Source organism: Trematomus bernacchii, unplaced genomic scaffold (assembly GCF_902827165.1).
Source record: "Trematomus bernacchii unplaced genomic scaffold, fTreBer1.1, whole genome shotgun sequence".
Taxonomy (NCBI): domain Eukaryota; kingdom Metazoa; phylum Chordata; class Actinopteri; order Perciformes; family Nototheniidae; genus Trematomus; species Trematomus bernacchii.
In genome coordinates, this window is record NW_022987767.1 from 1,799,410 (window position 1) to 1,921,305 (window position 121,896).

At 38.9% G+C, this 121,896-nt stretch overlaps 10 protein-coding genes across 11 annotated transcripts in view; 2 read left to right on the top strand and 8 right to left on the bottom strand.

Annotated features, from left to right (window-relative positions):
* The window catches only part of tent4b (terminal nucleotidyltransferase 4B), a 38,339-nt gene extending 35,624 nt beyond the window's left edge, over positions 1–2,715 (bottom strand). Inside the window, exon 1 of the mRNA XM_034148408.1 lies at positions 1,867–2,715. Within this exon, the coding sequence (XP_034004299.1) occupies positions 1,867–2,393 (527 nt within the window). The 5' untranslated portion in view covers positions 2,394–2,715. The remainder of the gene's footprint in view (positions 1–1,866) is intronic.
* An 890-nt stretch (positions 2,716–3,605) lies between these two features.
* On the bottom strand, positions 3,606–33,409 carry heatr3 (HEAT repeat containing 3). Its single transcript, XM_034148449.1, has 15 exons — positions 33,132–33,409; positions 32,117–32,289; positions 30,190–30,277; positions 28,188–28,285; positions 27,762–27,871; positions 25,082–25,222; positions 23,875–24,158; positions 18,030–18,120; positions 16,673–16,827; positions 14,962–15,044; positions 11,123–11,259; positions 9,710–9,798; positions 8,676–8,819; positions 7,000–7,176; positions 3,606–5,132 (listed from the first exon to the last, which is right to left on the bottom strand). The coding sequence occupies exons 1-15, from the start codon at positions 33,270–33,272 to the stop codon at positions 5,019–5,021; spliced, it is 2,025 nt and encodes a 674-aa protein (XP_034004340.1). The 5' UTR covers positions 33,273–33,409; the 3' UTR covers positions 3,606–5,018.
* A 1,467-nt stretch (positions 33,410–34,876) lies between these two features.
* On the bottom strand, positions 34,877–39,703 carry cnep1r1 (CTD nuclear envelope phosphatase 1 regulatory subunit 1). The gene is made up of 6 exons (XM_034148437.1): positions 39,591–39,703; positions 38,743–38,814; positions 38,297–38,370; positions 36,689–36,798; positions 36,459–36,513; positions 34,877–35,178 (listed from the first exon to the last, which is right to left on the bottom strand). The coding sequence occupies exons 1-6, from the start codon at positions 39,613–39,615 to the stop codon at positions 35,137–35,139; spliced, it is 378 nt and encodes a 125-aa protein (XP_034004328.1). The 5' UTR covers positions 39,616–39,703; the 3' UTR covers positions 34,877–35,136.
* A 1,498-nt stretch (positions 39,704–41,201) lies between these two features.
* Positions 41,202–43,397, bottom strand: LOC117496705 (arylamine N-acetyltransferase, pineal gland isozyme NAT-10-like). Its single transcript, XM_034148438.1, is given in 3 exon segments — positions 41,202–41,825; positions 41,827–42,137; positions 43,162–43,397. Coding segments are annotated over 2 exon segments (873 nt in total). The 5' UTR covers positions 42,133–42,137; positions 43,162–43,397; the 3' UTR covers positions 41,202–41,258.
* Positions 43,398–51,594: 8,197 nt separating this feature from the next.
* On the bottom strand, positions 51,595–56,988 carry LOC117496691 (arylamine N-acetyltransferase, pineal gland isozyme NAT-10-like). Its single transcript, XM_034148420.1, has 2 exons — positions 56,765–56,988; positions 51,595–52,873 (listed from the first exon to the last, which is right to left on the bottom strand). The coding sequence occupies exon 2, from the start codon at positions 52,866–52,868 to the stop codon at positions 51,996–51,998; it is 873 nt and encodes a 290-aa protein (XP_034004311.1). The 5' UTR covers positions 52,869–52,873; positions 56,765–56,988; the 3' UTR covers positions 51,595–51,995.
* Positions 56,989–58,463: 1,475 nt separating this feature from the next.
* Positions 58,464–61,316, bottom strand: LOC117496663 (arylamine N-acetyltransferase, pineal gland isozyme NAT-10-like). The gene is given in 3 exon segments (XM_034148379.1): positions 58,464–59,640; positions 59,642–59,838; positions 61,112–61,316. Coding segments are annotated over 2 exon segments (873 nt in total). The 5' UTR covers positions 59,834–59,838; positions 61,112–61,316; the 3' UTR covers positions 58,464–58,959.
* A 7,658-nt stretch (positions 61,317–68,974) lies between these two features.
* On the bottom strand, positions 68,975–74,332 carry LOC117496694 (arylamine N-acetyltransferase, pineal gland isozyme NAT-10-like). Its single transcript, XM_034148424.1, has 2 exons — positions 74,109–74,332; positions 68,975–70,214 (listed from the first exon to the last, which is right to left on the bottom strand). The coding sequence occupies exon 2, from the start codon at positions 70,207–70,209 to the stop codon at positions 69,337–69,339; it is 873 nt and encodes a 290-aa protein (XP_034004315.1). The 5' UTR covers positions 70,210–70,214; positions 74,109–74,332; the 3' UTR covers positions 68,975–69,336.
* Positions 74,333–84,095: 9,763 nt separating this feature from the next.
* Positions 84,096–87,179, bottom strand: LOC117496702. 2 transcript variants are annotated; one of them, XM_034148433.1, is made up of 6 exons: positions 87,150–87,179; positions 85,960–86,005; positions 85,636–85,727; positions 85,213–85,323; positions 84,821–85,097; positions 84,096–84,652 (listed from the first exon to the last, which is right to left on the bottom strand). In XM_034148433.1, the coding sequence occupies exons 1-6, from the start codon at positions 87,158–87,160 to the stop codon at positions 84,440–84,442; spliced, it is 750 nt and encodes a 249-aa protein (XP_034004324.1). In that variant the 5' UTR covers positions 87,161–87,179; the 3' UTR covers positions 84,096–84,439. The 2 variants fall into 2 exon arrangements, with proteins under 2 accessions (XP_034004324.1, XP_034004325.1); XM_034148434.1 differs by lacking the exon at positions 87,150–87,179 and having other exon boundaries at positions 85,213–85,321; positions 85,960–86,041.
* A 1,682-nt stretch (positions 87,180–88,861) lies between these two features.
* Positions 88,862–93,844, top strand: LOC117496713 (alpha-2,8-sialyltransferase 8F-like). Its single transcript, XM_034148450.1, has 7 exons — positions 88,862–89,137; positions 90,187–90,261; positions 90,548–90,622; positions 91,272–91,419; positions 92,479–92,591; positions 92,692–92,784; positions 92,862–93,844. Exons 1-7 carry the CDS (start codon positions 89,037–89,039, stop codon positions 93,418–93,420), a joined length of 1,164 nt encoding a protein of 387 aa, XP_034004341.1. The 5' UTR covers positions 88,862–89,036; the 3' UTR covers positions 93,421–93,844.
* A 9,657-nt stretch (positions 93,845–103,501) lies between these two features.
* Positions 103,502–114,399, top strand: LOC117496714 (alpha-2,8-sialyltransferase 8F-like). The gene is made up of 7 exons (XM_034148451.1): positions 103,502–103,674; positions 110,742–110,816; positions 110,963–111,037; positions 111,734–111,878; positions 112,942–113,054; positions 113,148–113,240; positions 113,318–114,399. The coding sequence occupies exons 1-7, from the start codon at positions 103,574–103,576 to the stop codon at positions 113,865–113,867; spliced, it is 1,152 nt and encodes a 383-aa protein (XP_034004342.1). The 5' UTR covers positions 103,502–103,573; the 3' UTR covers positions 113,868–114,399.
* The last annotated feature ends 7,497 nt before the right edge of the window (positions 114,400–121,896 follow it).

Here is a 121,896-nt window from a genome sequence, read left to right on the forward strand (position 1 = left end):
GCTAACCCCCGAATGTTTCCAGGTCCAGGAAACGCCCCTGGCACACACTATGAAAAAAGAAGTGGAAGTGTTTTTTCTTTTAAATCTGATAAAAAAGTTAAACACATGAAGCATGCCCGAAAAGACTACTCAAGTTTAAATTCACATATGCACACGCCCTGCAAAAGCATTTATGATTAACTGTCACCCTGCCTGGTTTCATTTTGTGATTGCTCAAGAGCTGCTACTATTAGACGACAAACAGTTAGTCGATCGACATAAAAACTATTGGCCAACTCATTTCATTATCAATGTAGCCTTTTCTTTAAGATGCTTTTTACAGCCTCTCAGATATGGAGATTTTCAAAGCTTTCAGAAAGCTCCCTGCAGAAATCAGTGCACGATAATGGCTTTAAAAGTTTGTGTTGTGCTTTTAGATCATATCGAACAAACCAACCTTTGCTCACAACACTGTAAGCAGAAGCAGTTTCTCAACAACCATAAACTCTTCACTTCCTCTGAAATACTGCCAGCCTAATACCTTGTGGAGGACCAGAAAAATGGGCCACATCTGGTAAAAAAAAAAGTGTCACTCTTGTTTGGAGCAGCGCCCTGTTACACCCTCAATTGGCTTTCTCTATATTAACAGCTTAAATGGTGACAGGTTTACTCAAATATGCATCTTAACTAGTATTAGTAGGCTGCAAACCTGTACTGTGTCCATGCTCCTTTATGCAATGTTTGGTTTGCAACCCCTCAATGCAACCCCTCAATATTCCATGATGTTAGCACACATGGAATATTCTTTTAGAGCCGTTTAGTTTATACAGTAATACCCAGAGGCAATATCTGTGGCAGTGCAGAGGAGGTGTGTCCATTTCCTCTTTCAAGTAATATGAAACCTAAATGGTTAAACCTCCTAGGTGTTTAAAGGTTTGTGTAACAACTTGTGTGTGTTCATGCCAGGACATTCTGTTGAAAGGTTAACAGGAAATACAAGTGTTTGAATAATGAATGCAAGATTTGGTGCATACTTCCTTGAAATCTATGATAAAGCATAAATAACCACTCGCTTTGTTTAAGGCAAAGACATATGCTTCTACATCTTATCCACAAAAAGACATTCGCAACTAAACCTTGATGTATGAATGTAATAATGTATTGAAATGTGTGTGCATGGACTACATTTCACAGATCATAAAGCTGGGAGAAGTACTAAGATCTTGTACTCGAGTAAAAGTAGAAGTACCAGAGTGTGGGAATGATCTTTTACAAGTAAAAGTCCTGTATTCAAAATGTTACTTAAGTAAAAATAGAACAGTATTAGAATACAAATATACTTAAAGTACCAAAAGTAGAAGTACTCATTATGCAAATAGGCCCATTTCAGAATAATATATATGAAATGTTTTATAATGATTGATCATTGAAATGTTATCAAAGCTGGTAAAGGTGCAGCTAGTTTGAATGACTTTGTATACTGCAGGGTAGCTTGTGAATGTTACTATAGTATTATTTGCAAAGTAACTTAAAGTATCAAATACATGTAGTGGAGTAAAAGTACACGATTTACTTCTAATAGTGGGGTAGAAGAACACAGTAGCAAAACATTGAAATACTCAAGTAAAGTCTCTCAAAGTGTTACCTTATTACAGTACTTGAGTAAATGTTACTTAACACCATTGGGTGATAGTACAAAAGTTATCCAACTCTCCATTCAGTGGGTGTGGATGAAAAGTGGGTGGGGTGAGACAGACAACCAATCTTCTCCATTGCATGTCATTGCAGTGTGTAAGTGTTTAAAATAGGTGAAAACAACAGCTCATTAACCCCTCGTTTAAATGCTTTCTCTGTGTGAGTGTGTGTGACTTTATCAAACTCTCTTACCCTATAATCCCCTCCGAGTAGTTCCTGACTTTCCATGGCGTGCCAGAGTACCCATCACAGCCTCCTGTGTTGGATCCACTGTTCAAGAGGCTGGAATTGAACCCAAAAGTGCTAGCTTTGTTGTCTCTTTTCCTTTTGTTGGGGTGTCCGTTCCACAGCCCGGAGACCCCGCCGCCCTGCTGCCCCCCTCCGCCGCCGACACCGCCCTGCTGCCTGACACCGGCTCCTCGGTTGTTCTGGTTGCTATTATTAATGTCCAGTGGTATAAAGTCCCGCTGCGCCGTGAAGTCCCCTTTCCCCCTTGAGGATGACATCCCCGGAGTCCTGTTTGAGTCACTCAGTGCCCCGTTTCTGGCTCCACACGCCCCGTTGACAAGCGCTTGCAGGCGGCTCGACGTGCTCTGAGATCCGGCGCTGTTATTCACATGCAAGTAGCCGAGCCCTTGTGTCGTCTCCCAAATCTGCATCCACAGGTTGTTGGCTGGTCCACGTTGTTCCGGTTGAAACCAGGCGATCCTCGGATCCATCAAACGTTGTGACACAGTAGTAGGCGAGTCGCCCTCCCCCCCGCACACCCCTTACCCCTCAGCGTGTGCAGCTAGCCAGGTCGCTAGCTAACCGTTAGCCACCTAGCCTGCTAGCTCAGGTTCTCAGCCGCCCGTTACTTCTAGAATCCGGTGAGAAAAAAAACAAAACACGCTCCGTAGTGGTGACGATACGCGGTTGACAACCTAGAGAATCCACAGGACTAAATGTTGTGAGTCAAGTGGTAAAAATGCAGGTTAATGGAGAAGTGTGAGAGTGTAGAAACGTGCAGCTGCTGCCTGTCGAAGAAGTGGCTCTCTGACCCTTTCCCTAACTCAATGGCGAAGTGTAGGGGGAAGCTGCGCATGCGCGGGTGAGTGGAAGAAAAGGGGGCGGGGACAGAGTTGTTACGCAACAGACAACTGTGTTTTTTTTTGTTACATAACGACGTGAGATGTATTATTCTGTCATCACGGGGGGAATGGACAAGGTGTGAAGAAAGAGTACTGATGTATTATTCTGTCAAAAACATGTTTTATTTTGAACTTACTCTTACTCAAGAGGGACTGAGGGAGGAGTTGGCCTTCAACTCCTCCCTCAGTCTGTCAGCCACTCTGAGTCAATGGACTGGTATTTTAACTTTGAATTATGTTCATGTACATATTTTATAGTATTTTTATTGTGCACATACTTACTTTTATGTTTGAAAAATATTTTACTCCATTTTCTGAATCTTAAAATAAAGTATTTCTGATTCTGATTGAACCGGGGTTATTGTTAACATACAGTAATGGCAAAAGTGGCCTGATGTTTTACTTAATTAAAAATATCTATACTATATATATGGGACAATCTATTACTATACAAGCACATGGTAACCAAGTAAAATCCCAAAGCATCAAAATATACTTACATTGCCTATTTAATCATCATTTTGATTGGATTATTAGTGGATTTATGTGCACCACTTAAATGTTGAGATATTGTTGTATTACTTTATAAAATGCAAGGTATCTTAACCTTAAATAATTTATCACAATTTATTAATTTATTTAGATTTGTTTCTATATAATCTGAATTTGAAAAGTAATGAAAACTGTCAGATTAATGTAGTTGAGTAAAAAGTATATTATCAGGGTTACAGAAATCCCAGACAATAAGAGTGTGGAGATTGTTATTATTCAAATAATAAAAAGAAAACACATTAGACAATGCTTAAGAAATCAGGATTTATTTCAAAAAGGCATTCAATCCCATCCCAAAGACATAAACCCCCACCCCTACATTTTTTTTGAAATGTATTTTTATATTAATGATAGGCATTTTTATCAACATGTCCCTGAAAACGTGTGGGAACCCAGAGAAGCTGTGCCCGACTCTTACAACGCAAGAACTATCACACACTTAATGTTGATCTTTAGGAAAATTGTATTTATGGTTTAAAGTCACCATTCAATTTGAGCATTGAATGGATTAATTAATGAGAGCTTATGTTAACTTTGTCAGAAACTCAATGCAGGATACACTTTGGATCAGGTGCAAAAAGATGGTACTACTACCCTCTATTTTAGATATTTCAAACCTGCAAAAAATAATAATATGTGTGGCGCAGTGGCTTGTGCGTTGGTGTTCGGATCAGGGGAGCACAGATTCAAACCCCACTGCAGTCAGCATGTTGTTGTGTCCCTGGGCAAGACACTTCACCCCAAATTGCTCCTGTGGGGATTGCCCACAGTACTGAGCATGTAAGTCGCTTTGGATAAAAGCGTGCAAGTGACATGTAATGTAATGTAATGCACAATTATCAAACTGTATTCTAAGTTGTAGCAGCAAGTTTGGATGATCATTGATTTCATTCATAATTGATATTCACATAGTTACTGAAAAAATGCTTTCAGCAGAAAATGGGTTTCTGTGGTGACTTGCAAACTGAAACGTTTCACAAAAATACAGTCACAAATTCAGCTCTCCGTGAAAACAGGGGGCCTGGATTGTGAGAAAATGTGTTCCTCCTAAAGGTAAAAATGTAAAAATGTTATGTTAACACCTTGGCAGTGAGAATAGGTAGCTTCGTACGGTATTAAAATGACAGTCGTTTTTTATTTCTCTCTTCAAATGCAAGCCAATTTCTTTCCAAAGATAATTATGTTTATACTAAACAATAAAACAAAATATTCTCTTTTTTATTAGGTGGCAATTATCCCATACTGATACATCTTATGTAGCATAGCTCTGCAAACATCAATGTTTAGGCTATTGGAACAAGTGGCAGAATTAAGGGCACCCAAATCAAAAACCTGGTGGTGTAGACTTACTTAGGGAAATTAAAGTAAACAAATCCAAGTCTGACAAACATTTGGTCCTGATTGTCACATTTAAACCAAGGGAGGAAACGTAAAAACCTTTCTTTACTGCCACTTGCAGTAACTAATAATAACATAATCCTGTCTTTCTTCACAACAAATACAGGTAAAATAGTAAATCATTATTATTTTGAGAATATTAACACTGAAACAGGCGGCTTACTACCAACATAATAAATATTTGATGATTTCACAACCACAGTCTGATTCTTTTGATGCTACCGTTAGCATCTCTGTCCACACCATCGTGAGGTCCAGCGCTCGTTACTTCTTCACCACTTTCTCCAGGTAACCGATGAATCTCTTCAGGTTCACTTTGATGTTGTCCAGTACACACAGCTGCTGCGGGCTGTACTTGCCTCTTCCCTCTTTACGAATCTAGAAGGAATATAAAATAAACATTATGTCACATCATATAGGAACACATTTTTCTCATTTTGTTTATTTAAAAAAAACAGTTTAGGTGTTATGGTTAATTCAAATCAGTTGTAAAGAATGTGTGAGCAATACAAGAGGCAGAACAAATTGTTAACTAGTGTCCTACTAGTGTAAAAGTCCTCAAAGGGCAAATGGAAATTGTGAATAATTAGTAATATACAGTTCTTACTCTTAAGAAAATGTAGTACAACCATAGTCAAGAAATACTCTGTTCAAAATGTTACTTAAGTAAAAGAACAAGAGCAAAATGTACTTAAAATATCCAAATCAAAAGTCATCCTTTTGCAAAAAAAAAATTGGTGTTTTAGTTATTATAGAATATTATTCAGTTTTCACCAACAAACACATACAGACACAGAGTTTACTATACACTGAGTAAGTGCATTGAACAAATCAATGACTGGATGTGTCAGAACTTTCTCCAACTAAACAAAGACAAAACTGAGGTAATGGTTTTTGGAGCCAAGGCAGAACGTATAAAAGTTAGCGCTGAGCTCCAGTCTGCAATGTTCAAAACAACAGATAAAGCCAGAAATCTAGGTGTAGTCATGGACTCTGAGCTGAGTTTCAACAGTCACATTAAAACAGTTACTAAATCAGCCTACTATCACCTAAAGAATATATCTAGGATGAAAAGACTAATGACACAGCAGGATTTGGAAAAACTTGTCCATGCTTTTATCTTCAGTAGACTGGACTACTGTAATGGTGTCTTTACAGGTCTCACTAAAAAATCTATTAGAAAGCTGCAGCTGATTCAGAACGCCGCTGCTCGAGTCCTCACTAACACTAAGAAAGTGGATCACATCACTCCTGTTCTGAAGTCCTTACACTGGCTTCCTGTGTGTCAAAGAATAGATTTCAAAATACTGCTGCTGGTTTATAAAGCTTTGAATGGTTTAGGCCCAAAATACATGTCTGACCTACTGCTAAATTATGAACCATCCAGAACTCTCAGGTCTTCAGGGACTGGTCAGCTTTCTGTCCCCAGAGTCAGAACTAAACATGGAGAAGCAGCGTTCAGTTATTATGCTCCAAATATCTGGAACAAACTCCCAGAAACCTGCAGGTCCGCTGCAACTCTGACTACTTTTAAATCCAGGCTGAAGACTTTTCTTTTTGCCGCTGCTTTTAATTGATATATTCATATCTTAAACTGCACTGTAACTTTTATTATCTTTGCTTTTTATCTTTGCTTTTAAATTAGTGTTTTTAAATGTCATTTTATATTATGTTTCTTAATGCTCTTAATGTCTTTCATTTTTGTAAAGCACTTGTGTTGAAATGTGCAATATAAATAAACTTGCCTTGCCTTGCCTTATAGTATGTGTCAATATGGAGAAATGTTGGATACTTTGTATAATACCGAGTAGATTAGTTGTGTATATCTTAATATGAATCATGTTATTAATATAATAAGTTGTAACTACAAGCATTAAGTTATCATACTGGAGTAAACAATTCAAAATGTTCCTGTGAGATGTACTAGAGTACAAGTTCAAAAATGGCATTAAATGGAGTAAAGTTTAAGTACAGTACTCTTGTACAGGGTTTCCCAAAGTGGGGGTCGCGAGATCATTCCAAAATAAAAATGAATAACGTGTGCATAGACATTTTTCAGGGGCGGACTGGCCATCTGTAGAATGTCCCCGCAGCGAGGCTCAAGGTTGACAATTCACTAGCACATCCCACCCCCCCCAGTGCCAGTCTCTGTTATTTTGGGGGTCACAAGCTGAAAGGTTTGGGAACCCCTGCTCTAGATGATGTACTTAGTTACTGTCCACTCCTGGTAAGACGTCTCTGGTACCTTGGCTTTAAAGATGGGTTGCAGAGCCTTCAGTGCGGGGAGTAACGCAATGTTTTTGGCAGCCGTCTCCGCCTCGTCTCCGTCCGCGAAGACATCGAACAAAGCGTCCAGAGCTTCTCCGTTCACAACCAGGTCGGTGTCCTTCGTGGAGACTTGAAGTAACGCGTTTCCAATCATCTGTGGGAGAACAGATTATTAAAGCCCTGACAGAAGCAAGATAAACAAGCAAGGACTCAAATCAAGAGTCTCTTATTATTTATCTTCATCTCATACTAATATTTCCAGACTGATATGGCCGTCTTTAAAGAAAGTGTATGTGGCGAGTAGGTGTGGTGAGAGAAATGTTGGAAATCATTGACTTTGAGACCAGGTTTTAGGACTCTGATAAATATACAACTAATCTACTAAATATTACACAAAGTATCCACAATGTTCTCCATATTGACACATGCTACAACTATAGAAAACTATGTCTGTATGTGTTGGTCAAAACAGAATTATATTCTATAATAAATAAAACACTCTTGCAAAATGAGGATGCTTGATTTGGATACTAAAAGTACATTTTGATCCTGATCTTTTACTTAAGTAATATCTTGAATGGAGTATTTCTTGACTGTGCTTCTACTACCTCTTCTTAAGAGTAAGCACTGTATAATATTTTAAAGAAAGTGTATGTGGCTGGCGAGTAGGTGTGGTGTGAGAAATGTTGGGAAACCATTGACTTTGAAACGAGTGGTATAATGCCAAGAAATGTCCAGGTTTTAGGACTCTTGGACTACTCAATAGTCCTTTGTTTCCCGATTAACGTTTTGAATATTGAAAACAGTCCCCGCCCCTTGCTAGTATGAAGAGTTATTTCCTCTCACGCAGGAGCAGAACACATGTGATAGGTTGGATGTAGTTGATAGTCTTTGCCTTGTGTTCAAATGAGACGTTTTGGCCAAATTAAGACATCGGGAAGAGACATTTTTCTCTGATTACAGGGTTTGGTGTGTCAGGGCGTGTAAAGGAAGGACAAGGTTTTATTTTCTGACACTTTGTGAGTTCCCTGACTCACCGGGGACACATATTTATGTATAAAAGTGCATTTTGCATGATAGGACACCTTTAAAGCAATTATTTTGTTACGTTATTTGAAATCGAGGCCAAAATCCTTGTTTTTCCAGATGTCAAACAATGTTTTATTATTACACTTTTGCATCAATTCATGTATTTCCAATGTTCATTTTTAAGTAAGGCCATATTCTCTTTGTGCATTTGCTTTGTCTTAAAAGTCACCTATTATGCAAGATCCACTTTTTCTGTCTTTTATACATAAATATGTGTCCCCTCTGTCTTAAAGATCTCCTATCATGCTATTTTTAGGCATATATTATGGGTCTCAGATATATAAAAAACACGTCTATGATGTGTTTTGCTCAAAATACCAAACGGATCATGCATTTTAGACATCCCTCATATCCCTCTATTTCAGCCCTGTTAGAGAATGGTTCACGCAGGAGCAGAACGTATGTGATAGGTTGGATGTAGTTGATAGTCTTTACGTTGTGTTGAAATTAGACTTTTTGGCCAAGATTAAGACAAACATCGGGAGGAGACACTTCTCTGATTTCAGGGTTTGGTGAGTCAGGGCGTGTAAGGGAAGGACAGATATTGCAGGAGGAGTTTCATACCTGAAGCGTCTCCGCAGTGCCCTTCTCTTTGGCTAACGTGCTGCCGGTGATGCCCAGAATAGCGACAGCGTTCACCCTCACACTGACGACATCGCAGCGGGTGGCGGCTTCACTCAGGCTCATCAGCTGCTGGGGGGTCATACACTGAGAAAACAAAAAACATATCAGTCAATAGTGGTTAGTGAGAACTGGCAGTGGATTTGATATAATATACAAAGTCTTAAGAATACAAAGAATAACTATTTAAAATGCAGAGGTGGGAAATAGTGGAGTACAAATACTTAGTTACTGTACTTAAGTACATTTTTCTGGTATCAGTACTTTACTAAACTACTTATTTTTCTGACGACTTTTTACTTTTACTTCTTACATTTTTAACACAAATACCTGTACTTTCTACTTCTTACATTTTCCAAACAGGCTGGTTACTTTAGTTTTAATCTGCGTTTGGTGGCGTGAGACCCTGTTTACACGGAAACGAAAACGAACAGAATTCGATATCAAAAAAGTCTTCCGTCCACACGCAATCGGCTCAATAAACGTGTCCATCCGACCGCTGGACCCGCTGGACCCGCTGTAGTACATATGCCGAGCCTGTAAGTGGCGCTGTACTTCCGCCACAAAATACACCAAAAGCAGCGAAGAAGACCTCCCGAGCATGGTTGCCTGGTTGCCCTTCTGTTTATTCTCCGTGGTTTATTTAGAGTCATTGCGTGCCTATTGATTTGAACACGATCCGTGTATCCATCATTTCCTGGTCTTCTCTAAAGAAGAGGGACCAATGAAAACGTTGTCTTGTTGCCGTTGTTCAGCATGGAAACATTCATTAGCTAACAATGACATTATTGTTCTATTAATATAAACGGAGGTCAGGTACTCTTTAAAACAGCTGCTAGTTATGGGTACTTTTTACTTAGGTACGTCTCGAAGCCCATACTTCTTTACTTTAAAGAAGTTTAGTCAGTACTTCTACTTTTACCAGAGTATTTTTAAACACGAGTATCTGTACTTTTAGCTTGTGGTGTGTTCTGTACCTGGGTGATATTTTTAGAGGCGATCATCTGTAGAAGAGACCTCATGGCGCTGATGACGGCCTCCAGGAACTCCTCATCTTTGGGGATCTCTGAAACGCAAGAGTGAAAATTGTACTAAGTAAACAGATGCAATAAAAACCTACATTTTACATCACTATACTGCTTCCACTGATCATTTTAGGAAAACACATCATTGGTCTACTTTATGTGGATTTCATCCCAATTTTGTTTCCAAAAGGTTTTCGTTACAGCAGCATGTTAAAACAAAGGCATTGCACATCATTTGAAATAATAGAGTAGAAAGTCAAAATAGAAAATATAACAGAACTAAAAAGTAAAGTATATACAAGTTGACCGTGAAAGATGATCCTATTAAAAGTGCATGTACTGAGAGGATTCTTGCTGTTTAGAGTGTTTCCTCATCGTGGATGCCCCTTACTTTAAGTCGCTTTAGATAAACGTCAGCTAACGGAAATGTAATGTAATGTGTGCGAACCTGCTGCTCCGAACACATCGGTTTGCTATCCTGGCTCCTAAATGGTGGAACAAGCTCATCTTTGATATCAGGACAGCAGAAAGTCTACACATCTCCTGTCTATGAATAAAAACCAACCTGTTTCGACTGCACCGTGGCCAATAATAATACATAAAAAACCTGTTGATATTCAGCGGTTGAACAAGTTTATCTTATTAAAAGCTAATGTACTGTGAGGATTCTTGCTGTTTTGAGTGCGTTTCCTCATCGTGGATGCCCCTTACTGTAAAGGCCCTGACACACCAAACTGACACCAAAGAACACGTCCCGACAGACCCGATTGTTGTGTTGCCTCACGTCAGACTTGGCCAAAAAGTCGCACTGGAACACACCGCAAAGACTTCAGCCCACGGCCAAGTAGCACGTACGCACTGCGCATGCGTGAGTGGCAATAACTCTCCTTACCAGCAGGCGGCGGTAGTGTGTATTCTTAATTCAAAAGAGGCAACAACCGGAAGACAGACTGCGTGATATATACAAACAACAAATAGCGTGCGTTCCATGTTCACTCTCGTCCATCACAGACTGTTTCACATAACGACTTATAATCGAAAACATGTTTAGTGCGGTACTGGAAAATGAAAAATAATAGCCGTCTGTGTGTGCCTTCTTCACTTCCGTTTCGCTTCTCATGCACTGATTCGCTAAGCTGAACAGCCAATCAGAGTGATTTATTTTGCCGACAGCCTCCCGATTCAACATGCGGAAGGTGTCGGCACGGCCGAAAAGACATGACGGTGTGGGACACACCAATCTGAGTAGGGCGACAGGACGCTCATCGACGGCCAGACATCGATGGCCGAAATCGGCTCGGTGTGTCAGGGCCTAAAGTCGCTTTAGATAACTCGTCAGCTAAAGAAAATGTACTGAGTGCGAACCTGCTGCTCCGAACACCAGCGTGGAGAGGTGCTGCGCGGCCGCCTGCAGAGCAGCTGCTCCGCCCAGAGAGTCTGCGTCCATGGTGGAGACGAGGCTGTGGAGGCAGGTCAGAGCGCGGGACTGAACGCGCTGCATCCTGAAAGGGGGGGGGGAAGATGGCTGAGGTTAGGGCTGGGCAATATAATAATAATAATACATTTTAGTTATAGAGCACTTTTCATGGTACTCAAAGACACTTTAAATGTTAAAATACATAAAAACTACATTTAAAACAACACATTAAAAAAGCAACATTAAAAGGTAGGGTAGGTAATTTTGGAGAAACCGGCTCGAGATCGCTAGAATTTGAAACTACACAACCGGAAAAAATCTGCCCCTTCCTTACAGAGCCCCTCCTCCAACACACATGAACGCGCACATGACCAATGAGGGCACGAGACAAGTTTGTGCACAGGTGGAAGGCTGACAGGCAGGTAGGCCATCCAGTTATTTTAGCCGGGCCGGCTCAGATGATTGGTCGTGCTTTTTACAGCGCCACGGCTTCCACAGATGAAATATTTTAATGTATTTATTGTATTTTTTTAATTTTATTTAATGTATTCATTGCTATCGGGATGTTAAGAGCATTCCATGGAATATAACAAAAAGTGTTTCTGAAGTGAATTAGCTACCCCACCTTTAAGTACAGATTCAAGCAGTTCTGAAAAGGTGAGTTTTGATTTGTGATATGAGGGTTTAAAACATCTAAACGATATATAGAAATGTTTACTGGACATATTTTTCTACATTTATTGTGTTGCGGTATCAGCTACGTCTAGATGTTTTTTTACTTGAATCTGTTATGTTCATTTTGCATTAAAGTTGTTAGAATTAATGAATTCAATCAAAATGGTGTTTTACAGCACCATTAAAAGGCCTCTGTTTACCGCTGATTATCCAGAGGAAACGATGGCTGATGTTAAGGCATATATACAAATGTTTACTGGACATATCTTTCTACATTATCAGCTACGTTTAGATGTTTCATTTTTATTTATTTGAATTGGTTATGTTTATTTTGCACTCAAGTTCTTAGAATGAATCCATCAATTAAAATTGGGTGAATTACGAAACATTTCACTTGCACTGCACCATCTTGGTTTTCTAAGCAGTATACGCAAACAATCATTATAAGCAACCTGGAGCTTCTGGAGGCTCGCCTTCTTAAAAACTTGACCCACAATCACATGAATCTTCTGCCCCGGACACACAAGCACGCGGTTTGATTGGCTAGCGCTTGTACTGGGATATGATTTGATTGGCTGACGCTTCCGTCGAAGCTTGAAAAGTTGACATTTTCTCAACTTTCGAAGCGAGCAACGGAGGCAAAGCGGCGCGACGTAACCACAATGCAGTTTGGCAAAGCGTGACGTCACCCCATTCAAAGTGAATAGGAAGCGTCTCCGTTGAAGCATGCAACGCTGCCGTGTGGATGTACCGTTAAGAGCCTTATCCAAACACCAAGAGAACTTTCTAGCCAACATGTTAGCTTGTGTATATAAGACACGCTGCTGACGTGACGTCATCATCAGCCATTTCATCTGTAATGATGTGTCCCAGATACTTAGTTTTGCAGCAAACAGACAGCACCTGCCCTGACAGATAAAATATTGGAAAACCAAGGTTCTTATCCCCTTTTGCTCTGCAGATCATTACAGCGCTCTTCTTAGCATTGTATTTAACATCAAATTTGACACCATAATCAGAACATATATTTAGCAGCTGTTGAAATCCAGCACTGCTAGGAGAAACAATAGCCAGATCGTCGGCATACATAAGATGGTTTACAATCACATTACCGATCACACATCCTGTTTTACAGACACTTAAATCATCCGATAGATCATTCATAAAGATATTAAATAGGCATGTTGAGAGGAGCCCCCCCTGGCGAACTCCATTACTAACACCAAATGGCGCCGAGACTGCATTCCCCCATTTTATCCGCATGCTCTGGTTGGCATAGCAATAAGCCAGGATCCTAATTATACTGTTGGGCACACCCCTTTGTCTCAATTTTAAAAACTGTTTATGATGGTTAACTCGGTCAAAAGCCTTTTAGAGGCATCGATAAAACCAATCAGAACAGTGGAATTCTGTCTTCTATGTTTCTACCATTTCCTTCAGAGCATAGATGCATAGCTCAGTACCACGCCTTGAAGCCAAACTGGTTATCTGAGGTACATAAATAAGAACATAATCTGTCTAACAAAATTCTTTCCAGGACTTTGGATAACACACTGGCTAGAGCAATTGGTCTATAATTATCCAAGCTCCCTACCTTGCCCGCTTTGTCCTTAAAGGTCCCATGTCATGCTTTTCCGGTTATTACCCGTCCCCTTGTGTGTTAAGTAGCTTTTTCTGCAACCCTCAAAGTACACCCTGTAGTGAGTAAAACTCAAACACAGAAAAGACCTGTCTATACTGCCCCAGAACGCCTCGTTGCAGATTTGTATTTGTCTTCCTGGGTACAGTGACGTATTGGGTATAGTGACGTTACGTTTGGACCAATCCGCGGACATCCTCACACACACACACACAATCTTTTCTCAGCTGCAGCTCCGCGGATTTCTCAGCCTGAGACGGCGGGACGCGGGGAGGCTGCGTGTGCGTGTGCGTGTGTGTGTGTGTGTGTGTGTGTGTGTGTGTGTGTGTGTGTGTGTGTGTGTGCTCGGGCTGGGTTCGGGCTGGGTTTCACTGTGTCTCGCAGACCCCACGCAGCAGCCAGGAAACAACACCAGTAATCCAGCTCACACTGTCCGCTCCTCGCAGCAGCGAGCCCCGCAACGTCCCGCCAACACGGCACCCAGACCCCACGGAGCATTCTCATCTGTTTGTCATTACTGGTGTCATTTTCTGGTTGCTAACAAACGCCATTGTAACACATAAACACACATCAGAGTACAGTGGGCTCATAGGGTATATACACATACTATACAGAGATGCTGTATGAGAAACCAATGTGAGTTTGGAAAATGTAACAATGTAAATCTATTCTAGTAGACCTCAACAATGGAATTATGATCAGTAGAAATGGCCATGACATGGGACCTTTAAAGACAGGCACCAAAGTAACAGTCAACATGGAGTCATGAGGCCGGTAAAACAAATGGCAAGAAGAACTGCAACCTTCGAGCTTGCCAGTTTATATTGTGATATCATTCGTTATCAAGATATGAAATGATCTACTTTGTAAAAGAGGATGTTTGAAATATTGAGCTAACTGTTGTCATAGTTGAGTGATAAGTAACTAATTTACGCTCCCAAAAGTCTCTTTGAAAGGTATTTAAATCACATCAATGGGTTTTAAAGAGCAATTATTTGGTTACGTTTATTTTAAAATCAAGGCTAAAATCCTTGATTTTCCGGATGTCATCTAAGAATGTTTTATTACTACACTTTTGCAATAATTTATGTATTTCCAATGTTCATTTTGTATTATATCTAACCCTTTTTTTCTTCGTTCATCTGTTTTGTGTTAATGCTTATCCAGAGCACTTTGAATAGCCTTAATATCTGAAATGTGATATATAAATGAACTATACTTAACCTTATGCAAACTATTTATCCATTGAACTAAAAAACATGTTTTTATACCATGGTATATTTCGTTACCAAGTTTTTGAATTTACCTGTTGATATTGACCTAACTGTGGTTCAGTGATAACCTTTAATTCAAGAGCCACAAATCCCTTACACTTCCAACAAGTACCAGATTAAAAAGGCATAAAATATCCAACTCAGAAACCTTAAACCTTGTTTTAAAGTTAAAAAGAATTATGAGAAGTGAGAGGATTACTTTTTGATCATGCCTTCCCAGGAGGAGTTCTGACGGCAAACATCAACGGCTTCCTTTCTAGGGATCTCCGTCTTTTTGAGGACCTTGAAAGGGGAAGAAAAGATATTACATCATAATACAATTTAGTGCGGTTTCATAATAAAAAATCTCTTTAATTGCACAGTTAAGTAATTCGACCCGTCGAGAAGTGTTCGCTGCACATTAAAACCATATTTTGAGGTTTTTAAATGACAGTATGATTACATTCACATGCTTATCTGATCATTTTGTGACTCTTTTTTTCTCTGAGAGCTATTAGCTAATGAAGGTGTGTGTCAGGGCCTGTGTGTACATTAGGGCCTGTGTGTACATTAGGGCCTGTGTGTACATTAGGGCCTGTGTGTACATTAGGGCTGTCCCGAATACCATTTTTCGGGCTCCGGATATTCGGTAGTAATCAGCAGCGAACCGCTTCAACACGTGTATTTCGGTGTATTCAAGGCATTCATTTTGTTATTCTACAGTATTGTTGTTTTATAGTTATTTGTTAATGTATAGAACCCAATTTGTGTTCTTTGAAATTGAAAAGGATATTGCATTGTGTTTGTTACTTTCGTTGCAGTTGTATATGTCTTAAGTGTAATTTGGCTTGGCTTACTATTTATGGACATGCTTTTATTTTGAAGGAGAGTTAGCGCTGTTGACAGGAAGTTGCTGTTGCTATGGAAACAACGTGACGGAGATTAACGGAGAAAAAGTCATATCTACATATAAAGACGGAGAAAGTAAACGATAACGTTTATGGTTAAGTGTTAGCACCCCCCGAAGAGTCACAAGCTCTTACGTTGATATTGGAGTTTTCAATAAATAAAATTTGAAAGGAAAAAAACCAAAAAACAAACAAAACGAATATCCGAATAACGAAATTGAAACCCGAATAGTACTCCAACGAACGAATATTCGGTACAGCCCTAGTGTACATAGCTACCTTTTCTGAGCCAAATAGTCTTTTATAAAGTGTTCCCAGAAAGGAGAGAGTATGTTTTCACGAGGCCTTTTTGTTGATTTGTGCCAAGCTCTTCCTAGTTGAAAATATCTAAACTTTTCAGAAGAGCAACGGTCAAATGGCTTTAGAAAATGGAGGAGGATCTAGTTCTGGACGTGTTTTCTATCCTGATTTTAATGTCAGAGAGAAACTATCCTCACAAAGACTTAAAAGTGCATTTGTTGGAGCAGATCGACAAATATTGTGCTTGGTTCCAATACTGAAAAACATAGTGAGTAAATATATAAAAAAGGAGGTTTTGTACTCAAAGAAACTTCAAATCTTCAAACTTGGAGCGTTATTTCTGCTAAAAACAGACGGCATTTGGAAACAGTTTACAGACGCGTTTTCTATCCTGATTTTAATGTCAGAGAGAAACTATCATCACAAAGACTGATAAGTGCATTTGTTGGAGCAGATCGACAGATATTGTACATTTATCTCCGTACGTGGATCATTCTACTCGCTCTACAGCTGTCTGATTGAGCGGTGAAGCTCATTCATACAAAGTGTGAGAGCAGACGTCTTCAGCTTGGTATCAATACTGAAAAAACATAGTAGCAAAATAGATACTCTAACAGCGATATTTGACTCAAAGAAACTTCAAACTGGGAGCGTTTTTTCCTGCTAAAAACAGACGCAATTTGGACACAAGCCCTAATTGATCAAATATATAAATGTATTTGCCTTTTCTGGGATGTTGTGGTTGATCAAAGCGCCGTGAATCTCCGCTGATAAACACAGAGGAGACATGAGATTGGAGACTCCGTCACACAGACCGTCCGGACCCAGGTCGCTCTCATCGCTGCTCGACTCCTCCTCCCACTCATCGTCTGAGGGGTCTGAAGAGAAAGGCAACCATAGAATTGATATATGAAACAAAAAGGCACATATAGGCACTTCATTGGGGTTGGCCTAATGACCTCTGAAGATAAAAACATACAAGTGCAACGAATTGCAAAAAACAAATGGCACTTTTAGACACTCAATAGGGCAATATGGTCTTCAGTATCATTCATTATTATGCAGTAAATACTTTTATAATATCACAAAATCTATATATTTACATGTTTTCATTATAATGTTGTATATGTTTTATTGAAGAACACCATACAATAATAACATTTAATCTCCACCTTTTTCTCGACATCCCTAAGACCTAAACACCTGCCATCCCCACCTTAAAAATACATAAAGGTGCAAGTTTTATTTTTTGTATTCCATTCTATTTCTATGGATATACTGCTATATTTTTTATTATTTCTAATATTATTTTATGTTATTACATGGCTTAGTTGAATACTCGATTCTGATTAATCAATTCAGAACACGTGACACGTTGTTAATCCAGAACAGACAGACCGCTGTCAAGGACTTATTGACCGTTGTTAAGGACACTCACATCTGCACAAAGAAGTCCGGTCGATTGAACTGTATACAGTTTGGCCGAAAAGCAAAATATTCAGTTGCCAGTTCCTTTGGCATTAGGGCAGGGATATCTAGATACTTTCTAAAGTTTGACATAATGAATTGTACTACTTTTAAAACAAGCAACGATGTTTTCAAATCTGTAATCAAAAAGGTCCGCAAAAACGCTATCAAGCAGTTCCTGCCGTTGCTATAGTTCAAATGGTAACAACGGACTATTTTTCTTAGCGGATGCATGTAATTTTAAATCAATAATAGCCTACTATTTTTTAAATCAATAAAAACATTTTCTAAATCTATAAAAGCATGTGCAGCGACTTGGTCATTATGGGGAAAAGAACACCCGCCTCGCTGCACATTATCCCTTACTTATTCGTTATGTATGCACCATGACATCAAGTCAAATTCCTCGTATGTGTAAACTTACCTGGTAATAAACCTGTTTCTGATTACCCAGAATTCCATTGTGTAATTGTCTAATAAAAATATATCGATATATATCTTGCAGAGTCGATATACCGCCCAGCACTCGGATGAACACTTCCCTCGTTATGATATCCTCAGCAGGGACAGGATAATGAGGGGGGGGGGGGGGTCAGTGCTGTGTCTCACTCACCGTCAGAGCAGCACATGTTGACGATGATCTCTAAAGACGTCTGCTGGGCCGTCAGCAGCGCCGTCGCCTCCCTCAGCTCCGCCTGCTGCCTCTGGAACAAGAGAGAAAGTCAGCATCAAAACACTCATCGTTAGCATCGTTAGCATCGCTAGCTCCCAGTCTGAAGGAAGAGATCTATCTCTCTACAGATTAACTCAAACACAGTCATGTCCTTTTTTTTTTATAACTGTGACGCAAGGGAAGGGAAACCTGCATCGGGGTGTCAGAGAAAGAGCAGAAATGTGTTCTATAACTGCGTATCAGTAATATCTTTTAAATAACTTCTCTTGTGAAAAAACACTCAGCATGTATAATAAAAGTATAACAGGGGATTTTCGTCGTCCCCATCATGTCAGCCCTGGTCTCAGGGCTCTGGCTGGGACAGCTCTGTCTCACAGAGGTCGAGTCTGGGGGACGTCAGAGAGCCTGGAGCCCCCAGCTGAACCCTAAAGTCTCCCCCCCCCCCAAAACCCTACAGTCTGTCTGCTCTGTCAGTGCAGATAACTTTTCAGGATGACTCATACGAAACCTTTTCACCTGCCGTAAACAAAAATAACTGCTTTGTCGCCACAAACACAGACGTCAGTTCACGTTCTTTATATTTACAGAAATTAAAACCGGGGTAAACTCCTTATAGAGCAATTGGTAAATCATTTTTGGACATTAAGTCATGTATGACACTTTTCGACTGCACTTTGGAAATAAAAGTAAGAAAATAAATGGATGTAGAAACTAGTCCTAAACGTTGAAGGTACGGAAAAGGTAGCAAAAGTATAAATTGCATAAAGATTAATAAAATCATGAATGAATCCAAAATACCCTTCCTCTGGCACTGAATGAGCCAATCACAGGCCTCCTGTGTTGTGTAACGGCTGCATCACATCCCATGCACACCTCGTCTTGTTTACTTCCCATCATGCACTTAACCATTATACATACAACACAATTAAGAGGGGAACTTATACAAGATATTAAACATAAAATAAGATAAAGATTCATTAACCTGTTAAGCCCCGAGCCTGTTTTTCAGGCCTCAGGCTCGAAAATGACATTCCCAGAACAAATGACTATAACTTCACTTCTAAAAGGGGAAAATGAATAATCTTTTTTCTCAAAGCAATGATAAACCTGTGAGTTGGATGTAGATTCTTTTATTTTAAAGTAAATTCAGATTGAACATAGTACAAAAATGTAAATTATAGTGTCCGTCCAAAAATAAACCATTACTTATAGTGAAAACCACCCTTGAATGATGGGATAGTAGACTAAAAGCTTTAGGAATCCAAACTATAACATATAATAAGTACCCTGTATCAAGATTGATGCAAAACAAGTGACATTTGACCTTTTTAGAGAGGTTTAGCAACAAAAAAAACACTTCTGGGGTCATTTGGGGTAATTTGCCGTTTCTCTGGAACCCATTGGTCGATTTTGATGATTGACACCTCTTTTGAACCGTTAGAGCCAATAGAATCGAAGGGGAAGTTCCACATACACACACGTTACCATTGAGAAGTGAAAGCTATGTGCACGCAGTCGAAAGCAATGTTATGCTCTGAAAACTGAAACCTAGGCTCAAACTAGTAAATATGAAGATGGATTATCAGGAATCATTTCAAAGTGACACAGACACATTGGATTAAACAATGAGGTGTGTTATTTTGCTTTTGGTGTAGTTTTACTTTTTTCTCATCTACTCTGCACAGAATAATATATTTGATGGAGTTTAGATTTTGTCTTTATCTGTCAGTGCAGATAACTTTTCAGGATGACGCATAAGACACCTTTTCACCGGGCGTAAACTGGACCCTTAAAAATAACTGCTTTGTCGCCACAAACACAGACGTCAGTTCCCGCCACATCGTATATTTCCAGAAATAAAAAAACTGCTTATCAAGAACCTTAGTCATTTGTTTTTGTCAAATATGTCAATTTAAAAAACAACAACACTTAAAATGGTTAAAGGTCCCATGTCATGGCCATTTCTACTGATCATAATTCCATTGTTGAGGTCTACTAAAATAGATTTATATTGTGCAATTTTCCAAACTCACATTGGTTTCTCATACAGCATCTCTGTATAGTATGTGTGTTCACTCTCTGTCCTAAACGGCTTGTTGGAGCTCCTGCCCCCCCCCCTCCCTGTGAGCCCAGTGGCCGTCTGCGAGACAGCGAGACACAGCGAAACCCAGCCCGAAAACACACACACACCCGCAGCCTGGCTGGGAGTTTGTGTGTGTGTTCAGGATGGTTTCGCTGTGTCTCGCCGACCCCACACCAGTGAGCCAGCTCACACTGTCCCGCTCCTCGCAGCAGCGAGCCTCGCAACGTCCCGCCAAGTGTGTGTGTGTGAGGAAGTCCGCAGATTGGTCCAAACGTAACGGCTCCGCAGACGTAACTATACCCGAAATACGTCACTGTACCCATGAAGTAAACAATGGAAAAAGAGAAATCTCCAACGAGGCGTTCTGGGGCAGCATAGACAGGTCTTTTCTGTGTTAGAGTTTTATTCGCTACAGGGTGTACTTTGAGGGTTTGTGACTTTGCAGACCGTTTACATGCAGAAAAACCTTCATAACAAGGGGACGGGTAATAACCGGAAAAGCATGACATGGGACCTTTAACCTATTTAAAGTGAATGTACTTGCAGGATTCTTTATTTTTCTTAATTTGTATTTACTTTAAAGATAACATTTATTGTCAGCTTAATCAAATGTTATGCAAAGTTGTTACAAATTGAACTGGTGTCCTTGAACTTGAAATCTGGACTCCATGATCTTTCCTGAAACAATACATTATGTTTGATCCGGGGGTTAAACTCCTTATTTAACTTTAGGATTGTCTTGCATATTCTGGTATTTTATTTGTCTTTCGTGGATGTTCTTGTTTATTTCCTTATAATAAAAATGTATGCATGAAGAGGAATAGGATATAAACAAATAGCATCACATAGAGAACTATATGGAATACCGGTTCAAAGCCGTATTCAATGTTTAGTTCAGATTAGCTCCACGTCAGAAATGATCATGCTTGTCATATGTCTATCTCCATAGAGGCTGAATCATCATGTTAATCACATAGCTATCATATGCCTAAAACAGTCCTGATGCTCTTCTAGGTAATCATACATCCTGTCATGTACACAGCTACAGTTGGGATACCTTTGTTGTCATGTGTACTCTGATATTAGAAGAGTACATTCAGTGTTTTCCCAACAATAGAGAACAATGTTAGAGTCACTACTTACAGGTAAAAGGTCGGAGAAGTCGTTGTAAAAGTAAGAAAATAAATGGATGTAGAAACTAGTCCTAAACGTTGAAGGTACGGAAAAGGTAGCAAAAGTATAAATTGCAAAAAGATTAATAAAATCATGAATGAATCCAAAATACCCTTCCTCTGGCACTGAATGAGCCAATCACAGGCCTCCTGTGTTGTGTAACGGCTGCATCACATCCCATGCACACCTCGTCTTGTTTACTTCCCATCGTGCACTCTAACCATTATACATGCAACACAATTAAGAGGGGAACTTATACAAGATATTAAACATAAAATAAGATAAAGATTCATTAACCAGTTGAGCCCTGAGCCTGTTTTTCAGGCCTCAGGCTCGAAAATGACATTCCCAGAACTAATGACTATAACTTCACTTCTAAAAGGGGAAAATGAATAATCTTTTTTCTCAAAGCAATGATAAACCTGTGAGTTGGATGTAGATTCTTTTATTTTAAAGTAAATTCAGATTGAACATAGTACAAAAATGTAAATTATAGTGTCCGTCCAAAAACAAACCATTACTTATAGTGAAAACCACCCTTGAATGATGGGATAGTAGACTAAAAGCTTTAGGAATCCAAACTATAACATATAATAAGTACCCTGTATCAAGATTGATGCAAAACAAGTGACATTTGACCTTTTTAGAGAGGTTTAGCAACAAAAAAAACACTTCTGGGGTCATTTGCCGTTTCTCTGGAACCCATTGGTCGATTTTGATGATTGACACCTCTTTTGAACCGTTAGAGCCAATAGAATCGAAGGGGAAGTTCCACATACACACACGTTACCATTGAGAAGTGAAAGCTATGTGCACGCAGTCGAAAGCAATGTTATGCTCTGAAAACTGAAACCTAGGCTCAAACTAGTAAATATGAAGATGGATTATCAGGAATCATTTCAAAGTGACACAGACACATTGGATTAAACAATGAGGTGTGTTATTTTGCTTTTGGTGTAGTTTGACTTTTTTCTCATCTACTCTGCACAGAATAATATATTTGATGGAGTTTAGATTTTGTCTTCATCTGTCAGTGCAGATAACTTTTCAGGATGACGCATACGACACCTTTTCACCGGGCGTAAACTGGACCCTTAAAAATAACTGCTTTGTCGCCACAAACACAGACGTCAGTTCCCGCCACATCGTATATTTCCAGAAATAAAAAAACTGCTTATCAAGAACCTTAGTCATTTGTTTTTGTCAAATATGTCAATTTAAAAAACAACAACACTTAAAATGGTTAAAGGTCCCATGTCATGGCCATTTCTACTGATCATAATTCCATTGTTGAGGTCTACTAGAATAGATTTATATTGTGCAATTTTCCAAACTCACATTGGTTTCTCATACAGCATCTCTGTATAGTACGTGTATTCACTCTCTGTCCTAAACGGCTTGTTGGAGCTCCTGCCCCCCCCCACCCTGTGAGCCCAGTGGCCGTCTGCGAGACAGCGAGACACAGCGAAACCCAGCCCGAAACACACACACACCCGCAGCCTGGCTGGGAGTTTGTGTGTGTGTTCAGGATGGTTTCGCTGTGTCTCGCCGACCCCACACCAGTGAGCCAGCTCACACTGTCCCGCTCCTCGCAGCAGCGAGCCTCGCAACGTCCCGCCAAGTGTGTGTGTGTGAGGAAGTCCGCAGATTGGTCCAAACGTAACGGCTCCGCAGACGTAACTATACCCGAAATACGTCACTGTACCCATGAAGTAAACAATGGAAAAAGAGAAATCCCCAACGAGGCGTTCTGGGGCAGCATAGACAGGTCTTTTCTGTGTTAGAGTTTTATTCGCTACAGGGTGTACTTTGAGGGTTTGTGACTTTGCAGACCGTTTACATGCAGAAAAACCTTCATAACAAGGGGACGGGTAATAACCGGAAAAGCATGACATGGGACCTTTAACCTATTTAAAGTGAATGTACTTGCAGGATTCTTTATTTTTCTTAATTTGTATTTACTTTAAAGATAACATTTATTGTCAGCTTAATCAAATGTTATGCAAAGTTGTTACAAATTGAACTGGTGTCCTTGAACTTGAAATCTGGACTCCATGATCTTTCCTGAAACAATACATTACGTTTGATCCGGGGGTTAAACTCCTTATTTAACTTTAGGATTGTCTTGCATATTCTGGTATTTTATTTGTCTTTCGTGGATGTTCTTGTTTATTTCCTTATAATAAAAATGTATGCATGAAGAGGAATAGCATATAAACAAATAGCATCACATAGAGAACTATATGGAATACCGGTTCAAAGCCGTATTCAATGTTTAGTTCAGATTAGCTCCACGTCAGAAATGATCATGCTTGTCATATGTCTCTCTCCATAGAGGCTGAATCATCATGTTAATCACATAGCTATCATATGCCTAAAACAGTCCTGATGCTCTTCTAGGTAATCATACATCCTGTCATGTACACAGCTACAGTTGGGATACCTTTGTTGTCATGTGGACTCTGATATTAGAAGAGTACATTCAGTGTTTTCCCAACAATAGAGAACAATGTTAGAGTCACTACTTACAGGTAAAAGGTCGGAGAAGTCGTTGTCTGCAGCTATCCCGTTCTTCGTGTGTTTAGGCTCCTCCTCCTCCTCGATCATCTCCTCCTCCTCTCCTCCGGCAGCCTGCTGCTCGCTCTCGGGTGCAGCATCGGTGTTCCTCTGATGGAGCTCCTCTGCTTCTCTCAGCTCAGGGATCAGCGTTCCTGCGTCCAGATCGAGGCTCTGAGAGAGAGTGGAGACCACGGCGTTCAGAGCCTGAGCCTGACGGGCCGACGGTAGACTGCTCTTCAGGTTCCATAGAGTGCCTGAGACACAGCAGGGGAGAGAGAGGAGGCATTACAGGGTTATCAGGAAATATAGAAATCCACAAAAGGATAAATATCAGGAAAATGTACTTCAAGTATTAGGTAGAACTACTCGTGGCAGAACAAAACTCTAAAATATATTACAAATGAAAAAGCAGCAAATCTTCCCATTCAAGAAGCTGGAAATGTGAAATGTTAATTTTTTTACTTTCACTTAACTTTGCTAGACTATTACTTTACTAAATACTTAGAAAAATATACCCACTCATTGTTTAACATACAACAATATAATGTTGAATAGTTTAATCTACATCAAAGGATCATATTTTAGAAAGTTGTACTAAGTGTTGTGTTTAAAAATCGGAATTTAAAATCCAATCCAATTTTATTTACATAGCACTTTAAAACCTCCAGACCAAAGTGCTGCACAGAGAGATACATAACATATAAAATCACACAGCTCAGCTCACAAAACATAAAAATAAGTATAAAATCACATAAAAGATACGAACACAAAACAAACCAGAATAAACGTAACAATTACAAAATAAAAATAAAAACAAGCATATAGTAAAAACAATAGACCACAGAAAGCAAATAAAAGCAACAATCTACTTGTTTACGAATGCTAAGGAGAAAAGGTGGGTTTTAAGACGGGATTTAAAGTAACAACTAACTACATTTGTATCAGAAAAAACAAGGAAGTTAAGTTAAAAGAACAATATTTCCCTTCAAACATTATCAGGGTATTAGTCTGAAGTGGCACTGAAAGACAATACTCAAATGAAGCACAAATACCTCAAATGTGTGCTTGAGTACAGTACTCGAGTAAATGTACTTTCCAACACTGATTTAATTTACTAAGGTGTCATGTGGACTATTGATACTATTCATTTCTTCACTAATACTCAGAGATGTGGTACCTGCAGCCAGGGTCCTGAGCAGTGTGTGAGCCATGTCTCTCTCAGGCGTCAGCAGCACGCTCTCCACGACTCTCAGCACGGCGCTGTTGATGCTCCGCAGCAGCTCGGGGTTATCCTCCGTCACCGTGTGCAGACAGTGGGCTGGACACATAGAGAAAGAGGACAGAGTTACCAAGTGTTTTAGTACACTACAGAAACACATTCAGTTTGAGGTCAGACTCGCCATGGACCTTGCCTACTAACAATGGGACTAATTTCTTCCGAAGGTTATTCTAAAATGTGTTTTATGGCATGTATCTAAACTGCAGAATTGCCAGACATGTGTTCTTACAATGATAAATCCCATTGTCTTTGTACATTGAAATTGTGTGTAAGCTGATCATGATTACTAAGTAAATGCCCTGACAATACAAATACAATGGTAATGCATTTAGTTAAGAGTTTAAGTTAAGACATTTTTATTTAAGGACGCCTCAAAAAGGTGTGCAGCACTGACTCCAATCATTTGAAAACCTTCAGATAGTAAAAACCAAACGAGCATCAGTAATAGATATAAAACCACTAAAGATAAAAAGAGGTGTGGGCTGCTATTTCACATTTGAAGTATATAACAGTTTTTACCTTAGAACAGATCCCAAATAAGAACAGATTGGAGAACGTCAGAGTCTAATTTAACGGTAAATGAGAGTTGTTGGTGAATGAGGCTCAATGGTATTAATATGTATTTGCGTGTCGAAGCCCAGTGTCTGCACAGTAATGGCTATTATAATACATTTGTAATGTTTTGATGTCAATGACCGTTCACACGTCTCCAGTCATTGCTGCCTCACATCACAGTGCTGGGAGAGGAAGCTGCTTTCACACTCTGTCATTACAACAACATGTTTTACCACATTTTGCATAACGTCTATAAATAATATCATGTGCAATGTGTGGCAGAGAGAAAGGAATTTGTACTGAGGACTTTTGTATTTGTTTTTGCATGAGTCTCTGTATGTCTTTAAAGCATGTTGAGCCAGGCCCTGCTTACATACATGTTTACTACCCATTAGTCTGCACTGCTGCGTTTCTTTGCCGCATTGTGGCCTGCTGTCTATCACAGGAAAGAGAAGGTGTGTTGCATCACCCACATGTATGCGTCCTCTAGTCCGTGCACAAGACACAAGGGGGCCAACACATAAAAACAAGTGCTAAATAGCACCATTAGAGGTCAAAATCTCCACAGGGAACCTTTAAATTGATCTAAATGTCAGTACAGCTTGGAGGTATGTGCACTTTATGAACCTGTACAGTGACTAGGGATGGGTACCGAGCCCCGGTATTAAACGGGCCCCGGAGCTGAAAAGACCGTGGTACCGTTAAGCTCCGACGTTATCGGTCTTTTTATCGGTACTGGAGACATTTAAAAATGTCATGTGTATTATTGCTACACAAACATTATTGTGTTTTAGTGTCGCCAACTCCGTTTCTAAGATGCAAAAAGACAAACAAATGCGTCTATGATGTATTTTCGATCTTTCCAATCCAGACGAGAGATCTCTCTCCCCCGTCTGTGTGCGAGGGGGCGGGGCAGTTTACACACACGCAGCTACTACATGCAGCAACACACACGGAGATGGCGGAGAGAACTAAGCGCTCCGAGGCGTGGTTAAACTTTACCCGTCTCGATGTGGACAATGCTCGTTGCCAAAAGTGCAATAAGAGTTTAGCATGTAAGGGCGGTAACACGAGCAATTTGTCTAAACATTTAGCAAAAGTGCACCACATTCAGACGGAGAAATGCACCGGGTTCGACTGTCTTTCTAGTAGCTCTGTAGCCACATCCACGAGTAACTTTTCCACGTCAGGTGTTTTGTATGCTAGCAGCAACACACGGAGTTAACTAAATTATACAAACATGGGTTAATGATTAGAGGTAACTGAGTTATTTATTTTGTTAAAGTGTCAGCTATTCTGTTTACAATTCTGTCATCACATTATTTAATACCATCAAAAGAAACAACAGTGTTTTACACTGTTGTTTCTTTTGATGTGAAATATTATGTATTTAATTTATTTTGTTTAGTTAATTTACCTTTTTTTCTTCTTCAAAATAACCGATAAGAGTACCGTTAAAGGACCGGATCGATAAGCGGTATCGATAAGAGTAGTAGTACCGTTAAAACCTTAACGATACCCATCCCTAACAGTGACTTTATGTCCTTTTGTGATATTTGGATAAAAGTTGAGGTTCCTCATGACTAACACATCTTGCCCAAGTAGGATGTCAATCAATCAAATGTTATTAAAATAGCCTAATATCAGTATTTACAAATGTCTCAGTTGGATTTGCAGAATGAACCACATCCTAAGACCCATGGAGCACACAAGGAAGAAAAGACCCTAAAAAGACCCAATCAATGGGGGAGAAAATGGATAAAACCTTAAAAAGAGCAACTGAGGAGGGATCCCTCTCCAAGGACGGATAGACATGCAAAAGATGTTGTGTGTACAGAATAAACAACATCATAAAATGACAACAAAGCCATCCATATGACAAAACAATTATGGAACAAATCAGAACTAGATGGATCCAGGGGGAGGTCAAAAAGCTTCCAAGTGCGGCCAAAACAATAACTTCGGCGCACACCTTTATAAATCAATTATGACTACAAATGAACGGTACATTAATGAGACATACCCGCAGATATGGCCAGCTCCATGTTGTGTTGGTGTGTCTCCAGACACTGCACCACCATGTCCAGGAGACCCGCTTTGTTGAAGACAGACAGAGACTGGCTGCTGCTCTCACTAGAAAAAACAACACGAGGAAAAATAGACATAAGATGGGTAAGAAATGAGAAATGAGACATAATGTATTATATTTGTTTGAATAATGATAGATAATGGCAGTAAATGTGTGTCAAAAAGCTGGATTGTGACTATAAGATGAACTAAAAATGCAATGTTCTGGCCTGGGGTAGAAAAAAAAGTATAGTGCAGCTCCCGGGGGAGATTCTGCATGCAGCTATAGTTGTAGCCCGTCAAAAAGAAAAAGGCCATTGTGCATGCTCGGTAAAACCTCCCTTGATAAACAAAAGGTTAAAAACACAACCCCTTGTCTTACCACAGATTCCACAAAAGGTTGACGGCCTCGTTGGCCACGTCCTCCGCTGCATTCTTCTTCTCTTTCAGCACAGCAGCGCTCTCAAATCCTGCACAGCTCTGAAAAGAAAACAAAGTCTGTGCTGCAGATCACAACCAAACCACGGGTCAAACAGCTTCATCGATCATCCTCACATGTACAAAGTGTTAACGCTTCATGATGAAAATATAGGTCATTATAATAGTGTAGGGATCTCATATTTAAGTCTTGTGCTCTGATGTACGGAGAGGACAAAAGTGTTGCCTTACAATCATATGGTAATATTGTTTTTAATTTAACAGAGCTTCAATATTGTCACTAACGTTGATACTGATCATTAATACCACAATTTATCCCTTTAGATGTGTGTTTACTTTGCTACTGTTGTTGTTTTTAATTACAGAAAACACAACAATTATTTAATTTCTTCATATTAAATGCTTTGGGGATTTTTGGTGGGCCATTGTCAAGGATTGGCAACTACAATGATTAAATGTATCATTGATATTTGAATATTATATGTGACCTGCTCTATCGAAATCAGTTGCATCGACCAGAAGACACATTTTGAGTTGTATCCACTGTTGGAAAGAGGAGATTCCTAGCTTTCTAATGATATCAGGATTGTTTTTGTACTCCAAATATTAAGCAAATTATGTCACATTATATAATGACTGTCACCGAGTCATCATTTTGAGAAAAAGGCCTTCAAAGTTTCTTCTTCTCTGGAATCCATCGATCTGATTGATTATTAGCGGCTAATAAATGATCAAAGTAGTACGGAGGGAAGATATTTTCGTTTGGATTACTGGTCTGGGGGAAGCTCGGGGGTGTGTGTGTGTGTGTGTGTGTGTGTGTGTGTGTGTGTGTGTTTGTGTAATTTTGCGTTTGTGTGTATTGTGTTTGTTTCCCGGGGAAAACAGTCACGAGAAATGCCTGCTGTGACGTTAAGTTACTCCGTTCTCCGCTTGTAATTATTCCGTCACAAGCTTCAAAGTTGTATTTATCATCTGAATTTGCCGAAACAAGTTTAATATTCTGAAAGACAAGACTTTGTTTAATTGAAATCAGATGAAAACAAACTGTAACAGACCCTGCCGTGTTATCTATGATTACTATACGTCACATATACAACCTTAATTGAGTAAATCATTGTTTGTACCAACATCAGTTCTGATCATAACCAACAAATATGAATTGTTCTCATCATTTAACAGTTAAAATTAAAAAAACTGAAATATTTAATTATTTTCTGTATATTAAATGCTATGGGGAATTTCAGTCTGGGGTATGTCAATGGTAAGCAACAGCAAAGATGTTGATGCACTGCATTTAAAATACAGAGCTGCAACGCCCCTAGTGGAAACCAAAAAGAATTGCATGTCATTTTCTCCATATCGCAAACATGAAAGAAATGGCACTATATGTTTGACAATCTGGTAAAAAATTCAATACAAATTGAAGCAAGGGCTTTCATTTTAAAGTCTGATATTAAATAGCAATGTTTTTGTACTGCAATGGTAGCATACACATTGATTCACAATAGTATAGACTTATTATAGGAGCTGAGGTTGAAAAATGTAAAAGCATCCCTGTCAAAATGTAAACTACACGCTTTAAGACAGACCTATCAGACACTATCAGATTATTCTATCATTTTGTTCTATCTTTTTATCTCATTCCTGCAACTTATTTGCATAATTGTGTCTATTGCACTGTTTAATTGCACTTTTAAAAAAAAAGTAAATTGTATGTTGCATTGCTGGGAGAAGATTTTCATAGACAGAACGAGCCTGTAGCTATTGTGCAAAGGACAAATAAAGCCGTTGAAGATTTTGAGTCCAACGCTGGTCAATAAGTGCGAGTGTGGGTGCAGAAATTCTCACTTAGAAACTAAAAAAATAAACCCCATGTGCTGAGTATATGGCGGCAACAGCTGCTGAGGAGGAGGAGGAGGAGGAGAAGAGCTGAAGCAGCGTCTCACCTCTCGGAGCAGCGCTGTCAGAGGAGTCATGACGTCGTGCTTCACCATGTCCTCACACACCTCCTGACCGCCGCATGCACTCAGATTCCTGTCAGGGAGAGACACACACACTCAGAGAGACACACACACTCGTGGTTCAGGGGGAGAGTTGGCTGTTTGTGTTCAGGCGTGTGTGTTGGTGTAAGAGAGAGAGGGAGAGGGAGAGCTGGGGGCGGTACGATGAGCGAGCGTCTGATTTAAATATCCAGGGAAATCGTTCTGACTTGAGGTCAACTGGAGGACAGGAGACAGGACGCTCTCTGATACAAAAACAAGAGATGTCTGTGAATCAGGATCTGAAATCCTTTTATCCGTCCCACAGAGGGGGGATTTTACATTGTTAGAGCAGTAACGGTATAGATAGAGACAAAAAGTAACCACTATTAAATATCTTCAAACACAGAAACGCTTCTGCTGTCGCTGCTGGTTATTTGCTGTCTGTCTGTTGTGTCCGAGCCTCAGGTTGTTGTTGTTGTTGTTGTTGGCCCTGTTCCCTAACATCCTCCCCAACTCAGAGTTCCCGTTAGAATATTTTTTTGCCGGTCAACATGTCCGTTAAAGTTGAAATCTTCCGGACAAAAGTAGAAAAGTGCCGGTCAAAGGTCTTCTTTGTTATTTATTGAGCTTTTAAACAAATTGATATGATTCGATATTAAACAAACTAATTCTAGTAGATTAACTACATTATTCAAAAGTGTACAGTAACTTATAACACGGGAATAATAAACGGAGCGCTCTCTCTCCCTCTCCTGACAGCCCGTCAGTATCATGCAGCTCGCGGATCCAGTAATGAGTGACCCGACAGTAAAACTAAACATATCTATAACTAGTTTAGGTAGTTTGAGAGGTAATTAAAATAGCTACGTGTGATGTTCTAACCTGAAGTGTGTGTTTTGTTCCGCTCACCGCTGCAGGGGATCATGCAGAGCTGCGTGTCGACTCGTCAGCAGCAGCTGATCTCTCTCTCCCGTCAGATTAGACTTTACTCGCATTTATGTCCATATCGATCAGATCTAGCTAGTTCTAGCTAATGATATGACTACCTGCTTATTAAAAGACACCTAAACAATAAGCGTCGCTATGCACCCGGGTGAGGCCACAAAGTATAGCGCAGCATTATGCATTTGTTTACATGCCCACCGGAACCCCGAGGCATTACCAACAGATCAACGCACAATCAACCCATACAGGACACTCTTTCTCCACATTAAATGTTAGACATTAGAATTGACTATTTTTGTCTGTCACATACTCTTCTTGTCTGTCACATAAGTGGCGCAACTGATGCGGTATTGCGCTAAGGGAAAATTATTTTGACCGGACATTTTGACCGGAGAGATTTAGATTTGCTGGTCTTCAGCATATTTTACCGGTCATAGTCCGGTAATTACCGGCTAACGGGAACTCTGCCCCAACTATGTGCAATATATATATATATATGCCTTTAAAAACTGTGCAATATAAACCTGGCTGCTAAATCCTCAGAACTGTTACAGGATGTGTTTTTTTGTAAAATGTGTAACTTTTTTTATTATAATTTCTTTTTTTATATTTAATACTTTTGTATGCATGCTTCTTACTGTAGGTAACATTAAGCTGTCTTTGGCTCTTTTTCTGCTGTAACAATGTAAATGTCCCCTCTGAGGGACTAATAAAGGTATTCTGATTCTGATTCTGATGTTGTCTTTCTTTTCATTAAATTGTTAATAAGCTCAATAGTAATAAAAAAACATTTTTTTTAAATTGACTGGAACCACTCCCTTTTGTCTGGGACACAAAATCTTCCTGCAAACGCTTCTGCTGTCGCTGCTAGTTATTTGCTTTCTGTCTGTTGTGTCCGAGCCTCAGGTTGTTGTTGTGGTTGTTCCTAACATCCTCCCCTCCTCACCTGAGTGCCCCGGCGGCCGTCTCCCTCACAGCCATGCTGCGGTCCAGCAGCATGGGGCCGAGGCGCCGCACGGCGTCCCGCTGCAGGAAGCCCGGGATGCTCTGGCTCTGCTGCACCACCCGGGAGATGCTGGCACACGCAAACTCCCTCACATCTGCATTGGAACTCTGCAGCTGGGGACACATGTTTCAAAAGATTAACATACGTTTATTTAGACGAAAAAATGTTAAGTTCTCAGCAAAAATGTGTAACAACTTTACAACAAAAGCCTAAATGTGAGTCTTAAGAGGGAAATCACACGAGTGTAATCTATCAGAAAATGAAAGCTTGCTTTTGGAAAAAATATATTTTAATATCATATCATTTGTTTTGTTTTCAGAAAATCTTGGTTATACACTTTTTTTTTTACATTTGCAAAATTGTAGTTCTGATGCTTTTTTTCTTTTTAAACTCTAGTGTCTATTTTGGTAGATGGAAACAGCACACACATGTTTTAACAGTATCAACCTTAAAATATAAACCAAAGCTGATGTAATACATGTTTACTAAAAGTATTTGAGTTAAGCCCATGAAGGATTCCCTCCCTGTTTTACTGAAAGGTCTGCATGCATGACAAGTGACAACCATGCAAGGATGTAACATAACTAAACAGCTGAACAAACAGTTATTTCAAGAGGTGGGAAGTAACTAAGTACATTTACTCAAGTACTGTACTTGTACTTACCTTTTTATATAATAGTGTTCTATTATCTTCGTCCCATGTATACTTTACTGTAACAACGTGTATTTCCCCTTCGTAGGACGAGAACATGAATTCTGATTGTAAACATTTAAAATATAAACCAAACCTTATATAATATACCTTTACTACAAGCATTTGAGTTAAACCCATGAAGGACTCCCTCCCTGTTTGATGTGTTACTGAAGTGTCTGCATGCATGTCCACAATGCAATGATTAAACATTAAGAAACTGATAAGCAGAGAGTAATTGTAGTGTTATATGAATGGTCATACTTTCTCCAGGAGCTCCGCAGCTGGACAGTCGTCCTCCCCGGGATCCTCTGCCTCTTCCCCCGCCTCCTGCACCGCGTTCACCGGCAGCCCGACCGCGTTGAACTGCGGACGTTTAAACTTCGTGGTTTTACTTTTACCCATTTCAGTCCTTGTGAGAGCACGACCTGCGTATATAATGTTGTTTCAGTCCCACTTGTTGGTAATTTAGAGACACAATATCAAACACAAACTACAGTTACAGCCTGGTGGAGGCCATGTGGAAGATGTGCCGTGAAGTGGTTGTTGCTAACAGAAAGCTGAGAAGATGTCGCAAAAACAAAAACCAACCCTACGCAACATTGCAAACGTAAATCCATAGCAACAGGTGATTCTATAATAATAATAATAATGAAAATCTTAATAATTATAACAATAATAATAATAATGATAATAAATTATAATGATATAACGCAGTTCATAAAAGTAAGATGAATAATAATAGTACAAATGTTTTTTTAAATATTTAAATTAAATACATTTAACGTAATTATATTGTTCATAATGTATTTATTAGGATAAAACCAAAATAAATGGTTTTATTTATTTTGGTTTTAATAAAATATTAAAACCAAAATAAAAAAAATCCCTATATCTTATGTCATTCTATTATTCAGAATGTATTTATAAGAATTAAAACCAATTCAAATAAAGGTAAACATTAAAATCAGTATATTTTAAGTTATGCTATTATTTACATTTAATAATTAGGATTAAACCTCAATAAAAATAAATACAAATGTTAAAAAACATGTTGTCATTGTTTTGTTTAAATGTATTTATTAGTATAAAACTCGAACAATTAATTCACAAGGGGGTCCCATCATATATCTCATTCAATACATAACCAATTATACAGTGGTGTCAAACTCAAATACACAGTGGGCCAAAATTAAAACATTGGTACTAGTCGAGGGCCGGACTGGTTCAATGTTTATTGCAAAACGTATTGAAATTAACTTATTGCACATATTAAACCTGGAACTAACAAAGCTTAAATCATTGCCTTTAAAAACAACATTAAACATTAAATAATCAGTTGCATTCATTTCTTATGGCTCTATCTGCAGCTTTTCCAGAGTCATTTCTTATGATTACATTTTTCCACAGGCCAACAACAGCTTCAAAAAAACAATTCCCCTCAAAGCAAAAAACAAACATGCCCTGTTGTCGCAAGAAAAAAAGTGCAGAAGGAAACATCCATTGAAACTCAGTGTGCTGCTCTGTGATGCTAGTTCAGATACTTGGCATCTCATCTTGGGTGCAAGTTCATCAATGTTTGGGGTCAGGCTCTGAGCTGAGGAGACCCTCAGGATTGAGTGAAGGTGCAATATACCGGCGGGCCAGATCTAATAGTAATTCGAAATTATCCTGCGGGCCGAAATTAAATCCGGGCCTTGAGTTTGACACATGTGAATTAGACCAATTAAATTAAAAGATATTACCATTGTTGCTGCGATTGTTAGTCTGTGCCTCTATTGTAGGAATGCACTTAATATGTTATGTATTTAACAGCAGATACTGCATATATCAAATATACATTTCTTCTGGGACAGTAAAGTCTGATCTTATCTTATCCATATTTGCAGCATGCACCTTTACATCCATAAAAACTGCAGCAGCATCAAAACATTTCTTGGTTTTGAAAACCCAAATAAATCACATACGCAGGGTTTTCATGCAATATGACAACAAAAAGGGAGAGACAGTTTCACACCTGAAATATTTATTTGGTAAATAACTTTAAAAATAGAAACAATTAATTAAAATACATGCTCAACATTAGAAACAGAAATTAACACATCTGAGCGTTCATCTGCAGTCAGCACAGCGACAGTGTTTAAAAGGCAAAATCAGGTAATTTCTTCTTTCCTCCAAACGCATGATGAAGAGCCTCAGAAAGGACTAAAGACACGGAGTGATCAGCGGATAGAAACAGAGACATCGGACGCCACACTCCAGCTCAAGGTTACTGGATGTTCGGTCGTGGCTTGAGTATAAGTTTCCCCGTCTGTAAGAAGAAGAAATAGCTGTTAAAACTCGCAAACATATATGTTGTCAGAGCACACTACGAAAGTAAATTACAAACAACGAACAAAGAAGGAGCTGGGTAATATTCCCGGAAAAACTCGCAGAATCTCCAAGATAAAAGTATTTGTCTGCAATTTAAACGGTACAGCTACAAAAGAAACAACTGGACAAGGAAACAACTTGAACATTTTCTGAGACTCAATTGGAAAAATAACTTGGGGAAAATAGTGGGTTTATTTGTCAAGGAACCACATCTTACAATATTAGTTTTTTCTTGTGAATTTGATACTTTAATCTCAAAGAAATTCTGGGATTTATGATTTTGTAATCTCATAATTATCCAAGTTTTGTCTCTTAAATATATGATTTAAATATTGTATTTTATGAAGTAAAAAACGTGGACCTATCATTTTAGGCAATAGCATAGGTCTCAGATATATACAAATATATAAAAAACATGTCTATGAAGTGTTTTGTTCAAAATACCAAACAGATCACTCATTCTAGCCATGCCTCATATCCCTCTATTTCACTTCCTGTTTCAAAAGTGCTGATTTGGGGTATAAAGCTTTAAAAATAATCGCTAACAAATAAAAAAGGAGGGGTCTGAGCTCATGCGGGACCCGGCAGCTACTGTCTAAACTAAATACTGCCGTGATGAAACGCCATATCATGGATTATCAAGGATTATTTCTGAAACAGTATGGAGCTCAAAGGCTTTCTCTCTTGCCGGTTATACCACAAGGTGAGTTCCTTTTTATTTCCTGCTTCTTCACACACATGCTCTCCAGTACAGGTTAGCTCTGAGTGTTAGCGATGCTAATGTAAACACCGACCATATTACATCCAAAACAGTCAGGCATTGTTTCTGATAGCGCCGTTTCTGATAGGGCCGTGGGTGTGAAGCCAGCCTACATTTCCGATATTACGTCATATCGGACGCAAATCTGGATCAGCTCCGTTGGACCCCCGTTTTTAGAGATTTGGGTACGGAGGAAAAGAGAGAGGGTTTTGTTTTCTGACGCTGCGTGAGTTCCCCGACACACCGGGGACACATATTTATGTATAAAAGACATCAAAAAGTGCATTTTGCATGATAGGTCCCCTTTAAGTCAGAATGATTTTTCTGGATATTAAAATCAGACAGTCGCTCATAGTGCCGCTCCCTCTCTCTTATACTAACACACCCTTTTATAATAACTATAATGACCAAAAATATAAGACAACAAGTCAAAACATAGAAGAGATTTGTTAACTCACGTCGTCACAGGACATGTTGTACTCTGCTAAAACCGTCCGACAGCGAGCAGCAATACTGACAGGGCAAAAGGTTAAAGATCTGAACGTGTGAGACAGAAACTTGAACATGGATGATTCAGTTCATTAACCAACACTTTTCTGGCAATATCCTGGGATTGGATGAGCTGGAAGTTTAATTCTGATAAAAAGAACATGCTACTTTATTGTAACTGCAACAGACAAAAGGATACATTGATGGTGCCACCACTCGTTTGTGTATGCCAGCGAAGAAGAGAGCTATAAGAGTTATACAGCTGATGGTGAAGAAGGGATGATTCCACAGTGACGAAAAAAAAGAGACCTGCAACACAAGAGCAACAAAGAAACATAAATGATTAAGTCAGTAAAACATCTTTCACTTTTATAGATCTGATCTATAGGGAAAATAGAAAAGCTTAGTTTACTAATACTTTTAAAAAAATGTATCGGGTCCCACGAAAAAAGTATATAAAAGGAAATAAATCTTTATTTTAACTGTGGGTACTGTAATGGCGCATTTCCACTGCAGCGCGTAGCACGGTTTAAGCGTTTTACCCACTAGGGGTAGTTCCGGCTAACGGGTACTTTTTCACAGTTTTTCTGGCCCTCCAAAATCGTGGTTCTTTCCGGGCCAACAACCGGGCTGAATATGCTAAACTAGTGAGAGAATCGCTGGCAAGGGGGCTACAACTACAACAAAATCAACATATTTGACCGTGATTGAATTGTAATACACATTTCAAAATGATGCCGAAGTAACAACATACTGATACCAGTTAGTAAAAACCATGAATTAATGCTTTGACAAGTCTGCAGACAGATGGCAGGAGAAAACACTTTTAAAATGCGTGTTTTCTAAATGGAGATCGGCTAAGCTAACGCAGTATATGCTCCGACCGTCCACACTCACAACAACGGCCTATCCAGACATAAATAAAGCAGCGACTGTATTCACCATGACACAGACAGTCTGTGGTTTGTACTTGTTTAACTTCTGTCTAGTTTCTGAACAGATATGAGGAGCTGTGAGCTCTGAGTGCTAACAGCTAATGTTGGTTTTGTGTTTCGCATTGAAGATGACGTCACAGCTCCGGCTACACTGCATTACTATAGTTACTGCCCCAGTCCTAAACTGTAATGGAAACGCAGCATAAAGTGAGCCTGGCCTACCAAGGCCTAACTATACCGTACTAAGCCGTGCGAGGCCCTGCAGTGGAAATGCGCCATTAGTGAGTCTAAGCATTTTCAACCTGAATCCTATCATCCAATGTGGGAAGTTATAGCATAAAACATTCCCCTGCATTCTGTTTATTGAGCTTTTCCGCATAGTAACTCTACTGAGAGCTTACTTGAAGTACAGTATGTCCTCATGTTTCATCAGACTGCGTTTAAAAGCAGGAAGAGGCATCTCCAAATTCATTGGAGCAACATACTGTACGAATGAAGCAAGCTGATTCTCGATGATGAAGAGCAAAATGTGATTTAAACACAACATTTGACCAAATACATGATGGCGCTAAACCTCAAACTCTTTGATACTTTCAGTAGACATTGACTCTACTTTCTCTGTAGTCTGACATTTAGATTAGATTAACCTTATTTATTTGTTGCTGATATGTAATCCACAGCTGCAGAAACAATAGTCAACTGATGATTACATGTTTAGTCTCAATTCTTTACTTCCTATAAGAAATACAAAAAGCTATAATGCTGTAAGCTGAATAGTTCAATAATAAAAGCACAAATGTATATTTACGATGGGTCTTCACTTTAAGCCATAAATATCTATATACACTTTTATTTTGTCCACTGATACATACCTTCTGTGTGTCCGGGTCTATTAACCAGTTCCACGCCCCAGTAGCCGTACACACCGACACTACTATCAAAATCACTGAAACAAGACAAGAGAACGTTTTTAAATAAATTAGAAAATACTTGGTTTTTGTCAAGTATTTAGTTCACACAGGCTTATGCAAAAATAGGCTTAAAACGTGGTTATTTCATGTAGACTATTTATTTATGAGGTACCAGACAACATACTATATTGTGATATAAATAATGATTGACGTAAGCAATTAGCGTTTTTAAGATTTTTGCCAAATCACCCAGCCTTATCCACATCAAGTTGTATGTTTGTTTACTTGTCATTGGTGCCTTCACATTCATTGTAATCGAAAACAAGGTTTTGGCAAAGAACATATAGGGGTAAGGTTTACTAAATAATAGATGTTGATGAATAAAAGGTATGAGGTGAGTTACTTACTTCTCCACCTGCCTGTTGCAGGTTGCAAACAGGAGACATACTCTGTCAATCTCCTCTCAAAGGCCTTCAGGTCTGAAACGAAAGTGGAAACAATGAATGAAAAACATAGTATTTGGAAATAAAATCATGGCTGTATGGCACACAAAAACAGCTTATTTCAGTCATGTGACATTACTGAATGTCAGCCTCAACTTTAAAGCTCAATTTGTGTCACTTTCAGTGGTGTAAAGTAAATATGTACACTTACTCAAGTACTGTACGTAACATTTTCTACATTGTACTTCGAACTCACTACAATTCAGAGGTTAACCATGTACTTGTATTCCAATACATTTATTTAATACCTTTAGATACTTGTGAAACATAAACAACACGTAAATAAGACTTTAGTTACACCTGGAGTAAGTTCACAAGACACCCTTTTACTTTTACTAAAGTACAAGATCTGAGTACTTCCCACTTCTGCATGTCCAGTCCACGCTAAACTTGAGCTAATACAGGAGCATAACGTGACAAAATAAGACTGTCAAAGATCCAAAACGTTATGTACTGTTGTTACACTTCCTGTTGGTGAAACCTAGCTGTCCATAAAGCTACATCTCGCTTAATATAAGCTAACAGTCTGAATAACAGAACATGTGTTAGCTAACGTTAACACCAATACAAACAGCTGCTATAGGTTGAGCTAGCAAACATGCTAGGTGTCGTAAGAAGACTAGCTAGCTAACTCAACGTTACATCTAACTTTGTATACCGTTCTTAAGACGTTTGCTTTGTTTTTTTTCGCTATGAGGTTAAACCTAATCGGCAGCAATTTAAAAATGTGATTTAGTTTTTGTCTTGGTTACCTTCGGCCTGTTCCAAGGAGTTCATATCTGAGCCTTTAGTCCCAGCAGCCTGCTGTTGGCTGCACCGCTGCTTCCCCCTCAGCTGAACGACAGGCCGCGTAAGCCAATCAGCGTTTGCTGTGCGTGCTCAGCTCTAATGTGATTGGTGTAAATCAAATAAAGGGTGGGACAAGAAGCGGAAGTCCCGCCTCCTGCCCTCTGGTCCAATAGACCTTCAATAGGCAACAAATATACTTGTTTATTCATTATACGCTAAAAAATTACAAATCAAATTGAACAGAAAATAAAATATATACAATTATTACAAGTATATGTATACAGCACATTTCAAATACAAGGCAATACAAAATGAAACAAGCTTTAATAGAATAATACCACAAGTACAAGAATAAAAGATAGAATGCAGTATCAAAAATCAATAGTTATTTAATTATAAAAAGCAGCTGCAAAAAGCTCCATCATCAGAATAACATCTCAGTCTTTCCTGATGTAATGTGTTAGCCATTTACTTCAACAATAAAGCATAAATGGGTACAGAGTCCACAAACACAGGACTTTTGGAAAGTATAGAGGGATTTTTTTCATGATAGGATTAATTTAAGTTCATTTAATGATAGATATTGCTTCATGGAGTTTAGAGATAAAAATGTTGAGCGGTTTTCTAAAAAAGGTGTCAGGTTTGCCTACAAGAATACGTCATCACATGTCATTTGTTAGACACTTTTATCCAAAGCGACTTACATACATTCAGTACTGTGGACAATCCCCACAGGAACAATTTGGGGTGAAGTGTCTTTCCCAGGGACACAACGACATGCTGACTGCAGTGGGACTCTAACTTGCTACCCCCTGATTCAAAGTCCAGCACACTATCCACTGAGCCACAGCCTCCCTATTCATCACTATACCTCTCTATTCAAAGTGCTTTGCAGAAAACATTTAGGTATAAACATATAGTGTAACAGGTATGATTTAGTACATTGATTTACCCACACTAAAAGCTGAGCTATCCACATTTTAGGAGAGTTTGGGAACAGAATATGTGTATTTTAGAGCAGTGGTTCTCAACTGGTGGGTCGCGACCGAAAAGTGGGTCGCGGACCCGTTTCGAGTGGGTCGCAGATGTGTGTTTTTGGAAAAAAGTCAAACTTTTATTTTGAAGGCCCGATTTTCTAACGCTGTGCATGCAGTAGGCGTTGGACTGGAAGTAACGGAGACCATAAACGGTTTTGAAAACTTCTGTCACGTAGTGATCATCTTCTCAATAAAACATCTTTGCTGATGTTTTTTCGAGTCTTCTGGCCAATCAGAATCAAGATTGTCGCCGGAAGTCCCCGGAGAATAACTTTGCGGTAGAACTATTCAAACTAGACAATCCCCCCATTCTGCGGTTGGGTTTTCAGCATGTGTGCCTTTCTATGTTATACAGTTCAGCTTTGATTCCATTATCTCATTAAACATTTTTTAAAAGCATACTTTAGTTCTGTAAAGGGATATAAGGGATATATGCACTGTACTTCAGTTTAATTAATATTGTATGCTGAAAAGCGTATATATTACAGCACGATTTTTTGTTGATTAGATTTGAGTGTTTCAAAATTTCAGGTCGCAATTTATTGAGAAAGGAAAAAGTGGGTCCCGAGGCCTGACCAGTTGAGAACCACTGTTTTAGAGTGTGTAGCAGGTTTTGTTGCTTACAATCTGCAGTTTCTTCTGCAGCTTTATATTGAACTTCTCCAGAAGAACTTGCTCTTTCTCCTCATCTTCTATGTTTATCAGGTCGAAGACATCGACACCTTCCTCTGGTTTGAAGGTGACCTCGCTGTAGGTCCAGCCCACAAGCGCTCTGAATCCTGTCGCTGTTTGCAGAGACACGATGGATTTATTCATGAACAGCGATTTAGGATCCGTCTGAAGTGTGTTGTTTGCTTCGTAGAAATGCTCAACCTCTCGAGGCTCCAAGGTAAAGCAGTATATCGCCCTCGTCTCCTGCCTCTTCACAAGACTAGAATCAGCAAAGTCTGGATTGAGAACCTTCGTCTTTCTGCTCGTCTTCTCCAGAACCCACTTGTCTCCCTTGTCTAAGAAGCGAAAGACGCCCGCCGCCTGATGCTGATCCTTTCCAGAGACGAGCTCCATGGGCTCCGAAATCTGGAAAGAAACCCCAAAGGCCACATCTGCTATATAAGCCTTTCCATCAACGACGACTTTGTGGATGAGATGACTATCGGTGGGGGTAAAATTCATTTGTGCTACTGTTGAAAACTCTGGAGGACAACCTGGTAGTGTCGTAACCCATTTCTCTCAGCACCCATCCAAACAGGGAGTTGTTCTCGAGGCACCAGCCCCCCCGGCCGCTCCTCACTATCTTGTTGAACGTGAACTCCAGGTCCAGGATGTGCCGCTCTCCACAGTGCATGCTGAGGTTTTCAAAAGGAACGGACATGACGTGCTGTTTGTGGATCAGCTTCAGTGTTTCGAGATCCGGTTTATCAAAAGAGCCTTGAAGACCAATTCTTTTGAAGTATTCCTCCAAATTCATCGTGCCTGTAAGACACAGGATGGTTAATAATTACATATGGCCAACTTAATGCAATTCTACAGCTAAAATGAAAAGCATGTATGATGACCCTGGTAGAATGGTCTCTTTTACTCCCTTTATTGAACATGTGAGGGTCTATGTATGTATGCTTTCTGTGTTTGACAATGTCACAAATAAATCATATATAAAAGCATGTATGTAGTTATGTTTTCTTAAATAATGTCATAAACAGATACAATCATAGATAGATTTAAAATTGGGGAAATGTTTTGTTTCGTTTGCATTGTAAAAACACATTTCTGACAAGTAACCCCTCCTAGTGTCAAATATCTGAAATGTGATATGTCACATTGGGCTTTAATGGTAAAATAACTCTTATTTATAACTTAATTAATGAGGATGATTTTTTGGTTTAAATTAGTTTGAACATTCTTTGAATTGAAGAATAAAGAATATATTAACTAAATATAATTGAATCAGCTAAATTAACTGAGCAGATCATATTTCTAATTGTGCATATATGTCACTCCGGGTTTACTGTGAACGTTTAGGGTTAAAGTCCCGATGTTGCATCAGTGTCACAGCGATGTTTGTCTCATTTGTTTCATATCAATTTGATCAAGACATGTTTCCACAACAGTTTAAATGTAATAAAGGACATGTTATGTAAGCATTTTAATTCTTAAATGGCTTGAATTTTACCTTTAGCAACAACAAACAGGCTTTCGAAATGTAGCTAGTTCGGTCACATGTGTTAGTCTGGCACATGGACATGTTGTTATGGGAACACAACATCACATGACCTGGACCATGACCCGGACCATGACCCACCAGACTGTTCAGTGTGTCACTTAAGGACTTCATGAGATAAAATAACGGCTAAAGTTGTATAAGGAACTTTCCAGAACATTTAAAGTTCATGTGACACCCGTGTCACGTTGGGTCCTTAATGATCATATATTACAAATGTGAAGTGTATAAGAGTCTGACATTCTGCAGCAGGAAATATGCAGGAAATGTTTACCTTACCTTGGTATGTGTTGAATGTTCAAACGATCAAAATGGTGTCTTTTGAGGAAGCACTGTAACTTGCAGGAGCAACTTAAGACAGTTCGTTAAAGTTATAAAGTTTGTGAGGGATTCTGAACTGGATGTCCTAAACAAAACGGTTCAACATACCGAGGATAGCTTTGTGTTTTCTGGCTCAACTAACCCTATCAAACGGTATAGGCGGTCCTGAGACGCTGTTATCAGGTCAGCCGTCAGCCCAGAGAACTCCTCTCAGTCTGGGTGAGGGGCGGGGTTTGCAGCATTTGACCAATCACCAACCGAGCGTCATGTTTCAGAAATTAAGAGTGAACAACTAGTTAAACATTATACATCCATGAGATAAACACACGCAATACAGGCTGAGAGCCACAAAGTTTGAAAGAACAAAATAAATCTTCGACTGTGTGAATGCATTATAAACAGATTTCAATTACAGTTATCTTTCAATCTAGCTTTTTATTCATAATGTTTTTAAATATTGTTTAAGTTCTTTGGTAAAATGTAAAAAGAAATGTTTGGAGTCAGGCCATCTCTTTTTATGAATATGAAATGTCCCTAAAAATAAAATTAGCTGTACAAAAATAATGAAATCTGTGTCACAAAAACAAGTTCAGGCAAGCCTTCAATAGGCAACACATATACATGTTTATTCATTATACGCTAAAAAACTACAAACCAAATTGAATAGAAAATCAAATGTATACAATTATTACAAGTGTATGGATACAGCACATTTCAAATAAAAGGCAATTCAAAGTGCTTTACATAAAACATTACAAAGCATTGCGTTTCAGTCATTTAAAAGTCAAGTGAAAACAAACTGAAACAAGCTTTAATAGAATAATAACACAAGTACAAGAATAAAAGTTAGAATGCAGTATAAAAAAATCAATAGTTATTTGATTATAAAAAGCAGCTGCAAAAAGAGAAGTGCAGGGATCTTATCAAACACACTTACTCTATCATCAGAATAACATCTCAGTCTTTCCTGAAACCTGATGTAATGTGTTAGCCATTTACTTCAACAATAAAGCATGAATGGGTACAGAGTCCACATAAACGCAGGACTTTTGGAAAGTATAGAGGGATTTTTTTCATGATAGGATTCATTTAATGATAGATATTGCTTCATGGAGTTTAGAGATAAAAATGTTGAGCGGTTTTCTTAAAAAGGTGTCAGGTTTGCCTACAAGAATACGTCATCACATGTAATTTGTTAGACACTTTTATCCAAAGCGACTTACATACATTCAGTAGCCTACTGTGGACAATCCCCACAGGAACAATTTGGGGTGAAGTGTCTTTCCCAGGGACACAACGACATGCTGACTGCAGTGGGACTCTAACTTGCTACCCCCTGATTCAAAGTCCAGCACACTCTCCGCTGAGCCACAGCCTCCCTATTCATCACTATACCTCTCTATTCAAAGTGCTTTGCAGAAAACATTTAGGTATAAACATATAGTGTAACAGGTATGATTTAGTACATTGATTTACCCACACTAAAAGCTGAGCTATCCACATTTTAGGAGAGTTTGGGAACAGAATATGTGTATTTTAGAGCAGTGGTTCTCAACTGGTGGGTCGCGACCGAAAAGTGGGTCGCGGACCCGTTTCGAGTGGGTCGCAGATGTGTGTTTTTGGAAAAAAGTCAAACTTTTATTTTGAAGGCCCGATTTTATAACGCTGTGCATGCAGTAGGCGTTGGACTGGAAGTAACGGAGACCATAAACGGTTTTGAAAACTTCTGTCACGTAGTGATCATCTTCTCAATAAAACATCTTTGCTGATGTTTTTTCGAGTCTTCTGGCCAATCAGAATCAAGATTGTCGCCGGAAGTCCCCGGAGACAACCCTGTCTCCTAAAAATTACGTTCCCACAGAACTAAACTGCATTCTCAATTACGTTTAGCTAGAAACGTATTTTCTCCCACTTTACGTTGGTTATGAACTTATCTCAAATACGTTTATTTTCTACATATCTTCTAGAAACATATTTTCTCCCACATTACTTTTGTTATGAACTTATCTCAAATAAGTTTATTTTCTACATATCTTCTAGAAACATATTTTCTCCCACGTTACGTTTGTTATTAACTTATCTCAAATACGTTTATTTTCTACATATCTTCTAGAAACATATTTTCTCCCACGTTACGTTTGTTATGAACTTATCTCAAATACGTTTATTTTCTACATATCTTTGCCATTTATTGTCTTGCTTATAATAATTATAATAGTCATTTATAAATATCATTTTAGAGCACACATTTGAAATCGACGATCGGGCTTGATATCCTATGGTTAAATTAAAATCAGTAGACGAGGCTGTAATTTCGCCAGCTGCGAGGCAGAGTTTTAACATGCCAAAAAGCTGCTGTGTCGTTTATTGCACCTCAAACACCTCAAACTTCCTCTAAGGACAGCAGAAGAGCTCTGTGGCTTCAGGCTTGATCGCCGTTCAAATGACAGCGTTGGTTTCCCCAAAAGTGGGTGGGGCTGTGACGTAGATTTTACTCTCATCTATTATTCAAAACCATTCTATTTATTCTAACGTAAATTACATGCCAGTGTTTTATCTTTTTATTAAGCCATTTGTTTCTGTTGTTTAACTCATAGATATATATAAACATATGTTTTTATATATATCTATGGTTTAACTGGGGGTGTTTCTCAATCGCGAGTAAAGCTGCTGCAGAGCCACTATTTCAAGCATACTACGTCATCGAGTGCCGCCGAAGTACTGTTCCAATCTCCAGCATACTTGGAAATCTACCGAGCCCGGCGTACTCCGTTTGGAGAAATATCGAGGCTGCACATGAGTAGACTCTGCGGTCTTAAAATCCCCACAATGCTTTGCGCACGGACCAATTTCCCCAAATCTGTGGCGGAAGATGTAAGGCGGGGCCTCTCATATAACGCACACCTGCACACTTGCTAGCCTGTTCCACTCTTTGTTTTCCGAATGCTAGGTAGTATTCTTGCCTCGCTTCTGAAGCAAGATGCTCGGCAGACATGTGCTACCAAGCAAGCGTACTCGCGATTGAGAAACACCCTGGGAATGTTTTCACATTGAACCGGAAGTACGTCACTTCACTTTGTCTTCTTCGTCCCTTTTACGTTCCAGACAATGCATGGCTCAGCGTAACAGACTGAACAGCGACCCCAGGTGTGTCTACATTGGAATTACATCTTCATTACTGAAGGAAAAATACTTTACCTAGTGTTTGTTAACTGGGTTTTTAATGCAGTTGGCTTTTCTTAATGGTTACAATATTGCTATGAGTTACAGTATATATCTGAAGCAAATTATGTTTCTGAAGATGTGTAGTCAATTCCACCCTTCAATGTAGCATAAATGTGAACTCTCATTACAGGAACAATACCGGAAACAGACGTAGGAAAGATCCTCAGCTCGCTGATTGGATGTTTTAGCCGCAATGCACGTTGGGATATGGTGTTTATGCGATGTGAAATCCGAAAACATAAAAAAAAAAAATAATAATACTTTATTCCGAGTGTTCTTGCTTTTCTCTTTGAAAGTCATCACATAACAGCATTGTAATACACGGTTCGGCTGCATTAAATATTACACATCTGCCATAGTTCTTTATTTATAGAGCCCTGATGAGAAGACTTCTGGACAAACAGGAAGAACTGCCGCCGAAACTGAATACGTGACGTGGATCATAAATATATCAACAATTAAACAACATCTTACATTTCTTTTCACAAAATACGTCTCCTTGCAGTATCAATACTAATACGGCTGACTTTTATATTTGGTCCAATTGGTAGATAGGTTATATTTACACCATAACGGTGCACAGCTGATAGAAAAGGACTTGTAGTTTTTAAAGATATTACTGATTTTCTTTGAATATAAGAATGTAAATACTGAGTTGAGAGAAGAGTCAGGGGATTTGGGTGATGGGAGACACATCTCTGGAATCACAATTTCAATAGCTTACCATTAAATGACGGATATACCTTTCTGTCTTTGATGTTTTACAAATCAGATATTAATGTGTAGAAGTAAACATGAGAAATAATATAGCAATATCCTGTACAATTATGTAAAAACATGAATAAAACTACACATCTTCAGATGTTATACATACATAAGTGTCCTACACTAATAATACAAAGTTATTATTAGTATACTGTGTGTACCTTGTGTGCACCGCCTAGTGGTTAAAGCACGTTATTTAATTATTTTTGTTGAATAATGTTATTTTTGTTGAATAATGTTATTTGATGAATCAAATATTAAGAGTACATACTTTCATAGGGGGAAAGTAGAAGGTCAATGATAGAAATATAGAATATAAAAAATCAAGAAGATACTGTAAGTCAGGGCTATTCAATTAGTTTGGAATGGGGGCCGGTTGATGAAAATGATCCAAAGCAAGGGGCCGGGAAAAAGATGGCTTGAAATATGAGCAATCATATTTAAGAGCTTCAGATACAGTAAATACTACAACAGCATAGTGGAGTGCATATATTGTGTTTAATTCAATCAAACAACATAGCCCCAAGGCCTTTATAGATCTAAATGGCAAGTTCAGAACTCAGTAGGCCTACATGTTTCATTTGATTTCATTTAGGTGAAATGATCTAATCATTCACGCAGAGATGCAATCAATGACAGGAGTTGTCACTACAGTATAGTAGGTGGGTTCGAAACCCGAGCCCGTCGAAGTTTTCAGGCATTGTCTACCCCTCTATCTCTCAATGTAACACCCTCTCTGGAATAAAGGCACTATGGCACAAAAAAAAAAAAAAAAAAATCTTAAAAAAAAAAATTGATTACTTTTTAACATTATACTCAAAGGGCCAGTAAATATCACCCCGGGGCCGGATTTGGCCCGCGGGCCGCCAATTGAATAGCCCTGCTGTAAGTGATCTCTACAATAAAACAGTTTAGTGCCTGATGTACAAAGATATTAATATGAGGATGTGCAAAACAGACAAACTAATTAACCTTTATTAACACATTAAAGAATACTTTAGGTTTTCTTTCAAATAAGAAAAAAGCTTTGGGGGTATCTATCTACAGATAAATATTAAGCCTGACAAAGTACTTAACGTCTAATATATTGCTTTCCTGCAATGTTAACTGTGTTGAAGCACTTATTTTAACTGATATTATATATATATTAATTATACTCTTATGTATGTAGATAGTATAAGACATGTGCAGAATTTGAGTTTAATGGTGGAGGAATACACACATATTGATAGATGTCTTGTAATGCACTGTTGAGGAACCTGTGACCCAAGTTTTTCATTAATTGCATAACTTCAACATAGTTGTGTATATGATATGTCAATAAACCTTAGAAAATCATGAAAGGGATGTGCAAAATAGCTATTATATACAGTCTTTAATTAACTATTAGTAGAGAATAACGAGTAATGAATATACTTTATAGAGATCTGCAGATAAATGTTTAGTCTTCTGAAGCACCAACTAATATCTCTCCTGATTGTTGGCACTTGACAATCACCTTTCCCTGAATTTTACTCAGGTGTAACTAAAGTCTGCTTTAAGGGTTGTTTATATTTCACATCATTAATCAGAATCTGCAAAGTAACTAAAATAAATGTAGTGGAGTAAAAATACCAGGTTAACCTCTGAATTGTAGTGGAGTAGAATCACAAAGTAACAATGAGCTGGCATGTGGGTATATATTAATGCTTCCCATTATGGACACAAGCGATTTTCACCCATTTATTAATTACATGTTTTACATTTGTACACACCAATTTGTTTCCTATCCCCTAAACCTCCAGGGCTGTACACAGTTTAATACTGTCAACTTCTAATTTTGGGAAAAACGGCTTAACCTTGGCGCACTGCCACTCCAACATCCAATCCCAGAGCTTGAAGATTAATCACGGGGTTTGTCAACGGGACTGTAGCATGGATGTATAATAAGAACTGGATACAGCGTGGGAGGCGGGGCCTCATTCATTCCTATGAGAGTTGCTCATTCGCGCATGATGATAAAATCAAGCCCCCAGGAAGTGCGCCGGACTCAGATGAAAATATTCGTGCTGGCCAAACGGCGGTACTACACTTCCTTTTGGTTGCCAGGCCCGGAAACACTTTTTCCCATTGACTTACATGGGGAAAGAGTGGTCTGTAAATGGCTGGATAATTTTTTTTAAACTAAATAAACTACCCAGTATGAACACTTGTATAGCCCTTATTAAAAACATTCGTTCCTCAAGTTCTAAAAATGTGCTAATAACGTTATTCTGTGAGTTATTTCCCTCTGCATTATGAACGCGCATCTAATCCACGGGACCGCGCCGCCCGGCACGTTCATGTTACGTGTTCAGTACTTCAGTACTGTTGCTTGGATATCACTAGATCCTGTTACAGCGTAATATAAAAGTACATAACGATTGATGTGTAAATTAGCATAATTACTAGCTAACCGCTAGCTGCTAACTGCCGCCTCGTTAATATCAAATCTATCATAATAACAAACCATTACCATGCTGTCATGAACGTGCGGTGCTGTTACGTGTACGCAAATTGACGTGCTTGATGTGAACGAGCATTTTGGGGGGCATGGTTAAAGTTGCGCATGCGCTATGAGCGCACATACGGGTACTTCTCAGGCATGCCGGGTAATCTGTGACGTTTCGCTCTCTCAAAAGTTGGGCCATTTTATCATCATGCGCGAATGAGCAACTCTCATAGGAATGAATGAGGCCCCGCCTCCCACGCTGTATCCAGTTCTTATTATACATCCATGGATAAAATGGCCCAACTTTTGAGAGAGCGAAACGTCACAGATTACCCGGCATGCCTGAGAAGTACCCGTATGTGCGCTCATAGCGCATGCGCAACTTTAACCATGCCCCCCAAAATGCTCGTTCACATCAAGCACGTCAATTTGCGTACACGTAACAGCACCGCACGTTCATGACAGCATGGTAATGGTTTGTTATTATGATAGATTTGATATTAACGAGGCGGCAGTTAGCAGCTAGCGGTTAGCTAGTAATTATGCTAATTTACACATCAATCGTTATGTACTTTTATATTACGCTGTAACAGGATCTAGTGATATCCAAGCAACAGAGCTTCATTTAGCATGAAAGAATTATTGCACTGTATATATATATATATATGCATATGTATGTATATATATATATATACAGTGCAATAAGCTTCTTAGTGCAATAAGAAGCTACAGGGACGTTAATCTACGTCGGTAATATTAACTTTATTTAATACAACATTTACGGTACAAGATTTAATCATACAGCCCATGTAGTATAATATTTTACAAATGATGAATTACAGCAAACATGTGCAATATATCCATTATTACAGCTCCGTGGGATGGCAGTAAGGCGATATGGGTCCGTTCTTATCGTGCATCCATGGGTAAAGATAAACGCATGTAGTACTGAACACGTAACATGAACGTGCCGGGCGGCGCGGTCCCGTGGGTTAGATGCGCGTTCATAATGCAGAGGGAAATAACTCACAGAATAACGTTATTAGCACATTTTTACAACTTGAGGAACGAATGTTTTTAATAAGGGCTATACAAGTGTTCATACTGGGTAGTTTATTTAGTTTAAAAAAAATTATCCAACGATTTACAGACCACTCTTTTCCCCCGTAAGTCAATGGGAAAAAGTGTTTCCGGGCCTGGCAACCAAAAGGAAGTGTAGTACCGCCGTTTGGCCAGCACGAATATTTTCATCTGAGTCCGGCGCACTTCCTGGGGGCTTGGACTGTAGTCCCAAACGATAGCTGGGGATTGTGGGTAGTGTAGTGTCTTCGGCCATCCTAAACTCAGATTTTTTTTTCGGATTTCATATCGCATTAACACCATATCCCGACGTGCATTGCGGCTAAAACATCCAATCAGCGAGCTGAGGATCTTTCCTACGTCACTTTACAGCCCTGCCCACTTTTGGGGAAACCAGCTGTCATTTGAACGGCGATCAGCCTGAAGCCACAGAGCTCTTCTGTTGTATACTGTCCTTTCTTCTTAGAGGAAGTACAGAAACACGTAACTCTGGATTTGTTTAATGTTTGAGGTGCAATAAACGACACAGCAGCTTTTTGGCATGTTAAAACTATTATTTTCTGCCTCGCAGCTGGCGAAATTACAGCCTCGCCTACTGATTTTAATTTAATCATAGGATATCAAGCCCGATCGTCGATTTCAAATGTGTGCTCTAAAATGATATTTATAAATGACTATTATCATTATTATAAGCAAGACAATAAATGGCAAAGATATGTAGAAAATAAACGTATTTGAGATAAGTTCATAACAAACGTAACGTGGGAGAAAATATGTTTCTAGAAGATATGTAGAAAATAAACGTATTTGAGATACGTTCATAACCAACGTAACGTGGGAGAAAACACGTTTCTAGCTAAACGTAATTGAGAATGCAGTTTAGTTCTGTGGGAACGTAATTTTTAGGAGACAGGGTTGCCGGAGAATAACTTTGCGGTAGAACTATTCAAACTAGACAATCCCCCCATTCTGCGGTTGGGTTTTCAGCATGTGTGCCTTTCTATGTTATACAGTTCAGCTTTGATTCCATCATCTCATTAAACCTTTTTTAAAAGCATACTTTAGTTCTGTAAAGGGATATAAGGGATATATGCACTGTACTTCAGTTTAATTAATATTGTATGCTGAAAAGCGTATATATTACATCACGATTTTTTGTTGATTAGATTTGAGTGTTTCAACATTTCGGGTCGCAATTTATTGACAAAGGAAAAAGTGGGTCCCGAGGCCTGACCAGTTGAGAACCACTGTTTTAGAGTGTGAAGCAGGTTTTGTTGCTTACAATCTGCAGTTTCTTCTGCAGCTTTATATTGAACTTCTCCACAAGAACTTGCTCTTTCTCCTCATCTTCTATGTTTATCAGGTCGAAGACATCGACACCTTCCTCTGGTTTGAAGGTGACCTCGCTGTAGGTCCAGCCCACAAGCGCTCTGAATCCTGTCGCTGTTTGAAGAGAGACGATGGATTTATTCATGAACAGCGATTTAGGATCCGTCTGAAGTGTGTTGTTTGCTTCGTAGAAATGCTCAACCTCTCGAGGCTCCAAGGTAAAGCAGTACATCGCCGTTGTCTCCTGCCTCTTCACAAGACTAGATTCAGCAAAGTCTGGATTGAGAACCTTCGTCTTTCTGCTCGTCTTCTCCAGAACCCACTTGTCTCCCTTGTCTAAGAAGCGAAAGACGCCCGCCGCCTGATGCTGATCCTTTCCAGAGACGAGCTCCATGGGCTCCCAAATCTGGAAAGAAAACCCAAAGGCAACATCTGCTATATAAGCCTTTCCATCAACGACAACTTTGTGGATGACATGACTATCGGTGGGGTCAAATTCATTGGTTTGACTGTTGAAAACTCTGGAGGACAACCTGGTAGTTTCGTAACCCATTTCTCTCAGCACCCATCCAAACAGGGAGTTGCTCTCGAAGCACCAGCCCCCCCGGCCGCTCCTCACTATCTTGTTGAACGTGAACTCCAGGTCCAGGATGTGCCGCTCTCCACAGTGCATGCTGAGGTTTTCAAAAGGAACGGACATGACGTGCTGTTTGTGGATCAGCTTCAGTGTTTCGAGATCCGGTTTATCAAAGGAGCCTTGAAGACCAATTCTTTTGAAGTATTCCTCCAAATTCATCGTGCCTGTAAGACACAAGATGGTTAATAATGACATATGGCCAACTTACACAGTTTTGCAAAGTCAACATTAACTCAAATCTGTGCACTTAATGCAATTCTACAGCTAAATTGAAAAGCATGTATGATGACCCTGGTAGAATGGTCTCTTTTACTCCCTTTATTGAACATGTGAGGGTCTATGTATGTATGCTTTCTGTGTTTGACAATGTCACAAATAAATCATACATAAAAGCATGTATGTAGTTATGTATTCTTAAATAATGTCATAAACAGATACAATCATAGATAGATTTAAAATTGGGGAAATGTTTTGTTATGGCAGCAGCAGGTTTTCAAGGCATTGTACAAGAGTAAAACAAACAGTAAAATATGCATATCAAGAGTAGAAAGATATCTATAGAGTTCCTAGAATACAATATACAGTATAAAGTAATATGTTACAATACACTATAATATACCAATATACTTCATCTAGAAAAAGAAACATAGTATGCTATACATTAGACAAGTGTGCAAAGAAGTTGCAGTTTTTTTCATTACCATTTAACCCATAAGAACCCGGACCTACTTTTGGGGAAATTAAGGGGAGCGTCATTAGACTAAATAGACCACCTAGAACACATTTCTGACAAGTAACCCCCCCTAGTGTCAAATATCTGAAATGTGATATGTCACATTGGGCTTTAATGGTAAAATAACTCTTATTTATAACTGAATTAATGAGGATGATGTTTTGGTTTAAATTAGTTTGAACATTCTTTGAATTGAAGAATAAAGAATATATTAACTAAATATAATTGAATCAGCTAAATTAACTGAGCAGATCATATTTCTAATTGTGCATATATGTCACTCCGGGTTTACTGTGAACGTTTAGGGTTAAAGTCCCAATGTTGCATCAGTGTCACAGTGATGTTTGTCTAATTTGTTTCATATAAATTTGATCAAGACATGTTTCCACAACAGTTTAAATGTAATAAAGGACATGTTATGTAAGCATTTTAATTCTTAGATGGCTTGAATTTGACCTTTAGCAACAACAAACAAGCTTTCGAAATGTAGCTAGTTCGGTCACATGTGTTAGTCTGGCACATGGACATGTTATTATGGGAACACAACATCACACGACCTGGACCATGACCCACCAGACTGTTCAGTGGGTGTTTCTCAATCGCGAGTAAAGCCAATAGTATGAAGCTGCAGCGTTGGATGCTGCACTCTCAGGACCGCACTCCCAGGACCCTAGTTGTTTTGCAACATCGCCACCTAGCGGATTGGATGACCGCAAAAGTAGACATTGTAATGCTTGTTATTAACCATCTAAAAATGCATGAAAATCGCAAAAGTAGACATTTACATGCATGAAAATATGTTTTTATTATTATTATTATATTTATTATTGTTTCTTTTATTTATTTTTTACAACAACAATTTGTTGTTAAAATGTATTTTGTATGTCAGATGTAAAAAGATAGTCTTTTATATTTGTCTTATCAAATTTGACATACAACGTAAATATATATATATTGTAGTAATAATGATATCATCTATTTATAATTGTAAATGTATATTGTATGTCGACATACATGTATTATATATATTTTTTTATTGTATTACACGTTCAAAATAAATCAAATCAAATGTGTCTTTGAAGAGGTGCTAGATTACTGAAAAACAACTGTTAGTGTGTTTATGCACCAGGCTGCAAAAGATAAACATGCAATTTGACCGAGAGGCATTTCAGTGCAGAATACATTTATTGGGCACAATTTCCACACTGTGGATTCTTCAATCTGCTGTTGGTCTGCTGTTGACCACCTTCTCCTGGGAGATATCCATTCTGGCACTCTGTCGTGGCACTCTGAACACTGGCTGAAGGGTTCCCTCGAGCAAGCTTCTGGCCTCCAGAGTCCAGAAGGCAAACCTTTGGCCATGCCTTTGAAACAATAAGAACAAGATGTAATCTAAAGTATTGCATAGGGAAAGGCTAAGGCATTGGTGCACAATTGATATGCATTAATAATCTCAACAGATATTGCCATCCAGAGTCTTACAGCTCTTGTTACTGATGGTCTACTGATCTGTAGATGGTTAACCTAATATAACTAACAGATGTTCTATTGACATGCTACTGAGTTTGTTGAGAGATTGTAGATAACCTACAAGTGACCCTCAAAATAAAGTGTTACTGAAATTAAAATACACATATTGTTAAGGGCTTTCATACCCTTGTATTTCAAAACGCTCCATGAGAATAATAATAACTGACTAAAACACCTCATGCAATATTGCAAAACATGTCAGAATTATGAGACTGTCTGATAAACAGTAAACAGGCAGTCAGCACAGTTAATATTATTTACAATGACTTCAAATAGTAATACAATGACTATTAAAGAAGCATTTATACTGAAGACAGAACTTAGGCTACTGCTGATTTAATGTAGCGGACAGACAGATCATATTGACATGCTTTTGTCATCCTTTGAAGTTTAATTAATTAGCTGACTATAATTAATGATCAGAGTTGGGAAGTTTACTTTTTTTAAATGTAGTAGGTTACAGATCACTAATTACCCTGTTAAAAATGTAATAAGTAATGTAACTGACTATTTACCTATTTGTATTGATATTCTAATGTTAATTATGGTTATTTTATGTTTTTTGTGAGTCACTTTGGATAAAAGCCTCTGCTAAATAACATAACCATAACATACGGTTTCATTAAACAAATAAACAAAAAGGCTAACAGTTGGTTTTGCAGCGAGTCATCATAGGCTAACAGATGACATTTAGCACGTGTTGCTTGTATTGCTGTCCAATTGAATACACCAAAATAGTTGTTAACTTTAAACAAACAACATGATTCACATTACTCACACTCTTACTGTAATTAGTGATTAAATCAACAATTAATGTAGGACACCTAGTTGGACTTGCCAAAATCACGCTACAGTCTCATTAAACAAATAATCAAATATGCTAACGAAACTAATGCTTTTGCTAATAATGCTTTTGCCGAAAGCTATAGCTAACGAATAATTGTTTTTAGTGCCTTTAATACTGTTAGAAGCTATCATAAGCTAACAGATGTTTGTTTGTATTGCCTTAAGACTATCATAGTTAATGTTAGCTAATCACACTTCATTTCAAGACACCGGAATTGTTATTAATGTTAAACAAATAAAACTTTAAAAGCACTTCACATTACTCACACTCTCTGCGTTGTCATTCATATTCAGGTCTCCTGCTCGCTAGGTGGCAGTGTCACGAAAAACGAGGGTCCTGGGAGTGCGGTCCTGAGAGTGCAGTCTCCAATGCTGCAGCTTCATGCTACTCAGTAAAGCTGCTTCAGAGCCACTATTTCAAGCATACTACGTCATCGAGTGCCGCCGAAGTACTGTTCCAATCTCCAGCATACTTGGAAATCTACCGAGCCCGGCGTACTCCGTTTGGAGAAATATCGAGGCTGCACATGAGTTGACTCCGCGGTCTTAAAATCCCCACAATGCTTTGTGGACGGACCAATTTCCCCAAATCTGTGGCGGAAGATGTAAGGCGGGGGCCTCTCATATGACGCACACCTGCACACTTGCTAGCGTGTTCCACACTTTGTTTTCCGAATGCCAGGAAGTATTCTTGACTCGCTTCTGAAGCAAGATGCTCGGCAGACATGTGCTACCAAGCAAGCGTACTCGCGATTGAGAAACACCCAAAGTGTCACTTCATGAGATAAAATAACGGCTAAAGTTGTATAAGGAACTTTCCAGAACATTTAAAGTTCATGTGACACCCGTGTCACGTTGGGTCCTTAATGATCATATATTACAAATGTGAAGTGTATAAGAGTCTGACATTCTGCAGCAGGAAATATGCAGGAAATGTTTACCTTACCTTGGTATGTGTTGAATGTTCAAACGATCAAAATGGTGTCTTTTGAGGAAGCACTGTAACTTGCAGGAGCAACTTAAGACAGTTCGTTAAAGTTATAAAGTTTGTGAGGGATTCTGAACTGGATGTCCTAAACAAAACGGTTCAACATACCGAGGATAGCTTTGTGTTTTCTGGCTCAACTAACCCTATCAAACGGTATAGGCGGTCCTGAGACGCTGTTATCAGGTCAGCTGTCAGCCCAGAGAACTCCTCTCAGTCTGGGTGAGGGGCGGGGTTTGCAGCATTTGACCAATCACCAACCGAGCGTCATGTTTCAGAAATTAAGAGTGAACTAGTTAAACATTATACATCCATGAGATAAACACACGCAATACAGGCTGAGAGCCACACAGTTTGAAAGAACAAAATAAATCTTCGACTGTGTGAATGCATTATAAACAGATTTCAATTACAGTTATCTTTCAATCTAGCTTTTTATTCATAATGTTTTTAAATATTGTTTAAGTTCTTTGGTAAAATGTAAAAAGAAATGTTTGGAGTCAGGCCATCTCTTTTTATGAATATGAAATGTCCCTAAAAATAAAATTAGCTGTACAAAAATAATGAAATCTGTGTCACAAAAACAAGTTCAGGCAAGCCTTCAATAGGCAACACATATACATGTTTATTCATTATACGCTAAAAAACTACAAACCAAATTGAATAGAAAATCAAATGTATACAATTATTACAAGTGTATGGATACAGCACATTTCAAATAAAAGGCAATTCAAAGTGCTTTACATAAAACATTACAAAGCATTGCGTTTCAGTCATTTAAAAGTCAAGTGAAAACAAACTGAAACAAGCTTTAATAGAATAATAACACAAGTACAAGAATAAAAGTTAGAATGCAGTATAAAAAAATCAATAGTTATTTGATTATAAAAAGCAGCTGCAAAAAGAGAAGTGCAGGGATCTTATCAAACACACTTACTCTATCATCAGAATAACATCTCAGTCTTTCCTGAAACCTGATGTAATGTGTTAGCCATTTACTTCAACAATAAAGCATGAATGGGTACAGAGTCCACATAAACGCAGGACTTTTGGAAAGTATATTGGGATTTTTTTCATGATAGGATTCATTTAATGATAGATATTGCTTCATGGAGTTTAGAGATAAAAATGTTGAGCGGTTTTCTTAAAAAGGTGTCAGGTTTGCCTACAAGAATACGTCATCACATGTAATTTGTTAGACACTTTTATCCAAAGCGACTTACATACATTCAGTAGCCTACTGTGGACAATCCCCACAGGAACAATTTGGGGTGAAGTGTCTTTCCCAGGGACACAACGACATGCTGACTGCAGTGGGACTCTAACTTGCTACCCCCTGATTCAAAGTCCAGCACACTCTCCGCTGAGCCACAGCCTCCCTATTCATCACTATACCTCTCTATTCAAAGTGCTTTGCAGAAAACATTTAGGTATAAACATATAGTGTAACAGGTATGATTTAGTACATTGATTTACCCACACTAAAAGCTGAGCTATCCACATTTTAGGAGAGTTTGGGAACAGAATATGTGTATTTTAGAGCAGTGGTTCTCAACTGGTGGGTCGCGACCGAAAAGTGGGTCGCGGACCCGTTTCGAGTGGGTCGCAGATGTGTGTTTTTGGAAAAAAAGTCAAACTTTTATTTTGAAGGCCCGATTTTCTAACGCTGTGCATGCAGTAGGCGTTGGACTGGAAGTAACGGAGACCATAAACGGTTTTGAAAACTTCTGTCACGTAGTGATCATCTTCTCAATAAAACATCTTTGCTGATGTTTTTTCGAGTCTTCTGGCCAATCAGAATCAAGATTGTCGCCGGAAGTCCCCGGAGAATAACTTTGCGGTAGAACTATTCAAACTAGACAATCCCCCCATTCTGCGGTTGGGTTTTCAGCATGTGTGCCTTTCTATGTTATACAGTTCAGCTTTGATTCCATTATCTCATTAAACATTTTTTAAAAGCATACTTTAGTTCTGTAAAGGGATATAAGGGATATATGCACTGTACTTCAGTTTAATTAATATTGTATGCTGAAAAGCGTATATATTACAGCACGATTTTTTGTTGATTAGATTTGAGTGTTTCAAAATTTCGGGTCGCAATTTATTGAGAAAGGAAAAAGTGGGTCCCGAGGCCTGACCAGTTGAGAACCACTGTTTTAGAGTGTGTAGCAGGTTTTGTTGCTTACAATCTGCAGTTTCTTCTGCAGCTTTATATTGAACTTCTCCAGAAGAACTTGCTCTTTCTCCTCATCTTCTATGTTTATCAGGTCGAAGACATCGACACCTTCCTCTGGTTTGAAGGTGACCTCGCTGTAGGTCCAGCCCACAAGCGCTCTGAATCCTGTCGCTGTTTGCAGAGACACGATGGATTTATTCATGAACAGCGATTTAGGATCCGTCTGAAGTGTGTTGTTTGCTTCGTAGAAATGCTCAACCTCTCGAGGCTCCAAGGTAAAGCAGTATATCGCCCTCGTCTCCTGCCTCTTCACAAGACTAGAATCAGCAAAGTCTGGATTGAGAACCTTCGTCTTTCTGCTCGTCTTCTCCAGAACCCACTTGTCTCCCTTGTCTAAGAAGCGAAAGACGCCCGCCGCCTGATGCTGATCCTTTCCAGAGACGAGCTCCATGGGCTCCGAAATCTGGAAAGAAACCCCAAAGGCCACATCTGCTATATAAGCCTTTCCATCAACGACGACTTTGTGGATGAGATGACTATCGGTGGGGTAAAATTCATTTGTGCTACTGTTGAAAACTCTGGAGGACAACCTGGTAGTGTCGTAACCCATTTCTCTCAGCACCCATCCAAACAGGGAGTTGTTCTCGAGGCACCAGCCCCCCCCGGCCGCTCCTCACTATCTTGTTGAACGTGAACTCCAGGTCCAGGATGTGCCGCTCTCCACAGTGCATGCTGAGGTTTTCAAAAGGAACGGACATGACGTGCTGTTTGTGGATCAGCTTCAGTGTTTCGAGATCCGGTTTATCAAAAGAGCCTTGAAGACCAATTCTTTTGAAGTATTCCTCCAAATTCATCGTGCCTGTAAGACACAGGATGGTTAATAATTACATATGGCCAATTTAATGCAATTCTACAGCTAAAATGAAAAGCATGTATGATGACCCTGGTAGAATGGTCTCTTTTACTCCCTGTATTGAACATGTGAGGGTCTATGTATGTATGCTTTCTGTGTTTGACAATGTCACAAATAAATCATATATAAAAGCATGTATGTAGTTATGTTTTCTTAAATAATGTCATAAACAGATACAATCATAGATAGATTTAAAATTGGGGAAATGTTTTGTTATGGCAGCAGCAGGTTTTCAAGGCATTGTAAAAGAGTAAAACAAACAGTAAAATATGCATATCAAGAGTAGAAAGTAATATGCTACAATACACTATAATAGACCAATATACTTAATCTAGAAAAGAAACATAGTATGCTATACATTAGACAAGTGTGCAAAGAAGTTGCAGTTTTTTTCATTACCATTTAACCCATAAGAACCCGGACCCATTTCTACTTTTGGGGAAATTAAGGGGAACGTCATTTAGACTAAATAGACCACCTAGAACACATTTCTGACAAGTAACCCCTCCTAGTGTCAAATATCTGAAATGTGATATGTCACATTGGGCTTTAATGGTAAAATAACTCTTATTTATAACTTAATTAATGAGGATGATTTTTTGGTTTAAATTAGTTTGAACATTCTTTGAATTGAAGAATAAAGAATATATTAACTAAATATAATTGAATCAGCTAAATTAACTGAGCAGATCATATTTCTAATTGTGCATATATGTCACTCCGGGTTTACTGTGAACGTTTAGGGTTAAAGTCCCGATGTTGCATCAGTGTCACAGCGATGTTTGTCTCATTTGTTTCATATCAATTTGATCAAGACATGTTTCCACAACAGTTTAAATGTAATAAAGGACATGTTATGTAAGCATTTTAATTCTTAAATGGCTTGAATGTTACCTTTAGCAACAACAAACAGGCTTTCGAAATGTAGCTAGTTCGGTCACATGTGTTAGTCTGGCACATGGACATGTTGTTATGGGAACACAACATCACATGACCTGGACCATGACCCGGACCATGACCCACCAGACTGTTCAGTGTGTCACTTAAGGACTTCATGAGATAAAATAACGGCTAAACTTGTATAAGGAACTTTCCAGAACATTTAAAGTTCATGTGACACCCGTGTCACGTTGGGTCCTTAATGATCATATATTACAAATGTGAAGTGTAAGAGTCTGACATTCTGCAGCAGGAAATATGCAGGAAATGTTTACCTTACCTTGGTATGTGTTGAATGTTCAAACGATCAAAATGGTGTCTTTTGAGGAAGCACTGTAACTTGCAGGAGCAACTTAAGACAGTTCGTTAAAGTTATAAAGTTTGTGAGGGATTCTGAACTGGATGTCCTAAACAAAACGGTTCAACATACCGAGGATAGCTTTGTGTTTTCTGGCTCAACTAACCCTATCAAACGGTATAGGCGGTCCTGAAACGCTGTTATCAGGTCAGTTGTCAGCCCAGAGAACTCCTCTCAGTCTGGGTGAGGGGCGGGGTTTGCAGCATTTGACCAATCACCAACCGAGCGTCATGTTTCAGAAATTAAGAGTGAACTAGTTAAACATTATACATCCATGAGATAAACACACGCAATACAGGCTGAGAGCCACAAAGTTTGAAAGAACAAAATAAATCTTCGACTGTGTGAATGCATTATAAACAGATTTCAATTACAGTTATCTTTCAATCTAGCTTTTTATTCATAATGTTTTTAAATATTGTTTAAGTTCTTTGGTAAAATGTAAAAAGAAATGTTTGGAGTCAGGCCATCTCTTTTTATGAATATGAAATGTCCCTAAAAATAAAATTAGCTGTACAAAAATAATGAAATCTGTGTCACAAAAACAAGTTCAGGCAAGCCTTCAATAGGCAACACATATACATGTTTATTCATTATACGCTAAAAAACTACAAACCAAATTGAATAGAAAATCAAATGTATACAATTATTACAAGTGTATGGATACAGCACATTTCAAATAAAAGGCAATTCAAAGTGCTTTACATAAAACATTACAAAGCATTGCGTTTCAGTCATTTAAAAGTCAAGTGAAAACAAACTGAAACAAGCTTTAATAGAATAATAACACAAGTACAAGAATAAAAGTTAGAATGCAGTATAAAAAAATCAATAGTTATTTGATTATAAAAAGCAGCTGCAAAAAGAGAAGTGCAGGGATCTTATCAAACACACTTACTCTATCATCAGAATAACATCTCAGTCTTTCCTGAAACCTGATGTAATGTGTTAGCCATTTACTTCAACAATAAAGCATGAATGGGTACAGAGTCCACATAAACGCAGGACTTTTGGAAAGTATAGAGGGATTTTTTTCATGATAGGATTCATTTAATGATAGATATTGCTTCATGGAGTTTAGAGATAAAAATGTTGAGCGGTTTTCTTAAAAAGGTGTCAGGTTTGCCTACAAGAATACGTCATCACATGTAATTTATTAGACACTTTTATCCAAAGCGACTTACATACATTCAGTAGCCTACTGTGGACAATCCCCACAGGAACAATTTGGGGTGAAGTGTCTTTCCCAGGGACACAACGACATGCTGACTGCAGTGGGACTCTAACTTGCTACCCCCTGATTCAAAGTCCAGCACCCTATCCACTGAGCCACAGCCTCCCTATTCATCACTATACCTCTCTATTCAAAGTGCTTTGCAGAAAACATTTAGATATAAACATATAGTGTAACAGGTATGATTTAGTACATTGGTACCCACACTAAAAGCTGAGCTATCCACATTTTAGGAGAGTTTGGGAACAGAATATGTGTATTTTAGAGCAGTGGTTCTCAACTGGTGGGTCGCGACCGAAAAGTGGGTCGCGGACCCGTTTCGAGTGGGTCGCAGATGTGTGTTTTTGGAAAAAAGTCAAACTTTTATTTTGAAGGCCCGATTTTATAACGCTGTGCATGCAGTAGGCGTTGGACTGGAAGTAACGGAGACCATAAACGGTTTTGAAAACTTCTGTCACGTAGTGATCATCTTCTCAATAAAACATCTTTGCTGATGTTTTTTCGAGTCTTCTGGCCAATCAGAATCAAGATTGTCGCCGGAAGTCCCCGGAGACAACCCTGTCTCCTAAAAATTACGTTCCCACAGAACTAAACTGCATTCTCAATTACGTTTAGCTAGAAACGTATTTTCTCCCACTTTACGTTGGTTATGAACGTATCTCAAATACGTTTATTTTCTACATATCTTCTAGAAACATATTTTCTCCCACATTACGTTTGTTATGAACTTATCTCAAATACGTTTATTTTCTACATATCTTCTAGAAACATATTTTCTCCCACATTACTTTTGTTATGAACTTATCTCAAATAAGTTTATTTTCTACATATCTTCTAGAAACATATTTTCTCCCACGTTACGTTTGTTATTAACTTATCTCAAATACGTTTATTTTCTACATATCTTCTAGAAACATATTTTCTCCCACGTTACGTTTGTTATGAACTTATCTCAAATACGTTTATTTTCTACATATCTTTGCCATTTATTGTCTTGCTTATAATAATGATAATAGTCATTTATAAATATCATTTTAGAGCACACATTTGAAATCGACGATCGGGCTTGATATCCTATGGTTAAATTAAAATCAGTAGACGAGGCTGTAATTTCGCCAGCTGCGAGGCAGAGTTTTAACATGCCAAAAAGCTGCTGTGTCGTTTATTGCACCTCAAACACCTCAAACTTCCTCTAAGGACAGCAGAAGAGCTCTGTGGCTTCAGGCTTGATCGCCGTTCAAATGACAGCGTTGGTTTCCCCAAAAGTGGGTGGGGCTGTGACGTAGATTTTACTCTCATCTATTATTCAAAACCATTCTATTTATTCTAACGTAAATTACATGCCAGTGTTTTATCTTTTTATTAAGCCATTTGTTTCTGTTGTTTAACTCATAGATATATATAAACATATGTTTTTATATATATCTATGGTTTAACTGGGGGTGTTTCTCAATCGCGAGTAAAGCTGCTGCAGAGCCACTATTTCAAGCATACTACGTCATCGAGTGCCGCCGAAGTACTGTTCCAATCTCCAGCATACTTGGAAATCTACCGAGCCCGGCGTACTCCGTTTGGAGAAATATCGAGGCTGCACATGAGTAGACTCTGCGGTCTTAAAATCCCCACAATGCTTTGCGCACGGACCAATTTCCCCAAATCTGTGGCGGAAGATGTAAGGCGGGGCCTCTCATATAACGCACACCTGCACACTTGCTAGCCTGTTCCACTCTTTGTTTTCCGAATGCTAGGTAGTATTCTTGCCTCGCTTCTGAAGCAAGATGCTCGGCAGACATGTGCTACCAAGCAAGCATACTCGCGATTGAGAAACACCCTGGGAATGTTTTCACATTGAACCGGAAGTACGTCACTTCACTTTGTCTTCTTCGTCCCTTTTACGTTCCAGACAATGCATGGCTCAGCGTAACAGACTGAACAGCGACCCCAGGTGTGTCTACATTGGAATTACATCTTCATTACTGAAGGAAAAATACTTTACCTAGTGTTTGTTAACTGGGTTTTTAATGCAGTTGGCTTTTCTTAATGGTTACAATATTGCTATGAGTTACAGTATATATCTGAAGCAAATTATGTTTCTGAAGATGTGTAGTCAATTCCACCCTTCAATGTAGCATAAATGTGAACTCTCATTACAGGAACAATACCGGAAACAGACGTAGGAAAGATCCTCAGCTCGCTGATTGGATGTTTTAGCCGCAATGCACGTTGGGATATGGTGTTTATGCGATGTGAAATCCGAAAACATAAAAAAAAAAAATAATAATACTTTATTCCGAGTGTTCTTGCTTTTCTCTTTGAAAGTCATCACATAACAGCATTGTAATACACGGTTCGGCTGCATTAAATATTACACATCTGCCATAGTTCTTTATTTATAGAGCCCTGATGAGAAGACTTCTGGACAAACAGGAAGAACTGCCGCCGAAACTGAATACGTGACGTGGATCATAAATATATCAACAATTAAACAACATCTTACATTTCTTTTCACAAAATACGTCTCCTTGCAGTATCAATACTAATACGGCTGACTTTTATATTTGATCCAATTGGTAGATAGGTTATATTTACACCATAACGGTGCACAGCTGATAGAAAAGGACTTGTAGTTTTTAAAGATATTACTGATTTTCTTTGAATAGAAGAATGTAAATACTGAGTTGAGAGAAGAGTCAGGGGATTTGGGTGATGGGAGACACATCTCTGGAATCACAATTTCAATAGCTTACCATTAAATGACGGATATACCTTTCTGTCTTTGATGTTTTACAAATCAGATATTAATGTGTAGAAGTAAACATGAGAATAATGTACAATTATGTAAAAACATGAATAAAACTACACATCTTCAGATGTTATACATACATAAGTGTCCTACACTAATAATACAAAGTTATTATTAGTATACTGTGTGTACCTTGTGTGCACCGTCTAGTGGTTAAAGCACGTTATTTAATTATTTTTGTTGAATAATGTTATTTTTGTTGAATAATGTTATTTGATGAATAAAATATTAAGAGTACATACTTTCATAGGGGGAAAGTAGAAGGTCAATGATAGAAATATAGAATATAAAAAATCAAGAAGATACTGTAAGTCAGGGCTATTCAATTAGTTTGGAATGGGGGCCGGTTGATGAAAATGATCCAAAGCAAGGGGCCGGGAAAAAGATGGCTTGAAATATGAGCAATCATATTTAAGAGCTTCAGATACAGTAAATACTACAACAGCATAGTGGAGTGCATATATTGTGTTTAATTCAATCAAACAACATAGCCCCAAGGCCTTTATGGATCTAAATGGCAAGTTCAGAACTCAGTAGGCCTACATGTTTCATTTGATTTTATTTAGGTGAAATGATCTAATCATTCACGCAGAGATGCAATCAATGACAGGAGTTGTCACTACAGTATAGTAGGTGGGTTCGAAACCCGAGCCAGTCGAAGTTTTCAGGCATTGTCTACCCCTCTATCTCTCAATGTAACACCCTCTCTGGAATAAAGGCACTATGGCACAAAAAAAAAAAAAAAAAAAAATCTTAAAAAAAAAAAATTGATTACTTTTTAACATTATACTCAAAGGGCCAGTAAATATAACCCCGGGGCCGGATTTGGCCCGCGGGCCGCCAATTGAATAGCCCTGCTGTAAGTGATCTCTACAATAAAACAGTTTAGTGCCTGATGTACAAAGATATTAATATGAGGATGTGTAAAACAGACAAACTAATTAACCTTTATTAACACATTAAAGAATACTTTAGGTTTTCTTTCAAATAAGAAAAAAGCTTTGGGGGTATCTATCTACAGATAAATATTAAGCCTGACAAAGTACTTAACGTCTAATATATTGCTTTCCTGCAATGTTAACTGTGTTGAAGCACTTATTTTAACTGATATTATATATATATTAATTATACTCTTATGTATGTAGATAGTATAGATAGTGTGCAGAATTTGAGTTTAATGGTGGAGGAATACACACATATTGATAGATGTCTTGTAATGCACTGTTGAGGAACCTGTGACCCAAGTTTTTCATTAATTGCATAACTTCAACATAGTTGTGTATATGATATGTCAATAAACCTTAGAAAATCTTGAAAGGGATGTGCAAAATAGCTATTATATACAGTTTTTAATTAACTATTAGTAGAGAATAACGAGTAATGAATATACTTTATAGAGATCTGCAGATAAATGTTTAGTCTTCTCAAGCACCAACTAATATCTCTCCTGATTGTTGGCACTTGACAATCACCTTTCCCTGAATTTTACTCAGGTGTAACTAAATTCTGCTTTAAGGGTTGTTTATATTTTACATCATTAATCAGAATCTGCAAAGTAACTAAAATAAATGTAGTGGAGTAAAAATACCAGGTTAACCTCTGAATTGTAGTGGAGTAGAATTACAAAGTAACAATGAGCTGGCATGTGGGTATATATTAATGCTTCCCATTATGGACACAAGCGATTTTCACCCATTTATTAATTACATGTTTTACATTTGTACACACCAATTTGTTTCCTATCCCCTAAACCTCCAGGGCTGTACACAGTTTAATACTGTCAACTTCTAATTTTGGGAAAAACGGCGTAACCTTGGCGCACTGCCACTCCAACATCCAATCCCAGAGCTTGAAGATTAATCACGGGGTTTGTCAACGGGACTGTAGCATGGATGTATAATAAGAACTGGATACAGCGTGGGAGGCGGGGCCTCATTCATTCCTATGAGAGTTGCTCATTCGCGCATGATGATAAAATGGCCCAATTTTTGAGAGAGCAAAACGTCACAGATTACCCGGCATGCCTGAGAAGTACCCGTATGTGCGCTCATAGCGCATGCGCAACTTTAACCATGCCCCCCAAAATGCTCGTTCACATCAAGCACGTCAATTTGCGTACACGTAACAGCACCGCACGTTCATGACAGCATGGTAATGGTATGTTATTATGATAGATTTGATATTAACGAGGCGGCAGTTAGCAGCTAGCGGTTAGCTAGTAATTATGCTAATTTACACATCAATCGTTATGTACTTTTATATTACGCTGTAAGAGGATCTAGTGATATCCAAGCAACAGAGCTTCATTTAGCATGAAAGAATTATTGCACTGTATATATATATATATATATATATATATATATATATATGTATATGTATGTATATATATATATATATACAGTGCAATAAGCTTCTTAGTGCAATAAGAAGCTACAGGGACGTTAATCTACGTCGGTAATATTAACTTTATTTAATACAACATTTACGGTACAAGATTTAATCATACAGCCCATGTAGTATAATATTTTACAAATGATGAATTACAGCAAACATGTGCAATATATCCATTATTACAGCTCCGTGGGATGGCAGTAAGGCGATATGGGTCCGTTCTTAACGTGCATCCATGGGTAAAGATAAACGCATGTAGTGCTGAACACGTAACATGAACGTGCCGGGCGGCGCGGTCCCGTGGGTTAGATGCGCGTTCATAATGCAGAGGGAAATAACTCACAGAATAACGTTATTAGCACATTTTTACAACTTGAGGAACGAATGTTTTTAATAAGGGCTATACAAGTGTTCATACTGGGTAGTTTATTTAGTTTAAAAAAAATTATCCAACGATTTACAGACCACTCTTTCCCCATGTAAGTCAATGGGAAAAAGTGTTTCCGGGCCTGGCAACCAAAAGGAAGTGTAGTACCGCCGTTTGGCCAGCACGAATATTTTCATCTGAGTCCGGCGCACTTCCTGGGGGCTTGGACTGTAGTCCCAAACAATAGCTGGGGATTATGGGTAGTGTAGTGTCTTCGGCCATCCTAAACTCAGATTTTTTTTTCGGATTTCATATCGCATTAACACCATATCCCGACGTGCATTGCGGCTAAAACATCCAATCAGCGAGCTGAGGATCTTTCCTACGTCACTTTACAGCCCTGCCCACTTTTGGGGAAACCAGCTGTCATTTGAATGGCGATCAGCCTGAAGCCACAGAGCTCTTCTGTTGTATACTGTCCTTTCTTCTTAGAGGAAGTACAGAAACACGTAACTCTGGATTTGTTTTAATGTTTGAGGTGCAATAAACGACACAGCAGCTTTTTGGCATGTTAAAACTATTATTTTCTGCCTCGCAGCTGGCGAAATTACAGCCTCACCTACTGATTTTAATTTAACCATAGGATATCAAGCCCGATCGTCGATTTCAAATGTGTGCTCTAAAATGATATTTATAAATGACTATTATCATTATTATAAGCAAGACAATAAATGGCAAAGATATGTAGAAAATAAACGTATTTGAGATAAGTTCATAACAAACGTAACGTGGGAGAAAATATGTTTCTAGAAGATATGTAGAAAATAAACGTATTTGAGATACGTTCATAACCAACGTAACGTGGGAGAAAATATGTTTCTAGAAGATATGTAGAAAATAAACGTATTTGAGATACGTTCATAACCAACGTAACGTGGGAGAAAATACGTTTCTAGCTAAACGTAATTGAGAATGCAGTTTAGTTCTGTGGGAACGTAATTTTTAGGAGACAGGGTTGCCGGAGAATAACTTTGCGGTAGAACTATTCAAACTAGACAATCCCCCCATTCTGCGGTTGGGTTTTCAGCATGTGTGCCTTTCTATGTTATACAGTTCAGCTTTGATTCCATCATCTCATTAAACCTTTTTTAAAAGCATACTTTAGTTCTGTAAAGGGATTTAAGGGATATATGCACTGTACTTCAGTTTAATTAATATTGTATGCTGAAAAGCGTATATATTACAGCACGATTTTTTGTTGATTAGATTTGAGTGTTTCAACATTTCGGGTCGCAATTTATTGACAAAGGAAAAAGTGGGTCCCGAGGCCTGACCAGTTGAGAACCACTGTTTTAGAGTGTGAAGCAGGTTTTTTTGCTTACAATCTGCAGTTTCTTCTGCAGCTTTATATTGAACTTCTCCAGAAGAACTTGCTCTTTCTCCTCATCTTCTATGTTTATCAGGTCGAAGACATCGACACCTTCCTCTGGTTTGAAGGTGACCTCGCTGTAGGTCCAGCCCACAAGCGCTCTGAATCCTGTCGCTGTTTGAAGAGAGACGATGGATTTATTCATGAACAGCGATTTAGGATCCGTCTGAAGTGTGTTGTTTGCTTCGTAGAAATGCTCAACCTCTCGAGGCTCCAAGGTAAAGCAGTACATCGCCGTTGTCTCCTGCCTCTTCACAAGACTAGATTCAGCAAAGTCTGGATTGAGAACCTTCGTCTTTCTGCTCGTCTTCTCCAGAACCCACTTGTCTCCCTTGTCTAAGAAGCGAAAGACGCCCGCCGCCTGATGCTGATCCTTTCCAGAGACGAGCTCCATGGGCTCCCAAATCTGGAAAGAAAGCCCAAAGGCAACATCTGCTATATAAGCCTTTCCATCAACGACAACTTTGTGGATGACATGACTATCGGTGGGGTCAAATTCATTGGTTTGACTGTTGAAAACTCTGGAGGACAACCTGGTAGTTTCGTAACCCATTTCTCTCAGCACCCATCCAAACAGGGAGTTGCTCTCGAAGCACCAGCCCCCCCGGCCGCTCCTCACTATCTTGTTGAACGTGAACTCCAGGTCCAGGATGTGCCGCTCTCCACAGTGCATGCTGAGGTTTTCAAAAGGAACGGACATGACGTGCTGTTTGTGGATCAGCTTCAGTGTTTCGAGATCCGGTTTATCAAAGGAGCCTTGAAGACCAATTCTTTTGAAGTATTCCTCCAAATTCATCGTGCCTGTAAGACACAGGATGGTTAATAATTACATATGGCCAACTTACACAGTTTTGCAAAGTCAACATTAACTCAAATCTGTGCACTTAATGCAATTCTACAGCTAAAATGAAAAGCATGTATGATGACCCTGGTAGAATGGCCTCTTTTACTCCCTTTATTGAACATGTGCGGGTCTATGTATGTATGCTTTCTGTGTTTGACAATGTCACAAATAAATCATACATAAAAGCATGTATGTAGTTATGTATTCTTAAATAATGTCATAAACAGATACAATCATAGATAGATTTAAAATTGGGGAAATGTTTTGTTATGGCAGCAGCAGGTTTTCAAGGCATTGTACAAGAGTAAAACAAACAGTAAAATATGCATATCAAGAGTAGAAAGATATCTATAGAGTTCCTAGAATACAATATACAGTATAAAGTAATATGTTACAATACACTATAATATACCAATATACTTCATCTAGAAAAAGAAACATAGTATGCTATACATTAGACAAGTGTGCAAAGAAGTTGCAGTTTTTTTCATTACCATTTAACCCATAAGAACCCGGACCTACTTTTGGGGAAATTAAGGGGAGCGTCATTTAGACTAAATAGACCACCTAGAACACATTTCTGACAAGTAACCCCCCCTAGTGTCAAATATCTGAAATGTGACATATATGTCACATTGGGCTTTAATGGTAAAATAACTCTTATTTATAACTGAATTAATGAGGATGATGTTTTGGTTTAAATTAGTTTGAACATTCTTTGAATTGAAGAATAAAGAATATATTAACTAAATATAATTGAATCAGCTAAATTAACTGAGCAGATCATATTTCTAATTGTGCATATATGTCACTCCGGGTTTACTGTGAACGTTTAGGGTTAAAGTCCCGATGTTGCATCAGTGTCACAGTGATGTTTGTCTAATTTGTTTCATATCAATTTGATCAAGACATGTTTCCACAACAGTTTAAATGTAATAAAGGACATGTTATGTAAGCATTTTAATTCTTAAATGGCTTGAATTTTACCTTTAGCAACAACAAACAAGCTTTCGAAATGTAGCTAGTTCGGTCACATGTGTTAGTCTGGCACATGGACATGTTGTTATGGGAACACAACATCACATGACCTGGACCATGACCCACCAGACTGTTCAGTGGGTGTTTCTCAATTGCGAGTAAAGCCAATAGTATGAAGCTGCAGCGTCGGAGGCTGCACTCTCAGGACCACACTCCCAGGACCCTAGTTGTTTTGCAACATCGCCACCTAGCGGATTGGATGACTGCAAAAGTAGACATTGTAATGCTTGTTATTAACCATCTAAAAATGCATGAAAATCGCAAAAGTAGACATTTACATGCACGAAAATATGTTTTTATTATTATTATTATATTTATTATTGTTTATTTTATTTATTTTTTACAACAACAATTTGTTGTTAAAATGTATTTTGTATGTCAGATGTAAAATGATAGTCTTTTATATTTGTCTTATCAAATTTGACATACAACGTAAATATATATATATTGTAGTAATAATGATATCATCTATTTATAATTGTAAATGTATATTGTATGTCGACATACATTTATTATATATATTTTTTTATTGTATTACACGTTCAAAATAAATCAAATCAAATGTGTCTTTGAAGAGGTGCTAGATTACTGAAAAACAACTGTTAGTGTGTTTATGCACCAGGCTGCAAAAGATAAACATGCAATTTGACCGAGAGGCATTTCAGTGCAGAATACATTTATTGGGCACAATTTCCACACTGTGGATTCTTCAATCTGCTGTTGGTCTGCTGTTGACCACCTTCTCCTGGGAGATATCCATTCTGGCACTCTGTCGTGGCACTCTGAACACTGGCTGAAGGGTTCCCTCGAGCAAGCTTCTGGCCTCCAGAGTCCAGAAGGCAAACCTTTGGCCATGCCTTTGAAACAATAAGAACAAGATGTAATCTAAAGTATTGCATAGGGAAAGGCTAAGGCATTGGTGCACAATTGATATGCATTAATAATCTCAACAGATATTGCCATCCAGAGTCTTACAGCTCTTGTTACTGATGGTCTACTGATCTGTAGATGGTTAACCTAATATAACTAACAGATGTTCTATTGACATGCTACTGAGTTTGTTGAGAGATTGTAGATAATCTACAAGTGACCCTCAAAATAAAGTGTTACTGAAATTAAAATACACATATTGTTAAGGGCTTTCATACCCTTGTATTTCAAAACGCTCCATGAGAATAATAATAACTGACTAAAACACCTCATGCAATATTGCAAAACATGTCAGAATTATGAGACTGTCTGATAAACAGTAAACAGGCAGTCAGCACAGTTAAGATTATTTACAATGACTTCAAATAGTAATACAATGACTATTAAAGAAGCATTTATACTGAAGACAGAACTTAGGCTACTGCTGATTTAATGTAGCGGACAGACAGACCATATTGACATGCTTTTGTCATCCTTTGAAGTTTAATTAATTAGCTGACTATAATTAATGATCAGAGTTGGGAAGTTTACTTTTTTTAAATGTAGTAGGTTACAGATCACTAATTACCCTGTTAAAAATGTAATAAGTAATGTAACTGACTATTTACCTATTTGTATTGATATTCTAATGTTAATTATGGTTATTTTATGTTTTTTGTGAGTCACTTTGGATAAAAGCCTCTGCTAAATAACATAACCATAACATACGGTTTCATTAAACAAATAAACAAAAAGGCTAACAGTTGGTTTTGCAGCGAGTCATCATAGGCTAACAGATGACATTTAGCACGTGTTGCTTGTATTGCTGTCCAATTGAATACACCAAAATAGTTGTTAACTTTAAACAAACAACATGATTCACATTACTCACACTCTTACAGTAATTAGTGATTAAATCAACAATGAATGTAGGACACCTAGTTGGACTTGCCAAAATCACGCTACAGTCTCATTAAACAAATAATCAAATATGCTAACGAAACTAATGCTTTTGCTAATAATGCTTTTGCCGAAAGCTATAGCTAACGAATAATTGTTTTTAGTGCCTTTAATACTGTTAGAAGCTATCATAAGCTAACAGATGTTTGTTTGTATTGCCTTAAGACTATCATAGTTAATGTTAGCTAATAACACTTCATTTCAAGACACCGGAATTGTTATTAATGTTAAACAAATAAAACTTTAAAAGCACTTCACATTACTCACACTCTCTGCGTTGTCATTCATATTCAGGTCTCCTGCTCGCTAGGTGGCAGTGTCACGAAAAACGAGGGTCCTGGGAGTGCGGTCCTGAGAGTGCAGTCTCCAACGCTGCAGCTTCATGCTACTCAGTAAAGCTGCTTCAGAGCCACTATTTCAAGCATACTACATCATCGAGTGCCGCCGAAGTACTGTTCCAATCTCCAGCATACTTGGAAATCTACCGAGCCCGGCGTACTCCGTTTGGAGAAATATCGAGGCTGCACATGAGTTGACTCCGCGGTCTTAAAATCCCCACAATGCTTTGTGCACGGACCAATTTCCCCAAATCTGTGGCGGAAGATGTAAGGCGGGGGCCTCTCATATGACGCACACCTGCACACTCGCTAGCGTGTTCCACACTTCGTTTTCCGAATGCCAGGAAGTATTCTTGACTCGCTTCTGAAGCAAGATGCTCGGCAGACATGTGCTACCAAGCAAGCGTACTCGCGATTGAGAAACACCCAAAGTGTCACTTCACGAGATAAAATAACGGCTAAAGTTGTATAAGGAACTTTCCAGAACATTTAAAGTTCATGTGACACCCGTGTCACGTTGGGTCCTTAATGATCATATATTACAAATGTGAAGTGTAAGAGTCTGACATTCTGCAGCAGGAAATATGCAGGAAATGTTTACCTTACCTTGGTATGTGTTGAATGTTCAAACGATCATAATGGTGTCTTTTGAGGAAGCACTGTAACTTGCAGGAGCAACTTAAGACAGTTCGTTAAAGTTATAAAGTTTGTGAGGGATTCTGAACTGGATGTCCTAAACAAAACGGTTCAACATACCGAGGATAGCTTTGTGTTTTCTGGCTCAACTAACCCTATCAAACGGTATAGGCGGTCCTGAGACGCTGTTATCAGGTCAGCTGTCAGCCCAGAGAACTCCTCTCAGTCTGGGTGAGGGGCGGGGTTTGCAGCATTTGACCAATCACCAACCGAGCGTCATGTTTCAGAAATTAAGAGTGAACTAGTTAAACATTATACATCCATGAACAAAATAAATCTTCGACTGTGTGAATGCATTATAAACAGATTTCAATTACAGTTATCTTTCAATCTAGCTTTTTATTCATAATATTTTTAAATATTGTTTAAGTTCTTTGGTAAAATGTAAAAAGAAATGTTTGGAGTCAGGCCATCTCTTTTTATGAATATGAAATGTCCCTAAAAATAAAATTAGCTGTACAAAAATAATGAAATCTGTGTCACAAAAACAGGCAACACATATACATGTTTATTCATTATACGCTAAAAAACTACAAATCAAATTGAATAGAAAATCAAATGTATACAATTATTACAAGTGTATGGATACAGCACATTTCAAATAAAAGGCAATTCAAAGTGCTTTACATAAAACATTACAAAGCATTGCGTTTCAGTCATTTAAAAGTCAAGTGAAAACAAACTGAAACAAGCTTTAATAGAATAATAACACAAGTACAAGAATAAAAGTTAGAATGCAGTATAAAAAAATCAATAGTTATTTGATTATAAAAAGCAGCTGCAAAAAGAGAAGTGCAGGGATCTTATCAAACACACTTACTCTATCATCAGAATAACATCTCAGTCTTTCCTGAAACCTGATGTAATGTGTTAGCCATTTACTTCAACAATAAAGTATGAATGGGTACAGAGTCCACATAAACGCAGGACTTTTGGAAAGTATATTGGGATTTTTTTCATGACAGGAGTCATTTAAGTTTATTTACGATATTGCTTCATGGAGTTTAGAAGTAACAATGTTGAGCTGTTTGCCAAAGATCTTATTTTCTGCAATACTAAAAACAAAATGGTCAGGTTTGCCTACACAAATGTGTCATCACTGCACCTTTCTATTCAAAGTGCTTTACAGAAAACATTTAAGCATTAAGATAGAGCAAAAGGTAAGATTTAGTACATTGGTACCCACTCTAAAAGCTGAGCTATCCACATTTTAGGAGAGTTTGGTAACAGAATATGTGTATTTCACACCTGACATCATGTCCAACTTCCGGCCCATCTCAAATCTCCCCTTTCTGTCAAAAATACTTGAACGTGTCATTGCCTCACAACTAAAATCCCACCTCAGCTCCAATTACCTTTTTGAACTATTTCAATCCGGTTTCCGATCAAAACACAGCACCGAAACAGCTCTTCTCAAAATCACAAACGACCTCCTCCTCTCCTTTGACTCCGGCAACCTGAATATCCTCATCCTCCTCGACCTCACCGCAGCATTCGACACCATCAACCACACCATCCTGCTGTCCCTCCTCGAATCATCACTCAACGCCACCGACACTGCACTCTCCTGGCTGAAATCCTACCTCACCGACAGACATCAGTTTATCAACATCAACAACTGCACCTCCTCCATTGCTCCTCTGTCCCAAGGCGTCCCCCAGGGTTCGGTGCTTGGCCCCCTCCTCTTCATCCTCTATATGCTCCCCCTTGGCAAAATCATTCGTCGCCACAACCTTCAATTTCACTGCTACGTCGATGACATGCAACTTTATATCGCAACAAAAACCATCACCCCCACAACACACTCCACTCTCACCAACTGTCTCTCAGAAATAAAAGCATGGATGCAAACAAACTATCTCCAACTGAACAGTGCCAAATCAGACATCATCATCGGCCCCCCATCCCGTACCAAAACCATCCAGAATGTCAACTTCACCATTGACAGCAATACTCTATCCCCCCCCCTCCTCACATCCGCAACCTCGGAGTCATCTTCGACAGTCAGCTCAAATTCAATCACCACATCAATCACATCAATCACATCACCAGGACTGCCTTTTTCCACCTCTAAAACATTGCCCGTCTCCGCACATCACTCTCCTCCTCTGCTGCTGATACCCTGATTCATGCATTAATCACATCACAACTCGACTATAGCATCCTCTACTACGGCATACCATCCAACCTCCTCAATAAACTCCAACATATCCAGAACTCTGCTGCCCGCCTCCTCACCCACACCCGCTCCCGAGACCACATCACTCCCGTCCTCCAGAACCTCCACTGGCTCCCCGTCCGTCAAAGAATCGACTTCAAAGTCCTCCTGATTACTCACAAAGCCCTCAACAACCAGGCTCCCCCCTACCTCACAGACCTGCTGCACCACCCACACCCCTTCCCGCTGCCTTCGCTCATCAGATGCCAACCTCCTATCCATCCCCACCCGCATCAATCACCGGACCTGGGGGGACAGAGCCTTCTCCGTCGCTGCCCCCTCTCTCTGGAACTCACTCCCATAACCCATCAGAGACTGCACTGACCTCACCACCTTCAAAAAAAACCTTTTCTTTTATTAGAATATCATTTTTGTATACAATAGATTACAATTTTTTTTTAAATAACAATAAAAGAAGAAAACAGAGAGAAACAATGTATTAAATAATTTATTTTAAAGATTTTTTCAAATAATAATTATGGGGAAAAAATGTAATGACAAAAATAATGCATAATAAAAAATTAACAAACACAACAAAAAAAACGTTACCAAATATCTTTTAAAAATATATTGTACAAAATACAAATTATTATTACATGTTACTTGTTAGACGCTTTTATCCAAAGTGACTTACATACTCAATACTGTGGGCAATCCCTGTGGGGTGAAGTGTCTTGCCCAGGGACACAACGACATGCTGACTGCAGTCGGGTTTGAACCTGTTCTCCCCTGATCCAAACACCAACGCCTCCCGTTATTAAAAATAACAATTACAAAAAATACAGTTAAAAAAAGGGGACGTAGTTTGTGTTTTGGCCCCTTTGTCATCTACAAAGCTTTTCTGTTTGCTGCTTTAAGAAAGACACACAAACAAAGGACGTTTTATGTTTTCCTTTCCTTTATTATCTTTGTGAGTTTGAGAGATTTTGTATCCATCGGTAAAGGGCCTCCGAGGGAAAACAAATTAAATGGTCATGCCTCAGTAACCAGGTAGATTATGTAGTGGCTCAGAGGTTAGGGCAGCACATCAACAGTATCTCAATCTTCAACAATTACAAAATAGCCATTAAGAATAATGGCCAAAATTAAGAAAATTAATTTTTTTTAAATGCAAAAGTCTGTACTTCGAAAAATGATGTATAAAAGGTCCCATGACATGGCCATTTCTACTGATCATAATTCCATTGTTGAGGTCTACTAGAATAGATTTAGATTGTGCAATGTTCCAAAATCACATTGGTTTCTCATACAGCATCTCTGTATAGTATGTGTATTCACTCTCTGTCCTAAACGGCTTGTTGGAGCTCCTTCCCCCCCTCCCTATGAGCCCACTGTGCTCTGATTGGTCAGCTCGCCCACTATGTTCTGATGAGTCCACCACCGTTACAGCGGAACATCAGTGATTATGTGTTACAATGGCGTTAGCAACCAGAAAATGACACCAGTAATGACAAACAGATGAGAATGCTGCGTGGGGTCTGGGTGCCGTGTTGGCGGGACGTTGCGGGGCTCGCTGCTGCGCCCTTTGAGACTCGAGGAGCGGACAGTGTGAGCTGGATTACTGGTGTCGTTTCCTGGTTGCTGCGTGGGGTCTGCGAGACAGCGAGACACAGCAAAACTCAGCCTGAACTCAGCCTGAGCACACACACACACTCGTAGCCTGGTAAAACAAACAGTAAAATATGCATATCAAGAGTAGAAAGATATCTGTAGGAGCCAAAATGCTTGTTTTGCCATTACTTATTATTTGTATTATTATCTTCATTTCTGTTTTCATCGCGTTTAATTCTTATTGTTTATCACTTCCAGCAATGGTCACGTGGGTGTGGTTTATTGTTATTTAGGTCACCTGTTGGATGCTGGTTTGGGAGGATATGATGTAGGAAGAGGGTGAATTTGCTCTGATACTTTCTGTTGACCGTCAGGTCGGGAGTTGTACATTGTTTGTTTGCGTTTTATTAAACACTATGGACTATAAATGACTTCGGACTCTTATATGGAACGCGTCACAGCAAAGAGCACATTTTAGCCTCTCAGCCAGGGCCGGCCCTGAGCAATTTGCTGCCCAGGAAAGATTTTAGATGGCGCCCCCCCCCAAAATACAGACACTCACTATGACTCGTGCATGCATGCACGTGCACAGTTGTGGCATGATCACCAAAACAGAAAGATATGGACACAAGATGTGTGCAAATGTATTTAGTTTCATATCCATTTGAAAATGATTTAAGTGGGGGGTGGACATAACATCCTCTCGGGGGGTCCGGGGGCATGTTCCCCCGGGAAGATTATTTTTTTTTAATATTGAAGTTAAATGCATCAATCTGGTGCACTTTGAGAGCAAAATTAAGAGATCTATGGATACATCTCTCAACACCCATATGAAACAGAACTGTAAACAGATTTTCTTTTTCTTTATGGATATTTTACAAATCACTCCCCTTTTAAACTCTATTCTTGTTTATTAACTGGTGGATTACGGATATATAGTTGCTGATCGAAAGCTGGAACACAAACCACCTAATACAAAAAAATAATTCAGATCCAGTCGTCATGACTCCACTCCGGAGGGATTCCCCCATCATTTCTTACAGTTTCTCATAAAGGGGGGGTCTCCTGTCCCCGGTACAAACACACTGCCTGAGGAAGGTTAGGTTATGTGTATTTTTTTTGTCATTAACTTTTTTCGGACCACTTATTTATTTATTTTGGTGACGATCAGACCTCCATGCTGCTACTCTGGTTCAAACTGCATCCACCAAACAATATGATTTATCTCGACCTCCCCAAAATAACCAAAATCTGACACGGTGTGAGATGTCTTTTTTAGCTGTTGTTGTCATTTCCTGCGATCTTCTTCATGCAGTCAGTCAAAATGAATGAATGAATGGGCGTTTCTTTGACTATTTATAGGCAAATATGGGCGTTACGTGAAGCCCGCAAAAGCTGCGCTGCATTTCGAGTCGATTGTGATTTATAAAGGGAAACAGGCGTAGGAAGTGCCGTACGCACTTCGCTCGCCGGTACGCAATGTTTTGTGAATCGGAAAATGTCGGAAATGTTCTGTACCTATTTTTTTGCTTTGTACTAAGCAACCTTCCCACGTGAATCCTACGCAAGGCGTTATAAATGAGGCCCCAGGAACTTCCAACTACTGCCCTCTGGATCATTTTCCTATATTCATGTTGCATTGTTGGAGAAGCCTGCATGGGACTTAAGATTTTCATTGCTATATCTACACTGTAGCTAGTGTGCATATGACAATAAAGGTACAAAGGACAATTTGTTCCTCTGGGTTAACTTAATTTATTGCAGATTATAGATTAGGCAAGGCAAGGCAAGGCAAGTTTATTTATATAGCACCTTTCAACACAAGGCAATTCAAGGTGCTTTACAAAAATGAAAGACATTCAGACAAAGACATTTAAAAACAGTCATTAAAAAGAAAAGATAATAAAGGAAACATTAAAAGAAAAAATACATGAATAAAAAATACATGAATAAAAAATACATGAATAAAAAATACATGAATAAAAAATCTGAAATTAAAATCAGAAATGTATTTAGGGCCTAAACCATTCAGTGCTTTATAAACCAGCAGCAGTATTTTGAAATCTATTCTTTGACACACAGGAAGCCAGTGTAAAGACTTCAGAACTGGAGTGATGTGATCCACTTTCTTAGTGTCAGTGAGGACTCGAGCAGCGGCGTTCTGAATCAGCTGCAGCTTTCTAATAGATTTTTTAGTGAGACCTGTAAAGACACCATTGCAGTAGTCCAGTCTACTGAAGATAAAAGCATGGACAAGTTTTTCCAAACCTGCTGTGACATTAGTCTTTTAATCCTAGATATGTTCTTTAGGTGATAGTAGGCTGATTTAGTAATTGTTTTAATGTGACTGTTAAAACTCAGGTCAGAGTCCATGACTACACCTAGATTTCTGGCTTCATCTGTTGTTTTGAACATTGCAGACTGAAGCTCAGCGCTAACTTTTATACGTTCTGCCTTGGCTCCAAAAACCATTACCTCAGTTTTGTCTTTGTTTAGTTGGAGAAAGTTCTGACACATCCAGTCATTGATTTGTTCAATGCACTTACTCAGTGTTTTAATTCGAGAATAGTCTCCTGGTGAAATTGTTATGTACATTTGTGTGTCATCCGGATAGCTATGGTAACTTATTTTGTTGTTTTTCATTATCTGAGCCAGTGGTAGCATGTAGATGTTAAAGAGAAGAGGCCCCAAGATGGAGCCTTGAGGAACCCCACATGTCATATTTGTCAACTCAGATTTGTATTTACCTATAGAAACAAAGTTGTTTCGGTCCTTTAAGTAGGATTCAAACCAATTTAGAACTGTTGATGAAAGTCCCACCTGGTTTTCCAGTCGGTCTAGTAATATGTTGTGGTCCACAATGTCAAACGCAGCACTGAGATCTAATAATACTAACACTGAAGTTCTGCCACTGTCTGTGTTTAAGTGGATGTCATTGAATACCTTATTATAAATAAATAATTTAGGGACAAGGGGGTGAGATTAAATAAGTTATACTTCTTCTCACTCCTTTTCGAACACTAGATGTGGGACTGTTTATGTTGCTAATGCTGTTGTTACGTTCTCTCCAAATCTAGGGTTGCGGTCGAATAGTCCAAAAATCAGCTCCTAAGTTCTAACCCTATCGTCTATTCCTTGACCTCTGAATGAAACGTCACGGGGTTAAGGGATAGTGGATAGGAGAATTCAAAAGGATTTAGGAGAAGAGACTGCGGTACTTTAGAGAATCCGACTGCACTCTCACTATCCGACTTGTTTATGATGCGCCAGCGGACGTCATGAATGTGCGTCTGCTGCTGTGGGGAAACTATGGAAACTACAGTTTTCTATACAGCGGACTACAACATGGATGTTTAATAAGAACGAGGGACTACTGTAAACTCATCTAGAGACTCTGCACCGTGCTCTGATGCTGTTGTTTTATTATGGGCATAGATATGTCTCATAATTATTTGTGTGAACATAAAAATTATTTGTGTGTAAATATGTGATTTGGAAATGTAAAACACAATCCACAAATGCATTTAAAAGATTTGCAAACTCACAAATAAATTTGCAAATGTAAAACGGATCTGCAAATACGCTAAATATGTTCACAAATTAAAAAAAAGATCTGTGAATATCTCTTTAACATTTACAACTTTCGATCAGGCATTTGTGAATCCATTTTGTATTTGTCGACCAAAAATGCGCTTGTGGATCTCAACTCTCTGCTCGTGGATCTCACATTTCTGCTTGTGGATCGTCTTTTTACACACACAGAATTTTGAGACAAACTTTCCTCTGGTCTCAGCTAAAATCTACTCGTGTAACTCGGTTATTTTCGGAAACCACGTGATGGCCTGCTGATGACGACATTTCCGCATGATTTCAAAGTAAGAGCATGATGGCTTGTTTAATGCTCTGTTTTTTTTATTATAATGAACAGCGAAACGTTAGATGCATTCTTTATCACCATCATCATCATCATGTTATGGTGATACAGTTAGTTTGTGTTAGTTTATTGGTTCAATACAGCATATATCGAACACTTTCGTAGGCATTGATGTTGAAGTACAGGCTACGCCACTTCGGGTCCCGGGGGAGCAGCTGGCAGCGAAGCAGCCCAGAGGAAACTCTTTCTTCATTGTTTTTTGTGTATTCAGTCAAAGTTACAAAGCACTTCACATTTTATTAATCGGCCTAATTTTACCTTACCAGTGCAGTAATAAAGTAATCTGTAGAAAGGCACCGTATTTAGGTCAGCCTTCATAGTAAGGCTACATTAAATGTTATAATATTCATCGTGTCCTTTCTACTGTATAGCCTATGCATATATTCCTGTCTATTGCTTTCATTTGTGTTTCATGTTATTATGTTTATACTTGTTTCCACATATTTCACAATTTGGGATGAATGAAGTATCTATCTATGATATCTATCTATCTATCTATCTATCTATCTATCTATCTATCTATCTGTCTGTCTGTCTGTTTATCTATCTATCTATCTATCTATCTATCTATCTGTGATATACATCTATGATATCCATCTATTTATCTGCCTGTCTGTCTGTCTGTCTGTCTTTCTGTCTATATCTATCTGTCTATCTATCTATCTATCCATCTATGATATCCATCTATCTATCTGTCTATCTATCTATCTATGATATCCATCTATGATATCCATCTATTTATCTGTCTGTCTGTCTGTCTGTCTGTCTGTCTATATCTATCTATCTATCTATCTATCTATCTATCTATCTATCTATCTGTCTGTCTGTCTGTCTATATCTATCTATCTATCTGTCTGTCTGTCTATCTATCTATCTATCCATCTATCTGTCTGTCTGTCTGTCTGTCTGTCTGTCTATATCTATCTATCTATCTGTCTGTCTGTCTATCTATCTATCTATCTATCTATCCATCTATCTGTCTGTCTGTCTGTCTGTCTACCTACCTACCTATCTGCCTGCCTACCTACTTACCTACCTACCTACTAGTTGTTTTGTTTGGAAAGGTTGTCATTGTATTGCTCTTTACCAGCACCTGCAGAGTACAGGACTTTACATTGTAAATATTATATCAATCCTATAATATTGGTTTCTAGCATATATAATTTGCAAGTGTTTAAAACAAATGTGGGATACTGATTTCATAAAAAGAAAGACATTCATGATTGTCATATTTTATTATGTAGGATACAGGACTGGACTGTAGTCAAGTAAACTTACTTTACTTATTAGTATTTCCATTTTATGGATTAAGAGGGAATTATTCTCACTTCATTTATGCAACAACTTTATTTAATTTTATGATTAGATTGTTTTGCTTGTATCATCCTTTGCAAATACATAGTCACAATGCTGGAAACAGGGCTGTTTCTCTGAGAAACGTAGATAATCACTTATGAGAATATAATGCATTGGTATACATTAAAGGTGGGGTAGGTCATTTTGGAGAAACCAGCTCGAGTGCGGAGAATTTGAAAATAGACAACCGGAGAAAATCTGCCACTTCCTTACGGCCCCTACACACGGCGGCGTGCGTTGACGCTTCAACGCTTCTGCCCATTCACTTTGAATGGGGTGACGTCACGATTCGCCGAACTGCATTCTGGGAGCAAAGCGTAGCTTTTCTCGCGGTGCTCGCTGCAAAAGTAGTTTGTTTCCGCAAACTCTTGTGTCCTGCAGCAGCTAAAAGTTTTGCAAGCCCCCGTTCGTTTAGTACCTAAAATAATAGACATCGCTTTTTCCAGCTGACAAACCCGACTTTCTGGTCACTTCTTCAATTTTCCAGCCCTTGGGGAGAGACACGGGAGATTCATGTGATTGGTTGTTGGTCGCGTTGCTCGCGTAAACTCCCCAAGCTCAAGACACGCCCACCGCCAAGCGGCAACGCACGCCGCCGTGTGTAGGCTGCGTTACAGAGCCCCTCCTCCAACACACACAAACGCGCACATGACCAATGAGGGCATGAGATAAGTTTGTGCACAGATGGAAGGCTGACAGGCAGGTAGGCCATCCAGTTATTTTAGCCGGGCCGGCTAAAATGATTGGTCGTGCTTTTTACAGTACTACGGCTTCCACAGATGACATTTCTTTATGGATTTTTTGTCAAAGCACTTAAGATATTCATTGCTATCGGGATGTTAAGAGCATTCCATGGAATATAACAAAAAGTGTATCTCGAGCCGGTTTCTCAAACTTACCTACCCCACCTTTAAACTAGCCAACAGTATAAAAAGCACTACAAAGTTTCGTCAATATTAACCATAAACATCTACATTAGTGAAATGACACATACACATTAATGCAGCTAATCAAAACACATACAGAGAACCTTTAAAAGCATAATGAGTACTTCAAATGTAAGTCCATTTTGCTCATAGTACTTACATACCTTTACTTAAGTGACTATAAAGGCAAGACTTTTACTTAAGTCAAGTATCTGAATACTTTGTCTGCTACTGGTAGTCCATGGATCCATTGCTCTTAATTTCCAGTTGTAAAGAGAACCAACCGTAATGTGTTCAAGTAGATGTCCTTTCCAAAGGAATCTGATGGTAACATTGGGTCAATATTAGCATTAAGGTGTTCCATCTGTTGATCACTCAGAGGACTCCGGGTGACAGGAACAACTATTCCTGAGTGTTCCTCACGCAGATGACCACTGGCCTCCCAGTCAATGTAGGGGATCTGTAATCTCTGTGTCACAAAAAACAAAACAGTTTTTAAAAAATATGTATACTTTTCTTCCGCTGTTATGTACCGTTATAATTGTATTGTATATTGTGAAGAATAAAGAAGTATCACTACATTCCTATGCATTTATTCCTCCATGCACATATCCCATACAAATTATGATGTTATTACCTCAACATCATCAGGATCATGAATGGGACTATGCAGTTCTCCCATTGCCCACATCTGATTTGGAGTCATGTTCTGCTCAGTCCTTAAAGGATGGTTGTCCCAGCCATCACGGAACACTTTCAGGCTGTGTTGAAGACGTGGCAGGAACACATAGTGGCAACAGAATAAATGGGTACTGTTGCTGGGATCCAAATGCCCTTCATCCTCCAGTGAGTGCAGGACAATGTAGAAGATGCTGGTGACTGCCATCCAGACATCTCTCCACAACCGTTCAATGCTAGTGTTATACAAAATTAAATAATGGGGTTTAGATTTCAACATTTTCAGCACAGCATGTGGAAAAAAATATAAAAATATTTCAATGTATACAAAAATCAAAAGACATGCCCTACCGTTGATTGTGCACACTTTTGCCTGAAATGAAGCTGCCACTGTTAGGCCCACGCACAGTCAACATGAGCTCCGCCACCCCACAATTCTCCACACCATGGTCTGCTCTCACTCTAAAGAAAAGTAATCTTCATGAAATGTACAAGTTATCATTTCATGTAAAAAGGATTCTAAAAAGCAGGTATTACAAAAACCACCCATTTGATTTTGTTAGAGGAAGGATAGATTAATATTGCTGACTAATCAAGATAACAGGTTAGGTGAATATATTCGACAATACGACATACAGTTCCCCATAACCTCAATCAGTAACCTGTTCTGTGTGATTACGGCATTTGGTTCACCATCTGTCACTTTAAATGTAGGGTTCTGCCACCAGGTGGTGCTACTGTTACCTCACCTCCACTTTAGACATATATTTGTACCTGAGTGGGTATCCAAACTGTTGGACAGACTCTCTGAAGAATGCCAGTGTAGTAGAAGAACAGTTGTCATTTGATGTTCCAAGGTACATGATCTATATCAGGGAGACACAATCAATTCATTTATTTATTTTTAAAGCTGAAAGGAATACTAATAGCGGTCAGATTATTGAAGTCGGAGAGGTTTGGTGTAGTACATAATGTGTGGATTTGCTGTTAACTGGATAAAAACATTAGCATTTCTCATATGTATATAAATGTGTGTGTGTGTGTGTGTGTGTGTGTGTGTGTGTGTGTGTGTATAGATTTTTAAGTATTGTAACACACCTTTCTGGAGAAGCCATCAATGCCTCCAAAAATGACAATGTTGTAACTGTAAAAAGAAAAAAACAATTGAAGCATATGTTTAAATAAATCCCAATATTACTTACAAAAACGTATCCTGACCATAGCAATGGCAAATAAACACAACATTGAATTTCTATAAATACTCACTTCGAACTTACCGGATAAGTTTATGGTTGGTATCTATGTGCACCAGATATTTGGGACACGGTACAGAATATGTGCGTCTTACCACACAACCCAAACGTGTTAGTCTTGACAAAACACCAAGAGTGTCTACACGGTGCATTGATGCCCTGACCCGGTCCCACTGTACTCTGTGTCCTTGTGTGAGAAGAGCCCCTTTCACCAAGCGGTATCCAGAATTAGGCATTGTTGTCTTGATGGTTGACACCATTTCGACAGACAGACAGATGGATATCATAGATGGATAGACAGATAGATGGACAGACAGACAGACAGACAGACAGACAGACAGACAGACAGACAGACAGATAGACAGACAGACAGACAGACAGACAGACAGACAGACAGACAGACAGATAAATAGACAGATATGATAGACAGATATGATAGACAGATATGATAGACAGATAGATACAGATAGACAGAAAGATAGATAGATAGATAGATAGATATCATAGATAGATACTTCATTCATCCCAAATTGTGAAATGTGTGGAAACAAGTATAAACATAATAACATGAAACACAAATGAAAGCAATAGACAGGAATATATGCATATACAGTAGAAAGGACACGATGAATATTATAACATTTAATGTAGCCTTACTATGAAGGCTGACCTAAATACGGTGCTTTTCTACAGATTACTTTATTACTGCACTGGTAAGGTAAAATTAGGCCGATTAATAAAATGTGAAGTGCTTTGTAACTTTGACTGAATACACAAAAAACAATGAAGAAAGAGTTTCCTCTGGGCTGCTTCGCTGCCAGCTGCTCCCCCGGGACCCGAAGTGGCGTAGCCTGTACTTCAACATCAATGCCTACGAAAGTGCTCGATATATGCTGTATTGAACCAATAAACTAACACAAACTAACTGTATCACCATAACATGATGATGATGATGGTGATAAAGAATGCATCTAACGTTTCGCTGTTCATTATAATAAAAAAAACAGAGCATTAAACAAGCCATCATGCTCTTACTTTGAAATCATGCGGAAATGTCGTCATCAGCAGGCCATCACGTGGTTTCCGAAAATAACCGAGTTACACGAGTAGATTTTAGCTGAGACCAGAGGAAAGTTTGTCTCAAAATTCCGTGTGTGTAAAAAGACGATCCACAAGCAGAAATGTGAGATCCACGAGCAGAGAGTTGAGATCCACAAGCGCATTTTTGGTCGACAAATACAAAATGGATTCACAAATGCCTGATCGAAAGTTGTAAATGTTAAAGAGATATTCACAGATCTTTTTTTTATTTGTGAACATATTTAGCGTATTTGCAGATCCGTTTTACATTTGCAAATTTATTTGTGAGTTTGCAAATCTTTTAAATGCATTTGTGGATTGTGTTTTACATTTCCAAATCACATATTTACACACAAATAATTTTTATGTTCACACAAATAATTATGAGACATATCTATGCCCATATATTATGCTTTATGAACGTGGACAACAGAGAAACATATTCTTCATGACCAACGTTGGAATTGAAATAAAAAAGGAAAGTGAAACTTATGCTCGTCACCCTCTCCCTCCGGTCCACATTAATACAAATGATCCCAATACGTATGATTGTATGAAAATATCTTAAAATCAATACAAATGTATTTATTATAAACGTTAGTCCTTAACATTTATCACTGTGTATATCACCATTCAAACATCTTTTAAAAGTTGAACAAACCCCACACAGCTCAGTAAAGACTGTGAAATGTTGACTTTATTTGATCATTTCAGTAAAAACTAACGTTCATATTTCTCTTTTTGATTATAAATTATAATATATGAACGTTCAAAACAAAGCACTTTGGCAACTTACCACATACATTTTAAAATGCTTAATAAGCACCGTAACTTTCATGCTATCATTTCTCGTTCATAATCGGTTGTTTCCGTGAACGGCCTTTCGGTTAGGGAGGTCCAGTGGTTCCTAAGCTAAAGGAGGTTATAAAGGAAGTTTGAAACCTCCTTTCCTTTCATTTAGAGAATTCGAACGGCACTTATCATGGCTGCCACTGAGAGACTTCCGGGTCATTTCACTCCGTTAGGAAGGTTCCTAAACTAAATGGACTATTCGACCGCAACCTAGGGGTACCAAGGGGAGTAACAAAACACAAAGATGACCAGGCATGAGAAAAAAGAGAGGCAACCGATCTCTGAAGTCACGAGCAGGTCTTTTAATGGACAAGAAAGGAACACAGGCTCACCATCCAACTTGCACAGTAAACTAATGTACCGATATCCAGGAGCACATCTCCTATCAATCGACAAAACACAGGTTGTACACATGCAGCCAGAGGAGGAAAAAGGGGAGTGACTGCAGCCTTCCTCAGGTCCTATATGGAGGCCCTGATTGGGGATTGGGAGCACCTGGGGAGAGGCTGCACCTGGGAACAATCAGAGGGATAAAGAGAAAGACACACGCACAAACACTACGGCACGTAACACTGTTGTTGTAAATGTCATTTTTTGTTTTGATTTCTCTTACATGACTATGCACTGCAACATTTGTTTTGTTTTGTAATTATTTATTTTACTGGTTCGAAATAAAATGTATCAATCAATCATGTGTATCCAGTAAAAAAAATGATGAAGGAGGGAGGGACATATAAAAAATGGGTGGACCAAACATGACTATCGTAGGAGTTCAACAAACAAGGAAATCAGTTCTTATCTGACCCAGATGCAAACAGAAGGGGAAAGACACAGATAAAGTGCAGTGAAGACAGAGGACTTGCCTGAGAAAAGAGGCAGAAGATAGGCTACAAACTGAGGAGGGAGCAGAGTCCAAAGTTTGACATCTAGATACAAGGTGTGTGTGGACAGGAGGTGAGGGGACGAGTGTGTTTGCAGAAAGAGATCGGGATGAAGCGACACCATGATAAGTTATCTATCTCTTTGATGATCACTCTCCTCTGTTTGGGGGGCCTGCTGACCACTGCCTTCTGGATCATTTCGGACAACAGGTAAGCCTGTCAGTACTTGTACAAAAATCTAGTATGATTCATCCCACAAAACTAAGGAGCAAAGATACTAGCAGGGAAATCTGTTGCATTTTGACAATGCTGGCAATCAGTTACATTTAAATTACATGTACGCCTGATTATAAGCTAAAGAAGCTGTAAAAATGCCGTTAAGACATAAACATTGATTATAGCTCATCACTGAATGAAAAATTATACTGTGGACCAACTTAAACATTTATTGCTAATTCGTTAGAGCTAATTGTTTTTAGTTCACCCCAAATCTTTTTTTATGATTTGGTGGAACTTTAAAATGAAAGGTACAGAAAGTAAAAAATATTGATTCTGTCGGACAGAAATGTACATTCACAAAAAGTAATACGATTATTCATTCTGAAAACAACACACCATGTGTTACTGTGTTATAACTTCATTTTTGCTTTTGGTCTAACCTCATTATTATTATTAGATCAAAGTAAGGTTTTTAATTTGAGTAAAGCATTAAAAGTAACAACATTTTATTTTTAATTATACATTAATATATTTTCTTTAGTTAAAAGCAAAAGCGTTTTATAATCTATATAATACCGTTTTTTTTTTTTTAACATAAACTAATTACATGTACTACTATATCAAAGAAGAATTTTGACTTTCAAACTTAAAACACTTCATTACACTCAGTTCACATACTATCATTAAAGACAGGAATATTCTCCTGAAAAGACCTTAACAAATTATTATTATTTAAACATTAACAAAACTTCGTAGGTGCTATATATCTTTTGAGAGTTTGGTAAATATGCATTTGTAAACATTGGCACATTTTGATATCTGATGCCCCTCTTAAACATAATTTAAAAAAGTCTTCCTAAAGATGTGTTCAAAGGCCCCTTAACCCAAGACAAAAGCAGCTGACATCTGCAGTTCAGTGAGGCAAGACTCCCAGTGGCATCTCTTAGATACATTGGCATCAAGCAAGGTAGTGCTCTTATTTTAGATATGTGATTATAATTTTAATGTGCTGTGCTATTTCTCTCTTGTTTGCTGCACAGCCATCTTGTACCAGGTAGACCACCTTCACCCAAGAAAATCCCCCCTTGGCCCTCTGACCTTTGCAAAGGATGCAGGTGAGAGCAAACACCTTCCATGCTTCTCCTTGAAGGGACCTTTCTGTTAATGCCTTCATCAGATCTAGTTATCACGAGGGGTCACACACCTGACTGTGTGTGTGTGTGTGTGTGTGTGTGTATGTGTGTGTGTGTGTGTGTGTGTGTGTGTGTGTGTGTGTGTGTGTGTGTGTGTGTGTGTGTGTGTGTGTGTGTGTGTGTGTGTGTGTGTGTGTGTGTGTGTGTGTGTGTGTGTGTGTGTGTGTGTGTGTGTGTGTGTGTGTGTGTGTGTGTGTGTGTGAGACAGGGCGCTCATTGAAAAGGTAAGAGAACGCTACTCAAAAACTTGGAAGAAGCAAGAAGATAATTACAGAAACCTCAGGTAATTGTATTTGATTACATTTTGTTTAAAAGGTTTTGGCCAGAATTGCATTAATAGTCCATGCAGGCAAAGATGTGCTGTTTCTCAGGGGAAGAGATACAGTCAGCCAACTTGTGGAACCACGCAAAGTTATGTGATGAGGCCCTCTGTTTCGAGAGCGCCGCCGACGGGCGGCCGGGGTGCTAGTGGAGCGCCGGCTAAACTGTGGCGCGCTTAATTGCGCCGGATTTGCGAATAAGATGAGGCCCCCTCCGCGAGGTGAGGCCCCCTCCGCGAGGTGAGGCCCCACGCAGTCTGCGTGATCTGCGTGTAGGGAAGGGCGGGCCTGCAGTCAGCAATTGTATAAACGCTAAACATTGTCACAGTTTGGGACTATTCAGTGAGTAGGTCTTAAAAGTAGGTAAAAGAAGCGATTTCATTCAACAATTTGCAACTGAATCCATTGGCTTTCTTATGTAATTGAAAAAGTGGCCAAAAATCGTAAGAAATGTAGCATGAGTTAGAGAGTTTGGTAAAACAGAGGGACTGGGATGATTATGGAATAAAAAGAAAGAAAATACGTTTTATATACTGTACAAACTGTGTTAGCTTTCTGTTCAACAAAACTCCTGACTTGGATGTTTTTAACAAAGTCCATGTGTTACCCCAGCTCTCAACTGAGAAGTCAGTGCCAGGGATTTGACAGGGCCATCATTACCCAGGCCAACACTCCAGTGGGATCAAATATTGTGTACGCTGCGGAAAAGAAGAAGAAGACCCTCAAGGTGACTCCAGAGATTTTCAGCACCTTCATAAAGGTATGTAGTTTTTCATTCATTGATAGTATCACAGCATCTTCTGCTTGTTGTCTTTATTGTTCCTTAAAGGGCTCAGAGATTATAAATGATGTGTTTAGTTACATGGTGACTGGTTGATACAAACGACCACCGATCGATGACCACCCTTTCAAAAACACACACACACACACATGCACGCACACACTCACGCACACACACATAATTATGATTTTCTATAAAAAAACAACTCCTGAACAACAACAAAAAGCCCGCATTTTATCCAGTTTGTAGTTTTTAATGTAGCATGTAACGACTGTAAAGTTGGTAGTAAAGTCGTCCCATTTCTTCCATTTCGTTTAGACGAAACCAAAACGAGTAGCGCTTCAACACAATCGGCCATTGTTGTTGTTGTCGGTGTGAGCTGTGAGGGGTTTTAGCCCGGTTTGGCTTTATGAAGCAGGCACGCAAACGGTTACGTCATGACGCAAATGATGACGCAATGACGCAGCACCAGTCGGACTCTGGACGGTGTGAAAAGAGCCGGAGCTAAACCGAAGAACCGGTTCTGAACCTGAAAAGCTCTAGCACGGAGCTTGAACCAGAGTTGCGTTGGTGTGAATGAGGTATAAGTTTCAGGTTTCAGGTTCCAGTATACAGCCCACTGCTCCTGATACTGGGATGGTTTCAATACAGAGGCTACATTTCCCTGTGTGAGATCAGCTGCGACGCCAAATCCGGCCAAGGGGCGTAAAGTTGGGGGCCCAATGGCCCCTTGCACACTTCCAACCCCCCTACTACCTGCGCCCTAGCTCAAACCGCAGCTTCAAACTCTCTGATTTTGATCTCAGATACACTATAGTCAGTCATTTTTGAGAATGGTGCGCTGTTTCAGTACGTTTAAAATCGTAAAAGAATGTAGGAATTCAATAACGCAACTCAAACACCTCAATTGTACATTAAATAAATACTCACACAACACATGTTGATACTGTTGTAGGGCTCTTGCTCATTCACAAACATGATATAATCATATGCATGTTATTGTTCTGTAATACATTTTTTCATTGGTTTTATTTCCAGGAGAATCCATTTCCAAAGAAAAAATGGGACACGTGTGCTGTTGTTGGGAACTCAGGGATTCTGACAAACAGCAGCTGTGGAGAGATGATCGATTCGGCTCAGTTTGTTATCAGGTGAGAAAGCTGTCAAGATCAGAGGACTGAAAGGCTGATTGCGACATAAATCCACAGAATAATTGTAAATAATCATTTCTGACTCGTCTGTTATGCCTAGATGCAACCTACCTTCTTTGGGAAAAGGCTATGAGAAACATGTGGGCACCAAGACTGACCTTGTGACAGCCAACCCAAGCATTATGCTGAAGGAGTGAGTAAATCAATGAGTCTCACTGCACCAATAGAGTGTTCCCTTGGTGTTGTTGCTTGACATCTTTTTATTTTCAGGTTTGGAGATCTAATGGGGCCACGCCGTCCATTTGTGGAGAGTCTACATAGCTACGGCAAATCCATGATGGTTCTTTCCCCGTTCACCTATGCACACACCACTCCGGTGTGCCTGAGGGCAGTATACAGCATTAGGGACTTTGAAAGTCCCATTCAGCCCATGTTCTTCAACCCTGATTACTTCCAGAGTCTGGCCCTCTTCTGGCGCTCCAGAGGCCTAACCAGAGGCCTACTCAGCACCGGCTTAGTGATGGTTAACATAGCGCTGGAACACTGTGCCAACGTGCATCTGTACGGTTTCTGGCCCTTCAGTAATCATCCATTTGAACTCAATGCCGTGAAAAACCACTATTACGATGATAAAAAAGGTAAATGGACTGTCCACTCCATGCCTGCTGAGTTTGACCTGTTGTTGCAGCTGCACAGTCAAGGTGTGCTCAGGCTTCACCTGGGGAACTGTCGACCGGGTAGAAATGAGTTCTCAGGTCCAGAGACAGATGAGACTGGGCATCTGAAGAATCGGGACATTTCCTGGAGGGCTATACCAGAAGGTGCATAGGATATATTGTCACTTACACCAATTAATACATTTGATAAATAATTAGGATCTCAACTTTGATAAATAGTCATTAGTATTGTCATTTTGGCCATAATAATAGTCATAATCATCTTTTACTTTTTCCAGCAAAATTGCAAGGAAATGGTTATTCAAAATATAACTTTCAGTCATGGAAAGGTTTCGATATTTGAAAAGATGTGTGTTTACTGACACATTGTGAGATGTAAAGGAATTTCAGTTAGATACAAATACATAAATATGTAATATTCACTCTGAAATGTTGTGATGGAATAGTATAAAGTTGCATGAAATGGAAATACTCAAGTTCATCAAAATTGTACTTAAAGGTGGGGTAGGTAATTCATTTCAGAAACACTTTTTGTTATATTCCATGGAATGCTCTTAACATCCCGATAGCAATGAATATATTAAATGCTTTGACAATAAATACATACAAAAATGTCATCTGTGGAAGCCGTGGCGCTGTAAAAAGCACGACCAATCATCTGAGCCGGCCCGGCTAAAATAACTGGATGGCCTACCTGCCTGTCAGCTTTCCATCTCGTGCACAAATTGATCTAAATCTTCAAAGTAACTAAAAAAGTGTAAAGAGGCGTGTTCACACCAAGTACTTTTCCCACAGTAGTTCATGAGAACTTTAGTTCATGAGAGCTCTTTTAGTTCTGATGAACTAAAGCAGATCGCGTTCACACCAAAATGAGTTCCTGGGGGTGGATTAGGCAAATGAACCGCTGACGTCACTTCTTCTTCTTCTGCTTTGGGTTTACTGGCAGGCCGCAAACAACTTCACGGCGAGTACAGTAGGTGGCGGTATGCACCTTATAGTTGCAATCCGCCAAAAAACCGAGAGAAAAAGAAGAAGAAAAACCTCCCGCGCCCACTTGCTGTAAATGAGGCGTCTGTTTACCTTCCGACCTCAGACATGAGCTTCGTCTGAGTTATTTAAGTAAACACAAATACAGATCGTCGACCAGTCAAATGCAATAGCAATGCTGATTCGGAAGCGAAGACGGTTAAGAAGGATTGACAAAAGGATTGGACGACGACATGCACGCGCTACACTACGTGTGAAATGAATAAACTGTGCCAGGTGTGTCGTATGCACACTAAATAGGCTCAGCAGCTAACACACCTTTATTATATATCCTCCTGAGAGCAACTGCATCCGTCTGCCATGAACCCTACAGAAACCTACATGTTGGCCCATAGTGGCCTCCATTTGTGTCGTGTAAAATGGGGGAAATCAAAAGTTAGCAAATCCCCATGTCATGTTCATAAAAACATTTAGTTTTAGGTATAAATAATAAAATAATTATTACACTGCTCTGAAACTCACTACACTAACTCCTAAGATGTTCCCTTACTATAATTAATAAAAGATATTGAACTCACAACACTGGTAATAACAAACTTAACCATTTCTCTTTCTATTAATAAATAGTGTTTGTGTTGCACGCCATTTTGAAATACAATGAAATTATCTTTTTGAAAGCCACAATAAATAAAGCTTCGCCAGTTTATAACCGATGAAACATGATGGTATCAGAATAATCACTTACATGTGATGTATAGGATGCTACACAGGTCACTGTAAAGATAAAGTGTCAGAGTAGAAATAAGCAAGCTTAGTTACATGAAATGTAATGAAAACTGTAAGATACAGGCTCCGTTTAATCGCCATGTAGGTTCTCTTTTATTGCACACTCAAGACAATATCAATAACAGCATCACGCTGTCCCAGGTGTGTCGTATGCATGTAAATAGAAGTTAACATTTTCAATATCAAATAAAGTGTCAGTAGTATCAAAACATATATATATATATAATAACAATAGATAGGCTCAGCAGCAGACACCTTAGTGCAAAGTGAAGTGTCAGTATTAATAACAGTGGCATATATATAATCACAATAATACAAAATTAACTGTCCCAGGTGTAGGCAATTTGGGGTGAAGTCTCTTGCCCAGGGACACAACGACATGCTGACTGCAGTGGGGTTTGAACCTGTGCTCCCCTGATCCGAACACCAACGCACCAGACCACTGCACCACCCGCCTCCCAACAAGTCATTGTACAGTTTATCAACGACGACAAGTTTTTCTTTATTTTTTTATTGAAGGCCTGTTGGATTTAATCAGCTCGCTTTGCACTTCCAGAAGCCCAGCCTGAAAAGTATTTTGTTGCTCCACCTGGCGCGCCGCCACCTCCACCTGGCGCGCCGCCGAGTCAGCATGGCGCTGCATCACCATGAGCAGCTGGTCGTCCGATTCCTGGGCCTTGTGTGAATGCAGCAGCCGTTCGTCATGCATCTCCTTGGCATGCAGGTCCTCATTCTCCTTGCTGATCATGGCACGGCAGTCCATCGCCATGATGGTGTCAAGGAAGCTGTCATCCCGTGCCCGCTTTCCTAAGGTGAAATAAGCAAGATACAAGATCAGTTTAATCGCCTAGTAGCTTGTCAACAGAGACAACATTGGACATGGTGCAGGCAGGGACAGTGTACAAAATGCAGGTGTAAAGTAGAAGATAAGATAGGATCAAATAATATCAAATAAAAAATAAATATCAAAGTGCCCTTATTTATTGTTTTGTGCTTAATGTATGCTTGAACTTTGTTTTATAGGGATTAGTGGACATCAGATGTGTAACCTTCTTTCAAGGCCAGAGTAGTTACAGTGTAAGTGGATTGACATCTAACATAACACGGCTGAGTACAATTATAACAATCAATAAAAAAAAGGAAAAATAAATAGAATTTCAATTACATTTCTACTTAAATGTGCAAAGATATTAGAACATCAGTCTTTGTGGCATGCAGGTAATCAACTGTTTAAGCTTTTACCATTAACATGTAGAATGAATGTTGCAAATGATGAAATTATAGCAACTACAATGTATTGTTAGAGGTAGCATTATGTCCAGCTAGCATGCTAATTGCTAACGTTATATTATCGTTTTATCCCGGAGGGGAAAACTAGTTTCTAATCCAGAGAGAAACACCTCGCCTGAAACACACGATTAGTGCCATGAGTTAGTGAAGCAAATTACAGAACATTGCACACTTATTCACAAGTCAAAACGTGTTCATAGCGGGCATGGCTGAGAATAGCTAGCTAGCTAGATGTTGTTAGCCAGCTTGGACCTATGATAACAAGGTCTGCTAACTTTGCTGAGCCACGGAAACTGCATTCAGTAGAAGCTTCTGAATGCGGCGCTTCGCGTCCTCCGAGTAAATCGCCAGAAGCGCCGACACATCCTCATCACTCCACCGCTCCGATGATTTATTTAGTGTTGCTATAATAACTGCTTTCACAAAAGTAATCTCTTCGGGTGCGCTGGCCGAAGCGAGCAAATACAATGGCCGCTTACAAAAAAAAATTCAGAGTCAAACGGGCGTGGTTTGCATTCCGCACAGCCAATCAGATGTATGAACTATTTTCTCCCACGACAGTCCCTGCTCTCTAGCAGGGACTGAAAAGCGGGTCAGATGAACTAATTTGAACTACTTTAGTTCCTGGGGCTTTTTGGTGTGAACGCAAATATATCGTAGTTCTGATTAACTATTGTGGGAAAAGTACTCCGGTGTGAACGCGCCTCTTGGACAATTTGTTCCTCTGGGTTAACTTAACAAGCCTCTTTACTGTCACCTTACGATTCATTGTATTGCATGTGTTAAAAATGGGTGGACCAAAGAGACATGGCGAAGACTAAAGTAGGAATTCAACAAACAAGGATATCAGTTATTATACCCATCTGACCCCGACGCAAATAGAAGGGGAAAGACACAGATAAAGTGCAGTGAAGACAGAGGACTTGCCTGAGAAAAGAGGCAGAAGATAGGTTACAAACTGAGGAGAGAGCAGAGTCCAAAGTTTGACATCTGGGTACAAGGTGTGTGTGGACAGGAGGTGAGGGGACGAGTGTGTTTGCAGAAAGAGATCGGGATGAAGCGACACCATGAGAAGTTATCTATCTCTTTGATGATCACTGTCCTCTGTTTGGGGAGCCTGCTGACCACTGGATCATTGTGGACAACAGGTAAGCATGTCAGTATTGTTCCAACAACCTGTTTTAACTGTTTTTTGTTTGTTTTTCCCCAGGTATGATATATGATATGTTTCTCACATGACACCATGTGTATCTCTGCTTCGATAGCATGATTCATCCCACAACAATATGTAGCAAAGATATTAGTGGGGACAATTTGAATGTAACTGTGTAGTAGAGGTGAAAGATAAAGACTTCTGACATGAATAAAAGACAAGAGTGGTAGACAATGCGGATATAGCATTTGATTAAATAGGAGAGAAATTAAAAAGAAAATTGAATTCTACAAACACTGTGAAAGGCGTGGATAGTGCCAAGGTAACAGTAAATTCTTCTCACAAGGTATCTGCCCTCTGGGTCATTGTGGACAACAGGTAAGCGTGTCTTGTTCCAACAACCTGTTGAATAGGTTTATTGTTTACCCAGTGTTACTTTGTTATACCTATTTCTCCTTTTGGACTGAGTTCATGTTTATTATTAGATCAAAGTAACGTTTTTAATTATACATTAATATCATTTATTTAGTTAAAAGCAAAACCGTTTTATAATGAACATCCATTTATTTTTACCGTAAATAAATTACATTTACTACTATATCAAAGAATTTTGACTTTTAAACTTAAAACGCTTCTTTACACTCAGTTCACATATCAATAAAGACAGGAACATTCTCTTCAAAAGACCTTAACATTTATTGAGATGTCTTTAAAATATGCATCACCTATTCTGTTTTATAATAATTAAACAACTCCCAAAAAACTCCCAACATTTAAAAAAATAAAATTAATGGAGTTATTTTCTTTTGCTGACTATGCATCCTCTTGAACTTTACATTAAACAAATAACCCTTGCATTACACTGTATTTGAATACAAGCTTTAGAACAAAAAACATGCTGTAGTCAAAAGTCTTTCATGTATCCAATACTTAAAGCTTGACACTCAGACTGCATACTCTGCGTGTCATTTTCTTTGGTTCAATCGCCATGAACGTTTTTTTCAGTGCATCTAAGGTGTATTTGAGCTCCCTGGGATAGCTCAAGTTTAGAGCAAAGATGAAGCCCAATAACATGGCACATGCATGTGCAACTGATGGCATCTCACCGAAGACTTCCACACCTTCAACGATGAGTCCGATGTGCTGTGGTGGCAGGAGAGGATCGTGCTCCTCCCTGATGCCAAACACCGCCATTGTACACTGCTCAAGCTCTGTGTCAGATGTATCCTTCTGTGAAACCTGATAAACAAGAAAAGAGAACGTTATTCTAATGTAACCAATGCCTGATGTAGTATAAAGAATATCTTCACAAACAATTCTCTCAATCAAATCTCAATAAAAAAACTTAAATTGAAGTTCTAAAATGTAAAAAAGGTCAGTTTTTCACTAACCACAAGCAAAGCATGTATACACATATTTGTAGCCATCTCCAAAATGTTACAACTGCCAATGGGATTATTAGATTAAGATTAACTATCATTTATATAAATATATATATATATATATATATATAGTATATATTTTAATATTCTGAAAGCCGTTGCGACAACCGACTGATTTTGATCAGCGGGTCCCACATATTCAAGTGCTTGAATCAACAACTCCCTTGTTTTTATTCCAAAGGCCACTCACATTAATTTGCATTTCAGTCGCCAAATCCATATAATGCGTTGTCAAACTTACACTTCCTTCTCCTCAATTTGATCTCCCTGTCCATCTGTGTGTGTGTGTGTGTTCCTAAACATTTTCTCCTCAACAGATATATATATATATATATATACTTGCTAACCCATAGCCCTATACAAAGACCTTATGTGAAACCAATATTACATATGCAACAATTTCAACTTTTCACTAGTCAAACAGAAACAACAAAGTTAGCTCCTTGCATGATACATTTATGAAAATGATCTGGTTAAGCAAGCCTTAAAAAAGTAGCTAACACGCGGCTCATATTTGCTTACACAGCCAAATACTAAGACAGGCAGTAAATTAGTTATCTATCTTGACACTAAATGTACACTGAAAAAACGAATTCACCTTTAAAACAACACAATTTTAAATGGAAATGGAAATACTCAAGTTCATCAAAATTGTACTTAAGTAGAAACTTGAGGAAATGTAGTTAGGTACCTAACATTTTGTGGAAACTCAAATTCTGGTTTTAAAAATGGAAATACAAGAGCAACTTTAGGCAAATAAACGTTTCATCATTAGTATATACACATCTCAAAGCCAAAGGCAAAAGTCCAACTGAGAGTGTGACTCATAATTTAAACATGGACAGAGGTCTAAACAAAGCATTATAAAAGTGAAACTCATTGAGAGGGGTCAGAAATCTCTCCACACCCAGAAAGAATAGACACTTTGGCTGCAGATGAATGTGAAACAATAGACGTGCAGCAAAGTCAGGGGAAACTTACTCATCAGGAACTTCCAACTACTGCCCTCTGGATCATTTCCCTATATATTCATGTTGCATTGTTGGAGAAGCCTGCATGGGACTTAAGATTTTCATTGCCATATCTACACTGTAGCTTGTGTACATATGCCAATAAAGGTACAAAGGACAATATGTTCCTCTGGGTTAACTTAATTTATTGCAGATTATAGATAAGGCAAGGCAAGGCAAGGCAAGGCAAGGCATGGCAAGGCAAGGCAAGGCAAGTTTATTTATATAGCACCTTTCAACACAAGGCAATTCAAGGTGCTTTACAAAAATGAAAGACATTCAGACAAAGGCATTTAAAAACAGTCATTAAAAAGAAAAGATAATAAAGGAAACATTAAAGGGCCCATGTCATGGCCATTTCCACTGATCATAATTCCATTGTTGAGGTATACTAAAATAGATTTATACTGTGCAATTTTCCAAACTCACATTGGTTTCGCAAACAGCATCTCTGTAAAGTATGTGTATTCAGCAGTATTCACTCTCTCCACTAAACGACTCGTTGGAGCTCTTGCCCCCCCCCCTCCCTGTGAGCCTAGTGTGCTCCGATTGGTCAGCTCGGCCACTCTGTTCTGATTAGTCAACCACCAGAGAGGCTCCGCCCATGTCTAACAGTGCTTTTTTCGGCTCGCTCTCAGCGGAACATCAGTCTTATAATGGCGTCGGTTCAGCCGTATATTTTATACGCTAACTAACCGAACTGTACCTACAACTGTTGTTATAGAAGTGTGTGATGGCCCCAGGGCCTTTGTGCAGGTGTGTTGCAGGTCTTACGATGGGGTGGAGCTGAAGAGGGTAATCAGCGCGATCACGGACACCTGGCCGGAGCCGAGGTGCTATTAAGCTCAGCTGCCAGGAGTCACACGGCGGCCCCTGTCTCTCTCCAAAGCGGCTGCAGAAGGACGAACTCGGCGATCCTCTCCCCTCGACCACCTATCTCTGCATTTACCACAATAAATGTGCCGTGGTTTTGTAAACTCGTGTATGTCTCCTTGTCTTTCCGTTGTGGCCTACGAGCCGGTCATAACAAAGAGTAAGTTATATAAACTACTACTGTTTGATGAGAAATCAAATCATGGTTTGCTATATATGAATGATATGTTATAGGAGCAAATAATTCAGGGAAGAAAGGATAGGCCTACTAAGTATTTCCATTAAACTTTATTTTTAGAAATGTACAAAATGAACATAAATATACATATATACACGGTATATCATCAATTCCTCCCCGTTGTCGGCATCTTGCCTATAGCAGCCGGGGCTTTTTAGGACGATGCATCAGTGTGGTAGTCCCGTCCCCGTCATGTATTGTCCGCCAGGATCTGGCTGGACGAAATCAAATACAAATCACAAAATATTAGAGAAACTTAGTTGTTTTAGATTCGTTAGTAGTAGTTGTGGTAGGAGTCTATCTAATGAACACAGTAAGCTTGCCAGCTAATATGCTAACCTAGCTTTGTTTACTTTGGTAGCTAACACGATATGAACGCTAGCTCGGAGGAACGGCAACTATAATGTAGAGTAATAAAACTACTATGAACAAAAGCTAGTGGTTCATATTAGGCTAGCAATAACGTGTTTATAATTGCAATCTTATACGGGTAGTCTGCTACGTTCGGTCATTCATTGTAACTGGCATGAATACATTGTTTTTGCGCTAGCATGTATAGCTAGCCTCGTTAGCTATACATGCAGTATGTACCTGTACTGTCACAATGTACGGTAAATCACCCGGAGTATTCTGTATGAGTATTCCGTGTGTGACTGCAGACATTCTCCTGCCATGACAAACATGTAAGGCCATCTGCTGACATTGTAGTTGATATATTTAAACGCTAGCAACGTCGTTAGTCCAGTAAGCTGGGCTTGTTTAGTGTAATAAAACCACTATGAACAAAAGCTAGTGATTCATATTAGGCTAGCAAGAATGTGTTTACAATAGCAATCTTATACGGGTAGTCTGCTACATTCATTGTAGCTGGCATAAAAAAAAATAATTCCCGAGCAAACCCATGTCTAGCTCCATTGGTTAGCTCGGTAGCATACACGCTACGCCAGCTATAATGTAATTACGTTTCGCGACTGACCGTACGGCAAATCACCCGGAGTATACTGTCTATGAGTATTTCGTGTGTGAATGCAGACATTCTCCTGCTATGAGATACATGTACTGTATGCAAGGCCATCTGCTGATATTAGAGTTGATATATGGAAACGCTAGCAACTTAGTTAGCACAGTTAGCACTCTGTCAATGGCTTAGCAGTCCGACACAGTTTATACATTTAAACAGTCTTGTTTGATAAATACACAAATAACAATGCAAACTTACAGGTTGTGTACCCAAATCTTCCCCTGCTCCAAACGGTCCAAACAAACTAGGAATAGCATCGTCCTTCAGTTTCAAATGCTGTGCATATCCGGCCTCAAACTGGGCAATGTTTTGGAAGCTTTCGTCTGTGAAATGCCGCGCACACAGTAACGTTTTTCGAACCTCTGAAGGAACAGTGTTAAAAAGAAATTTCAACCACTGACTTCGTCGTGGTTCTTCCGTCGGTAGGACAAACAGCTCAGATATCTCCTCACATTTCAGGAAACAGGTCCTTGGCATTGGCATGACTGGATCGATTGTGAACTGAACCAGAGCTTCCAACAGTAAATGTTAGGCTGGCAGAGGGTGCGGCCAGCGCCGCTGGGTGTGACCATAGCTCTTCCGGATTGGTCCATTTTGTTCCGGGTACCGCATGACATCATGCCGTACCCGGAACTAAATGGAAGACTCAAATGGGCAGTGACGTATCTCCAACGAGGCGTTTTGGGGAGGTATTTTCTGTGTTAGAGTTTTACTCGCTACAGGGTGTACTTTAAGGGTTTTGACTCTGCACACCGTTTACATGCATAAAAACCTTCATAACACATAAGGGGACGGGTAATAACCAGAAAAGCATGACATGGGAGCTTTAAAAGAAAAAATACATGAATAAAAAGTACATGAATAAAAAGTACATGAATAAAAAGTACATGAATAAAAAATCAGAAATTAAAATCAGAAATGTATTTAGGGCCTAAACCATTCAGTGCTTTATAAACCAGCAGCAGTATTTTGAAATCTATTCTTTGACACACAGGAAGCCAGTGTGAAATCAGGAACACATTGTGGGTCAAAGACAGTTATAACTGGGAAATTAGGAACTCATTGTAGGACAGGGAACAAACACAGGAACTTGTTCAAGACACTGTGCCTGACACACAGATGCTCTTAAGGAGCTTGCTCACGACACTGTGTCTCACCCCCAGACATTCTTAAGGTTAGTCATAAGTTGAACAAAGGACATGAATTAAAATACATCATCATGGAACTACTGCATAGTATTCTACCATATTAGGTAACATATAAAGTTTGTTTGCACATCATATAAAGCTTGCACTACATATAGAGTTTGCCATTACATATAAAGTTTAAGTATGCACTTGTATAAAGTTTTCCACTACACTTCAGAACAGGACTGATGTGATCCACTTTATTAGAAGATAGGCTACAAACAGAGGAGAGAGCAGAGTCCAAAGTTTGACATCTAGATACAAGGTGTGTGTGGACAGGAGGTGAGGGGACGAGTGTGTTTGCAGAAAGAGATCGGGATGAAGCGACACCATGAGAAGTTATCTATCTCTTTGATGATCACTCTCTTCTGTTTGGGGAGCCTGCTGACCACTGCCTTCTGGACCATTTCGGACAACAGGTAAGCGTGTCAGTACTTGTACAAAAATCTAGCATGATTCATCCCACAAAACTAAGGAGCAAAGATACTAGCAGGGAAATCTGTTGCATTTTGACAATGTTGGCAATCAGTTCAATTTAAATTACATGTATGCCTGATTATAAGCTAAAGAAGCTGTAAAAATGCCGTTAAGACATAAACATTGATTATAGCTCATCACTGAATTAAAAATTATACTGTGGACCAACTTAAACATTTATTGCTAATTCGTTAGAGCTAATTGTTTTTAGTTCATCCCAAATCTTTTTTTATGATTTGGTGGAAAAGATATTGATTCTATCGGACAGAAATGTAATACGATTATTCATTCTGAAAACAACACACCATGTGTTACTTTGTTATAACTTCATTTTTCCTTTTGGTCTAACCTCATTATTATTATTAGATCAAAGTAAGGTTTTTTATTTGAGTAAAAAGTAACAATATTTTATTTTTAATTATACATTAATATATTTTCTTTAGTTAAAAGCAAAAGCGTTTTATAATCAATACAATACCGTTTTTTTGTGCCTTAAACTAATTACATGTACTACTATATCAAAGAAGAATTTTGACTTTCAAACTTAAAACACTTCATTACACTCAGTTCACATACTATCATTAAAGACAGGAATATTCTCCTGAAAAGACCTTAACAAATTATTATTATTTAAACATTAACAAAACTCTCCTACAACCTTAACCACATAAACATACATGTGCACATGACCTTGTACAATTTGCTTGCTTATCTCTCCATTAAAAATTGAAATACGTAATGCAATAGCCCTCAACTGTCTGACGTTGTTTAAACCAGGCAGCCTTTTAATAAAAGACCAGAATGTGTGCATGTCAACTTGTGTCATTGCTAAACATTAAACATTATGCAACCTAAAACAAATCTCAATATGTAAAACTGGTTCTGCAGCTCTCATTTACAAATCGAGTAAATAGTTTCAACATTTTCATAACGAGAACCAGGATATAACCGGTCATTAAATTCAGCGGTCTGTCAGATGTTGCACAATAGTTATACCAGATACAGTAAAGAACCTTGCTGACAAGGAAAAAGCTTATAAATCCAGGCCATCACGTCTTTACCTCTTCCACTCCTGATTCCTTTTTTACAACATTTCAGTGAAGAAATTGTCCATTTTGTCCTTTATCACTGCACTATTGATTCAATCACAGCAAAATCAGCATCCCCAAATTAACACTGTCAGATTTGATTTCAACACTTTGACAGTGTCTATATGGGTCCACACCACATAGAGTTAATTTAACTCTTTTGAGTTGGTTTCTTAACACTATTCAGAGTAATTATTAACTCTATTTGGAGTTCAAATGTAACTCTTCGTAACACTAACCAGTGTTAGTTTTTCTCAACGCTTGCATGGTGTTAAATATTAACTCTATCACATAATAGTTTATTAACTACGAAAGTGTTACTCATATCTAAGATAAGATAAGATAAAATGGACCTTTGTTAATCCCTGTGGGGAAATTCAGATGTACAAAGTAGCAACAGGATAAGCGTGAAAAAACAGGACAGCAAAGATTCACACAGATTAATCAAATCAAAAATGAAATCAAGAAAAAAATAAAAAATAAAAAATAAAAAATAAATAATAATGATAATAATAATAAAAGACCTATCTGTGACCTCATCCAACGACACACCCCCACCCGTCGCCTCAGGTCTGCTGAAGCTAACCTACTGCAGCCCATCAGGACAAAGCTCCGGACCTGGGGTGACAGGGCCTTCGCTGCAGCCCCCCCCACACTCTGGAACTCCCTCCCCAGCCACGTCAGATCCGCCAACACTCTCACATCATTCAAACAATCCCTCAAAACTCACCTTTTCACTCTTGCCTTCAACTCCTAATCAACTAACCCCTTGCCCTTTTTCCACTATAGCTTAGCACTTCTTACTTTTGTTGTTATTCTGTTTTACTTGCTTGTAAGCGCTTTGAGCACCAGGAAAAGCGCTTTATAAATGTAATGTATTATTATTATTATTATTATTATATGTTAACACTTTAAGGTGTAAATAAAGCTCTAATAAAGTATAACAATAACTAAAAAATAAAGTAGGCTAAAGTTGTTTGAAACAAGATTTCTTTTTCAAACATTCGCACCACAAAAGCATTTTAAAATACATTTCAAAATACACAGCAATATGGAACAATGTATGCTCTCTCATTTTCCGTACAGTATTGCCTATCAAAGGGTCTAACAGGTGAGCTGGTCAATACAAATAACAACATGTTCATTACTTTGGTCCTCTATACAGTAGGCATGAAAGTGATCATCATAGTACAGCGTGTGAACAGTGCAACCAATTATGAAAGCACGCTGCTCGTGAATGATGATTTTGCGTATTTTCATGAACACAGGTAGGTAATGGAATGTTCCAGTGCATATGTATAGATCTATTTGGTATTCAGTGCCATAATTGTTGACCCATCTTGTTGTTGAAACCTCTGAAAATGCATCTAAATGCTACATCTGACACTGATTCTGCACCTTCCAAGCTATTTATTGTTTTAATTTTTAAAGGACCAATCTCAAACCTTTTTAAATAATAGTTTTCATAATAAAAAGCCATTTGCCGCAGGTGTTGCTTAACAAGAGATTTTGTAAGGTCTTTGAATTTTTTTACAGACCTTTTAAAAAAATTATGTTTTGCTTCGAATCGCATACACCACATATGGATAAGAGGGCCAATTTGTGTAATACATATAGGAAACAACACTTTGAACATGTTGTGGTGGTCACAGATCAAATGTTTTAGGTAACTTATCATTCCATCAGTCAGGATAGGGGAGAAAACAATATTAACTATTTGCAACAAAAGGAGCAAAAAGTTCCGATACTTATTTTCTCTTTCAACCACATCGCCAAAGATAAGTGGGGTATTGCGGAGAACACACAATGACTGAATGGCGTTTAAACCTAAGTGCTTGCTGTTGTCATCAAGTTTTAAAGCACTTGGTTTGTTTTTACCTTCCAAGTAACCATAGTTAAAAATCTGTACCCTGTCTGACAGTGCATTCAAAGAGATGCAACCATTCATTTCATTAGGTACTGAAAGAAAAACTTTAGCTCATACTATACAACACCCTCTAACAAATCATGCATTATATCAACTGCAAAATGGTCAGTGCTATGAAAATACTGCAATGAATTGAGCACACAAGATTGGTCTGAGCGTTGCATGGTATGGGTTTGTGGTCCACAACGATGACCAACCTCTGGATTTTCTTCCTTTGCTCACCAATGCAGAGGAGGAAGGGCTGTCTTGCTTCAACTTTCTCCAGGAATGTGGTGAGGCTGGCTCCCTGCTGTAGTTTGAATGACAAATGCATATACATTTACTGTACATATATATATATATATATATATATATATATATATATATATATATAAAAAGTTACTACTTAGCATAACTTACTTATAAGGAGTAAGATTTATTCTTGCAGTCTTATATCAAACTGCAACTGCAACACTTCTTACATACAACCATAGCACACAAAAAAAAATGTTTAGCACAAAAATCTAATGGTAAATACCTTAAGAAATCTTACAAGATGGTTTGCCGCCTGTGCTGAGCTTATCTTGGCAGTTTTTTTATGGCCTCTGGGCGTTGGGGGCAGGAGATGCAATAGCAACAGGAGAGCTGAAATGTCACCACCCAGCCTTGAAAATAAACAGAGGAGAAAGTATTAGAAAACTAGAAAATGCATTTCCTGCAGAAAATGCATGCAAATGCTGTAAACTGTGAACATTTGTGGCTGAATTTAGCTGAAAATGCAGAAAAAGCTGAATATGTTATTAGCTGAATGGTAGCTGCTTTTAGCTACAAAAATGCAGAAAAAGCTTAATATTTAAAAGAAAAGGTTTAAAAAAAACATGTATAGCCTTGATGTCCTGAAATAGCTGAATAATGTAATAGTGTCAGCTTTTCATAAATAGAAACTTCAATGTTCACATCTTTCTAAATGATTCTACTTTTCAATGACCTACAAATAATCCTAATAATAATCCAATAAACTTCCAACTGTTCATATTTGTTGGTCAATTAACAAACCTGTTACAAATGTGTGGTTCAACAAATTTGAGCCTTTGCCACATTTATTTGATCACCATGGAAACCTTTGATCTCTGGACACGTCGTTAGCTCAAATATAAACACCTGTGTCATGGAACGCGATGATGTCATAACTCCAACTGACATGCTCAGAGCAGCAGACTTCAGATAATGGTTAATGGTCCTGCCCTCAACAGCTCTACGTCAATTATGGGGTGTCATATGCCGTTTCCATGGAATCCCTCGCCATAAAACACGATGTCGCTGTAACTCCAATGGACACGGTCCGATCGTCCCCCAAACTTCGCTTGTATATCACCGGTCCATGCCTCAACAGCTTTACGCCAAATCTGAGATCTCACCATAGGCTGTCGCCATGGAAACGCATCCCTCGCCATAAAACACGATGTCGCTGTAGCTCCAATGGACACGGTCCGGTCGTCTCACAATCTTCACCTGTATATCACCTCTCCATGCCTCAACATCTCTACGTCAAATCTGACATCTCACCATATGCCCTTTCCATGGAAACGCATCCCTCGCCATAAAACACGATGTTGTTGTAACGCCTATGAAAAGGGTCAAAACAGCACCACACTTCAGATAATGGTTAACGGTCCAGCCCTCAACAGCTCTACATCAATTATGGGGTTTCATCATATGCCGTTTCCATGGAAACGCATCCCTCGCCATAAAAGACGATTTCGCTATAATTCCGATGAAAATGTTCAAAAAGTGATCAAACTTCCCATGTGTGCTAATAGTCCAGCCGTGAAGACATCTACGGGACAGTTTTGAGATTTCTTCAATTGCCGTTGGCATGGCAACACAATGCTCGCCATGAAACACGGTTTTCTCATAACTTCAGTGAAAATGCTCCAAATGGCCCAAAACTTCACAGGTTTGGTAACGATGCAGCCATCAACGCATCTAAGCGTATTATGGGATGTCATCAAATGTGGTTGGCATGGCGACAAATCATTCAACATCAAGTTAGTTCAAAAGTTTGCAGTTCAAATATTCTGCTGCTTTTCCAAGCCTTTTTACTTTATTTTCTTCTCTCATCTCACATTCAAGCCCCCAGTGTTCATGTATCATTTCAATCTAAATTCTTCACTTTCTTCTTACACATTACATTTCAGCATAGCAGTTTAGCATCAGCTTTTCAGCATAAAGCATTCCCACTAGCAATTTCTTCAGGAATTGCATTCTCTAGTTAGCTGACATTGTCCGTGTCAACAGAAGTGACAGTCCGCACACACACAAGACCGCAATGGCAGAAGCAAAAAAGCCCAACATATATAATTTTAACTCTGAGTGGGAGGATGATTATTTTTTTGTTTATTCCAATTCAAAGTCCATCTGTCTCATCTGCAATGCGAGCGTGGCTTTAAGAAGGGTCATTTAGAGCGGCATTTCAAAACGGTGCACAAACGCTTCGAGACGGAATTCCCTCCTAATTCTGCCCTACGCTCTTCTGTTCGTTGCGTGCATATGTATCAGAGTTAAACATGTGAAAACATAATTATAAGTTTGTGAATGTTTAATTCATAATAAGTTGTGCATTTTAAGAGATGAGATTGTTTCATTTAATATTTTAAGTTTTGTTTCCCGTGGGAACACCGTCCTGTGGCTTTTTTTTACTTCCGGTATGTATTTTCCACCCTCCGCGGACTGGCCATCTGTAGAATCTGGAGAATCACAGAACAGACGGTCGTCAAGGGCCGGCTCGATTCGCTGACGGCCGTCACCGCCCTTCATTTTATATGTTTTTCATCATTGAAGTTGCACCGACAGAGGTCCGCCGTTTCCCCGCAGCGAGGCTCCCCCCCAGTTGACAGTTCGACATGATGGCTTACCTCACTTGTGTCTCTCTACTTGCTAACTAATTTGTCTAAAATGAACTGCCATTATCAATGACTTCAACGGGCTCTGCCACTTATTCAACATGTTCAGCTTGGCTTATCAGACCTCTTTAGATAGTTGATCATCTTGGCAGTGATATACATCTAGTATGTTCAAAGGCTTATCTGCCACATGCTTTAAAGCTGAAGTACTTCCAAATGAGGGTATACAAAGAACTGTGAAAACAGAAAGATTTCCTTATCAAAAAGGTTTGTAGGTGCTATATATTTTTTTGAGAGTTTGGTAAATATGTATTTGTAAACATTGGCACATTTTGAGATCTGATCCCCCTCTTAAAAATAATTTAAAAAAAGTCTTCCTAAAGATGTGTTCAAAGGCCCCTTAACCCAAGACAAAAGCAGCTGACATCTGCAGTTCAGTGAGGCAAGACTCCCAGTGGCATCTCTTAGATACATTGGCATCAAGCAAGGTAGTGCTCTTATTTTAGCGTCCTTTTATTGCAAAAATAACTCTCACACTCAGAGGTTTCTGAAATATTTTACACTGGACATACTGATTTTTAAATATATAAAATGGTTAAAAACACTGCATGTCTATTTTCCTGAGTAAGATTTTTTTCCTCAGTGTGAGTTGCACTTTTATAATGTTCAACGTTTTGTAAATTAATCCAAAATGTATTTATTTTTTCTTACTTAATGCAATATTTTTTTTTAATTAGAAGTGGTTTCTTATACATGCGGTGCTGAACATGATGATTTTTGTTTTCCATTACAGTATTTGTGGACTTTTGTTTAATTGTTGTTTAATTGTTGTCTAAGGACAGAGGGTGTCGTTTTTTCTCATACTGATATTCTGCACAAACTGTACTGTTGTATTTGCTGTAAAGTGTCTCTACTGTAGGGTATTTTTATTATATGTACAGCACTTTGGCTCGACCAAAAATCGTTTAAAAATGTGCTATATAAATAAAACTTGATTTGATTTGATTTGATTTAGATAAACCACACCTGCCATCATAGAGCTCATTTGCCTTTTGGTGTGCACTATGTATAAATGAATGTGCTATGCTGTTTCTCTCTTGTTTGCTGCACAGCCATCTTGTACCAAGTAGACCACCTTCACCCAAGAAAATCCCCCCTTGGCCCTCTGACCTTTGCAAAGGATGCAGGTGAGAGCAAACACCTTCCATGCTTCTCCTTGAAGGGACCTTTCTGTTAATGCCTTCATCAGATCTAGTTATCACGAGGGGTCACACACCTGACTGTGTTTGTGTGTGTGTGTGTGTGTGTGTGTGTGTGTGTGTGTGTGTGACAGGGCGCTCATTGAAAAAGTAAGAGAACGCTACTCAAAAACTTGGAAGAAGCAAGAAGATAATTACAGAAACCTCAGGTAATTGTATTTGATTACATTTTGTTTAAAAGGTTTTGGCCAGAATTGCATTAATAGTCCATGCAGGCAAAGATTTGCTGTTTCTCAGGGGAAGAGATACAGTCAGCCAACTTGTGGAACCACGCAAAGTTATGTGATGAGGCCCTCTGTTTCGCGAGCGCCGCAGACGGGCGGCCGGGGTGCTAGTGGAGCGCCGGCTAAACTGTGGCGCGCTTAATTGCGCCGGATTTGCGAATAAGATGAGGCCCCCTCCGCGAGGTGAGGCCCCCTCCGCGAGGTGAGGCCCCCTCCGCGAGGTGAGGCCCCCTCCGCGAGGTGAGGCCCCACGCTGTCTGCGTGATCTGCGTGTAGGGAAGGGCGGGCCTGCAGTCAGCAATTGTATAAACGCTAAACATTGTCACAGTTTGGGACTATTCAGTGAGTAGGTCTTAAAAGTAGGTAAAAGAAGCAATTTCATTCAACAATTTGCAACTGAATCCATTGGCTTTCTTATGTAATTGAAAAAGTGGCCAAAAATCGTAAGAAATGTAGCACGAGTTAGAGAGTTTGGTAAAACAGAGAGACTGGGATGATTATGGAATAAAAATCCTTATAAGAAAGAAAATACGTTTTATATACTGTACAAACTGTGTTAGCTTTCTGTTCAACAAAACTCCTGACTTGGATGTTTTTAACAAAGTCCTTGTGTTACCCCAGCTCTCAACTGAGAAGTCAGTGCCAGGGATTTGACAGGGCCATCATTACCCAGGCCAACACTCCAGTGGGATCAAATATTGTGTACGCTGTGGAAAACAAGAAGACCCTCAAGGTGACTCCAGAGATTTTCAGCACCTTCATAAAGGTATGTCGTTTTCATTCATTGATAGTATCACAGCATCTTCTGCTTGTTGTCTTTATTGTTCCTTAAAGGGCTCAGAGATTATAAATGATGTTTAGTTACATGGTGACTGGTTGATACAAACGACCACCGATGACCACCCTTTCAAAAACACACACACACACACATGCACGCACACACTCACGCACACACACAGAATTATGATTTTCTATAATAAAACTGAGATTTTAAGTGAGGACCTCTTAATCTGACGAATGCTAAAAAAAAAACTACAATCCTATTTCAATATACAGCATGACCTGCTTTTAATGATATAATTGCAAATTTGTAAATGTGAAATAATTCTAGTTTTTAGAAAATTGGTACTGACTCGGCTTTTGATTTTCATTCATTCTCAAATTTGTAACTGGCTTCACACCAGAAAAAAGAGCATCCAGTACCCTTTCGAGGACAACACCAGTCTACAAAGTTTGCATTCATTTAGATATCAACTGTCTGATCCATGGAGACAACAACTTTGTCAGGACTAACCGGAATAGTTCAGAAGAAAACAGTCACAGATTCAGAGTAAGTTTCAGGTTTCAGGTTCCAGTATACAGCCCACTGCTCCTGATACTGGGATGGTTTCAATACAGAGGCTATATTTCCCTGTGTGAGATCAGCTGCGACGCCAAATCTGGCCAAGGGGCGTAGAGTTGGGGGCCCAATGGCCCCTTGCACACTTCCAACCCCCCTACTACCTGCGCCCTAGCTCAAACCGCAGCTTCAAACTCTCTGATTTTGATCTCAGATACACTATAGTCAGTCATTTTTGAGAATGGTGCGCTGTTTCAGTACGTTTAAAATCGTAAAAGAATGTAGGAATTCAATAACGCAACTCAAACACCTCAATTGTACATTAAATAAATACTCACACAACACATGTTGATACTGTTGTAGGGGATTTGCAAACACGATCCAGACAAAGATCCCCATGGCTCTTGCTCATTCACAAACATGATATAATCATATGCATGTTATTGTTCTGTAACAAAAAAATGATTTTAAACATTGGTTTTATTTCCAGGAGAATCCATTTCCAAAGAAAAAATGGGACACGTGTGCTGTTGTTGGGAACTCAGGGATTCTGACAAACAGCAGCTGTGGAGAGATGATCGATTCGGCTCAGTTTGTTATCAGGTGAGAAAGCTTCAGAGGACTGAAAGGCTGATTGCGACATAAATCCACAGAATAATTGTAAATAATCATTTCTGACTCGTCTGTTATGCCTAGATGCAACCTACCTTCTTTGGGAAAAGGCTATGAGAAACATGTGGGCACCAAGACTGACCTTGTGACAGCCAACCCAAGCATTATGCTGAAGGAGTGAGTAAATCAATGAGTCTCACTGCACCAATAGAGTGTTCCGTTGGTGTTGTTGCTTGACATCTTTTTATTTTCAGGTTTGGAGATCTAATGGGGCCACGCCGTCCATTTGTGGAGAGTCTACATAGCTACGGCAAATCCATGATGGTTCTTTCCCCCTTCACCTATGCACACACCACTCCGGTGTGCCTGAGGGCAGTATACAGCATTAGGGACTTTGAAAGTCCCATTCAGCCCATGTTCTTCAACCCTGATTACTTCCAGAGTCTGGCCCTCTTCTGGCGCTCCAGAGGCCTAACCAGAGGCCTACTCAGCACCGGCTTAGTGATGGTTAACATAGCGCTGGAACACTGTGCCAACGTGCATCTGTACGGTTTCTGGCCCTTCAGTAATCATCCATTTGAACTCAATGCCGTGAAAAACCACTATTACGATGATAAAAAAGGTAAATGGACTGTCCACTCCATGCCTGCTGAGTTTGACCTGTTGTTGCAGCTGCACAGTCAAGGTGTGCTCAGGCTTCACCTGGGGAACTGTCGACCGGGTAGAAATGAGTTCTCAGGTCCAGAGACAGATGAGACTGGGCATCTGAAGAATCGAGACATTTCCTGGTGGACTGAGGGTTGATCTCAGAATTTGTCTCTAAACTATGCCTTTTCAATCCAATCCACTCACTCTCCCCCCATATTAGTTCCTAGACCCTCTGAGCAGAGGGCTATACCAGAAGGTGCATAGGATATATTGTCACTTACACCAATTAATACATTTGATAAATAATTAGGATCTCAACTTTGATAAATAGTCATTAGTATTGTCATTTTGGCCATAATAATAGTCATAATCATCTTTTACTTTTTCCAGCAAAATTGCAAGGAAATGGTTATTCAAAATATAACTTTCAGTCATGGAAAGGTTTCGATATTTGAAAAGATGTGTGTTTACTGACACATTGTGAGATGTAAAGGAATTTCAGTTAGATACAAATACATAAATATGTAATATTCACTCTGAAATGTTGTGATGGAATAGTATAAAGTTGCATGAAATGGAAATACTCAAGTTCATCAAAATTGTACTTAAAGGTGGGGTAGGTAATTCATTTCAGAAACACTTTTTGTTATATTCCATGGAATGCTCTTAACATCCCGATAGCAATGAATATATTAAATGCTTTGACAATAAATACATACAAAAATGTCATCTGTGGAAGCCGTGGCGCTGTAAAAAGCACGACCAATCATCTGAGCCGGCCCGGCTAAAATAACTGGATGGCCTACCTGCCTGTCAGCTTTCCATCTTGTGCACAAATTGATCTAAATCTTCAAAGTAACTAAAAAAGTGTAAAGAGGCGTGTTCACACCAAGTACTTTTCCCACAGTAGTTCATGAGAACTTTAGTTCATGAGAGCTCTTTTAGTTCTGATGAACTAAAGCAGATCGCGTTCACACCAAAATGAGTTCCTGGGGGTGGATTAGGCAAATGAACCGCTGACGTCACTTCTTCTTCTTCTGCTTTGGGTTTACTGGCAGGCCGCAAACAACTTCACGGCGAGTACAGTAGGTGGCGGTATGCACCTTATAGTTGCAATCCGCCAAAAAAACCGAAAGAAAAAGAAGAAGAAAAACCTCCCGCGCCCACTTGCTGTAAATGAGGCGTCTGTTTACCTTCCGACCTCAGACATGAGCTTCGTCTGAGTTATTTAAGTAAACACAAATACAGATCGTCGACCAGTCAAATGCAATAGCAATGCTGATTCGGAAGCGAAGACGGTTAAGAAGGATTGACAAAAGGATTGGACGACGACATGCACGCGCTACACTACGTGTGAAATGAATAAACTGTGCCAGGTGTGTCGTATGCACACTAAATAGGCTCAGCAGCTAACACACCTTTATTATATATCCTCCTGAGAGCAACTGCATCCGTCTGCCATGAACCCTACAGAAACCTACATGTTGGCCCATAGTGGCCTCCATTTGTGTCGTGTAAAATGGGGGAAATCAAAAGTTAGCAAATCCCCATGTCATGTTCATAAAAACATTTAGTTTTAGGTATAAATAATAAAATAATTATTACACTGCTCTGAAACTCACTACACTAACTCCTAAGATGTTCCCTTACTATAATTAATAAAAAATATTGAACTCACAACACTGGTAATAACAAACTTAACCATTTCTCTTTCTATTAACAAATAGTGTTTGTGTTGCACGCCATTTTGAAATACAATGAAATTATCTTTTTGAAAGCCACAATAAATAAAGCTTCGCCAGTTTATAACCGATGAAACATGATGGTATCAGAATAATCACTTACATGTGATGTATAGGATGCTACACAGGTCACTGTAAAGATAAAGTGTCAGAGTAGAAATAAGCAAGCTTAGTTACATGAAATGTAATGAAAACTGTAAGATACAGGCTCCGTTTAATCGCCATGTAGGTTCTCTTTTATTGCACACTCAAGACAATATCAATAACAGCATCACGCTGTCCCAGGTGTGTCGTATGCATGTAAATAGAAGTTAACATTTTCAATATCAAATAAAGTGTCAGTAGTATCAAAACATATATATATATATAATAACAATAGATAGGCTCAGCAGCAGACACCTTAGTGCAAAGTGAAGTGTCAGTATTAATAACAGTGGCATATATATAATCACAATAATACAAAATTAACTGTCCCAGGTGTAGGCAATTTGGGGTGAAGTGTCTTGCCCAGGGACACAACGACATGCTGACTGCAGTGGGGTTTGAACCTGTGCTCCCCTGATCCGAACACCAACGCACCAGACCACTGCACCACCCGCCTCCCAACAAGTCATTGTACAGTTTATCAACGACGACAAGTTTTTCTTTATTTTTTTATTGAAGGCCTGTTGGATTTAATCAGCTCGCTTTGCACTGCCAGAAGCCCAGCCTGAAAAGTATTTTGTTGCTCCACCTGGCGCGCCGCCACCTCCACCTGGCGCGCCGCCGAGTCAGCATGGCGCTGCATCACCATGAGCAGCTGGTCGTCCGATTCCTGGGCCTTGTGTGAATGCAGCAGCCGTTCGTCATGCATCTCCTTGGCATGCAGGTCCTCATTCTCCTTGCTGATCATGGCACGGCAGTCCATCGCCATGATGGTGTCAAGGAAGCTGTCATCCCGTGCCCGCTTTCCTAAGGTGAAATAAGCAAGATACAAGATCAGTTTAATCGCCTAGTAGCTTGTCAACAGAGACAACATTGGACATGGTGCAGGCAGGGACAGTGTACAAAATGCAGGTGTAAAGTAGAAGATAAGATAGGATCAAATAATATCAAATAAAAAATAAATATCAAAGTGCCCTTATTTATTGTTTTGTGCTTAATGTATGCTTGAACTTTGTTTTATAGGGATTAGTGGACATCAGATGTGTAACCTTCTTTCAAGGCCAGAGTAGTTACAGTGTAAGTGGATTGACATCTAACATAACACGGCTGAGTACAATTATAACAATCAATAAAAAAAAGGAAAAATAAATAGAATTTCAATTACATTTCTACTTAAATGTGCAAAGATATTAGAACATCAGTCTTTGTGGCATGCAGGTAATCAACTGTTTAAGCTTTTACCATTAACATGTAGAATGAATGTTGCAAATGATGAAATTATAGCAACTACAATGTATTGTTAGAGGTAGCATTATGTCCAGCTAGCATGCTAATTGCTAACGTTATATTATCGTTTTATCCCGGAGGGGAAAACTAGTTTCTAATCCAGAGAGAAACACCTCGCCTGAAACACACGATTAGTGCCATGAGTTAGTGAAGCAAATTACAGAACATTGCACACTTATTCACAAGTCAAAACGTGTTCATAGCGGGCATGGCTGAGAATAGCTAGCTAGCTAGATGTTGTTAGCCAGCTTGGACCTATGATAACAAGGTCTGCTAACTTTGCTGAGCCACGGAAACTGCATTCAGTAGAAGCTTCTGAATGCGGCGCTTCGCGTCCTCCGAGTAAATCGCCAGAAGCGCCGACACATCCTCATCACTCCACCGCTCCGATGATTTATTTAGTGTTGCTATAATAACTGCTTTCACAAAAGTAATCTCTTCGGGTGCGCTGGCCGAAGCGAGCAAATACAATGGCCGCTTACAAAAAAAAATTCAGAGTCAAACGGGCGTGGTTTGCATTCCGCACAGCCAATCAGATGTATGAACTATTTTCTCCCACGACAGTCCCTGCTCTCTAGCAGGGACTGAAAAGCGGGTCAGATGAACTAATTTGAACTACTTTAGTTCCTGGGGCTTTTTGGTGTGAACGCAAATATATCGTAGTTCTGATTAACTATTGTGGGAAAAGTACTCCGGTGTGAACCCGCCTCTTGGACAATTTGTTCCTCTGGGTTAACTTAACAAGCCTCTTTACTGTCACCTTACGATTCATTGTATTGCATGTGTTAAAAATGGGTGGACCAAAGAGACATGGCGAAGACTAAAGTAGGAATTCAACAAACAAGGATATCAGTTATTATACCCATCTGACCCCGACGCAAATAGAAGGGGAAAGACACAGATAAAGTGCAGTGAAGACAGAGGACTTGCCTGAGAAAAGAGGCAGAAGATAGGTTACAAACTGAGGAGAGAGCAGAGTCCAAAGTTTGACATCTGGATACAAGGTGTGTGTGGACAGGAGGTGAGGGGACGAGTGTGTTTGAAGAAAGAGATCGGGATGAAGCGACACCATGAGAAGTTATCTATCTCTTTGATGATCACTGTCCTCTGTTTGGGGAGCCTGCTGACCACTGGATCATTGTGGACAACAGGTAAGCGTGTCAGTATTGTTCCAACAACCTGTTTTAACTGTTTTTTGTTTGTTTTTCCCCAGGTATGATATATGATATGTTTCTCACATGACACCATGTGTATCTCTGCTTCGATAGCATGATTCATCCCACAACAATATGTAGCAAAGATATTAGTGGGGACAATTTGAATGTAACTGTGTAGTAGAGGTGAAAGATAAAGACTTCTGACATGAATAAAAGACAAGAGTGGTAGACAATGCGGATATAGCATTTGATTAAATAGGAGAGAAATTAAAAAGAAAATTGAATTCTACAAACACTGTGAAAGGCGTGGATAGTGCCAAGGTAACAGTAAATTCTTCTCACAAGGTATCTGCCCTCTGGGTCATTGTGGACAACAGGTAAGCGTGTCTTGTTCCAACAACCTGTTGAATAGGTTTATTGTTTACCCAGTGTTACTTTGTTATACCTATTTCTCCTTTTGGACTGAGTTCATGTTTATTATTAGATCAAAGTAACGTTTTTAATTATACATTAATATCATTTATTTAGTTAAAAGCAAAACCGTTTTATAATGAACATCCATTTATTTTTACCGTAAATAAATTACATTTACTACTATATCAAAGAATTTTGACTTTTAAACTTAAAACGCTTCTTTACACTCAGTTCACATATCAATAAAGACAGGAACATTCTCTTCAAAAGACCTTAACATTTATTGAGATGTCTTTAAAATATGCATCACCTATTCTGTTTTATAATAATTAAACAACTCCCAAAAAACTCCCAACATTTAAAAAAATAAAATTAATGGAGTTATTTTCTTTTGCTGACTATGCATCCTCTTGAACTTTACATTAAACAAATAACCCTTGCATTACACTGTATTTGAATACAAGCTTTAGAACAAAAAACATGCTGTAGTCAAAAGTCTTTCATGTATCCAATACTTAAAGCTTGACACTCAGACTGCATACTCTGCGTGTCATTTTCTTTGGTTCAATCGCCATGAACGTTTTTTTCAGTGCATCTAAGGTGTATTTGAGCTCCCTGGGATAGCTCAAGTTTAGAGCAAAGATGAAGCCCAATAACATGGCACATGCATGTGCAACTGATGGCATCTCACCGAAGACTTCCACACCTTCAACGATGAGTCCGATGTGCTGTGGTGGCAGGAGAGGATCGTGCTCCTCCCTGATGCCAAACACCGCCATTGTACACTGCTCAAGCTCTGTGTCAGATGTATCCTTCTGTGAAACCTGATAAACAAGAAAAGAGAACGTTATTCTAATGTAACCAATGCCTGATGTAGTATAAAGAATATCTTCACAAACAATTCTCTCAATCAAATCTCAATAAAAAAACTTAAATTGAAGTTCTAAAATGTAAAAAAGGTCAGTTTTTCACTAACCACAAGCAAAGCATGTATACACATATTTGTAGCCATCTCCAAAATGTTACAACTGCCAATGGGATTATTAGATTAAGATTAACTATCATTTATATATATATATATATATATATATATATATATATATATATATATATATATATATATAGTATATATTTTAATATTCTGAAAGCCGTTGCGACAACCGACTGATTTTGATCAGCGGGTCCCACATATTCAAGTGCTTGAATCAACAACTCCCTTGTTTTTATTCCAAAGGCCACTCACATTAATTTGCATTTCAGTCGCCAAATCCATATAATGCGTTGTCAAACTTACACTTCCTTCTCCTCAATTTGATCTCCCTGTCCATCTGTGTGTGTGTGTGTGTTCCTAAACATTTTCTCCTCAACAGATATATATATATATATATACTTGCTAACCCATAGCCCTATACAAAGACCTTATGTGAAACCAATATTACATATGCAACAATTTCAACTTTTCACTAGTCAAACAGAAACAACAAAGTTAGCTCCTTGCATGATACATTTATGAAAATGATCTGGTTAAGCAAGCCTTAAAAAAGTAGCTAACACGCGGCTCATATTTGCTTACACATAGCCAAATACTAAGACAGGCAGTAAATTAGTTATCTATCTTGACACTAAATGTACACTGAAAAAAACGAATTCACCTTTAAAACAACACAATTTTAAATGGAAATGGAAATACTCAAGTTCATCAAAATTGTACTTAAGTAGAAACTTGAGGAAATGCAGTTAGGTACCTAACATTTTGTGGAAACTCAAATTTTGGTTTTAAAAATGGAAATACAAGAGCAACTTTAGGCAAATAAACGTTTCATCATTAGTATATACACATCTCAAAGCCAAAGGCAAAAGTCCAACTGAGAGTGTGACTCATAATTTAAACATGGACAGAGGTCTAAACAAAGCATTATAAAAGTGAAACTCATTGAGAGGGGTCAGAAATCTCTCCACACCCAGAAAGAATAGACACTTTGGCTGCAGATGAATGTGAAACAATAGACGTGCAGCAAAGTCAGGGGAAACTTACTCATCAGGAACTTCCAACTACTGCCCTCTGGATCATTTCCCTATATATTCATGTTGCATTGTTGGAGAAGCCTGCATGGGACTTAAGATTTTCATTGCCATATCTACACTGTAGCTTGTGTACATATGCCAATAAAGGTACAAAGGACAATATGTTCCTCTGGGTTAACTTAATTTATTGCAGATTATAGATAAGGCAAGGCAAGGCAAGGCAAGGCAAGGCATGGCAAGGCAAGGCAAGGCAAGTTTATTTATATAGCACCTTTCAACACAAGGCAATTCAAGGTGCTTTACAAAAATGAAAGACATTCAGACAAAGGCATTTAAAAACAGTCATTAAAAAGAAAAGATAATAAAGGAAACATTAAAGGGCCCATGTCATGGCCATTTCCACTGATCATAATTCCATTGTTGAGGTATACTAAAATAGATTTATACTGTGCAATTTTCCAAACTCACATTGGTTTCGCAAACAGCATCTCTGTAAAGTATGTGTATTCAGCAGTATTCACTCTCTCCACTAAACGACTCGTTGGAGCTCTTGCCCCCCCCCCTCCCTGTGAGCCTAGTGTGCTCCGATTGGTCAGCTCGGCCACTCTGTTCTGATTAGTCAACCACCAGAGAGGCTCCGCCCATGTCTAACAGTGCTTTTTTCGGCTCGCTCTCAGCGGAACATCAGTCTTATAATGGCGTCGGTTCAGCCGTATATTTTATACGCTAACTAACCGAACTGTACCTACAACTGTTGTTATAGAAGAGTGTGATGGCCCCAGGGCCTTTGTGCAGGTGTGTTGCAGGTCTTACGATGGGGTGGAGCTGAAGAGGGTAATCAGCGCGATCACGGACACCTGGCCGGAGCCGAGGTGCTATTAAGCTCAGCTGCCAGGAGTCACACGGCGGCCCCTGTCTCTCTCCAAAGCGGCTGCAGAAGGACGAACTCAGCGATCCTCTCCCCTCGACCACCTATCTCTGCATTTACCACAATAAATGTGCCGTGGTTTTGTAAACTCGTGTATGTCTCCTTGTCTTTCCGTTGTGGCCTACGAGCCGGTCATAACAAAGAGTAAGTTATATAAACTACTACTGTTTGATGAGAAATCAAATCATGGTTTGCTATATATGAATGATATGTTATAGGAGCAAATAATTCAGGGAAGAAAGGATAGGCCTACTAAGTATTTCCATTAAACTTTATTTTTAGAAATGTACAAAATGAACATAAATATACATATATACACGGTATATCATCAATTCCTCCCCGTTGTCGGCATCTTGCCTATAGCAGCCGGGGCTTTTTAGGACGATGCATCAGTGTGGTAGTCCCGTCCCCGTCATGTATTGTCCGCCAGGATCTGGCTGGACGAAATCAAATACAAATCACAAAATATTAGAGAAACTTAGTTGTTT

Coding starts and splice junctions, on each gene's coding strand:
- heatr3 (XM_034148449.1), bottom strand. CDS start 33,272: ATGGGTAAAAGTAAAACCACGAAGTTTAAACGTCCGCAGTTCAACGCG. Junction 24,159..25,081: donor GCTCAGGACCCTGGCTGCAG/GTACCACATCTC, acceptor GCTGTGTCTCAG/GCACTCTATGGAACCTGAAG. Junction 8,820..9,709: donor CCTCTAAAAATATCACCCAG/GTACAGAACACA, acceptor TTGTTTTCTCAG/TGTATGACCCCCCAGCAGCT.
- cnep1r1 (XM_034148437.1), bottom strand. CDS start 39,615: ATGAACTCCTTGGAACAGGCCGAAG. Junction 38,815..39,590: donor CTCCTTGGAACAGGCCGAAG/GTAACCAAGACA, acceptor CTTTCGTTTCAG/ACCTGAAGGCCTTTGAGAGG. Junction 35,179..36,458: donor ACAACATGTCCTGTGACGAC/GTGAGTTAACAA, acceptor TTCTTCTTACAG/ACGGGGAAACTTATACTCAA.
- LOC117496691 (XM_034148420.1), bottom strand. CDS start 52,868: ATGAATTTGGAGGAATACTTCAAAAGAATTGGTCTTCAAGGCTCCTTT.
- LOC117496694 (XM_034148424.1), bottom strand. CDS start 70,209: ATGAATTTGGAGGAATACTTCAAAAGAATTGGTCTTCAAGGCTCCTTT.
- LOC117496702 (XM_034148433.1), bottom strand. Junction 85,728..85,959: donor TTGATGGCTTCTCCAGAAAG/GTGTGTTACAAT, acceptor TCCCTGATATAG/ATCATGTACCTTGGAACATC. Junction 85,098..85,212: donor AAAAGTGTGCACAATCAACG/GTAGGGCATGTC, acceptor GTATAACACTAG/CATTGAACGGTTGTGGAGAG.
- LOC117496713 (XM_034148450.1), top strand. CDS start 89,037: ATGAAGCGACACCATGATAAGTTATCTATCTCTTTGATGATCACTCTC. Junction 91,420..92,478: donor TTTTCAGCACCTTCATAAAG/GTATGTAGTTTT, acceptor TTTTATTTCCAG/GAGAATCCATTTCCAAAGAA. Junction 92,785..92,861: donor CCAAGCATTATGCTGAAGGA/GTGAGTAAATCA, acceptor TTTTATTTTCAG/GTTTGGAGATCTAATGGGGC.
- LOC117496714 (XM_034148451.1), top strand. CDS start 103,574: ATGAAGCGACACCATGAGAAGTTATCTATCTCTTTGATGATCACTCTC. Junction 110,817..110,962: donor GACCTTTGCAAAGGATGCAG/GTGAGAGCAAAC, acceptor TGTGTGTGACAG/GGCGCTCATTGAAAAAGTAA. Junction 113,055..113,147: donor TCGGCTCAGTTTGTTATCAG/GTGAGAAAGCTT, acceptor TGTTATGCCTAG/ATGCAACCTACCTTCTTTGG.